We start from the raw sequence: 144,179 nt of genomic DNA, 5'->3' as shown, positions 1-144,179 counted from the left end.
CCTAGGTTAAACAATGAAAAAAAAAAACACTATGAACTACCATGCCAAAACTTTCTGATGCCCTATTGCGAACTGTGCTTTTGTACGTCTCCGTCTTTTGTCGTTTCCCTACTTTTCTTCCACCAATCCTCCAGTCGCCTCTTACTAATGTCTATTGCGGACATGTTTGCTTTACCACTGCTCCCTCTGAACCCAAGGGCTTCAAGGAGGCCAGTGGTGCCTAAATCGACCGCTGGGTAGACGTCTTCACATTCTAATAAAGCATGCTCCGTAGTTTTCCTAGCTTTACCACAGCAAGCACACGCTTCTTCTTCCTTCTTATATCTCGCTTTATAGGTGCGTGTTCTAACACATCCCGATCTCGCTTCGAAAAGTAATGAGCTTCCCTTTCAGTTATCATAAATGGTTTTTTCCTGATTTCGTTCTTTCCTCTTAAGTAGTTACTCGTGGCAGGTTTCTTTTCCATTGCCGCCACCCATGAGATTAATTCAGCCTCTCTGACTTTCCGCTTGACTTTCTTTGTTGCTGTGTTGCTCACCCTACACACCACATACTTGTTGGTAAGCTGCCTAGTTCTGTTCCTCCACTGTGAATCAATGTTTTTTCTCTACGAATACCTAAACACTCTAACAGCCCATTTACTTTTTTCCATATTCCTCAGTCGTTCTTCATACTCAATTTTACTGCGAGCTTCCCTCACTTCAAAACTAGTCCAGCCCATATCACCCTGCACAGCTTCATTTGTAGTCTTCCCCTGAGCGCCCATTGCAAGGCGACCCACTGATCTTTGGTTCCCATCGAGTCCTGATTGTACCCCTGATTTATAGCAAACAACCGCATTTCCAAAAGTAAGTCATGGAACCATTACACCTTCCCACATACCTCGGAGGACCTCGTACCTATTGTATTCCCATAGCGCTCTGTGCTTCATTATGGCTGCATTTCTCTTCCCCTTTACTGTTATGGTTTTTTCCTGTGTTTCCATATATCCATTGCCTTCGTTTATCCATTACCAAGGTATTTATATTCTGTTACCCGAGGTATTTCTTGGCCCTGTATCTCCACTGTCTGTTCACTGTTTTCATTAACTACCATAACACCTGATTTTATAACACTAAATTTCAAACCTAAATTGTTGCTTTCCTGTCCACAGATATTAGCCAGACGTTGAAAATCACTTTGCTTGTTAGCTAGCAACACAATGTCGTCCGCATAAATAAATCTGGGAGTTGCTGCTCTATTACTGTACCCGGCTGTTTGTATGAGAGATTAAACCCGATATTACTTCCGTCTAGCGCCCTCTCCATCCTCACCATGTACATCATAAACAGCCGCGGGGATAAAGGGCACCCCTGCCTCAGTCCCTTGTTGATATGAACTTTCTCCTCGCTCCTCATCCCTTCCTATTCAACGCAAACGGTATTTTCTAGGTAAATCTCTCTCAAAAGCTGTATACAATCGTTACCTAAGCCTACCCCTTCCAGAATATCCCACAAAATGTTGCGGTCTACGTTGTCGTAGGCTCCTGTAATGTCTAAAAAGGCCACATACAACGTTCTGCTTTCGGCCTTTGATATTTCAATACACTGAGTAAGAACAAACAAGTTATCATCCAAACGCCTACCTATTCTGAAGCCATTCTGAAGCTCTCCCAAAGTGCCATTATTTTCTGTCCATGCTGGAAGCTTTAATTTGATTGCCTGCATTGCTAGCCTGTATATTACCGATGTAATGGTCTTGGGGCTTCGCGCCATCTGTATGTGGAGGGAACACTTACAGCGGAAGAAAAAATAATGTGACGCCATATGCGTTAAAAACATATGTGACGTCACTTTGTTTTCGAAGGCGCGAAATTTGTGTTGTTGGCCTGTCTTTAGATCTATATATTTAAATGCCCCGCCATTCGACTAGATGGGCGTTTCGAGCTTTCAACGCGGAAAGCAATGCAGGAAAAGGCCAGCCGTACGGCTGTCGAAATCGCACCCCTGCACAGAACGTACTTTCTTAGGAGGCCGACGAAAGCTTTAGGTGTAGAGAGCTGATCTTATCGCCGGATCCCGAGCCCGTCGCCCAGCGCAGTCGCACGAAAACAACTACACAATTATCTGACGGGCGTCAGATAAGCCACTACTTTTGACTGAACAGGTTAAGAAGTGATGAAGGTCCCCGCTTCGCCAAATTCGGACAAACTTCGACAAGCAAAAAAGCACAACGCCTATTTCAACAGGTGAACTTTACGAGCGCGCCTTTCTGCACATTTCAAGATGTGCATTGCATTGCGAGGGATAGCGGCGTCAACGCCCCCTGTAACGATGGGCGCTGAAAATAAATGTATTTGTTAATAATATATGGGGTTTTACGTGCCAAAACCACTTTCTGATTATGAGGCACGCCGTAACGGGGGACTCCGGAAATTTTGACCACCTGGGGGTCTTTAACGTGCACCTAAATCTAAGTATACGGGTGTTTTCGCATTTCGCCCCCATCGAAATGCGGCCGCCGTGGCCAGGATTCGATCCCGCGACCTCGTGCTCAGCAGCCTAACACCATAGCCACTGAGCAACCTCGGCGGGTTTGTTAATAATAATAAAATTAAATAAACTTGTATTTTCTAAACTCGTCACGAATATATAAAGTTGACCAGGAATTTTATTTTCATTGGACGAATGAAATGAATGGAAAAGAAAAACGCTTTTTTTCTTTCCCATTGTTTGCTCCCTCCAAACATAGTCGCGCTTCAATCGCTGCTCCCATAACCACACTTGCTGATGTCGGTGACAATTTGACAACTCCGGGGCGGCCCGAGCCCCCTCCGGAGTTTTCCGGATGGAACTGAGACCCCCCCCTCCCGGCAATGGCGAAACCTACCCCCCCCCCCCCCCCCCCCTAACCTAAAGTGTCATTGCCAGAGTTTTGTCACCCACATCATTTGAGGCTTCTTTTGACTTGCCTCGACATTCTCACTTAAAATTTTGTTGTGGCTAATAAGTTACTGCATCACTGTTGGCGCGGAAGTGCACTGATTTTAATTCATGCTTTGCTTAATTTCTGCAAATCCTGACAAATAGTCATCCGTATTTTTTCACTTCAACATTGTTTTACATTTTCACTGTAAACACCATGCACATACCAAAACATATATACAAATATACACAGGACAAAGTTTATTAGATTTTTAAAGAGAAGGAGGCAGTCAACAGCTATTTCTCAAAGTATGGATAGCTTATGCCTAGAGAATGAATATGTTGCAGTATGTTCACCTCGCTTCAAAATGCTTTGCGTGCTTTTTTGACCCTGCAATAAACCTGTGGGCTTTCGTCACCCCTTCGGCAGTCTCTTATCATCGGCGTGTGAAATGCATGGGAATGATATGTGTCTCATTATCGCTTGTCTTTTCAGTAAGCCAAGCTAACGACTCATTAAAAATAACACTTCTAATAATTTACAACACTTATTAGGGATGGAAACATCGTCACTTACATGCAGAGGTGATAAATATATGCAGGGTGTCCCAATTAGCTATCATGCACCAAGATTAAAAAAGAAAATCAATGCGTTACTCGAAGAAAACCTAGTGCATATTGTTTCCAGTACTGTGGAGTAGCTGCCGTAATTTTTTCGTTATTGAGGTTTAATTAGGTAATTGTTAGCGAAGTTACGCTGTCACGTGTTCCACTCCTGTGGTATCAGCAAGATGGTGCCCCAGCACACAGCAGCACGCCGGGAACTGGCTGGATGCGACTTTTCATGAGCAATAGAATGGAAGGCACACGCCTGTAATTTGGCTGGCTAGGTCACCTGACCTCTCTCCCCTCGATTTATTTCTTTGGGGTTATCTGAAAGATCCTGCTTACATGATCGAGACGGACATCAGATTATCGCAAGACAAGGATAACGGATGTCTGCCGTACAATTCGAGCGTCGGTCATCAAGAAAGCCACTGAAGATGTGATAAGGCGGACTCAGCACTGCGTATAGCTGCAGAAGGCGACCTATTCGAACACGTCCTCTATAGCAGGAGCTGGTCTTCAACGGCGCTTACGAATTCGTAGATGATAAGGGCACACTGACATCTGATGTTTCTTTCATTTTTTCGAAGAAGGTGTCGGGATTGCCAGTTCGACTCACTTAGAAGTGGTTATTTACTTCCTTGAACGCCTCAGTTTTGCCTTTTCTCAACATGTGGGTCGCTTCCTAGTCTGCTTATATCGCTTTAATCTTATGAAAACTAAAATCGTCACTTTAAATAGGCTTTGGTTCGAAGCAAGTTTGTAGCGCGATATGTAGCTGCGTGCGCACTCTGTCGATGTGGTGCGAGGAAAGCCGGGATTTTGAAACATGCTATGCCTATTACATTGCTTTTCGCATTTCGTGCCTGGTCAGAGCGACGCTTCGGCCGCATTATCAAGGGGCTTTTGTTATCAGTGTGATCAGTCGGCCTTGAGAGGCGGATAATAAGTGTGACGTAGAGAGGAAGGAACAGCTTCAAAGCTGCGAAACCTGCTGTTGGTGCGCCTTCCGTACAATTATTAAGGTGATGTGCTGTCTCTTCGGGTTTGCGACAGGCAATGCAGTTGCTTTCAATCAGCTTATTTGAGGGGGCGCTGCTTTATGATGCGGGTGGGAGCGCAGTCACGTGGTATTTTTCACATTTCGTGAGGTTTGTTTGCCAGTCGGAAAAAAATGTACGCAATTAGTGCGTCGCATAAAACACAGCAATTAGATGTCATTTGGGGGTGCCGGGGGGAGGGATGCCTACACATACCTTATTGACACTTCGATAATTAGGATAGTACTTCTCGAATTAGATAATTATTTGCATTGTCGAATTAAATTTCAGGAACGAAAGAATTACTGGCGGCTACTGCAGTGTACTGGAAGCAATATGCACTAGGTTGTCTTCGATTAACGCGCAACTGCACTTTTTTTGGGTCTCGGTGCATGATAGTTGAGGCAGCCTGTATAATTCACTCAGTAACCGAAATAAGGCCAAGCCAATTCACTTGAACTCAGAATCAACAGCCGTCATGCGTAGGAGCGCTTGTACTCTGACTCACAGAAAAAAAAAAAAAAAAACAGAGAGGCTGCAGTTTCGCCGAAAAGGCGAAGCAGTATTAGTGATAGCGAATTATGCGACACGAAGGAAGATTACACCACCGAGAGATGCCATATTCTTGATGGTGGGAGGCTGTGGTGAGGCTGTGAAATTGAACTGTCTCCTGCTATGAGGTCTTGTAGATTCTCATACAAGGCCGTCCCTTCAGTGAACAATTCTTCGAGGTGACATGTAGTTTCTTCAGGTACAATCTATATATATATATATATATATATATATATATGCGGGAAGCTGGTCGCCCCCCCCCCCCCCCCGGGGGAAATTAAAGCTTTCCGCCTATACGAATGGATACAACACTTTTTGCAACTCAGGATTGTACTGACTGCATATAAATGAAGCGCACTTTCGTGACTGCATTGACTAAAACACGACGTCCTACTTGTTTCAACTGATGTGTCATTATTATATCCTAAAGAAATATTTCCTACAGGGATGTAGTTGGAGGTAGCTTTAGTTTGGAATGTACCGTCGCCCTACATTTTTGAAGTTCTTGTTGCAGGAGTAGTGACTAGTGCGCGTCTCAACTGCCTTTGTTGTTCTCGCAGGCGTTGCACCCCTCGCGACCACTGCGCCAGGACGTCAGGGATAACGCCATGATCGATGTCGTCTTTGAGGTGCGGACAAATTTCTGTTGAGTCGAGGCTCTTCGGCGAGTCCGTTGATACCAACTCATCTTCGTACTTTGCCCAAGAACATGGCCTGCACTGAACATATGCCTAAGCAGGCGTAAGGCACAGAGAAGGCACGCCACAAGAATGGCCGTGTGCTAATGACGCGAGAGATTATGCTCGGTTTTGCGTAAATAGTGTATTTTTTTAGACATATTGATTGAAGATATAGTTTGCAGAAGCAAAGCGGAAACTCGCGGCTTAAACCTGCAGTTAATGAAAGGGCATGACCTCTGATAGCGAACACATTTAGTGCCTGACGGAGTTGGGGAAAACTGATTATTCAAGTGAATACTAGGCTTTGTCGAAGGGTTATTACCTTGTTGCGCATGTTTCTCAGAGTTCAACGCCAGCCAGCGAATAACTTGACTCTGCTACACCTTATACTTTAACTACAATTGCCGCATCTAAGCGGCTGTGAGAGCATTGTACAATCGAAATTGACGTCATCAGTTAAGTCTCTATCTTTAAATAAATAATAACTGCGATGCTACACAAGCTAATAGGAGGCTGGGAAAATATTGTAGTTTTCATAAATAAGTACAGACATCAGTAAACTCAACATGAATCAAAAATTCCAATATCAAATAAGTGTTCTTAAAACAAGAAAGAGTGCGAACCTTGAAGATTTAAACATTATTCCAATGACTAATTAGTTCGAGGAAAGAAAACGAATACATAAAATGTTGAATTAGGGTAGTTAACTGTGCTATTGGCCTAGCGCATCGTTTACTAGATGGCATAACCTGAAGCATACGTATAAATTTGGGAGGTATCGAAGTTGTAATGTCGAGTGATTAAATGCGACAAAAATTGCGTTACGAATATAGCTTTTCTGCACAACAGCAAGGTCGATTATAAACTTCCGGCCACAGGAGTTATATATGAATATTGCACCCTGCTGTACTTTCATAGTTCACTACTATTATGCTTGGGCTAAGGATCCCATATTATTACTGCATGATCACGGATTGGACTACTAATTCTGTTAGAAGATAAGATTATGTTATGTTCCAAGAAAAGTGAGAAAAGAAGAATTGGCTGACTTGAAGTAGAAGAGAAGCTTAACTCCGACACTTGTTTAAATCGTGAATGTGCTTTCCGTCCGCAACGCATCATCATCATCATCATAATCATCATCATCATCATCATCATCTTTGTCCACTGTAGGACGAAGGCCTCTCCCTGCGATCTCCAATCCTTGTCCTGCGCCAACCGATTCCAACTGGCGACTGCGACTTTCTTAATTTCATCACCCCACCTCGTCCTCTGCCGTCCTCGACTGCGCTTCCCTTCTCTTGGCATTCATTCTGTAACCCTAATGGTCCACCGGTTATCTAACCTACGCATTACGTGAACTGCCTAGCTCCATTTCTTTTTCTTAATTTCAATGAGAAAATTGGCTAACCCTGCTTGCTCTCTGATCCACGCCGCTCTCTTCCTGTCTCTTAACGTTAAGTCTAGCATTCTTCGTTCCATCGCTCTTTGCGCAGTCCTTAACTTGTTATCAAACTTCTTTGTCAGTCTCCAAGTCTCTGCCCCATATGTCAACACCGGTAAAATGCACTGATTGTATACCTTCCTTTTTAATGATAACGGTACGATTCCAGTCAGGAGCTTCCGATGTCTGCCGTATGCGATCTAACCCATTTTTATTCTTCTGTGAATTTCCTTCTCATAGTCAGGGTTCCCTGTGATTAGTTGATCTAGGTAAACGTACTCCTTCACGGACTCTAGAGGCTGACTGGCAATCCTGAATTCTTGTTCCCTTGCGCGGTTATTCATCATTATCTTTGTCTTCTGCGTAATATTATTCAAGCCCGCTCTTCTACTCTTTCTGTTAAGGTCCTCAATCATTTGTAGTAACTCGTCCCCAGTGTTGCTGAACAGGACAATGGCATCTGCAAACCAAAGGTTGCTGAGATAATCGGCATTGATCCTGACTCCTAAGCCTTCCCAGTTTAATAGATTGAATACTTCTTCCAAGCATGCAGTGAATAGCAGTGGAGAGGTAGTGTAATCCCTTTCTTTATAGGTACCTTTCATTTGTAGTAACCTGTATATATATATATATATATATATATATATATATATATATATATATATATATATATATATATATACAGGTAAGCCTCCTGTACTCCTTGATTACGTAATGCCTCCATGACTGCTGGTATCTCTACTAGATCAAATGCATTTTCGTAATCTATGAAAGCCATATAGAGAGGCTGATTGTATGCGGATTTCTCGATTACCTAATTGGTGACATGAATGTGATCCATTGTAGTGTCCCTTCCTGAAACCAGCCTATTCGCTTGGTTCACTGAACTTAAATGTTTCCCTTATTCTATTGGCGATTATCTTGGTGAATTTGTTATATAATACTTGAAGTAAGCTAATAGGCCTATAAGTTTTCAATTCTGTAACGTCTCCCTTCTTGTATATTAGTATAATGCTGGCATTCTTCCAGTTCTCTGGCACTCTTGAAGTCGATAGACACCTCGTATAAAGAGCTGCCAGTTTTCCAAGCATTATGTCTCCTCGATCTTTGATTAAATCGTCTGTTATTCCAGATTATCCTGCCGCTTTTACCCGTTTCATGTCTTGAAGGCCCTTCTAACTTCATCACTAGTTATAGACGGAGCCTCTGTAACCTGTTCATTACTACTTCGAATAGAGGTATCCTGAGTCCTCTGGGTACAGTACAGGTCAGTATAGAATTATTCCGCTGCTTTTACTGTATCTTCGAGATTGTTGATGATATTACCCTGTTTATCTTTCAGTGAATACATCTTGGTTTCTCCTATGCAAAATTTCCTTCTCACTGATTTCACGCTGGGTCCATATATTTACTGCTTCCTCGGTCTTTCTCACGTTATATCTTGGAATATCCCTTATTTTCTCCTCGTTGATCAGTTTTGACAGTTCCGCGAATTCGATATGATCTCTTTAGTTGTACACTATCATTCCTTGTCGTTTTTTTATTAGGTCCTTTGTTACTTGGGATAACTTACTTACTAGTTGCCTTGGTGCCTTACCTGCCTCTCCAATTGCTGCTTCTGAGCCCAGCCTAGTTACGGTTTCATTCATTGCCTCTATGTCATCTTCATCTCTCTGTTCTCAGGCTGCATTTGTTTGCATATTGGTCTGCTTTTACCCAAACCCTGTCTAGATTGGCCTGATTCTCCTTGACCGATTCCTTGACCTATGATCACTGCGCTTTACCCTACCTAACACTTCTATATCCTGCACTATGCTGGGATCGGCAGAAAGTACAAAATCAATTTCATTTCTTGTTTCACCAATAGGGCTTTTCCAGATGTACTTTTTGTTTCAACGCTTCCTGAAGAAGGCGTTCATTACTCGCAGCTTATTCCTTTCTGCGAATCCTACCAACATCTCTCCTCGAGTGTTCGTAGAATCCACGCCGTAGTTGCCAATTGCTTGTTCACCAGCCTGCTTTCCCTCCACTTTTGCACTGAAGTCGTCCATGACTACAGTACACTGTTTGCACTTTTCGCATCGCTTATTCAACATCTTGATAAAACTTGTATTTCTTCATCGTCGTAACTGGAGGTAGGAGCGTAGGTTTGTGCTACCTTAAGTCTATACCTCCTATTCCGCTTTATTACGACTACTGCTACCCTCTCATTAATGCTGTGGAATTCGTTAATGTTGCCCGATATGTCCTTATGGATTAGGAATCCTGCTCTGAAATGCTTCTTATCTTGTAGTCCTCTTAGCAGAGGACCTGGCCATTTTTGAGCACTGTATAAACCTCACCAGTTCTTCTAACCTCACTAAGGCCAATGATATTAAACAATGCCTGATAGTTCCTCAAAGAGTCCTGCTAGGCTATATCTTCACTCGAGAAAGTTCGGGTGTTAAACGTTGCAACGGTCAGTTTCCATTGGCGGCCTGTCCGGGTCCAGAGATTCTTAGCACTGGCCCTCTGCTGTGTCTCAGGCCTGACCGCGGCCTTGGTCAGGTGCTCCGCAGCTGCTGGGGACTAAGAGCCATTAGTTGATCGAATGAGTGATTTGGGAGGAAGTGGTAGAATACTGCACCAGGGAGGCCAATTCCTGTTCTGGTGCGGGAATGTTTTCTATTGAAGCTTAGTGGGTCTTCTTAATTTGGTTGTACCTGGATTAGTATAGCCCCACTTGCTCTCGGCGTTTTTGGCGGCGTCAGGCGCCACTCCAAGCCTGGCAAGCAACGCCTAGCAGGCGCTTAATCGGCAGGTAACTTCCCATCAAACGAACTGCGTTTGCTGTTTGAGTGACATACACAGACTGTTTTAGAACACGGCATCTGGCAAGTCATTAGCAAAGGTCTTAAATGAAGTCTGAGCATCTTTTGTTTTCAACATCCTAAATGGCCTCCGTGAAACTCCTTGACGCCCATAAATTCAACGTATGAAATTCCTCAAGTGCATGCCGACTGTCGTTTTAACGCAGGCCTTCAAGGAAACCATGCTGGACTTTGGTTACAAGCCAGGACTGTTTATACTTCCTGGTTTCGCGGAAACATCGATGGATCAACTTTTCTTCCTCCTCTACGGCACGGTGAGCGGTTGTCACGCCGACTATCACGTGATTCTTTTCTCTTTTTCGCATTCCCCCTTATCACATAATTAGTCTTAATTAATTAACTTCGCGAATATTATAATTAGATGAAAAGTGTCGATTATAATATTGTAGAGCAACATTAAAAACGCCCGTTACAGCTTTCCGTTGATCAATACGTTCTACATAAGTTCTTTTGTTTTTTTTTTGGGGGGGGGCGTGAAAGAAGCCCGCGAATACACACAAAGTGCCACGAGCGGCCAGGCGCGCGGCAATTTTGCATGTCTTGAGCAACAGAAAGCTGTATCGGGAGTTTTTTATGGTGCTCTACAATTTTCTCATTTACACTATTAATCTAATTATAATATTTGAGACGTTGATTAATCAATTAGGGCTAAATGTGCAGTTAGGTGTAATGCAAATAATTATAATCTGAGTATCTCCAAGTGATGGCAAATATTATTACATTGGTTCTGTCCAGGTACGTGGCATTCGCATATTTTAAAATATTGGTGCATGATAGTTGGGGCACCCTGTATATAGACAGGGTGTTTCAGCGAACACTTTCAAATATTCTTAATGGTTGCCTGTGGCGAATAGCACAATTCTAGTTCATGAGGTGGCCTACTCGAAGCGGAGGACACTACTTGCACAAAAATTGAAATGCCTAATCGACTAATTTAAAAAAATCACTAATTAACTGGTTAACTAATTACCTTATGGCTCATATTGCAATTTACAAATTCTATAGTAAGATGTAACTTGAAAAACAGCAGTTGGTAACCAAGGCACGCGGACCGCGCGGGTTTGTTTTACTGTGTTACTCTGCCTGCGAGCAAACAAAATCGTCGTCATGCGAACTTTTCAAAATGGCGTCGTACTTGATACTTCTGGAGCGTCTGCAGTTCTTGATGAGTCTTTCCATCGGCGGAAGCAATGAGGTGTACAACAGACATGGACAAAGTGTTAGAGTCTGAGCATTTCACTCTTCAAAAGTCCGCGGTACAGTTCGTTTCATTGCTGAGCCCATTTTAATCATGAAACTTCACTGCCAACTGAAGTGAAACTTGACAATATATAGTTGTAGCGAAGCAAGCGTTTTTTTTTCAGTTCAATAAAGAATTAGGCTTTCATCATTCCACTATAATAGGCGTAGGAAAACATATAAAATTACGCGTTAATAATTTCATTTTGTTACCGTCTTATTTAGGTTGCAGAGAAACATTGAAGTAAGAACTATTTGCAGGCTCGCGAAGGAACGGTGGCTGGCGGTTATCAGGGCGTGGGCGGGGCTTCACTGCAGAGTTAAGCTGTATCAGACTGTAGCCGTGGAACTCGCAAGGCGGGTCCATTTGGAACGAATTCTCAGGATGACAGCAGGGGAGGTATTCTGTAAGAGTCCACCTATTGGACACGTTCATTCCATCTGCTATTGAAATTCTGATTGGATGTTGTGGGATGAGCCTCCGCAGAAGCGAGGCGCCACAGCCTATCAGCACTTGAGCAGCAGACGAAATGGTCATTTCCACTAGGTGGACTTTTACAGAACACCTCCGTCGTTTCTAGATATTTTTCCCGAAATTTGCGGAGATACGCATTGGCGTTCCAGTTACTTTCTTAACAAAACGTCGTTTATGCATTTAAGCACAAAATTATCTGGAACGCCAATGCATTTCTCCGCAAATTTCGGGAATTAATATCTCGAAACTGATGCCACCCTGAGAATTGGTTCAAAATGGATCAGTCTTGCGAACTCCACGGCTAGAATTTGTAAATTGCAGTATGAGCCAAAAAGTAATTAGTTAAGAACTTAATTAGTAAGTTCTGTGAATTAGTCGAGTATACGTTTCAGTTTATCAATTTTTTATGCAAGTAATGTCCGCCTCTTCAAGTAGACCAGCTCATGAACGAGAATTGTGATGATGACACACTCGATGACCGCGGACACTCGCTGTCAAACGCTGGCGTGAGGAAACGCGGCAGCAGCAGCGAGCGAAGTGACCTTCGTGCTGTTTATCGCTTCAACGCAAACTAGGCGACGAGAACAAAGCGCACACGAAACTAGGAACCGTCTGCAGATCGCTTTCAAGATATAGCGCGCGCGACGGTGCTAAGTATTACGAAGTTGCTGCCGGATTAGAACGCCATCCCCCCCTCCCTCTCTCCCATCCCTACACGGTCCTTCGCGCGACGGAAGACGGCGCGTTTGCTCTCAGCATTCCTCGCTTGCGCGCATCAGATTTATCCGCGATCGTCGGCTCCCCTCGCGCGCGTTCACTCGCACGTACAGAGTACGACGCGCGGCGCGCGGCGACGGTTTTATCGCCCGTGGACTTCATACGGAACCTCATGGTGACGGCGATGCCGACAGCAAAAATTGGCCTGGAGTGTCCATGCAGCTGCTATCGCAACAAAAATAAATATTTGATGCTTCGTTAGGAATATGCAAACAACATAGAATTAATTCTAGAAGGCTTCGCATTTTTTTGAAAAATGATAGCTGGTACTCCTTGTACCTGTATGATGCATTATAAGTTAATCCTCCGTTTAGGTGTGGATTGTGAGAGTATATTAATAGCATATAGCGTACGAGCGATTTTTCCTGTGTGAAGTGCAGTGTTTGTTACAGTATATGCAGGGTGTTTCAGGTAACTTGAACCAAGGATTTAAAGAAAGTGGTTAAACGCAGATGAACGAAACCAAGGACATATGGTTTGCCGTCATGTGGCGTTCCTTGGATTATTTCTTATATACCGCTTAATTAGTTAGTTAACTAAGATCAATTATGCGAAATTCTTAGTTCACTTTAGTGCCAAGTGTGATATTTTTCTCTGTAGCGTCTCTTTAACCGTTTAGGCTCGTAAAGGAGATCGGATTCTTCCTTTCCGCAAGGAAGCACTACGAAGAAGCAAACACTCCTCGGTTATGTGTCGCCCAGCGTCGACGCCTTCGTCTAAAGGAGTGTCCGTGCGAAAGACAATGCGAAAGACTCGTGCCAAAGGAGTTTGACAAGGAGTTTGTGTGATAAAAGGTGGACTGCAGTCTTTGCAAACTCCCTAATCCGAAGCTACGAGGAAGTAACTGATGAAAAAAGACAAAAAAGAGACACTAGCTGAGTCTTGTTGAATTACGTCGCGCAGAAGCCGTGCTGTGGAGGTTTAAACGATGAAATGGCCTTAATAATATGGGAATGAGCAATCCGCTATAATGTAACCCCCTGCCGCGCTTAATGAAGGTACGTCACAACTTCTCTAGTTCTTCTATTATAGGGAGAAGAAATGACAACTGTTGAACTGTCATTACTGTAAAGGTATCTGCTAGTTCCTACCCCTGACTAGTCGGAAAAACAGTAGTGCCTACACGTTTTCCCATGTTGCTTCGAACTCCATGTGCCGTCTTTGATATCTTTCGAACGAATCATCCACGTGAACCTCTAAAAGCATCAACCTTGTCGTGCTAACGGGTCTTCTGCGCAGGGAGCTCGTTTATTGATTATGACGAAACTAAAATTTAAAGAGAAATGCTAAGATTAGGGCACTGAAAAATTTTCCTTCGAATACTATACGTACTCCTTGAGTGTCCTTTGCTGCCAACGATGCCGATGTGCTAGCGAAGCTGTAGCCGCAGCCGCACCTACAAGCCATTCATCTACTCAGATTTGTGTCGTAGCATGACTGAAGAAAGTGTGCGTTCTGTCCAATAAAGCACCCGTGACTCCGTTTTCGACAGAAGTTGCGTGGCTCCTAATGAGCACGAAAGCATCGTATTCTACGTACAGTATACCGAACACTATGCGTGGTGCACAATTTATTGAAGTAAACTTCTCGTTTTGCACAATTTGTCTGTTGTTTCGTTATTCGAAATGTAAGGACAAACATACAATTTCCTACACCCGTTATGTCGGCTGCCACATCAAGGCATTGCAAGTTGCTGGACACACACTGGCATTGAATGTCCAAGTCTCGTCATTTGCATACCGCATATGTTATGAGCCACTGTACGTTTAAATCACGGAATACAGCCCTGATTGAGTATTGCGTGTATAGTGGGTAACCTGCTATCGTGCTGACCTGCAATGTTAAAGCAGATCTGTTCTACGTACTACGTACCAATCCGCTCTACGTACTTCGGCTGAAGGTCAGCTTAGGCTGCTAGATTTTCACGAGCGCGCTGATTTGCTTTTCCTCTTTTTCAGAGCCAATGCGAGGTGACTTCCCAAGAAGCTGCGCTGGCCGATGAAATCATTAGCGCATCACATCCGCGACGTTATCGGTAAGTCGCAATTGCCGGTGAGCCGTATGTTTTATTACATTTGGCAGATATCCTCACGTGATGAGTAGCAGCTCACCAATAACCTCCAAAGTATGTAATCAATGTACTCTGCCAATGCTCACGTATGGCTCGAAGCCTACTAGCGAAAAGCATGAATGGAAATTGGGAACAGCACAACAATCAGTGGAAATGAAAATGATATGTTTTTTTCTTGCTTCTTTTGTAAATATTTGACCAGTGTTTGTACCTGCACGCCCACCCTGCGAAAATCCCTTCCTGGGATTGCAGTATCGCTAAATAAATAAATAAATAAATAAATAAATAAATAAATAAATATAGGCTAACAGGAAGTCAAGGAAGGGCAAGACACGTAATTCGTATATGAACGAAACGGTGGCCCTTAGAGTAGAAGAGCCAATACCGGAAGGAAGAAAACGTAGCTGGTGGAGGATCATATGGGGTGCTGAGATTAGGAAATTCGCCAGCATAGGGCATGTTAGGCAGGCGCCGGACATGGGTGATCTGTAAGCAGCTGCAATTACATAGCGCTGCAACACTCGGGCATGATTAGCCCGTAAAGGATTACGGTATAGCTAAAAAAAACGCAGTTTCGCCCAATAGGCAAAACGTTGACAGCGATAGCAAAGTATTAGGCTGTCACACGAAGCAAAGCTCGAGGTTTTAAGGCGACGGTGGAAACGTGCGTAACAAACAACCAATTCGATGCGTATAATCAGAGCGACAATGATGAATACGTAATATCTGCATGCCGCGAAGTGTGCTATGAGTTGTGTATGTCTGTCACAGCACCCCATTCTGTACACGCGTCTTGTTCACTCATGACGCACTGTTCGAGCATTGTAGTTAGGGCTTCGGCGGAATAAGCGACCTGCTCGACGTGGCTGAAGTAAAAGGTTTGAGCAAATGCCTATCATAAAAAGTTCTTGGCAGTGAAGCAAAAACAAAACGCATGCGCAAAGGTGCATGTAGTTCCTCCTTGTTGGGCAATACAGCGTAGTGCCGAAGTACACAAAAGCCAGTGTTATCGCGAGCGGCGATTTAAAAAAAAACGCGAAAGAAAAACACGACTTTCTCAGAAAACGCATGAAATACTGGGTCACCACTTTGCGCTACAAGAGATACTGCTGACGCATTGCTTATTGCTGCGTAAATCTTGCGCCTATTTCGTGCCTGTCATACGCAAAGATTCCGCATCATGAGGGTATAGCTATACGGGCTTCTTGGCATATGTGGTACTTTCTACTTCGTTGTAGCACAGGCAGACCGACCGGACGCACGGAAAGGCACATAAGACAACACAAAGCGCTTTGTCTTGTGTGCCTTTCTGTGTGTGTGGTCGTTTTTCCTGCGCTAGAACTAACTAGATTCTGTGCAAGTTTTTCACTTCTACAGTTATCCAGTCTTTGTTCTTGCGCCTCCCTGGCGTTCCGCTTCCTTGTGCGCTTGGTTGCATCCACAGCGTGACGCGCCTATGACGACGTCATATAGATACCGCCAACGTTCTGCGCTACATGCGGTGCACACCTCTTTGAGCCCCTGGCGTCATATGTCACTTCGCGGCGCGGCACCGTCGCTCGAACACTTTGCGCCGTTCTATTCATAGCAGCTGGCGTCATGCTGCCCCCCCCCCCCCCTTGCCCCCACGTCCAGCGCCGTGCCCACTACGAGGCACGCCATCGCATACTTCTCTGTGATATGTGCCATTAGTTGCTCCTATCGCTACGAGACAACTTTAAAGGCTTACATGAGAACCTACAGGGATTTAGGTAAATGTGTGCGAGTTTTCAGCCGGATGCTTACATTGTTCTGTCCCGCAGCGATCGTTTTCAAACCCCTAACATATTTTGCTCGCCGAGCGCTTAAAATAAATTCAATAATAATTAATTTTCGTTTCAATAAACTGAGCGCACTTCTCAAAGAATATTGAATCTGTCCATATGACACACTAAATGTCTCTGCAAAGGTTCAGTACGCCACCCACAGGGCTCAGACTACAGCGAACGTTTGAAAATTCCAAACACGTATTTTATGCAAAGGGCTCGCTGGGCACTTATGACAAAATTAGTCATTATTTGTGCGCTTTCTATTTACCTGAGGGCATAGAAAATGAGACTGTCTACAGTATGCACCATATCTGTGCAAATTTTCAGCTAGCTACTTCAATTGCCTCAGAATCTAACAATTGTTCGAAATCGCTGAAGTTCCGCAGGCACGGGCCGCACGCAAACGAGGCAGTTATGGCGCAGAACCCACAGTAATGTCTGGCGCAGGAAAACGCGTGCCAGATAATGCTGCGGGCCTTACCTGTTTGCGTCACAAGTCACACGGGACCAAAATTTACGGGCATGTCTGTATGAAGCAGCGAGCCGCTCGCTGCTTTCTATATGGTAGCACTGCTCATGAGACGGGGCCATAAATAACGAGTGCTGTCTAGTACCCGAGGAGGGATACCTCGCTAGCACCAGGGGTCAGTGGACGGATCACTTGACGTAGTTCGACGCTTTCGACTAAAGGCCGAACGGCTTTTCGACTTATCACTAATGGCGCATTTCACTGGTTGCTCTGGAGCATTCTAGAACACTCTGGTGGCGTGCTTTAGCTTGGGCTGGCTGATATCGAGCGCTCGGAGCACATTCAACTGGTTCATTCAGAGCGCCGCGCTCCATCTCAGAGCGCTCGGAGGCGCTCTCAGCTTCGAGCTGGGAGTAGTAGCTCGAAGCTGTCCGATTTCTCGTGGCTTGTGGCTTGTCCGATTTCTCGGGTAGCAGCTGAACATTCGGCTCGGGCAGGCCTTCTCTGGCTCCAATCCCACGAGTTCTCGGCATCACTGCAATTTTAATTGGAGTGTGGTAGGAACCGCTCGAATCCAACATAATACTCACTGAACCACCGTCAAGCTGACGCATGCAGGGACTGAGAGTGGTTGACACGATTGAGTAAATTATCGATTGAGTGAGTCCTTGAATTTGCACAACGTCGCGTATATCATATATACAAGGCCGAACTTAACATTGTATTTAATTGAAACCTTAAATCCACGTGCAAGTTTAACACGGAAACACCTTTGTACAGTCACTCGCACGTCGTTACATTCTGGGGAGAGTACCACTTGTAGCAGTACATCTCCTTGGACGTGTGGTTTTGTTCGTATTTGTACAAGGGTATAGATGAAAATGGCATGGGGAAGATCGGTCCGGGAATATCCGCGAAACGGAGATGAGGAAGCTACTTTTGCTAGAAGCGAAGCGGGTCTCGTATGCTGTTGAACATGTGAAAAATATGTGAACGCTAAATGATGCTCTTAGCGAAGACATTAGTGAATGCGGACGCCACGCGAAAGTGAGGAAGGCAAATTGCAGAGCTTCCACCCTCTTACTCTCTTTCGCTTCGCACCGGTTTATATTCAGCTTTCTTTCTACGCTGGTAGAATGATAGGCCACCGTAACCTCTAAACGAATGTAATAACGTACGAGCTCTTCTGGGCTCGCTTCGGCCTGCCGCATTATTGTTCTTATTCGACCGTCACGTTTACGGCTGCATGCGTCGTACCATCGTAACGTCGTGCATTATAGCGCTCGCTACATGCCTCCAATACTGAAGACGTCATGAGACGCGTAAGTACAGCGGCTATGAGCTACTTCGAGAAGCTACATACGACGTCAATTCGACAAAGGGCGCTCATTTCGCCTAAAAAGCGCTGCTCATTTTCCCACATGCGGGGTACTTTAGGCGCCGCCACGCTGTTCGAAGGCCCGGAAGCGTAAGATATGGAGCACGTTGCATAGTGCATCACGCAGATCAATGAAGGTAAAGCTACTGGAACGGATATATTAGCATGCATCAAACTGAAGATCCAGTCTACGCAACGAAGCATGACTTTCCTTACATGATGAGGAGGAAAGCGCCATTTTCTCGCCTAGCCGTATTGCCTTTTCTGCAGGAAGTTGGTGCGCCTTTGCCAGACTTTATGCACACGAGGTCTGATACACATCCGTGGAATGTCTCCCAGTTTTCACTTAGACCCACTGTACTTGCACACTGTAGTTCTCATATTACAGTACGAGCGCTCAAAATTATAACCAAGTCGGTGCCGGAAATATTGCCAGTGAATTAAATAGCAGTGCGTGCGACGGAACCTTTTTTTCTTTTGCCATTAGCCGGTTTTAAGATGGCGCACGATAAAGACTTGAGTGTACGCTATATTAATTCTCAGAAGTCTGAAAACCGTTCGCTCAGCACCGCGAACTCCTGGACGTCCGACAATACTCTCTTCGAAGAAACGCATTCAGATACAGTACTTTTCCTATATGGCTACAGCGACACTGTACGTTATTATCAGTAAAGCGCATGGAAAAAATAAAATAAAATAAAGGGGATAACTTCGCATCCCTACGTGAAAGTAGCAGGAACCTGTAAAGAAAGCCTAATGTCCATAGTCTTTACCATAGCAACATTGCATTTGCTCGAGCCCACATTCTTCCCGCTCTTCTCATCTCCACTCGCGCAGACCACGTCCATAAAGTAAGTGCTATATTCGCCAGGGCTAACACTTATCGAAATTCGCCTCTGGTTTTATCTATTGCCTAATGGAACTCACTACCTTCAAGGACTAAGGCTTATCAAAATTCGCCTCTGGTTTTACCTATTGCCGAATGGAACTTCCTACCTTCAAGGACTAACGCTTATCAAAATTCGCCTCTGGTTTTATGTATTGCCGAATGGAATTCAGTACCTTCAAAGACTAACGCTTATAAACATTCGCCTCTGGTTTTATCTATTGCCGAATGGAACTCACTACCTTCAAGCATTGTCTCGCTTACGGAATCATCATCATTTTATGTAGCACTGCTAACCTTCTTAGAGTGTATCAACCTGCCTGGACCCGTATGTATGCTTGAATATTTAACAGTATTTTCATGTGCTTAGCATTGTATAACATTCCTTCCGTTTCATCTGATATGTACTGTAGGTTGTTTACGTAATTCATCCTTCGATTGTATTTTTAAACTCATGTTCTGATGGGGACTGGTCATGTCCATCGCGTTTTGAGTTCGTTTGCGTTTGTCCCACTACCAGATATTGGATAAACTCAGTTTCTCTTTACTTTCTTTCTGTCCTTTCTTTTTCTGTTTCCTTTTTCTTTGTTTCTGTTCGACGTTTTGATCATGTGTTTTTAAATTTTGTTCTTGTACCTAACGTCTTCCTATAGTATTTACAATGTACACATAGCACTTACACTAGACCTTTTCCACCACCCCCCTCCATGTAATCACTTAACCGGCCCTCAGGGTACCCAAATAAATAAATAAATAAAAATAAAAATGTGCTCCTCGGAAAGGGAACTTCGCACTTGAAGGATCTTTCCACAAGACTCATTTGCCTATCCAAAAGGCAGATGAAGCATTACGATGTTATGCTTTCGATGTGCTAAACAGAGGAGTGACTGTGCCGCGTATGCACAGAAGTGGCTGTCTCAGTGGCAAAGTGTCGAATAGCCGGTTTAACGTCCCAAAGGCTGTGGCAGACGCGGTAGCTGGGGCTCCTCATTTGTTATGACCGCCTGGAGGGGGGGGGGGGGGGTTCTAACGTACAGTCAACCTCAAAATTTGACGTACCACGGCATCTGAGCAAAAGCTGAATACCTCCATAGCGCGACAACGAAGCCTGGTATTCGCATTTCCAGCCTCTACCACGCCGGGTGTTTCAGGTAACTTGAACCACGGATTTAAAAAAAAGTGGTTAGGCACAGCTGAATGGAACCAACGGAACATGGTTTGCAGTCATGTGGCGCTCCTTAGAGTATATCTTATATTTCGCTTCATTAGTTAATTAACTAAAATCAATTATGGAAACTTTTCGGTATTCACATTATAGTGGCAAGTGCTTTTCATTGCGTTGCAGAGGGGGGTTCAGAAACGACCGATCCAATTTTTTGTGGCAACGTACATGCTGCGTTTCATTCTCCCCGCCCTCCCCCTCCCCTCGGAATGTGGCCAGCGCTGCCGACAATCACACCCCCTGAACTGGTGCTCAGCAGCATATCGATATTAGAGAGACTGAGCCACCGCGGGGGGCCGGTCGCAGTGTATGCCTCGCCAGTTGGGCAGAAGGACATTAGCTGGCAAATGTTCACTTTACAGATTTGCGCTTGCTGCGTCGAAGACATAAGCACTCGTGGAAGTGTTTCTAAAATTCGCTTTTTACAGATGCGTGCAACGTTTGTTCAGCTCACCCGTTGCCGTTGCTGTCTCAGTCCGCGCTTCTCGTAACGCGTGATTAATAATAACCATCGTGAATTGAAAGGTCACCAGCTGCAGCCTCAGCCTCTTGTGTCGGCGGCTGCATTAGTAGCTTTAGGATTTCATGTGACTTGTAATTAAAACTCTGAAAGCGTCTTACGTGTGGGCCTCACGAAAGTTTTCATGTGCGTGATTGTGACGACCTCTTATACATTTCAAGAACGTAGTGGTTGCGCGTCCCACGGTAATTTTTTTGATGAAAGCAGTGTCTTCTATTAAAAACGTAATCATCGCTCTTTACACTACGAGGGCTCTGCTCACTGCGGCTCACTGAACGCGAACTTAAAACGCTTTTTCATTCCATTGTGCGTAACCTGGGCATTTATGCGGGTTTGTATTTGGTCTTTTCTCACAGGGTTAATCACGCTCTGCAAAACAGCAGAGTCTTCTCCCGCGCCTTCATGTGTGCCAACAACACCGAAATGAACCCGAAGAAAAAGTGCAAAGTGTGGTGAATCGCTTCGAAGACGCTACGCTTTCCTTCAAATGCTGAAAGTTTGTGCTTTGACGACAGTGAACTGTCGAAGGCAGATATGGTGACAGAAGCGGCCATGTTGTTCAAACTTTTGTGCAAAGACTGGGGCATTTTTTTTTACTCGCTTGAGATTTTCTCTTTTTCTTTTTTTTAACGCTAAAGAAGCCTACTTTTTCTGTGATGTGATGTTTTCTATTTATTGGTGCTAGAAAAAAAAAAGGAGCAAAGTGCTCCGTTGGCTTCACCTTGACGTTGTCCGCATAGTGTGCGCTCCGAGTATGCGTTGTCCGAGCATGCGCTTAGTATGCACACGAGTCAAAATGAGTTCATGTGTTCTACACCAACAGTCGAAAGTGTTGGTTCACTTCGTGTTGTCAGCTTCTTCTTTCGTGAGCTGGCACAATAGCCTGTATTTTATTTATCTGATGGGCCAAGGCCTTTAAGGGGAGGCTCTTGCAGCAAATGAGAAAGCTAGACTGCTGGGGTCTGTGACACAACAGGAGCAAGAATTGACACCAGGTATCGTACACACCTCGGAGTTATCATCTTTGTCTATCAACTTGGCGAAAGGGAGGCGAAATCGAGCGGCGGTTCGCTGCAACCGATCTCTACCATCACAGATCGTTTGCGTGGAGTTTTGGAAATAAAGCTATCTCGCATCTAACATTAATCTTTTTAGCTGCCTCCAAGGTTTATTTCACGTAACGTGAAACATCCCGCGACAAAAGTTGTCGTTTAACATGGGTGTGGTTATTACTGTTAGCCTTGACAAGAAAGCGTGCCACATATAAGAGCGGGACCAGAATATTAAACGGTTGCTTGTGCTGTAAGAGAATATTCTGAGAGACAGATTAGGAGAGAGACCTTAATAAAGGAATGGGTGCGGTGCAACTATCTCGCACGGGGCAGATACATGGAGATGGGATAAAGAGGTAGGTATATACAGCTCGAACGCGACTAGTAGCGCGGTATAACGATGGGGTCTTCACTCACCAGTGCGCCGAGTTAAAGGCATGAAAGCAGGAAGCCACGAATCCCTACCAATCTGGTCCGCTTTCTGTCGTTCGTTCGTTCATGACATTGCGTCCGCCTACCAGCCGCAGATATAGGCGCCAGGTCTTTCATGTATTTAAGCACGACTTTGAGAATGCCTCTCTGGTGTTTGCGTTGGTTGTATTTATGCCAGCGGAGTGGTAGCACGTAAGATCTCTTTCCTCTCTTCGTTGAAGAAGGTGTGCTCGCAGGTAAGGTTGTCTTGTTTTTTACCTTTCTGGCGGTGTTTCCGTATAGGCGTGGCAGAAATATTGATCCTGTTCCGTATGTCATTTGTCTCTATACAGCCTATCCTGAGACGTAATAGCAAGAAAGTTTGCTTTCACGAGGAAGTGCAGTGTAAGCAGTCTTCTGAATGCACGGCCTCTGCATGGCTATACGGTTATCTTGGTGCTGTGATATATGTTCCTTGATGAGACGTATTGCAGCGTTGAGTGGCGTGAAGCCTTGGCAGATGGGGTTTTCTACTTGGTGGGCATTCTTGACAATGTGTTCGCATATTTCGAGGTGAGATGGAATCCAGACGCGCTTTATGCCAGCACTTCTGTAGTTCCACGAAACGCCAAACCAAGGATTTTAGTGGACTGCTTTTACTGAGTTTTGTAGATAGTGGAGGGCTTCCTTGGGGTCTGTAATATGGCTGGAGGCTGAATCTTTCCAATTTGTTCTATGGTTTCCACTGCAATGCAGATTGCTGCCATTTCGGCCATGGTTGGGTTGACAGGCAGCGGTATGCGCCAGGCAAAAACACGCGCTACCCCGTGCCATACATGGTCTGGTATTGCACGGGGGTAGCGATCTATTTGTGAAGAGGAGGAGCTTGCCGACTAGTTCTTTAATCTGTAGTAGCGCTTCGGTTTGGAGTGCTTTGGGGGATGCATTCTGCTTACTTTGAGTGCCTGGCAGTTCTGTCTGTACTTAAGGTCTCTTGAGGTGAAGGCGCGACATCGTCGGGCTTCGATATCGTCAGGCTGTGAAGAGGTAATTAAAGAGCTCGACTGCTCGTGACTTGAGTGCTCGTGTGAGCGATTGACTTATCAATTATGCGAAGACGGGCTATGTGACGAAAGCCTTGAAGTTCGAAGAAGACGGTGTAAGACCTGGCATCTCCCTCTAGGAAAAGCCTTACTCAACGTTCAGTGGCTGCTGAGATTGACCCGCTGTTTTGCTTTCGGGTCCTCTTATAACGAGACATTTAGTGCCGATTATCAGTATCGTGCATACTTGAGAAATAATGTGCCCGCCTCACCCTCCTCCACTGGGGGCGCGTTTTGCAAGATTTCAAGCTGTTGCAAGCTGCTGAAACCGGCTTTCATGGGCGAAGTCATCAAGGAACGAAGGAACAAAAACCAAGTTGTATAACTAAGCCTGAAGACTCTGGGTTTTTGGGGTAACCAAAATAGAAAAGGTTAGAAGGAAACCACTACGCTTTGACGCAAAGAACGGTATACTAAATGCGAGAATTCGGTGATTTTCAATAGCCTATCATTAAGCTTCAGGCTTGAAAGAAAAGCCGACACTTTGACCAGTAATCATCTTTAACTTCGAAACATTGTAAAGCACCATTCCAGGTGTCGGTAGAATATTATATTTTAACGTTGAATGGTTTATAGGACTGGTCCCCCCCCCCCCCCCCCCCCGCACCTAAATATAAAATGAAAGAAACGCGATAGTAATTTCAACTCCGCAGGCTTGCAATTATCAGAATACCAACAGGAGCACTTAACGTGGTCATTAAGCCTTGTTGATATTATGGATGGGAAAGCAGAAAATGACCCATTGAGCGAAAAAGCCGTCGACTATAGCAGCAAAACGCCACCAAGATTCCCATTGGCTGATGCGCCACGTCACTGGCGTGCCTCGATGGAGCAGAGTGGGCGCAATGGCACACTTGCTGCAGCGCCCGGTGTTGCGTGAAGGGAGAGGGCATTGCCACGTCACTGTCACTCTCGGGAGCCTCTGTTAACCGCACGTTATTTGACCGCGCAAGCTCTCGCCTGCGTTCTAATTTCGCCTCGGTAATCTCTGCAAGGAAACTAATGAATAAAGAAATAGAATAAATTTGAAAGGAAACACGTGTGTGGTAATGAGTTTCAAACCTACGACACCACGTTCAGAGGCCGTGTGCCTTATTCTACTCTACTTTATGACATCATGCTACTCGGACGGAAATTCCCATTGCCAAGCCCGGCGTGACGAAAGCGGTGACGTCAAAGTCACCGCGGCTTACTGGGAAGCGTCCTAATAATATTTTATGGGAGTCGGGTAAGGTAGCATGACGTCACCGATCGAAGTGGACCGGCGTTGTGCTATCTATGAGGCGTTGGCCAAGCGTCTCAATGCGCTCGATCGCCCGTGAGGAGTTCATAACTCAAGGGACCGCTGAACAGCGTTCAATGGGACAATAATGCTTTCGCATTCACAACTCACAGGAAGTGCTTAGGTTTGGTCTCTTCTTTTTTTCTTTTGAAGGGAGTTCTTTGTTGAAGGCACGCCATAGTGGGGACTCCGCAAATTAAGATCACCTGGGGTTATTTAACGTGTACCTAAAGTGCACCTAAGTATACGGGCGTTCTCGCATTTCGCCCCGATCGAAATGCGGCCGCCGTGGCCGGGATTCGATTCCGCGACCTCGTGCTCAGCAGCCCAACACCATAGCCACTGAGAAACCAGAGCGGGTTGCGCAGGAGTTGACTGGCGCGTGGACGCTACTCGAGAGCCAGTCAAGCTCTGTGGAGTATTTCCTCTCAACACCCGTCTGAGACATTGTTGTAAGCTAGAGAGACTGTGACGATACGCGACGGAAAGCTGTTTCTTTCTTTTTCGATACAAAACATGGCGAATTCCTTCTTCAATATCATTCTGAAATATCATATTGACCAATGGACTTGGTTATCTTTTACAGGTGAGCGCTTTTCACCGTCTAACGAGTGTTATCGCTCTTCGCGGGACGCGCCCGCATGTATCGGAAGTTTCTCGAATGCTGTCGGTGGTTCTGTCGTTCTGTTGTCACCGAAGTTGGTGTAATCTGATTTCGTGTGCGACGCGAATTGTGTAGAACTTTCGGGAAGGCACGCGCGCACCACCGATTACTCCGGAACCCTCGATGACTCGTGTATAAAAGCCGACGCGCTTGACCGGCAGATCAGATTTTGACGATAGCCGACCGTGTTCGCCGCTATTGCTGTGCTTTGAGTGTAACTTGCTTTTGTGGGCACAAGTTCGCCCAGCAAAAAGTTAGTTTCGTCATTCACAGTTTTACAGCTGTATCATTCACCGTCGCTACTACGTGACATCTGGTGGAGGTGCTAGTGCGTTCATGTACCGAACGCCCCGCAAAGCCGTGAGCCAAGCCCGAGCCACGAAGGCAACACCAACGTCGCCAAGGACCAGCGAGCTAGCCGCATGCTGCAAGGACTATGCTTGCCTGAGAATACCAGGAAGTGCTCGGCCACGACAGCAGCTACAATGAGTTTCGCCAACCCCGATCGTGCTGCAGCAGCCCAGGGAGCCGCTGACGCTCCGCGGTTCAACATACGAGGACCCGGAAAGCTGGCTGGAGACGTATAATCGGGTAGCTACGTTTAACAGCTGGAACAGCGATGACAAGCTGCGACATGTCTATTTCACATTGCAAGACGCCGCCAGGACGTGGTTCGAGAATCGAGAAGCCAGCTTAACGACGTGGGACCTGTTCCTAAGCGGCCTCCTGCTTACATTCACAAGCGTCGTACGCAGAGAGCGAGCCCAAACTCTGCTAGAAACCCGAGTGCAGCTGCCCAATGAGACCATCGCGATCTTTACGGAGATGAACCGTCTATTCCGCGATGCCGACGCGGAAATGTCGCAGAAGAAAGTCCGTTTACCCATGCGTGGTGTGAAGGAGGAACTGTGAAGGAGGAGCATGCTGCATAATTTATCTTAGTTAATTAACTAATTTCATTTAATTTCATTTATTATTCCTCAAGGCCTGTTAGGGCTTTACAGAGGGAAGTGGGTTACAGGTAATATCAGCAATTACATGATAAACACAATACAACATAAAAAGTACAATTTAACAAATAATTCGGCAGGAATACAATGAGTAGGAAAAAAAAAGCTATTACAAGAAATACAAGATACACAGGTACATGAAACCGCCATCTAGTAAGTAATGTTGTCTAAGGCATCACGAAACAAGGAATTATCGCTGATGGATACAATGTTTGCGGGAAAGCGATCCAACTCTATTGGCGCCCAAGGTACGAATGACTGGGAAAATGTATTTGTACTGCAAGAAGGAACGTGAAATTTGTAAGAATGATCGATGCGACGGGATACCTAGAGTGGAGCATGAATGAATACATCATGCAGGTGTTGTATGGTGAAAGATTTTCTGAGATAATGATAAACGGGAAACTTTACGTCGAGCTGCAAGAGATGGAAGTGAAATACTAGTTTTCATGGCTTTGACGCTGGCAGTTCCGTTATAATTCGAAAGAGTAAACCGAGCAGCGTTATTCTGAACTAATTCTGATGTGTTAATTAAGTTTATGTTATTAGGGTCCCAGAATACTTTTAATTCTAATTCAAATTTTTAGCGTATTAATATTTTATAAAGCAACCATTTCAAAAAGTCTGGAGCCTTAAAAAAGTTTCGCCTTAAATAACCGAGAGCGCGGTCAGTATTGTTCACTACATTATTAATGGGGGTTACCCAGGTAAGGTTGAATGTAATATGAATTCTTAAGTGCTCATCTGTTCTAAAGGAAGGTTAATTAAATGTATACCCGAGAGGAGTTAGGCGTCCTAGATACACGCATAGCTTTAAACTTGTTAACAGTTGATTCCATTAGCCATATACTGCATCAATTAGATATATCTAGGTCGGACTGAAGACGCTTAGTATTACAGTCTGCAGTAATTTCTCTATAGATAGCACAGTCACCAGCGAAGAGATGAATGTTAGAATTACCTTGTGATGGAAGGTCGTTAATATAGATTAAGGGCAACAAGGGACCGATAACCGATCCTTGGTGCACACCGGAGGCAACAGAGCACATCGGTGAATTGTAGCAGTTAGCAGTAACGTATTGTGAGCGATTAACTAGAAAACATTCGAGCCATCTTAAAATGTTAGCATCAATATTCAAACGGGTTAGTTTGTGCATAAGAAGTTTGTGACAGACTTTATCAAATGCTTTTGAGAAGTCTAAAAATATGCAGTCAGAGCATGATGAGCGATCAAGAATTTGATGCAACTGATCAGTGAAAGGTCCAAGTTAAGTCTCACATGAGTATGATTTCCTAAAGCCATGTTGTGGAGGTGCGTTATCTTTAAGAAAATGCGTTATCTTTAAGAAAGTCGACGACGTTTTTGAATACAATGTGTTCTAGTAGTTTGCAGCACGTGCTGGTAAGTGACATCGGGCGATAGTTAGTTGCTAAGTTTTTGTTACTAAATTTGTGGAGCGCAATCACCTTCCCAACCTCCCACTGCTGAGGTAAAGCACCTAAGTTGAGTGACTGTTGAAAAATTTTGGTTAGGATAATAGAACTGTGCACTCAAGAGTTTATTCAGAACTTCGTGTCATTTGAGTCGAAGCCAGGTGAAGAATTGTAGTCGAGTTTGTCAATAAGTTTAGCAACATCAGATGTATCAACCATCACTGGGAGAATGACTGTACAATCACTGTTACTTAGCTCAGGAAGTGGCTGGCTTGTTAAGAGCTCCCGAAAAATTTTGGATGAAGGCTTCGTTGAGGGGAGTAACAGAATCATTTTTAGAGATAGGCTGCCTAGTAGAGTAGTCTAATAAGATGAATTCAAGTTATCAGAAACCGGTCTAATTATTTTCCAAACATTTTTTATGCTATTATTGAGAATGGATAGAAGAGTAACGGTAAGAAAAGTACGTTTTGCTAACTTTAACGCTTGAATATACTCACTAGAAGCCGCCTGTCCAACGAGAAACACTCAAGGACAACTTATCTGAGCGGTAGATGCGCTTTTTACGGCGAGAAAGTAGTTTAATGTGAGTGTTATACGAGGGGGCTTGATGATTACAAGTTAGAGTACGGCTGGGAACGTGTTTGTTGATTAGTTCATTTACTTTATGAGTAAACATGTCCCATGTCTCCGGGTTATCAGTGTTGTCGAAGGTATTTGAAGGAGCCATTATTAGTAGATTAGAAAAGTTATTTCGCGTTGATAACATTATTAACCCCTCTCAGTATCGCTTTTTGAAAAATACATCGTCTGAGCAAGCTTTACTCGCCGTTAAAGAAAAAAATCATTGACAACATTGAATCCAGAGCATACACCCTCGGTCTGTTCTTAGACCTCCGGAAAGCTTTTGACTGCGTACAGCATCAAATTCTTTTGAGTATACTGAACAGTTACGGGATACGCTGAATTGCTCTAAACCTGCTGAAAAGTTACCTAAATAACAGAATACAATACGTTAAATGGAATAATTTTGTTTCGAACCGTTTGCGCATTACCCAAATAAGGGGTTCCGCAGGGATCTATATTAGTTCCACTTTTGTTTTTATTGTATATAAACGACATCTGTAACATACCTGATTCTCCAGATTTGGTTATGCACGCTGACGATACAAATATTTTTTTTTTCACATCGCGTAATCTGCCGGAATTAGAAACTATCGTGACTGCTTATTTGGTAAAATGATACGCTTGGATGCAGGCGAATAAGTTTAGCTTAAACTTTTCAAATACCAGGTACATAATTTTCAGACCTATTAATGCCTCCATTCATTACACTTTCAACCTAATATACGCCGACACAAAACTGCAACAGGTAACAACTCAGAATTTTCTTGGTGTCTGGTTTAATAAATATTTTTGACACACATGCTTCAAAACTTCTTACGGACATGAGTAAAACTGTTGGTTGTCTTTACCGGATCAGCGATCTCTTGCCTGTTTCCCTAAAAGTGCCCATATACTAGGCACTATTTATTTCCAAATTGTCCCATTGTGCACTGCTCTGGGGCACTACAACAATAAGTAATTTTCAGAAGTTATGTCTTTTGCAAAAGAAGGCATTGCGGGCTATTGAGGGTTACCATGGTAGGCCGGAAAACCTACCAACATTACAACTCTATCATGAGCATAATTTACTTAAAACAAACCATGTTTGCATATTTCGCCTGTTACAGTACATCCATCGTAATCGTTTGTATTCCATTGCTCCAAACCGCCCTCCTACTAAATACCCCCTCCGGAAACACAGAAACTTGGTCCCTAAAACGAAGACAAATTACGGCAAACAAAAGCTCGATTACCAGATTCCAGTCGTTCTCAATAACCCATCTTTAAGTGTCATGTTTGATCCCCCTAAGAACAAATTTTAAAAAAGACATCAAAAAGTTATTAATCAGCACTGACTCAATATAATCTCAGTTTTTTACTTAGCGAAGCATCTCTTGTTTTCGTGTCGAGTTCTTTGTGTCTGCGTTTTCTTTAGCTACCTCATACCATGTTTATACACTGCCTTTGATTTATGGTGCACTGTCTTTGTATCGAAAGACCCGCCGTTGTTGCTCAATGGCTATGGTGTTAGGCTACTGAGCACGAGGTCGCGGGATCTAATCCCGGCCACGGCGGCCGCATTTCGATGGGGGCGAAATGGGAAAACACCCGTGTACTTAGATTTAGGTGCACGTTAAAGAACCCCAGGTGGTCGAAATTTCCGGAGTCCTCCACTGCGGCGTGCCTCATAATCAGAAAGTAGTTTTGGCACGTAAAACCCCATAATTTTTTTTGTATCAAAAGTAATAATTCTCACGGTAATGCTGTCGTTTGATGCAATGTATTTTTTCACTATCATACTATGTTAATACTTATTTCTGTGTTGCTCACTGCTGTATCGACATTTTTGGGGAACTATGACCTCGTCAGGCCTTACCGCGTTTTGTCGCAGTGCCCTCTTTCATCTTTGAAGGAAAATAAACCTCAACCTCAATTAGTTTGAACTGAATGGTCATCTAAGTTAGTCAGGAACGCATCAAGAAACATACCGTATTTACCCGCATAATTTGCGCCCTCGCATAATTTGAGCACCCCTAATATTTAGCCAGGTTTACAAATTTTTTTTAAGAGGAAGCTTTAGCTCGGGTGCTCCTATCTAAATACATGTAAAAGCAGAATTCGTTTTTCTCGGCAACCACTGCACCAAATTTGACGAGGTTTGTTGCATTTGAAAGAAACACTTAAGATCTAGTGACTGTTGGTTTCGGATTTTCGATTTAGGTCGTCAATGTTTTATTAAAAATTGGCAAAAATGAGAAATTTTCAAAGAACGAAACTATCAAGTTTAGAACTCTGTAACTCAGCAATGAAAATTCATAATACAATTCCGTGAACTGCATCTAATAGTACATCTAAAGCGGACAAAATTGATAGGTTACGCATGAATGTCAAAATATATCTTAAAATGGAAATATAGGTTTTGCAGAACCCTTGTAAACAACGTAACAAATGCACGTAAGATATAAAATGACGTATCGAATTTGTCCGCTTTCAATGATCTGATGGATCTCGCTTACAGAACCACGATATCTGCTCTTGATGCAGAGTTATGAATTTGTAAACTTCATGCTTCTATTTTTTTCAAACTTTCGAATTTTTGAAAATCTTTTTAACAAAATTCAGGACCTAAATAGAAATTCCGTGACCAACAGTCACTAGAATTTCACTTTCCCTCTCAAATGCAACAAATTTCATTAAAATCGGTCCAGGGGTTATCTCAGAAAAACGTTTTTGCGTTTTTGCATGTATTTGAATAGGCCGCGTCGGAGTTGGGCCCGAGCTAAAGCTTCCTCTTAACTCGCATGTCTTGCGCTCCCCGTCCCGCCCGAGCCAGCTCGCATGCGCGCGCGCGCACGTAGAGACTTTGGACGGGCGCGCCGCTCACCGCGCAAGACGGGCTGCGAGTGCGAAGTCCCTTCTTCTGAGGACTTCGTTCTTTTCTCCGGAAGCCCCCGAACTACGGTATTCTGGGGACCGTACCTGAACACGCGAATCTGTTCATGGGTTGTCGGAACTGTTCGAGCGTTTGCCTCCCTCTAACTCCCCTTCTCTCCCGCCATGAGAATAACCTAACCTAACCTAACCTAATGCAACACTGAGCGAGAAAGGCGTCTCGTCCGTTCCTATACAGACGACCTGCTGTGAAAAGCAACGCTGCACGGTTACGCTTGCCGTGACAGCTGATGGCCGAAAACTACCGTCGTTCGTGATCTTCAAGCGGAAGGCATTGCCCGAATTGAAGGTTGGAGGCCTTATTCGCATGCACGCCCAAGAAAAAGGCTGGATGAATGAAGAACTGATGAACAACTGCCTCGACACTGTCTGGGGTAAGCGACCAGGGGCCTTACTACGGCTGCCATCGCTGCTGGTGCGCTCGATAGTTTCAAAGGCCACTTCGTGGACAGCGAAAAGGAGAAGTTGCAGGACATGAGGACCAACCTGGCTATTATCCCGGGAGGACTAACATCTGTTCTGCAGCATTTGGATGTCTCCGTAAGTAAACCCTTCAAGGACTACGTGCGCAAGATGTACGTGGAATGGATGGTCAGCGGAGAGCATGGGCTCACTCCCACTGGCAGAATAAAGAGACCGCCACTAGAGACGGTCTGCGAGTCGATACTCGCAGCGTGGGACCTGGTTTCTCCCAGTATTGTCGAGAAAACCTTCAAGAAGACGGGCTGTCGAACGCGCTCGACGGAACCGAGGACGATGGACTTTGGGAGAGGAGTGACAGCGGCCGCGACGACGATTCCCAGTCGGACCTCTCGACCAGTGATTCCGACTAAACCGTGCATGAGAGGATTTGGCTGGTCAAAGTACGTGCTGATTCTGTTAAATAAACAAGTACCCTTAGTTCGTGCTATAATTTATTTTCTTTTTAACGGATATACCACGCGCGTTACTACATATTGCACGTTATTTCGGATGTGTTCGCGAAATTTGCGCACCTCCTTTTCGGAGCTCTAAATGTGCGAAAAATAAGTACGCAAATTATGCGAGTAAATACGGTACGTAAATCGCTATGATGGCCTTGAAATTTGCTATCCTGTAGCCGAGCGTAGTTTTCTTTTTCCTGATATATTTAGGAGGGTTCGCACTAATGGCAAAATTTATTGTATATAATCAATTAAGCGGAATGTAAGAAAAAAGAATACTCTAAGGAGTGCCACATGACGGCAAACCATATGCCGTTGGTTTCATTAAGCTGCGGATAACCAATTTTTTTTTTAGATTCTTAGTTCAAGTTACGTGAGACACCCTGTATGGCTATCTGTTGCCAAGCACAAAGCGACGGGTTCTCGACTGTGGCGGCCATATATCGGTGAGGGTGGAATGCCAAATTGCTCGTGTATCGTGCGCTGAGTGCACGTTGAAGAACACCGAAGGTGGTCAGAGTTAACCTGGAGCCTCCCTCTGTGTGGGGTCTTTCATAGCCTGCGAGTTGCTTTCGCGGGCATCAATTATATGCGCCCCGTTTTCCTCACTTCTTTGTGCGCCGCTTGGATTTTCAGCGCTGTTCAAGTGGTAAGGTATTGCAGTACCGGCAGCTTCTCGTGTACAAGAACCAGCCTCTGAAACCGTAGGTCGAGCCGCGGCCGTGTGCTCAGGTTCACCGTGGGCGGCAGGTTTCTTGTGGCGTCTTACATGAGGTGATTGAAGAGAGCCCACACAATATGCAGCGGTGGTCGTTAAGTGCACGTGCTTGTGAAGCCGCAAATTCCTCCCATTGTTTAGCCGCTTTGTTCCGCTGAGTGTGGGGGTCGCTGCCCGAACTTTGCCCGTTGACGCACAGAGGCTGTGCCTAAACTTTTAATCAGCTGCGCCTATAGAAGCTTTTTGTTTTCTGAATAGCGGACGCTTCTGCAAAATGCATTGATTTTCGGCTGAGAACAGCGGCTCCACGCTCGTGCACAACGAGCAGAGTCGGCCTGTAGACACCTATCTGTAAGCAGGTGCGCGAAAGGAAACGGTGACGAGCCTTTCGCGAAAGACAGCACATATTGGCAGATAAAAAAAAATTTGCTTCCGGCTGTCGAAGCTCCGGTATACACGGAACAACAATTGGATTTCTCGTAATTCTGACTGAGTGAATTGTAGCACAGTAATATGCTTCCTATGCCGTTACATGAGCCAGTTTCTTCCTACAAACTTTATTTACTCTAAGACGCTGTCTATGGTGTGCCTGTGACTGCCGTAGCGCATTTACATGATTTTTTTTATCTTTCCAGTTTTTGAAATTCTGCGCGGGTGTTGAAGATTAGAACCACGCTTCGCTCTTGGGTCGGGCTGAATGGAGTCAGTCACAATAGCTGTTACAGAAACAGGGTGCACAAAAAAACAACGAGCAAAAATATAAGCGTTGCTTCTTTCCCCTGCAGTACGCAAAATGTGTATACCGGCTCGTATCGCGAATGAGCTGAGGCGGCACACACCACGACATTGACTGATGCGTGTACAGCCAGTCACGTGATTCTCGCAAGAGAGCGCTTCGATAAAATGTAATTTCCTAGACGTACATCTTATGGGCACTAAGAAACGAAGCAGTGATAATCACGTATCATCATCATCATCATCATCAGCCTGGTTACGCCCACTGCAGGGCAAAGGCCTCTCCCATACTTCTCCAACTACCCCGGTCATGTACTAATTGTGGCCATGTTGTCCCTGCAAACTTCTTAATCTCATCCGCCCACCTAACTTTCTGCCGCCCCCTGCTACGCTTCCCTGCCCTTGGAATCCATTCCGTAACTCTTAATGACCATCGGTTATCTTCCCTCCTCATTAAGTGCCCTGCCCATGCCCATTTCTTTTTCTTGATTTCGACTAAGATATCATTAACTCGCGTTTGTTCCCTCACCCAATCAGCTCTTATCCCTTAACGTTACACCTATCATTCTTCTTTCCATAGCTCGTTGCGTCGTCCTCAATTTAAGTAGAACCCTTTTCGTAAGCCTCCAGGTTTCTGCCCCGTACGTGAGTACTGGTAAGACACAGCTGTTATAAACTTTTCTCTTAAGGGATAATGGCAACCTGCTGTTCATGATCTGAGAATGCCTGCCAAACGCGCCCCAGCCCATTCTAATTCTTCTGATTATTTTAGTCTCATGATCCGGATCCGCAGTCACTACCTGTCCTAAGTAGATGTATTCCCTTACCACTTCTAGTGCCTCACTACCTATCGTAAACTGCTGTTCTCTTCCGAGACTGTTAAACATTACTTTAGTTTTCTGCACATTAATTTTTAGACCCACCCTTCGGCTTTGCCTCTCCAGGTCAGTATATCACGTATCATGCTTGACATAAAGGAATCTGAACGCGTAGGCTAGCTAGTGACGCATTTTCATAAATGCGGACATCACGCCAGGCACAGGGGAGGAGATGCAGGCATAGGATTGCGGGATCAAGTCTCATTTTATTTCTTGCAACCTACTGAACACAATAACGCACTAAAGCGACAGAAGAATAAAAGACAAACGAAGCGTGCATATGCGTCACTTGTTTATAAAGTGACAGACAAAAGACATTTCGTACAAAACAATATCATGCTCTACAGGCTTTCTCAGCCTGAATTTTGTAGGTGGCATGCACATCTGGTATTCCCAATCACTGTTTGCTGCTTAGCGACACCAGCTATACATTCGCTACCGGTCGCTTCTTGAATAGCATTGTGCAGTATAGCACCAGAAGAAGGGCCTTTTAAAGCTTTATAATATGCCTGTATGTTCGACCACGTGTCTGAACTTTATAGCTGCCTTCTTACACAATTGTTGCAAATACCGCTGTGATACTACCGAAAAACTAGTTCTGCGCATGGCAGCGTGGACTCGTAATAACACGACTTTTAGAGAAAAAAATGTGGCCATGCACGCGATCGATGTTTCTTAACACGTCACTGTACATAGGTGGTCAATGCACGGTCACAATTCTTTTAGAGCTATAGACAATTTAATGTCGAGATACCAAACACGCGTCATTCCCAGAAAGAGACAAAAACCTTCGAAAATGAGCACAACTGATTGCAACACATACCTCAAAGACAGCGAAGCTGTATAAATGAGTTCTCACACTCTTGCGGCTGTAGGGTTGTGGTCCTATAGGTTACTGCGTCCTAAAGTTACTAAGTCCTAAGTCCTAGAGTTCTGGTTTGCCACTGCCAGAACTCTGCTAAAGACTTTGCAAACGCTTTCACATGTCCGGCGAAATTCATTCGCGATGTTTGAGTCCTTTCAAACGCTTCTTGTTCCTGTGGGCTGTGTTGGTTCTACTGCGTCGGTGCCACTCTGTACTATGCGCCTGTGTTTTCTCAATACTAACCAAGCCGCCGGGCACACAAACACTATATTTGCAATTTTTATCGCATTGCAAGTGTACTTTTTGGCATGCTTAGAATGACACGCGGAACTGTTATTGCATAGATATTGTAAAATATTATCTTATCGTGATAAATAGTTTCACTGTTTTATGAATAACCTTGCCCACTTTGCTCATACGCGAGTAATGACACATCAGAGCTGGTTGGTTGGTTTTTTGGGGGGTTGTTTAAGGTGTTTACTTCATGGGGGGGATAGCTATATATTGTTATCATACGTACCAGGTGCGGCCCGCAGACAAACTTAACCAAATTCAGTTACGAAGTGGAGCTCGTGTTAAATAGCTGTTTCGTTTTGTTCACTAATACGACGTCTCGATCGTTTTCCTTAAAATTCTACCCTTGCCGCATTACCCTTTCTGCACTTCAATAAGAAGCACACGTCCTTGGTGCATAGTTAGATGCAGAACGAATCCACACGGAATGATGACAGCCCATATTGTAGTGATCTCGCTTCGTCTGAATACACATGAGCTCACCGAATAACTGCCTTGAAAATCGCCTCAAGGCGAGCGATTGGGAAATTGTCAATGCAAATGCATGCTATCGTCAATAAGATCGTCAGCAGCAAGGCAAGCGCGAGTCAGGGCTGCACCGCCGACGCAATTCTGCTGCGCACGTCGACCAACAGCCATTCCCGCTAGTATGTTCTCAATATGAAATCCTCTTATTGACCTGCTTCGAAACGTGAAAATGTAAAGTCGTACCAACTTTTTTGTATTTTCGTGCGAATGGCGCCCAAGAGAGAAGCCACACCATATACTTTAGGCGGAGTAGCACCGGCCAAGGTAGATGGCTGCTGACGGCAAGGGCGGGTTTAGTGCTTTGCGGCGTAAACATTGCCCTCCTAGGCTACAAAAGATATTAAAAAAATAAAATGATTTAAAAATGTACCTGAAAAAAGACACTCAGCTGTTATACAAAGTACTTTACGTGGTAAGTTTCTTAGACAGCAGCAAGCTTTAATGACTTCACAAACATGACGTGATTTTGTTCTGCGAAAACCGAACAGAAATACAACATGCAGCAGCTAACAGCATCCATCGCCATGACCTGCCTCTATTGTAAAACATTTTCCAGATAAGCGCAATATGGAAGCGAAATGCCTTTAACCCGTATGCTGCACGGCAGACAAACCTAACCAAATCATGGGTACGACGACGACGACGACGATGATGATGATGGTGATGATGATGATGGCCTTATACTATGGCTCGTAGCCACACTGGGGGATTGGCCAAGAATTGTGTGCTTGAACTTTTACTTAATGCTTTGAAGTATTACATATTCGATTAAAAAAACACACACAAAAAGATTGAAAAACTTATTAGTTTAGTTGATTATATGTAACCGCAAACGGCATCAAACACGTCCCCGTGGCTAAAACCGAGAAGTGACGCACCGAAAGGTAGTACTATTTCTGCCGATAAGATTAACCCTGATTTAGCAAGCGGAATTTCTAGAAGTCTTTTTCTTAATAATTTGTATCGGCGACATAACAAAGAATGCTGATCTAGGGATTCTGTTTCTTGGCAGTATGGACACAGGGGCAATAACGTCAGACCAGTCCTGTGTAAATATTGATTTAAAGGTGGACATGGCAGCGTAATCTGGTAATTACTACTTCCGATTGTCTTGATAGACACCACTGGATATCCCACGAAAATTTTAGGCGCTGAAGTTCTGTCCATGTTGTTATTGATTCAATGAAATCTCTACGAATTGAATATTTTCGATATCTAATTGCCGTTATGTGCGCCGCTACTGGAAGAACCGACATTATCGGTCCACTCAGGGATGCTCGCGCTAAGAAATGTGCCATTTCATTTAAATGGAATCCACGGTTACCTGGTAGCCATAATAATTTTACAAGATTCAACTGTGGCGGAACATGGGTACGTCGTGCTCAACTTCGTCGCTTACCCGTGCAAACATAATCGAGTTCAACAATCACCGAAATGACAGTTTCTTTCTGTCATTTCGGGGAGACAAGAAGGTTCCAGCCGAACGTAGGCGATCCATTACTGCCCTCGCTCCCGCATATAAGGTCTCCCGAGAATAGAACCAGCCCAAGTACCTACAGAAACTCGCCGGGGAGTTTTTGTAGGTATTTGGACACGCCACCACACAACAATTGATTTTCCACGTGCCTCGAAGCTTCAGCCACTACACATTTATGCGGGTGTTGCTTATTTCATTCGGGAAACATATAGACGCATGAGCAGCGTCGCAGAAATCTACGGTGGGCGGTTGCCTCCTTCCCGAGCACTTAGCAAGGCCGCCACCAGTGGCGCGTCCGTCGGCGCGTTCTACGCGTAGATGTAGGATGGGAAATTTCTAGCCTATCCTTTACCCGCTCTGTTGCTACCCTCACCGACATGTTGTGCCGGATGATCCGCAAAACTAGCTTTACCGCGCTACATGCACGAAGTTGCCACTTGGTAACAGTAGTAATGCCACGGGAACAGAGCGATCGCGATGACAACGTTCTGCTTACGTCATCCAGCAGCTGATAGCCAGTGCGCTGCGAGAGCGAGGAGCACGGAGGTGTGCGCCGTGTTGCTTTCGACAGGCGTGGTGGTCGCTTCTGGTCGGCGGAGCCGGGTGTTCATCGGCGGCGGCGTCGAAACCAAACCGCAAATAAAAAAAAGAAAAGCTGTTTCGCTACATCCTTCTTTGCTAAACTGGTTGAAATTGTGGCCTGTTCATACTAAGGCCTGACAGGACCGAATACAAAGGTGTTGAAAGTGAGAAATACAACACGTTTTGTAAGTCTTGCTTTTCAGCCGACATATTAAAAAAAAGGCACATATCTAAAAGCGTCTATGTTGAGTGCGTTTGTGTATTCCTTCCTCCGCGAATATGCAGAGCCTTGCTGTTTCTTGCGTAGTAGTCGCAATTGTTTTCTTTTTTGCTACGTCTCTGTTTATATGAGATTTTTCCATTCAGCAAGGCGTCAGTGAATTCGTCTAGAATTGCTGAGCCAGCAACGACGCACGTGACACTCTCTAAATATGTTAACCTTGCTTCCACTTGTTCTGAGTGAGATTGTATTTATACAATGTGCTTTACGTTAAAGAAACAACGGATCTCTTGTAGGACCAGCTTTTGCTGGGTTCAGCCCTTAAAGGGCCCTTCACCAGGCCCTATAGCAAATTTTGGTTATACGCTGGAAGTTGTTACGTGTCCTCTAGGGAGCGTTCTGCCGGAAACATTTTTCAAATGGGCTCAATAATAGCCGAGATAGAAACGTTTCAGTGCCGCGAACCCACGACTTCAGGAAGCGAGCTCCACTGCCACGAGATACACTCTCTCCACTTGCTGCGTCTAGCTTCCGCAAGCGAAATTCTTTCCCTGCGTTCTCCCTTACCGGACCTCGAAGATCGCGTGACGCTTATGTCACGACCCCCCCTCCCCCCTTCATTTTTTCTTCTTGCTTTCTTGCGGCGCGACGCACTTCCGCTGACTGCGTCGCGCGAGAGCTGTTGTGATTGCCTTGTTGCGCGCAGCGCATGATTTTAACGCGACAGCGTTAAGGAGCTAGTGTCGCAGAAAAGCGGGTGTCGTCGGCGTCGTCGGCGTTGGCCATGAGCGAAAAATCCCGGCAGGCGATTCATAAATAAACAACTTGCAAGATGGGCTGGGTGGGAATGGAACCTGGGTCTCCGGAGCGTGAGACGGCGACGCTACCACTCAGTCATGAGGTCGATGGTTCAAAGTGCGACAAAAGCGCCTCTAGTAAATGCGGTGTTGCCTTAGAAACGTGCCGTAGAAAGTTATACTGCGGCGTATATCGGTAATTATGAGCATGTAAATTACAGAAGTCGGAGTTAAACGCGTATAGCGAAGTACGTTTCCGCTACATTTCTTCTGCGCTTGGCGCGCACGCAGAGCCAGCTTGCGGCAAACACAGAAGACCCCCTCCTCGCAATGTACGGCGCTGCCCCGACAGGTGGCGCGCCACTCGCCCGCGCGACGCGGCTGCTCTTTCCGCTCACAGCGCGATTCCTAGGTGCAGCGTCCGATGCGGGACGCCTCTGTCGTGATCGCTGCGCCGCAGCGCGTCTGGTGGGAGAGCGTCCCCTGCGATGTGTGCAGGGTTGCTGGCGAGGAGTCAGGCGTCTGCGCGGTGCTCCCAAGAGAGCTAGAGGACAATCCCATCGAGGCGTCAGCCCCATAATCGCGTCCGCCTTCATGGCGCGTCGCGGCCCGGCTGTCCGTGCCGAGCACGACGTTTGGCTCGCGTAGATCGTTTCTCTCTCCGAGACACCGAGTTCTTTGGTTAGTTGCGCTTGATCAGGCGCAGGTTTCGTTGCCGCGCCGAACGCTGCGTTGCTGGGCGCTCATCGCGTGATTGGTGGGGGCAAAGAGCATGCCGAGCGAATGAGTGGACGGTGCGAACGGGGTGAGATAACGCTATCGCGTTCCACTCTTGAAGGCGAAGCTTAAACGTCCTCCAATTTTTGCGCGCTGTGCATGAGGACACCTGACTTGCGGTATAATTCAGTGCTACACCATACTGAGGCACACACAAGCGGATCAATGAGCGTGATCGTGCGCTGGAACAACGGAAATGGTAGACAATGACTTCGTTTCGGTGTCTGCGCGCGCGACTGCACGACGTGGGAACCATCGGACGAAGCGGAGGTTCATCTCGCTTGCTGCGGTGCGAAGTAAAACAAAAACATGCAGGCATTCGATTTGTGTGTTTCATTATTTCTCTAAGCTTTAAGCCGTCTATTCAAGCAACATATTTCACAAATAACAGATGTTGCCTTGAATAATTCTCGAAGTTACGTGTCACCACGAGCGTCGTCACAGTGCGAACACGTCTTCGTAGGCGCACTAGCATGTGTACGTCATCCTCCGGCTTGGAGTGCGGCGGCCACGAGGAGAAGCAAAAACGGCGTTCGGTTTGAAATTTCAGATCTTTCCGCTGCGCGTAGCGATGTAATACTTTGCAGACACGATTTTTATCGCGCAATGTATGCTCTGCGCTTGTCAGCTCGAAATGGCCAGCCCTTTAAGCTGTCAGCCAAGCAGCAGATGTTATAACGCACATTCCCGACTGGAAAATAAAGGAAATCACCTGTCCTGAATATTAATCACCCTTTGCTTACGTAACTTTTCTTATAACGTCTTTTTTCCCCTGAAGAAAAAAGAATCAAGGTACTTTTTTTTATGCAGCAAGTGATCTTTTTTTCAGCTGAGGTATGTTATCATACGGTAGAAAACAAATTTGCTCAATTTGTTAACTCGTTGTCACCAGCTTAAATGAACGAAGTGTGGATTAGTAGAAATACAGGCATTGCTCGGATGCACAATTATTTCCGAAAAAAAACAATTTTTTTTAATCTGCAAGTCGAAACTGTTTTATTGTTCAGTGCAGCTATCGATGTCAGTTGCATTTACTTTTTATGTGAATGCTTCAAAGAAACAGCAACATGCAGTAGACATGTGAAAATATTTTTTACATCTCTATATGTAGATAACCTCCTTCGTATGCAACGGCCGGATTAATGCGAAAACTTCCAACTGGCATCTTAAACACTCGCGTTGATGACGCTTTCAGACACATCGCCGAGTTTACCCGCAACAACAGTGCCCACGAGCCTCAAGCCGTGATCATGACGTTATTCCGGTTGAGCGATTCGGAAACTTTTGAAGAAGTTTCCGAATACCACGTTGCGCTGACTTGTGACGACACGCATGCGCAGACGCCTGGAGAGCAGGGTTGTATACTTTTGTTTGTATTGTGTTGCATTACCGCTCCCCTGCTTGACATGATTCTATGCTTGAGAGAGGCAAAATAATGAAAAAAGACAACACGAAATCGCAAATGAAGCTGGAAATCTTTATTTCTATTTAAATGGCGCCCCGATCTCGCCGACAAGAAACATCGGCGGCGTGCCGACGTCTCGGCGCACCCCTCTGAAGCCGAGACCACACGTACGCTTGCAGACGCGCGCCCACGCATGCGCGGACAGTGCGGCACGGCTCGTACGCGTCGAAACGCGGCGCGATCTCAGTGAACAGCTTATCTCTGTTATCGCGCGCTCGGGCTGCCTCGCGTTGGCGCGCCTGGCTACGCTGCTAGGGCGCGGGACATCCAACTCTCAGCGAACCAGATTTATATCGCGCAAGAAAGTGCTTAATCTTTCCTTTTTGTGCGGACTCAACAGCTCTAGCAACCTAACATTTACGTTTATAGTCATCGAAGCATTTTGAAACACTGTCAGTAACAAAGTAACAAGTGGCGTCTTCCAAGGCATCTATGAGTGAACCCAGTGAGCGTTCCATGTATGCAAACCACCATTCCTTGCGAGGCGCGGCTGGCGTAAGGCGCATAGACGCGAGCTCGCGCGCGTCGGCAAGCGTACGTGTAGTCTCGGCTTAACGGAGCCCAGCGGGCTGGCTGCTGGGTGACGTTAGCAGAACGTCGCCTCGAGGAGCGCGCGCGGCTTTGCTCTCGCTGCAGTCTCATAGTTTGAGTTACGCGCACTCTGATAGCCAAATTTCGTCGTGCCACAATTCCGCGTGTAAGCGCATTTTTCCAGATGCAAAAGTGAAGATGGCTTCTTCGGGAGCGCTCGCTTCAATTTCTCATTTACCATGAGGCTGCTGAAACTAAAAGCTTTATAATTAATTAATTTTTGTGATTAGCAACTAATTACCATATATTGCCCGTCACCTCATGCTCGCCACCGCTGACGGCATGTCTCCGAAGGAACTGTCCGTTTATTTAAAAATGGCTATTACTAAAGATAACCTAAAACCTTCGTAGAAACACCCTGTATACACTCGTAAATGCAAAGAGCTGCGTGCAACGGATTACACAAATCAGCGCGTCAGCCGAGCTATGGGCGTGATGCGCTGCCCAGGCAGCGCTGCGAAAACGCCCCTCCATGCCACATTTCTAGGGTATAGCACAAAGAGCGAGGCCTCTGCTGGCGAATATCACGCTCGTCTGAGCTGCGGTGCGGTGCGAGTTTTGGAGAATTTTCTTTCCCGGGAGGCTTTGTAGCGCATCTTCTGTCGGGAAGGAAGCAAAGTGCTGTGCCCGACGCGTGCACGGTGCACGAGAAGTCGTCGACGCAGTTTCGCTGCGCGGCTGCTTCCGAATAGTTACCGCTCATGTCGCCCGATGTCAAGCAATGCGCTTCTGTTCACTTAGCACTCATCGACTTAGAACCGTGGCGCCCACACAATAATGTAATCTACTAATCAAACTAAAAAAAAAATAAGCTGCCATAGCCATACTATGACTGCGTCAGCTGACCGGTTTCGGTGCGTGTTGACGCTGGCTGCCACTGAACTGCCGGACAGAAGCATGCTTATGCGACAAGTACACATTTACCGGCAGCGGCCATCGGCAAATCGCGCGATTATGTCTCGCTCGCCCTTGCGTTTACGCGTAGGAATTTTGCTCGCAGAGAACGATTCGGCTGCAGTTGTTTCGTTTGTTTGTCCTTCATTTGTTTAGCAGTAACGTAGGATGACCTTTAGACAAGTCTTTTGATCTACATTCCCATAACTTCATGCGCTTCACATTGGCCGATTTTTGCTCTTATCCTCTGAGCAACGTGATCTGCGGGAGTTTCTACCGCTCTATGAGCTTTCCTTTAATTACCTGTGCCACTCCACCATCAAAAGTTCCCGTAAGTCCTGAAATTTCCTCTACGAGGCAGTTCTTAAATAATAGTAATAGTAATAATAATAACAAAGACAACACCAACATCAATGGTATTAGAGACTCAACTGCATTTTTGCTCCAGCTTTTTGCATGGTTACGCAAAACATGGGACACCTTTTCGACGATAATGAAAAGTGATATTTCCGAAGGACGTCTTTATCTGAATTTCAGCGGCTTTCAGTTAGCGATGTAGAGACGGGGCATCCTTCTAATAATATGCGTATTTGCGGCGCTTATTCTTAATTTTCCTGCAGCATTATAGCAGTTTTTTAGGATTGATTACGACTAAATGCCGTAAATACTCCTGTTAATAAAAGGACGTACCTTCTTCACGTCATTAATTTAAAATAATGAAATTTGAATAGCCTTCTGAAATATAATTTTTAAAAAATGATGCCCATAGAGTTACGCTGGTGCACTGCCGTGAAATTCGACAGCTGAATGAAGGAACAATGTCCAAAGTTACTTGATATGCAATAGTGATCTGCAGTTACCGCGGTGGTTTGATTATGTAATCAGTGAGCTGACATGACTACTTACTATAAAATGCAGCATGTTTCGAAGGGCATTCAATCAGCGTATCACAATATACGTGGTACGTGATTGGTCTTGGATCTCATAGTAGCCTCGTAATTGTGACGTCGTTATAGACACAATTTTAAAAATAACGCTTGCGTATTTGCTACATCTTCTTTTGTTCCTTACTGAAAATATTACCGCTGCTTTTCAGAATTTACCAGCGAATTTTAAATGCTGTTTCAACCCCCAACTCTGCAAGAAAGAAAAAAGAACAAAGAAAGGAAGAAAAATAAAAGGCAACGCTAGTTGTATCGCCCCGTATTTCGCCAGTGAACTCCGTAGCCTGGGAATCGGGGTCCTCTTGAGAGCGCTGAAATTACTTCTTGAGTCTCGCTGCTGTAAACAACACATGGCTTTCATTTTAAATCCGCTTTTGTGCGGATGGTGGTGTGGCGAGACGAGGCGCCTGCATATGCATGAGCCGAATAATTTCATGGGAAAAAACGCCAAGAGCATGCGTTCGCGATTTCTGCAGCCGTGGATGATGGTAACGAAGTGCCTGGAGGACAGGGGCCGGAAGAAAGCTAGACGCTGCCGCATATAATCTAGCCATAAGTTTTCGGGCGCATCGCAAGAAATGCTTCACGGAACACATTTACACATTTGTGGCACACGAGACGGGACCACAGTCGAAAAGAAAACGTTTACTCGCTCGTAAAGGCAAAACAACGCGACTGGGAAGATAACAATTTGTCGCTGTTAAAGTCTTGTTCAGCGGTAGATGCGTGCATGATCACATAAGCAATTCGCGACTGTTTTGATGCTTATTGCAGTCTGCCCTTGCCTATATCGATTGAACTGCGGTCTGTCTGTCTGGTTTTTTTTTTCAAGTAAGGATATAATGCAAGCGAGGGCTTTACAGCTGCTGCTGCAGTCTTTATTCACCTCTGTCTTTTGAATGTCACGTAAAAGCTCATAACGTTTCCAGAATGCACGCGGAGCGTCCATGCATAATTAAAGAACCTTCTTCCGAGAACTGAGGGGAGCAGAATTGGCTACAAAGGCGGACGCGCGATGCAGTGTGTTTCGCCCCCTTCATTGCAAAAGAAGCACACAAAGCAACTCGGCGACGAAGCATCGTGCCTTAGGCGAAACACTCGCGCTGCATTTCATTCTTTTTCTTTCACACTGGAAAAGATCATGGCCCTTGCAACGGCCGCTTGTGCCGCAGTATGCGCAAGGCGCGAAGGGCGTATGTTGCCAGGTGTCAGGCGAAAATAGAAGTGATTTTAAGCGTATTCCTTGAGTTATACTCGAGTTATTTCCAGCGTTATTCTTACAGGAGCTCGCTTTCGCTGGGGCACTTTGTACATAATAGTAGGCAGAATAGTGACCCAAACTTGTCGTTATTGTCGAGGAACGCGCGGCGGCGTTCTCCGTCGCCGTTTGCGTCTTCTGCTCGTTGGAAAATGACGTTGCGGTAGATAAATGCTCCATCGAAACAGAGCGGTGAATTGGCCGAAGGCCCTTTGCACGCCCGCTTAGAACATGGGCCTCGGAAGAGCTGGTCGCTCGGCGCTCTTGGTTCATGGTGTAGAAAGCACACCAAGGCAGCTATGGCCGTGGCAGGGGCAGCCGCGTTGGAACTGCTTCAAAGCTGTAGAGGCGCGGGGAGCGGCAAAAAAGTCCCGGGAAGAAAAGGCGGTCGGCGGGAAACGGCGAGAAAGCCGCTTCCCATATGACTCCCGGCGAAAGCGGCCCGGGCAAGGACGGTCAAGGGCGGTCGGTGAAGGTCGCGTAGTCTTGGTGGTTGCGGAGCGCGCCGACGACATGTCCGTTCACTTCGGCCGACTGCTTTACCATCCGGTGAGTGCAACGCACAACGAAGAAAAATGTGGATACATAGGATCGGGCAGGCTGACTTCGAGGAAGTCACAAAATACGCACGGCTTTGTGAAGTGCCATGCTTCCTCACAGCCTCTTTTTTTGAGCCTAGTTCACGCCTGCCGCTTCGAAAAAGTGTGTGTTCATGCTGTGCGTGCTTTTAGCGCGTTTAAGTTGACTTTTTTTCGAATGTGCTCTCTTTGTGTCATGTAGTTTCGTCTTGCGGCGAAAGTGTACGCTTGTGCAGCTGGCCTGTGACATAAAAGCGACTTTATTCATGCTGTCTTTTGAGTTCCACCAGAAGTTACCACATTCTCGACGCTTTTGCAATTTCTCGTTAACGTTTCGTACTTCTCGCGCGGGCGCGGTAGCGCTGCGCCAGAAGTTGGCGCTTCGGCGTGATTGTATTTCTTTATTATATTTTATTTACTAGTTGTAACAACGTGCCATTATTTCGTATATTTGACGGCGCCTCCAGAGCACCAAATCGACAACGGGGACACTTGTAATGTCACGAGCTCTCCATAGGCCTCTGCTATAGCCTTTACATGTGCCCTCCTGGAGCAGTACTTGTAAAAAAATATATATCGTCGTTATTACCAAAGCACCCCGCAACGAAAAAGCGCCCCGCGACTGCTGCAACATACCGCGCCCTTGCGAGGAGAATTACGGAACAACAACGAGGAATCTCTCCGCAGGCCTCTTGCATTTCGCCTCTATCCCGGCTGCTGCTGGACGCGTCCTCAATATTGGAGGCATGAGCAGCGGCTACTCGCACGTTTTATGTGCAGGATTATAATGGTCGAGAAAGGCCGCAAAGGACAGCAAGCCCGGTGATAAGGATTAAAAGTTTTACTGCTCAATGTTAACATATTTATGCGTCCGATTAAGTAAATGGGTATCGCATGCGCCATATGCACTGTACGTGAACATACGAAACCACGTACACCTACTTTCACGCTGTCAAAACCTTAACCTCTGGTAATTATGCGCGTGTTAGAGCACACCGCGTGCATGCGTCATGCTTCAGCAACACGAACTCTGAATGTGTGCGTGCTTTACGCCTTAATTAATGGTTCGTTTTTCTATTTTTTTCCGCAATTATAACACGACATTCTTAAGGCTAGCTACCGACTGTACGAAACAACATCTCGATTGAAAAAAACTGCACCGCAGGGCTCGAACGAACTTTTCCGGTATTTCCTCCGGTAGCGTGTTAGCCGTCGTCTGCTACGGCAGGGCCAGCATGGGTGGCGCCACCGTCGAAGCCGCGCCGAGTGGAGGAGGGGGGAAGTGGTTGGCGCTCCTTTTGGAGATTGAGGGGTTTTAGGTTCGAAGGCTAACCGACCTTAGCTGATAACTTCGTGGGCCCTGTGTCCTTGCGCGCATAGTTGGCGTTGAAGCGAGAGGCAGCACGCGAAGAGGAATTCGCTCACTGCTGCTGCCGCTCTTCATCACGCCAGCGTTCTGACAGCGAGTGTCCGCGGTCATCGAGTGAGATGCGTTCATATTTGCCCGTGCGTATGTGACACCATGCTTGTTAATTTAGTTAGTAAGCAAATGTTTGCAGCAGTTTTACAGCTGACAAAACTACGAGGCTTGTTGCATATGGCTGACTAATAATTTGCTATCGTAATTAATGCTTCGCCTTTCGGGAGAACCTGCGACTATTTTTTACTTCTCTGTAGCTGAATTCTTCACTTTTCTGATACCGACTTCTTCATTTACTTCTTGTTCTACTTTGCTATCCGAGCACCTACCCAGTGGCACATGCCCTTTCTAGAAAATTGGCCAACAGTGTTCACATACCTAGAGCGCATGTCCAGTGGTGGAAGTCCTCTATGTTTGCCCACACCCACCAGCACAAGTTGGCTTGAAAGAGGTAAGACACATACCGAAAAGTGAGTGAAGTTGCCAAAGAATGTTAACTGCATTAAAAACCTGAGCAGCTGATATATCAAATACTGCTAAGCTATATAAGCGTCTTCTTGCACTCTTGGGAACTACTGAGCGTCTGTTTGTGGCGGTTCTTATGATGACTCATTAACGACGCCTCCTGCGAGGCCTCACCGGCGGCCTGGTTGTACACGGCGGCTTCGGGGTTTCCGCGCAGGTATCATTGCATCAGCGTCCACCGCCGCAGCCGCTCCAACCCGGAGACGATAAAATGCGGCGTGAGAAGAAACTGTTACGGAAGACTGACTAACAAAAATTAAGGCAAATAAGTTGTATATTTTAGCAAGGTAAACGGCAAGCCAATTTTAAAATAAATAATAATTGCTCTTTAAAGCAAATTCTTAGTGACGGTCCCCACGCAGACTGCTTTTCAGAATCGCGGCATCACCCTTTCAGTGCCACAGTCACTCAAATTCATAGCTGACTTCCAATATGGCCGGAGCTGTCACGATGTGATATGAGAAACAAAAATAAAGAATTACTGGTTAAAAAACGCCACGCATATGAACTGTCTGTTGCAGCAGTCCAGGTAGAATAACTATGAGACATAACCTTGGTAAGGCGGGTGTTGACCGTCATTTAAAGAAGTACTGACACAGTTTCGCAGTCGAGTTAATGTGTCAGATTGATTTATGTGGGCACACCACACATCTTCTGCAAAATATAAACGGTGAATATAGCTTAGAACATATTTAAAACCAATTTTAAAGCACGTGCGCACAGCCAACCGCAAAACGCAGTGCTTCGCAACATCGGCATCAAGGAAGGATTGTAAACAACCGAAAAAACGCTACGTCACGAGTTTGCGCTGCCGTCGGGTTGGGCCCGGCGAGCAAGTTCCTCGCCGCTCCGATCGGCCCGGCGTCTTTTTCTTTTTCGGCGTGGTCGTGACGCTGACCTCTTGCGTCTCTGACGGTGGTACAAAAATCGGCTAAAATTTGTTTCCAACACAGAATAACTGATAAAGTGACCTCGAAAGTATGCATGTTATCGTTGACGTGATTTTGACTCGCAAGCGGTCAGCGCAGCCGCTGCACCGATTGTCTACGCGAAACGGCTGGCCTGGCTAACGTGTTTTCTCATCGCTACCAACGGCGTCGGGAAAACTGCTCGTATTGTCACTTATGAGCGACATAAATGGGCAGACGTTGATTGTGTTGATGAATATAGGTGCTTTACTACGAGCTGCGGACGGATCGCAAGGGCCGTCGTCCTCGGATTCGACGGCCAGCGAGCTAGGCATATACCGTTTCCCAGCAATCGCCAGCTCGCCTGGCTTGCTTGTTCGCTACCATCGGCGTCGATAAGCGGCAGGAGCGGTGCGAGTTCGTGCACGCCACTGGACGCTTAGAATGGACCCCGTTAAAGAGCAGCCAGCTTTGCTCGTTTCATTTCGAGCGTGCCTGGTGTAAACAAAACCCGCCGAGCTTAGCGCAGTCCGATGATCTTCCACCAAGAATACGTGCCCCCAAGCCTGATGCTGTGCCGACTTTTGTCCCGCCTTGTGTCCTGCTCCGGAATATATGCTTCATTCCCAAAGTGCCCTCAACGAATGGTTCGTGCTACTCGGTGCGTATACATATTAATAGCTTTCACTGGCCGCACTTCCCTAGTCGCTGCTTTGTAGTGGATCCAATCAAATTTGGTTGGCCACGTCTAGTACGGCGGCGACTCCCGCCTTCAGGAAATAGTAGCCGCTGGACGACGAAAACGAGGGCGACGATCGTGGCGAGGACATCGCGAAGCTCGCGCAGGCGTAGCAGACGAACTAGCAACTTAAAGCTCGTGCTCCGGCGAGCGCGCCGGCGTGCGCACGCCACAGTTTTGTGCGATCACGTGCCCAGCTCTGTTTACATTCCTTCTTTGGCCAACCTCGTCGCTCTCTGAAATCTAAACTTGGACTGGTCGCCACGAATAAGACTCCAGATAATTACCTATAGCGATCTGAAACGAATGATGTTTCGTGCCGTGATTACTTGGCCATCAGCTACTTATCGCAGCAGAAAGAAAAAAACAAGATCGAACATTTTTGTGTCAGTACTCCTTTAAGCTGTAGACGTAGATGTAGGTCCTCGTGTAATTTAAGCTTATTCTCTGCGAACCCCGTCTCTGCTTCTTCTTCTTTCACATTATGCAACGTAACTTTTGTATTATAATAACTTAATATTACGGTTCAAAAGAAATCCGAGGCGCCGACACATGTCGCGTTGCATTTATCTTACAGTATCGACCATGTTGTCCCACTACATCCTCCCCAACCGCGCGAAAACCGTTGCGGAGCTCCCGTACGCCGTAAAAGCATTTCAGCAGACTTTCAAGTTGTGCATTTTGGGGGATGTTCAACCTGAAAAGAAAAAAAGAAAACACACCAGCGTGACCTAGAGAAACTATGGAAAAGAGCGTTATTTATTGATGCGAAAGCGTCAAATGGGCCATTGAGTGAAAAAGCAGAAAAACGGTACCTAAATTCACACTGGCTGCGACGCCATGACACCTCGCTCTCGGAAGCCGACGCGCGGCGCGCGAGCCAGCATCGCAGACTGCACATGCTTGCTGGCAGCACGTACCGCCATCGCCTGCCGGCATTGGTAGTCGCTGCTGCTTCCTCGGTCTTTCGTCGCGCAGGGCGTCGGTGGCATGCGGCGTTCGCCCGGCAGGCTGCTCCTTGCTAGCTCGGGCAGCATGTACCTCTATGGTCCAACACTCGCAGCGCAAAACTGGAAGGACCACTCAGTGGCGTTCAATTGAACATGGATGCTTTCGCATTCACAACTCATAAGTGCTTAGGCGTCCTCGGATTTTTTTACACGAAAACATCAAATGGCCCGTTGAGTGAGAAAGCCGGCATCTGTAGCATCAAAACGGCACCAGCAGCTAAACGCGACCGCTCACGCCAGTACACCGCAGACGAAGAAAGGGAGCATAAAACTCAGGAAAACGAGTGAAGAGGCAGGCTCGAACTGACTGCGTGAAAATAAATGCACATCATTTCACAGCAATATGGTCCAAATGACTCCAGTCTATATAGAGCCAACATGCTAACGTAGACACTGTAAAAAAAAAGGTAACCCGTACCAATTTAACATATACCCCGCAGCAAAACTGGAAAACATTACTCGCAGCACAAAGCTCAAAGCGCTTCACAGCGGCGTTCAATTGGACATTAATGCTTTCGCATTCACAACTCTTAAGAAGTGCTTACGTGTCCTCGAATTTCCTGTCCTCCTTTTTCTCTCTTCGTCATGATGACTCCGCTTTCAGGATTGCGGCAACTACTTTTGCCACTTTTGATTAGAAACATTGAAAAGGGACTCTCAATTGTCACACTGTATACAGAAAACAATTATTGAATCCCATGCACTGAGGGAACTGGGGGACACAAGCTTCTCGACGGATTCTGTCGCACCCTTAAATACCGAGACTTGGTCTTGCGTTGCAGGCAGAGTTCATTTTCCCAAGAATAGAATATCCTACGGTGAAAACACCCGTGTACTTAGATTTAGGCGCCCGTTAAAGAACCCCAGAAGGCCCAAATTTCCGGAGTCCCCGACTGCGGCGTGCCTCATAATGAGATCGTTGTTGCGGGACGTAAAACCCCATAAGTTAATTAAATATTCTGCGGCCAGACGCAAATTATCCTCCTTGGAGGCTGACGACCCATTTAGTGAGCTTGAAATTTTTTGGCAACGAAGACAAGTCTTCTACTCATTCATTGGAGACAAAGTTTCTGACTCCACTGCATATGAGCCGACTAGAAGATAGCCATGCGTTTGCCTTGAAATGTGCATCAAATGTAGATGTCAGTTCGACGGCTGCATTTTACATCCCGGCATGTGAAGTCAAGAAAAGTTATTGTCTTACATAGCGTCATCTACGTCAGCAGAACTATCTGGCAGCCTACACTCTACGATATTTATAGCCAAAAGTACACGCACTCAAAATTGGGAGATCTACTCAGACTCTAGAGTAGGTCTTTAGACACTAGTACAACGCTATTTTCATGGTGACGACTCCGCGGTTTGCTACGAAATTAGGAAAATATTTACTCTTGCCTCTTATTCCGGTCATCGATATCGTTTGCAATAGGTCCCAAGTCACATTGGAATATCTGCAAATGATATAGCGGACAGAATGGCTTCTTCAGCGTATATATTGAACTTGCACCGGTACCGTTTGCGGCATCCGACGCCAAAACAGCGCTTCAAGTTTCCAATATGACAGGTTTCGCTCACAAATGGGACCAATTACAGGTGATGAGACAGGCAGAAACGAACATTTTCAACTGAATTTCATTGGTCGGTAGGGTGAAGTTGATGGACAGAAATACTGCGTACATCCGGTGGTGACAAAAAAAACAAACAAACACTTGTCGATTATAAGTAGCGGGAACACGTGCATGCGGCACGACCTTGATACTCCTAACACGACGAGCCGAGAGAAGCCAATCACAGCCACGGACCTCGCAAGATATAATCTCACTCTTTTTGTGGCAACCCTATTAAGGCAGCACTTACGCAAGTTGATTCTAAGGCGAATAATCTCTGCAGCCTCAGTTATTTTTCTTCTCTTGTCACCAGGTAGGGGTGCTTGGCGACCACCGCACGATCTTGAAGAACAGGTTGAACACCGCAATCACGCCAACGGATTCCTAAGTGCCTTTGCGTCGTCCTATGAACGTTATAATCGCGCACGCGAAGCCCATCACTTAAGCACCTTCGTGTCTGTTCCTCGTACTCATTGCCGCACCAAAGGTTTATCGCGTCCACACAATCTTCTCCGCGCATGCCATATACGGTTTCTTTCTTTCTGTGTGCTGTTTTGCACACCCCCGATCCCCTTCACCAACATGATAACAGCTTGTGAGCCACTGAAAAAACATTCACTCCGACGCGTTCGGCAATCTTTGTCAGATGATGGGAAATATCAGATCACAGCCTTCCTTGGGCGCTGCTTCTTCCCGCTGTCGATTTTTGTCGGCTCAGCGTTGCGCGCAGCATGCTTGGTGGCCAGGCCGCGACTCTGCAAGATATACAACGAGTGCGCCCGAATAACCGGCTTGCCGAAGCAGTTGCGTCTCACTGCCGAAGGCGGTTCAGCCATAGGTTCAGCTGTCTTGCATCGTGTAGAAGCACGACTTCTGCAAGGTATTCTTAAGGCATAGTCTTGCCACTCCACTTTTCATGAGTTCTCAGTGACTCGACGAGTAGGGCCGGAAAGAGCAAGCTTGTTAGAGCTTGGCTTGTACTTCCAGCAGACATGCGACTCCGAGATCAACGGCAGATCCAGAAAACGAAAGGACTCTTCCTGAGGGAATTTGTGCTTTAAAGTCAAGGGGCTTAGGGTGCTCAAAATGAATTCAGCGTGTATGCCGCATCACTGGAATCGAATGAACAGCCACTAGGACGGCTAAGAAGTGGTCGACGGAACGTACACTCAAGCACTCGGTACTTATCCAGATTGTCAACAATGCCCTGTCATATTGGGTCAGCCGGAGGTCGTTGAGTACGGGTGTTATGCATGAAACAACGCATGTCCCTTGCTTTTCTGTGTACAGCTGCTTGTCCCGCACAGTGAACGTCCAGCGCCGGTAGAGCGTCAGCAGCTCGAGGAAACCTTCCAAGCTGACTAGTGCATGTGCTGTAAATGGCGCGCAGTACAGTCGCGATCAATTTGAAGGTGATCGCTCGAGCGGCGACCAAAACTAGGAGCAGCGCCACGTGACGTCATCACCGTCGGTCGAGAGGGAAACATCAGATTGCTCCCCTCTCTCTCTTTTGGTGTTCCCTGAAAAGCTGTCACTCCCGTCACCGTTCGCGGCATAACCTGCGAATTCATTTCGATTGCGTTATGAGCTTTTGCACAGAGGCGTCATTGTTAGCCAAAATATGCATGAGGAAGCGACGCACACAGATCATTGCCATGAAAGGGAAACAAACACAAAAATGTGGCTAGTGTGTCTTGGGGGTTATGGTTGCAGCCTGGAAGAGCATAATAGGGGAAGAAGGCAGCGCAATTTTTATCTTCGCAGTTCCAAAATCGGCCGCTATGCTGCTTGGAAGGCCCGCCGGTCGATGCTCGCGCGATCACCTTCAAATTGATCGCGACTGTACATATATCTATGCATTCCTCGGCGCACTTCAAAATCTCGTCTTTCGGGCCCAGAATAGTAGGAAGGAAGGAAAGAAAAAAGCAGAAGGCAGGGAGGTTAACCAGAACAACGTCCGGTTGACTGCCCTACACCGAGGGAATGGGAAAGGGGAAAACAGAGATGACAGGGAGAGATAGAAGGGAAGGAAAGAAGGAAAGTAGCGATGAGTTCGCTGATACGTGTGGTCTAATAGTAATTGCACTAATAGTCACAGACGTTCACACAAGCCCGTCGTCCTCAAGAAGGACAAAAGTGCCTTTACCGCTTTATGGGCCGACGAGCGATGGGGGCGGTGTTCCAGCAGCACCTGCACGGAAAGCCGCCGATTGTTCCGTTTTAGGGGAGCGTTGGCAAGTGCTTGTCTTTCTGGTGCATATCGTGAACAGTGGCACAGTAGGTGGTCGATATTTTCTTTGGTGCCGCAGACCTCGCACGCTGCACAGTCGGTCACTCCAATTAATGTAGAGTATGCCTTTGTGAAGGCAACTCCTAACCAATAGTAAACGTCTTTTATAGATGGGCAGTACATTAAAACTGGCTCGCGGATTTTCTTTCGAGAACGTGGTTACACTTTCGCAAATCCTAGTTAAATACTGGTCTTCACACTTCAGCAGATTTAACTTTTCCTGTAGATACTCTCCATTGCCTATAAAGTTTTTACTAAGGTAATGTAGCAAATACAATCAGCAACACCTTAGACTTCTGTCAACCAAATGGCCAGGCAGGATTTCGTAAAGGCTACTCAACAATGGACCATATTCACACTATCAATCAGGTGATAGAGAAATGTGCGGAATATGACCAACTCTTATATATAGCTTTCATTGATTACGAGAAAGCGTTTGATTCTGTCGAAACCTCAGCAGTCACGGAGGCATTACGGAATCAGGGTGTAGACGAGCCGTATGTAAGTATACTGAAAGATATCTATAGCGACTCCACAGCCACCATAGTCCTCCACAAAGAAAGCAACAAAACCCCAATAAAGAAAGGCGTCAGGCAGGGAGATAAGATCTCTCCAATGCTATACACAGCGTGTTTACAGGAGGTACTCAGAGACCTGGATTGGGACGAATTGAGGATAAGAGTTAATGGAGAATACCTTAGTAACTAGCGATTCGCTGATCATATTGACTTGCTTGGTAACTCAGGGGACCAATTGCAATGCGTGCTCATGAACCTGGACAGGCAAAGCTGAAATGTGGGTTTAAAAATTAATTTGCAGAAAACTAAAGTAATGTTTAACAATCTCGGAAGTGAACAGCAGTTTACGATAGGTAGCAAGGCACTGGAAGTGGTAAAGGAATACATCTACATAGGGCAGATAGTGACCGTGGATCCGGGTCCTGAGGCTGAAATAATCAGAAGAATAAGAATGGGCTGGGGAGCGTTTGGCAGGCATTTTTGAGATCATGAACAGCAGGTTGCCATTATCCCTCAAGAGAAAACTGTATAACAGCTGTGTCTTACCAGTACTGACCTACGGGGCAGAAACTTGGAGGCTTACGTAAAGGGTTCTACTTAAATTGAGGACGACACAACGAGCTATGGAAAGAAGAATGATTGGTGCAACGTTAAGTGGGGGGGGGATAAGAAGAGAGCAGATTGGGGGGTGATGGAACAAACGCGAGTTAATGACATATTAGTTGAAATCAAGAAAAAGAAATGGGGCATGGGCAGGGCATGTAATGAGGAGGGAAGGTAACCGATGGTCACTAAAGGTTACGGACTGGATTACAAGAGAAGGGAAGCGTAGCAAGGGGCGGCAGAAAGTTAGGTGGGCCGATGATATTAAGAAGTTTGCCGGGACAACATGGCCACAATTAGCACATGACCGGGGTAGTTGGAGAAGTATGGGAGAGGCCTTTGCCCTGCATTGGGCGTAGCCAGACTGATGATAATGATGATGATGATGATGATGGTGATGGTGACAGGGCGACTGCCTTGCACCAGGTACTTCCCTGTCAAACAATCGCGTGTAGTGGGCACTCCTATTCAGTCTGTTTAAGCAAATTACCTGAAGAAGTGGACCTTATTTTCAAGTTAATTCGCAGTGTCATCATAGTTAATTAAGGAAGTTTCAATAATTGACTTTCTTATTCATTGCATTAGGTCCCTGTCCCGATCAATGAACTGAAGGCGAGAAGTATCGAGTTTCGGTCATTTAGCATAAGTCCTGCGCTGCACCAGTTTGAAGAATCGTGCCCTCAAAATCTGCGGCGAGATGTGTCGATGTTTCGAATAGCGCTTATTAACATTTCGTTTCTTTCCAACTACCGATAATTGTTAACTGGAACATTAGCACATTTTGATATATACTGCCGCGTCGCAGCGCCTGCTTCCAACGGCAAACGCCGAAGAGAGTACGTTCGCGGTATGCATGCGTGATGAATTGTCTGAATAGTTTTTTGTTTTGCCGTACATGGAAGGCTCGTTAGCAAGATGTGAGTTCACTGTCAAGATTGGGTTCCAACAGCGGAACCAGTTTGATGGGTAGTGCATGGACTCGCTCTGATACGATTCTGTAGTCAACGGTCGCAGAGTCCGTTCTGATCAGTAGTAGAGTTGAACCTAAAGGGCGTGGGACATTGACTAAAGGCGAATCATGGTGAATGGGCCCTGTAATTTTTTTCATCATGAAGAAGTATACACTATAGTGATAATTGTGCCGCGCAGGTGCATTGAACAACTGCAGTAGTGTCCGAGTTGCACAAAAACAACTTGAAGCTTTCTTGCATTTAGAAGGCTTCCTGTGATATTCAGAGTTAAGGTTATATGGGTGCATGGCTCTATAAACTCCCTGCACAATCAAGAGAGAGAGAGAACAAGGATAGGAAAGGCAGGGAGGTCAATCAGAACAGCATCCGGTTTGCTAGCCTACACTGGGTGTGGGGGAAAGGGGAATAGAAAGAGGAAGAAAGGGAGAGAGTAAGCACTGAGTACGTGTAGGAAGGACACCATACACAAGGACACTATAAACGGTCTCTTAAACATGTGCACTTCAAGTACTGCACTAGTGCACGAATCGCTTTTCGAGCCAGTGATGGGTGTGGCCATGGTACGAATATCTTTGACTCGGTGAACGGTCTCAAGTCCAGTCGGTGTAAAGTTGCCCCCAGAGAGAGGCGTTGGACATCGTGGCGAGGGCAGGTGCACAATAGGTGCTTGATGGTTTCCTCGCACCCACAGGAATCGCACATCAGGTTCTCGGCCATTCCCATACGGTAGGAGTATGCGTTCGTGAACGCCACTCTCTTCCACAAGCGCCACACCAAGGTTGTTTCGCCGCGGGACAGGCTAGATGGTAGTTGTAGCCGTAGCGTGGGGTCCAGTTTGCGAAGTCTGCAATTGAAGGCACTTGAAATCCAGAGACCTTGTGACTTCTTGCCTGCAAGTAGGCGAAGTTCCCTGGCAGCGTCCGGCCTCGCCAAAGTTCTTGGACGCGTCTGGGTATGTTCCTGGGCACACCGGGCAGCCTAGTCAGCTAGGTTGTTCCCGACGATGCCACAGTGAGCAAGAATCCATTGAAATATAATGTGGTGTCCTCTTTCCAGAACTTGGTGGTGCACTTCCCTGATGTCAGATATCATCTGCTAGTACGTTCTGTGATGTCACGCAGATTTTATACTGTCAAGAGCTGCCTTAGAATCACAAAATACGACCCACTTTTCTGTTGGCTGTTCAGTGATGTACGTCATAGCGGAATGGAGAGCTGCAAGTTCTGCCGACGTAGATTTAGTCATGTGGGACAATTTGAATCTAAATGTAACCTGCCTAGCTGGAACGACGAACGCGTCAGTTGAGCTGGTAGGTGAGGTCGAACCATCGGTATATATATGAATGTGGTCATGATACGTCAGGTGCAGTAATAGGAGCGTAAGTTGCTTCAGAGCCGGCGCTGGATGATTGGACTTTTTTGTAATTCCAGGAATAGCAAAATTCACTTGAGGCTGTCGCAGGCACCACAGGAGAGATAAAGGCTTCGACGCCGGTGTAAAAGATGTCGGTATGCATTCTTGATGAGCGCTAAAATTAAAGCTAGTAACGACACCCGTCAAACTACTTGCATATTTAACTTACATTAGAGCAACGTTAGAGTATGCCAGTGTCATTTTGGGATCCGTTCCAATCCGGAATTATAAACCGCATTGAGAAGATACAGAGAAAATCTGCAAGGTTCATTCTTTCCCGGTATTATCGTACTGACTCTGTTTCCGAAATGCTTCGGTTGCTTGATTTGCCTCCACTAGCTCACTGGCGGAAGTTAGCTCGACTTAAATTTCTTTTTTTTGTTATCAAAAGGCCACTTCAATATTGAAACCACGCCCTATCTTGCTCCCAGGCAGGCTAGAAACGTCAGATCAAGCAATCATTGCATGTTCTCAATTCCAAAAGCATATCTGGTCATGTACGCTTATTCATTTTTTCCGCGAACGATTAAGGAATGGAACAGTTTGCCGGCGTCTGTTTTGCAGTCGAGTAGCATTAAAATCTTCGAGGAACACGTTAAAAACCTTTTATGAAATTTAATCTTAGTTGCGCCATGCAAACATTGTCACACTATTCTAGAAATACATACAATAGTCTTTCTTTTATGCTGCTTCCAATATCACTGTCACAATGTTAGAAACATGTATTCCTTATCCAAACTATTGTATTTGTATTTCATTATTTGTTTCGCATTGTATTTCCAACATTCATTGCTTCATGTCCTATTTTCGTTTGTAAAGTGTTTACATTTTTTACGCTATGTGCATACCAGCTGTACCCACCCTGTTACGGCCAAGACGGCCAACAGTATTTGAAAATAAATAATAATCACTCGTGAAAAGGTCGCTTGAGGTCGCTCGGCTGGTAGGGAGGCCAAATGATGGTCGGAGATCCTTGATAGATGGCGAATGTGCGCTCTGAGAGAGTCGACAGCTACATGTATCTGGATTATATGATCTCCCGCGATGGCGATTGTTGCTGCTGTTGAGGTGCACCGAGGCAGCCCTAAACACGTGCGTAGGGCTTGACCTTGTATGCTCTCCAAGGCGCGAAAGTTCGTCTTGCATGCATTTGACAGCACTGGTAGGCTGTAACGTAGGAGTCCGAGAAACAAAACCCTGTGCAGCTGCAACATAGAATGAACTGGTGTACCCCAGTTTTTCCCGCAGAGAACTTTGAAGACCTGAGCAATGGCGACTAACTTCTTCAGATACACGCAGTGAGGGCTCTACGAGAGGTTGCGGTCAATGATGACGCCCAGAAAGCGATGCGTCTTAACATAGGATACAGCTTGACCATTGATGGAAACAGGATACAATGACATTTGTTTGTGCGTAAAACCAAGTAATGCGCAGTTTTCAGTAGACACACTGAGGCCTTGTTCTCAGAGATAAGACGCCGTATGGTTGCCGCCCGCTGAAGCCTGGCTCTTAGCTGAGGGCGAGTCACCGCAGAGGCCCAGATGGAAATGTCGTCGGCGTATATTGAGACATGAAATGTCTGCGGTAGGTGATCCGCTAGTCCTACCAGGACGAGGTTGAACAAAATAGGGCTCAACACTCCACCCTGCGGCCCACCACGGCAGATGTAATGGTCTGAAGTTGGGCCGTCTTCGGTCTGTAAGAAAAAACGCCTCTCAGTCAAATAGTCCCGAATACATTGATATATCCAGCCACCAACTCCAACAGCCTTAAGTGAGTTCAGTATGGCCTCATGGGAGACGTTGTCATATGCTCCTTTTATATCTAGAAAAAGTGCCGCAGATAGGCGCTTGAGCCTTTTTTGATTTTGGACCTAGGTTACGATGTCAATGACGTTGTCGATAGACGAGCGACCTCGACGAAAGCCTGTCATGGCGTCCGGATAGATGTTCAATCGTTCTAGGTACCATTCCAAGCGAACAAGAATCATTCTTTCCATCACTTTCCCGACGCAGCTCGAAAGCGCAATCAGACGATATGATGAGATCTCAAGCGGAGACTTTCCAGGTTTCAGAATGGGGATCAAGCGGCTCGATTTCCATTGTTTAGGAACGGCGCCGCTCTGCCAAGACTCATTGTAGTAGTTGAGCAGCTCATCACGTGCGTCACGTCCAAGGCGGCATAGTGCAGCACACGTGATGCCATCAGGTCCTGGTGGCGCCTGCAAGTCGCCAACGCAGCATCGAGCTCTTCGAGTGAAAATAGCACGTTCATTTCTGGTACACGTGCCTCAGGGATGTCATGCAATGCTGCGTCAGTAATGATGGCCACGGACCCAGCAACTCGCGCACAGAACGCTTCAGCCACTTGAAGTTCCGAGAGGAGTTGGTAGAGGGCCAGAGCAGCAAAGGGCTTCCTTTGATGCAGAGATGAGCGAATACCCCTAACCATTCTCCATATGTGCGAGAGTGACTTTCGCGGATCAAGCGCCTGACAGAAAGTTTTCCATCGCTTATCTTCCAATTTATCCATGCGACGCTGGACTTTCTTTTGTATGTGTCGTGAAGCCCTCAGATCCAAGACGGACTTCGTGCGCCGATACCTCCTCTCCGCCTGTAGGCGTGCCGCACGCAGCCTCTCCAGTTCCATGTCCAAGTCTGTATGCCTTGCTGACCTTGTAAGCGAGCAGATCGATGTTTTCAATGCCTCTGCGATTGCTTCTTCGATAGTGTGGGAAAGGCCTTCCCGACATGCGTCATCCATATCCTTTTTAAACTTTGTCCAATCAACTGTACGCAAGACAGTAGAGGAGCGTTGCTCAACTCCTCTAATGTTTATGTATGTTGGAATATGGTCGCTTCCATGTGTTTCTATGTCCGTAAACCATTGGACGCTCGAGGCAAAGCGCCGTGACACCAAAGTCCAAGCAGCTACTGTAGGTCATGCCTCGCAGAAATGTAGGGCTGCCGTCATTCACACAGCACAAATCATGGTCTGCAGCAAAGGAGGCAAGACTCCTGCCTTTGGAGTCAATTTTAGTGCTCCCCCATAGCTGGTAATGCGCGTTGAAGTCACCTGTGATAACCCAGGGGCCGTTGTTCATTAGTAATATTTTCTTAAGTCGTTCGCCGTCAAAGTGACGCGCTGGGGATATGTAGGCTCCAGTTAGTGCAAATGACACATTCTTCTTTTGGACATTTAGGCAGACATATTGGTTGTCGTCATGAGGCTCTACCGCGTTAGCGACATATGTTAAGTCCATGCGGATGTAGATGATTACTTTCGTGCTCGCACCGCATGCAGACGAGACGAAAGATTCGTAACCGGACAGTCTGAGTGGAGTTCATGTATTTGGTTCGCAAATGATCAGTATGGGGAAGCGATTTGTAAAAATGAATTGGCGAAAGTCTGCTATACGGGTCCTTAGACCCCTGGAATTCCACTGAAAGATCGACGCACTTTTAACTTCAGTGCGGAAGGGGACTGTTGGTCGAGCCATGATGCTTAAACGATGCTAGCAAGCACTGGATTTAGTGCATCCAGTATTTGCAGAGCACTTCGAGCTGCTGGTGTTTGCAGCTTGTTCAGTATAATGAGCATTGTATTAATTAGCGATTGCAGCATATCAGTCACCTGCCTGTCTTGGTCGCACAAATCGCCGACAGTAGACGTCGGGGGTTGTCCAGTGAAAGTTTGCTGCGATTCTGTTGGTGAATGCTGTCGTTTCGGAAGAGCCGGCCAAGATTCTGCCGATGTGGTCTTCTCAGTGGCCTTGTTCTTCGCGGTCCTTTCCACAGTGTCTGGCTTGGGCAGCAGAGGAGGAGATGGTGTCGTAGGAAGTGGCATGCGCGTCGCAGAGACAACAGCCTTCCTTGAGGAGCGCCGGCGACGTGAACGTCGCTTCCTGATTTTATCGGCGGCTTCGCGATGAGATGAATGATCTCTCACCATCTCTTTCAAGATGGCCATTTCCTTCTTAATATGTGGGCATTTCTTCGATGAAGCTTCATGTGATCCTCCGCAGTTTGAGCACTTCATTAGAGTCGCGCCACATTTATCTGCAGCGTGGGGCTCGCCGCAGCGGGGGCATGCTGCCTGATTTTCGAAGACGCTGCTCAGCTGTCCCAGTTTCATGCATTTGCGGCACTGTAGAGGTTGTGCAATGAAAGGCCTCACTGCATGTCTGAAGTGTCCCACTCTAACATGCGAGGGTAGATGTTTACCCTTGAATGCTATTTTCACGCAGAGTGAACTGCCTAGCCGCTTAACATCAACAATGGCCTCATCATTGGCTGGCTTGATAAGAATCGGCAAGTCGTTATTAAGGATGGTGACGTCTACGTCGTAGATAATGCCGGTGACTACGTCACATCCCAGAGGTATGTAATAGCGCACCTGAATGCCATCGAGGTCGGTTACGCTGCGTAGAGTGGTCAAAGCAGGCGCATGCTGGACATCAACCGCCAGTATATTTTTTCGGGCGTTCACTCAAATGTCCGATATTTCATTTGGCACCAGGGCTTCCAGTGACATCGACACAGATTGCCTCTTAAGTAGCTTCATGTTGACGGTGGGAATCAGGGGCACAAATATGATGGTATTGGCGTCCGGCCTCTGCGTCTGTCTCACTGTTTGCGTGCTTGACGATGAGGACGTCCGGGTGTTCCTTCTCTTCGCTCTGCGGCTCTGCACAAGCTGGAAGTCTTCATCGGAAGTGTCCTCACTGCTTAGAGAGTAGACTTGGGTGTCCTCGCTGTCGCTCTGCTGACCGATGCGCTTCCTGGAGGCGGCCGCCGCTGACGCAGCCGTCGCCGGCAGACGTGCGAGGTCGTCCACTTCCATCACGACCGAGCAGGGAGCGAGGACCAGCGGATGAACTCAGGTTTTCACAGAAATAAACCGGAGCTAGAAAGAACAGCGCTGTATCAAAAGACATTTCGTCACAACAACCAAAACACAACCAAAACTTTTCATAAGCATTCCAGGAGTCACTACTCAAGATTTATTATTAGGGGGTCAACAATAGATGAATAAATGCTGAAAAGGAAAGGTGCAACACGCGGAGTTGCAATAGAACACGATCACATTAAATGAAATTTTTTCGTAAATATTTTTAGATGTTTATGCACCGCGCTCAATGCTTTCATAAAAAAATACTCAAGGAAAACTAGCCAAACAAGCTTTTTCGGAAGTAATCAATGGTGCGTAGACATCGCAGCCAAGAATGGGAAATTAAAGTTTCGGTATTCTCGCTTCTCTCTCAGTGTCTTGAACTGTGACCTTTCTGCAGCCACGCCTTGTGCGGACCACAGGCTCTCATACACCCGCGGCGCCAAACAAAGGGGTAGAGTGCGCGTGGCGCAAATGACCCTTGACGTCGCCTCCTACACGCAGTCCTGGAGGCGGGAAAAAAGATCACTCATCTTCCATGCTGTCCTTTGTTACATTTAGTTTTTGCTCGGCCGCATGCACTGGCAATGAGTGGGCTTAGGCAAGTTCGGCTATCTCGTCGACCAACCTTGGGAAAAATTGCCTAAGACGCCACGTGCACGCGTTGCATACAGGCGCTACTATTTTGTAGAAAATGCGCTCCATTGACGAGGTGGACTTCTGAATTTCGTCTGTAGAATGCGGCAATGGGGGCGCAGCGAGCGAGCCCTCGTGTTCGCACTGCTCCATAGTGAGCCCACTAGAGGAGCCCAGAGGAACAGGCGCACATACTCTCTTTCTCTGTCTTTCTTTCTTTCTTTCTGTCTTTCTACGGCGTCGTTCATAGCCCGTGTGTAACCTTGGAAGGATCAACATTGATCATCACCGTCGTCAGAAAAGCCCCAAGATTTACTAATGCTCCTAAAGGTCATGCACTAGTTTTTGGCTTCTGACACTACCGTCTGATATTACATCTGTTGCTATCTGTGATCCATATAGATACGTTCGAAGATTTGGCTTTTAATCTTTTATTTTGTTGTTCATAGTAAAGCAACATGTAATTTGCCTTAAGCCCTGCTGTATATAGTTTCCACATCATCGTTACTTCGACAACGAAATACACATACTTTCAAGGAAAAGCCAGAGACAGGAAAAAAAAGAGGAGAGTTTCCTAAGTGCCGCAAGGAAAGAAACTCGTTATCCCGCAAAGCCTTCCTTTCTTTTCGTGAATGTTCTTCCATTCCGGCCATCCACTTTGCTAAAACACCTATAGAGTCAGTACTTTCGGCGGTCGTTTTCTGATGGTGTACTTTCCGTTTTGCTTTCTTTCCACTCTACAAAAAGCTGGAATCGCGTTTTACAGATACATTATTCCTTTGAATGACGTGCTTTGCTGCACATTGTAAAAGTTGTACGCAGTGCGCTTAGGTGTAGTTCACTGCGAGATTGTTTCATATTATTTTCGCGTCGCCAAATCGAAATGAATAAACCGTGGTTCCCATCGTCTATGTGTAGTATTCGGATACATTATTCAGTCTCAAAAGGAGTGTTAAGTCCTCCGTATTAACGGTAATACTTTACGAGCCATTAAAGCGATCACGCTGAATAATAAAGAGACCTTGAAGATTACACACGCACGTTCATCAGCAGTGAGAAACTTCGTTGATGCGTTCGTCTTTGGACGCACGTTCCTTGATTTACCGAAGTGTAAATGAAGTTTTCTTGGCATTTCGATCAGAAGCACTCGCGGCTGTCACGTGTTAAATATTTAGCACGTTCGTGATGCGCAATAGATGAATATTTTTTTTTTTGGAAAAGGATTAACCTCGACGACCTTTTCAATGAGGGGAGCAGAAGCGCCTGATGAACTAACAACGTGACTTTTGTTCCTACCTGACCAAGGCCTTCAGTCTTACTACCTTTTGGACGGAGTAGGCAGGTTAGTGCAAAAATACTGACCGTAAAAAAAGACTACAACAGTCATAGATGTGAAATAAAAACGTAGAAGCCTTGAAAATGAAATTTTCTTTATGCAGCTTGTGGTTTACTACAGTAATGTTGACTTTCTGTCTGTCCCTCTCGCTTTCTTTGTGGAGGCCTAACTGGCATGAATAAAAGTAAAAGAAACCGGTACTTCTTTCCTTGCAAGGGAATAAAATGACGCAAGTGAATATAATGAGAAAAACCACCTAGAAATAAGAACACTCGACATTAGGCCACAGCCACCCTTTCCACTTTTTTGTGTGTTTGATTTGACAGGTTCTGACTGACCGAAGTGATTCTTTACGTAATCTGCGAACCGTGCGCGCCTTATATGAGAACATGTCAGCCTGCTGGAACTTCGTTAGTCTCATCTTTTTACACTCTCATCTTTTCGTCTCGTCCTGCCTTTCATCACAGCGGAGGCTTTTGATTGAAGCCTCCGCTGTGAGAATTCCACGCTACGTGTCTGTACGGTCCTTGCCTTTTCAACATTGGAATTCTTGTTCTGATATTCCCTGGCTTTATTCCGTGTATCGCTCGGTTTTCTTCGTAAGGATTGATTTATTCCTTACCGTACCTACTACCTAGCTTGCCGACAAGAAGCGGAAACACGACGCCCCTATCTGCTTCCATAATGCGACAGAAGCAACTTATTTGCACTGGTGACAACGAAATCAATGCCGTCAGTTTCCTGCTTCGTAGCGTTGGTTTTTATTTCTCGCCGAGTAGGTCTCCCAGCCTACGACGAAAGTACGACCTCAGTTCCGAATTGTGAACATTTCGCAGTGAGCGCGAGTCTGGGACTTGGGTGTTGACTTTCCGAGGGGTAGAACGTTTGAACGTACGTGTGCGACGCTTCAGTCAGAATAACACGCGTCTATGTAGCGCGAGTATGTCGACCGGGAGTGAGGACTCGCACACGCAGCGCGAAAAGCTGCGCACGTGTAAGAACGATGTTTGTTCTCTCGCAGCGCCACCTGCGCCTCGCACTTCGCATGCCTACAGTTATAAAGTTTGTGCTAACCAGACTTCCAAAGCTCTCACACGTGTTTTTCATTTACTTTTCTTTTTTATACATATACGTCGAACCGTCTTTTGTAATACACATGTTTCGGTGGTCTAAATTAGATTACGCGTTTTTACATGCCGAAGCGATACCCTGGTTGCGAGGGCGGGTGGAGGGCCCTGCATTATATTCGACCACCTGAGGTTTTGAACGTGCGCCCAAAGCTCGGCACAAGAGCGCTGTTGCGTCCTGCCACGATAATGAGGTCACCACTGGTGGGAATCGAAAAGGCGACTTCGGTGTCGGAGCAGAAAACTACAGCCATTGAACCACTACCCGGATTGGTATTTTCCTGTTATCTTGAAGTGTTCTCGCTTACAATGCAAAACTGGGTGATTAGCGTCGTGTAGCACTTTGCACGCTGCTAGTTTGTCAGAATGCTTTATTGCATTTTGTATTCAGTATTCTACTCTGGCGGATTGATGTACAGCAGAAGCACCTTGAAGCACTCCTTTCGCAGATGACCCTTTGCAACGTCGAAAGACTGAAGCAAAGCTCGGGGGAAACCGTTAGAGGAAACGTCGGACCAAGTCGGTTTTAGAATCGGCTGAAGCAGAGCAGAGTACACGGCCTGCAACACGGCGAGTCCAATGAGTTGTTTCAATGGCGACTACCTCCGATCAGTAAAGATGGGGTATCCGGGACTAAATGGTAGTTTTAGTTCGTCAAAACATTATAAAGCAGTGGCGAAAAAAAAGTGTGATTATCGCCAAGAAGGCAAATGAACTTCATTAATTAAGTTATTAAATATGACTGCAGTGAACACGTAGAAATTTGCAGAATTGAAACCGCTCTGTGAACAACCTATCATTCACAGGGAGACTGAATGAAATCACTTGTTTGCAGCCGCCATTACCTGCTGGAATAAACTAACAGAAGTAGTTTCCGCTACTTCGGTAGAATCTTTTGTTAATAATATTACGGGCATCAACTCAGGTGCGTAAAATATTAATAATGCAACACTGTGCGACATGATTTGTATTTCTCAAACTAATATTCTTGTTTCTTGTGACTTTGTATTCTTATACGCTTAATGTGCCGTTCATGTATTATGGTTCTTTTATTGTACGCCACTCCTGCTCGGGCTCTACAGCGGCCAGCAGTCTGTATAAATAAAAAATAATCAGTGACCTCACGTCAAAATGAGATTGGATGATATGAAGCTATAAACGGGAAGTCTCCGAGGAACCGAGGGACTCCATTTTTTGTCACAACCATACGAAGCCAATACAGAAAGAGGCCAAGGAAAGCTCATAGGAAATTAACTATTTCTTATGGAACTGCAAACTGTCCCCTATGTTTCAATCGCCTTCTTTTATTATATGTTACTTATGAGATGTTGTTCCCTTTATTTGGCGCAGGCTTTTCCTTTTCACATAGGGAATGAAGAAAAAAGGAATTCACCTAAACGCATTAAAATTAAAAGTCAACTGCAACTCACAATAATACAAAGTTAAGTCACATAAGTACACTAACGCCACTTTAAAACTGAAAGTCATCTCAGAAACACAACAGCATAAAGTCCAGTCACACAACTGCACTAAAGTAAACGGAAAGTCCGGTCACATAGCTACGCTAAAATCAGGGCACATAGGAAAGCACGGATTAGATTCAAATAAAGATACATGAATCCAGAATTTAATTTGGCCGAAGTCGAGTAAAAAAATTCTATAGAGTGAGCTTATCACAGACAACCACTCTACTCAATAGTTTCGGAGAATACCGCTCGCTTCTAGAAATCTTTGGAGGGCCAGTAACACTCCTCCTTGAAATGAATATGCTAGCCAAGGACCTAAGAGCTCCCTCAGGCTGAATTGTCTGTGGTCTGGTGCCATTAAATCACATGTTAAACGTTGTCTGTGTGTGTCGCGTCGCGGGCATTTTAACAGAACATGTTGTACATCCCGATCTGCGTGGTCACAAGTGCATTGCGGACTACGAGCTTTGCAATTTTTTTTTTGTAGAAAGTGTTTTGTGTACGCAGCGCCGAGGGGGGGGGGGGGGCGCAGACAGGGAATGAGCGTTTCAAAGCCTACGGTTGTGTCCAATGTGGGCGGGATTTTAAATTGAAGCGAAAGGTCAATGTGAAATGAATCTTCAGATTTCGAGTTCTGATAAAACAATTTCGCTTTGCAATCATCGGATGAGATCTGTCTTGGTATGTGCCGTGATTCGCCTTGCGTTAGAGGGAGACCATATGTGGCGTTATTAAAAGGCGCTTGTCCACCTGCCTTGTCTGCTGCCACACGCCCAGGGACATTGCAGTGGCCAGTTATCCATAAGAACGTTATTGCGCGATTCAATTCACTCGCTTTTGTGAGTTTCTTTAGTGTCTCGTAAACTAACGCCATGTTTTGCGAATTGCTGACGTCACCATGAAGTAACGACAACGCTGCCCGCGAGTCACAAAGGATGACTAATTGCTTCCCTTTTTGCATTGAATTTGTGTATCGTAAGAAAGACAATATTGCGAACAGCTCTGCTGTAGTCAATGTTGTCGTGTGAGACAAATTCTTGTATTCGGTTCCATCATAGAATGACGAAGGCAGCTGTAGAATAATTTGTATGACAATAACCATCTGTATACGCTTGAATATAGTCCAGCGCATCGAAAGTATATTTGGTATAACGCTAGTTGTGCTGCTAACATAAACATGTGCCGTTTGCGAATCATTCTTTCAACCGAAAGTTCAATTTTTGGAGTTACTAGTAGCCATGGTGAGCAGGAGATATCTGAGATCCAAAATTCGGGATGTAGTAGTAGGCTTTTGTGCGCCTGAATCGTCGAATTGATGCTAGCCCCGTATCTCCCAATAAGTACAATTGCTAGTGGATGACGTTTGTGCGGCACTGAAATGCGGAAGTAGTGTCGACAGGTTTCAACCGTCCTCATAATAGGAAATGGAAGATTACGTATTTCTGCAATTACCAAGGAACCTGAGGTTGCTCGAGGAACGCCTAAGCATACCTAGAGCTCCTGCCTATCGATCATTGAAGTCGCTGTTCAGATGAACGGGAGATTCCATGCAGAACAGGTGAGGAATATGTTATTTTTGTCTTTATAAGTGCATTATGTACTTTTAATAGTGATGAAACCGACCTTTCCCATGGCGTGCCTGATACGCTGCGAAGAGAAAAAACGAAGAACATTAGTAATGAGTTTATTTGTTTTTCGAGGGCTTTAATCTCCGACGGCAGTTTGCACAAGTTCCTCCAGTGTCCGTCAGGTAACTTTGGGCGTAGCGCAAGGCAACGTATTAGGACCACTTTCATTTCTGATCTATATTAATCGTATAATAGAGAATATCCCTGATGATGTGTATGTTAATTTATTTGCGGATGACTGTGCCATATTTAGAAAAATAGCTCCACGAGACGATCGCTCATGCTTACAGAAACCAGTTATCGCAATTTCCTATTGGTGTAAACTTTGGGGGATGAAAATCAATGTACACAAAACAGCCTTGCTGCTAGAAAAGCGAAGAAAGAAACCTAGTATATTTGCTTATGTTCTAAACGACACAGTAATAACTGATGCTGAAAAATACAAATACTTAGGCGCCACATTCACTAACAAATTATGTTGGTCAGACCATATTTCCCTTAGATGTTTAGCAGCTTTGCCGAAATTGTGGTTCTTGAAAAGAAAAATTAGAAAGGCACCGGTAAATACCAAAATTCTAGCATATCACACATTCATGCGATCGAAACTCGAATACGCGGCGTTTCTATGGGATCCGCATACCAAAAATGACCTTAAGAAGTTGGAGCGTGTGCAAAGGAAGGCCGTTAGATTTATCTTTGGAAAACATAAAGATTATTCTCCGTCCTTATTAAAGGGACACTAAAGGTTACCAGAAACTCAAGTTAAAGTGGTAGAGCAATGTTCTAGAACGTCTAAGGCGTCAATATAATCACGAACAGAGCTTTAGTAACCGAGAAATTGAGGTAAATGCATGACACGATTTGAGACCCCCCAGCGACATTCCGGTACTAGCCCGATGACGAAAGGACTCCTCATAATTTGTGTTACTAATACTCAACTACTCGTATTAAAAATATCATTTCATTCGATTATAAGACGAAAAAAAATGCTACTTGTCTACGTCGATTCGATTCTAAGAAAAAATAACATTTTGACGTTACCCTTCAGTAATATGGGTGTTCGAAAGGTTTCGTTTTCGCTCAACTCTGCGCGCTCGACTCTGCGCCGCGCACGCTTTGGAGTTTCAGTAGTTTCGTTATCGCGTCGTGCTGTGAGGGTTCTGCTGGCTCACGAAACTTTCATTTGGAACAAGCAGCGAGAATGCCACGTCCATGTGATGTCGTGGGAAGCCCTCGTTGCTTTCCCGCTCCGGAGAGCCGGTGTCGAGGCCGCCGTCGTAGTACGTAACGACGCGGGCAGTGCGAGCCCTCAGCAGCAGGTCGCGCTCTTCGGTGCTCAAATCGCTGAAGTTGAGCCCACCATCGCGAGCCAATCTGTCGGTGTCAGGGTCCATTGCGACGAGCGTCGAAGTTAGCGTCATAGAATGAAGTACCAGCTTGTGGGCGTCTTGCGCTGGAGTTTGAGGTATAGTAGCGGCGCCTGGTGGCAGTGCGGGAAACGACATCTGGGTCGTGCCAGCTTGGGTCGTATTGAGCCCTAGCTGTGGCGAAGCACGTTTCTAGGCCGAGTTTTGCGTCGATTCGCATATTTTTATGCCCTGTTGCGAGTGCGAAAAGGCTCGTCACTTCTCATAGACCACGCCGACCACGCTGCGAGCTCGCCGCAGCCTATAGTTTAACGAAAACGGACTCCGTGTGCCGTGGGACGTAATGTGGGACGTAATTCGTTTCTCCTTCCGCTAGCCACCATACTCCCGCTTTCGCTCTGCTGTCGGCTCTGTCTTGGCTCTGTTTCTGGCCGCGCGTTCGCGTTTTGCGCAGAAAAGCCGTAGCGCCGTCTGCGGACGCCGTTCTACTCACCGATGGCGCAACGTCACTATGAGACAATGATGTCAGTACTCCTCGATCGGAGGGCGGGCGATTTGAACTGCGCTAGAGGTACGCGGACGCTTCAGAACGCATTTTTTCTTAAAATAAGTCTCTCCTTGGCACGAAACAAGCGTTTCGAGGTTTCTGTGATGGTATTTCAACAGTCCACGTTGACTTAATAGTAATCTTTAGTGTCCCTTTAATGCTTAGAAATAAAATGAGTTCACTAGAACATAGGCCTAATGTTAGTCGCCTCCATTTTTTACATAGCATTATAAATGGGAAAATCGGCTATCAACTGCCTCATTATGTAATAATAATAATAATAATAATAATAATAATAATAATAATATTAATAAGCCTGGTTACGCCCCCTGCAGGGCAAAGGCCTCTCCCATACTTCTCCAACTACCCCGGTCATGTACTAATTGTGGCCATGTTGTCTATGCAAACTTCTTAATCTCATCCGCCCACTCTAACTTTCTGCCGCCCCCTGCTACGCTTCCCTTCCCTTGGAATCCTGTCGGTAACCCTTAATGACCATCGGTTATCTTCCCTCCTCATTACATGTCCTGCCCATGCCCCCATTTCTTTTTCTTGATTTCAACTAAGATGTCATTAACTCGCGTTTGTTCTCTCACCCAATCTGCTCTCTTCTTATCCCTTAACGTTACACCGATCATTCTCCTTTCCATAGCTCGTTGCGTCGTCCTCCATTTAAGTAGAACCCTTTTCGTAAGCCTCCAGTTTTCTGCGCCGTAGGTGAGTACTGATAACACACAGCTATTATACACTTTCTTCTTGAAGGATAATTGTAACCTGCTCTTCATGATCTGAGAATGCTTGCCAAACGCACCCCAGCCCATCCTTATTCTTCTGATTATTTCAGTCTCATGATCCGGATCCGCGGTCACTACCTGCCCTAAGTAGATGTATTCCCTTACCACTTCCATTGCCTCGCTACCTATCGTAAACTGCTGTTCTCTTCCGAGACTGTCAAACATTACTTTAGTTTTCGGCAGATTAATTTTTAGACCCACCCTTCTGCTTTGCCTGTCCAGGTCCCTGAGCATGCATTGCAATTGGTCCCCTGAGTTACTAAGCAAGACCATATCATCAGCGAATCGCAGGTTAATAAGGTATTCTCCATTAACTCTTATCCTCAATTCTTCCCAATCCAGGTCTCTGAATAACTCCTGTAAACGCACTGTTAATAGCATTGGAGAGATCGTATCTCCCTGACTGACGCCTTTCTTTATTGGAATTTTGTTGCTTTCTTTATGAAGGACTACGGTTGCTGTGGAGCCGCTATAGATATCTTTCAGTATTTTTACATACGACTCATCTACACCCTGATTCCCTAATGCCACATTATGTAACGCCTCTTAATGCACGAACAACAAGACATAGACACAACTTTGGCTTACGCTAATATTCGCTAAAACAAAATTTCACCTGAATAGTTTTTATCCGCCTACTATAAACGAATGCAATCCGTCCGTGTTGATGTATTACTTTCAAGGAACTTCACAAAATAGTTGGAAAACCATTTGTCCCATAAGTTAGCGCTACCTTAAGCAGTGGTAGTAACTATATTCTCATGTTTATGGGAAATTTGCTGTATTTTGTTATGTGTACTGCTCTATTGTTTGGAACAGCGTTTTGTTCACGTGTGGTTCATTTTCCTTTACTTTAGTTACTTGCTAAGGCAAGCATATAAATGCTTTGTAACATGTCTATAGGCTGCATCCTTTTCATGCACTGTTTACATTTTCTGCTTTTTTTATTGTGATTAATTTATCAACGTACATATTATCCCTCCGGCATGAGCCAGCAATTTGGCCTGCAGTATGAATAAATAAATAAATGAATAAATAAATAAATAAATAAATAAATAAATAAATAAATAAATAAATAAATAAATAAATAACAATTTCAAGATAGTTGTTTGCCTAGCATAACCCCCAGAAAGTTGTGTTGCTTTACTATGTCTAAAGGCTGTCCCTCAAGGCACAGCTGAAAGCCTTTTAGATATCCTCTGATGGAGGGCAGCACAGGCGCCTTACATCAGACAGTTCCATTCCCCTTTCCTTTAAGAATTTGAGCACAGTGTTTAGGTTTTCCTGCAAAGTTGGCTGAACAAGGTTGGCACATGAACCAGAGCCCCAAATACAAACATCATATGCATATATAGGGTAGTGTAGCGTAGGTGCAAATCTCCGTGGTGAATTCACCATCCCACAGTTAAAGAGAGACGGGCCTAAGACACTGCCTTGTGGAAATCATCAATAATATTATGAGAGGAACTTTTTCCTCCGCTTGTTTGAATAAATATTGATCTGCAATTCAAGAAGTTGGATTTCCAGCGTAGAGCACTTCCAGAGACTCCCAGTTCTAGTAGGCCACACAATATATGAGCCTGGCTGATTTTTGGCATGGCTGACTTTTAATATAAAAAAAATCGCTATTATGACATTTCCCCTAGCTCGTGTATGTGCAATATAGGAAACGACATCCAAAATTGCATTCATGGTGCATCGCCGCCTTCAAAATTCCGTCATGTGATAGGGAAGTGCTTTTGTTCGCTCCCACCATCATTGCAGAACAAGATGAGGAACAAGAATGGTGGCGGCAAATGCTACACAGTGAATCACTCTCTGACCAATTACGGGCAGTTCAGAAGGCCCGCGATGTGGCTGAAGGGCTCGGCCTGACAATCCCAACGTGGGAGCGGCCCGCGTCAACCTTCGGTTGACCTTCAGGACCCAATAAAGTTCTTCATACCATACCATACCATGATTGCAGCCTAGAGTCAATTATTTCCTCCGTGGCCTTACATAAACAGTTCGTCAGACAAACCGAACGAGAAGACGCAAGAGAAATTTGCCTTCACTGCCTGTTGCCTCCGTAGATGGAAAAGTAATCTGTACTTGGATATTAAAAATGATTGGTTTACAAGCAATATATGTTATGGCATGTTTAAATATACTTTCATATTTATTTAACTCTGCGCGAATGCGTGTGCTTTTAGGTAAATATTGCATTTGTTTTTCTGAAAAGCCAGCGCAGAGCCTGCGAAGAGATGCATATGGCACACAGGTATGTTACATGAATGGAGCGAGCGTGAAGAGGCGCGCTTGCTAAAATACTTCTCGTGCTCGAAAATGCGCTCACCTTGAATTTTGCAAGTCCACGCTTCCACCTGTGGCCGACGGGTCCTCGTGTTCCGTTTTTCTGGATTCTGTGCAGCCTTCACTGAAGCTTTTTTTTCTTGTTCAGGGAATAGACACATTCCATATTCGGAGTTCAGAGAGGAAGCCATTAAACATTCTAACTTTCGTTGCGAAACCTTGCCGGTTAAGTGTCAGGTACACAAGACAAAAACTAATGAAGCGTTATATCGTTAGTATCGCACACTAATAAGCGCGGCATAAGATTAAGAACATTGCTTTATCAGAGCAATAGCGTTCGTCTTCATCGCTTACAGCAATCTTCTTCAGCAATGGGGCGTTTTTCTTCTTTTTTTCTCCGTCTCGCTTTTCTTTGATTTTTCTTAAACTGAATTCCATCCAAACGCCTCCTCGCAACATCTGGGACTTAGAATGTTTACGCATTAAGATATACTTGCGACAGCGACCTCAAGGATCACTTTGCTAGAAAAGCTTCGTTACTTCCGTTGAAACAGCCAGCCATTCGTCAAACGCTTTGGCTGTGTGGGCTTTCAGAAGGGATTTTGCACTCGGCACTGAGGCTTCCGTGCAATATAAAGGAAGCAAGCCGAGAAGCACAGCACCACCGAGTATGAGTACGTCCACATTACTGACTGCAGTGAAAATTCGAAACCGCCTGCAGTGCTCTACCAAGATTTCACACGGCTTGGCTTTAGCATGGCGGAGCAACAGCCAGTGAATAACGTGCATACCTGATCCTGTGTAATATACAAAATAACGGGGAGCTCAACCAGCGATTAATCTCCATACCGGCTTGGAACCCAGCGTGTCGATATGCTGCTAGTTGTTTCCCTGTTCAAGGTTGATCCTCGTACAACACATCAATGTTTCGCGCAGACGTAATGTCACCTATGGGTCTTAAAGTCCTCAGTGTCATATGCCATGTTGTTACTGTACATTCTACTTGATTACATTTTTCGAACATATTTGGTTTGAGTGTTATTTGTGTAATGTCTGTGTGAAGGAGCAGTTGAAGCTTATGTAACTGCAGTTTATTGAGAACACTGGTGGAGCTGTTATCTAAAACTTATTCCCGATGAACAGGAAATATTCGAGGGTAACACGCTCAAAAACACCCCTCAAAAAGTGAAAAGCATCAGATGTGAGAGTTTGTCGACGTATGGCTTTGTAATATTTTCTACGGCCTGACTGACGGAAAAAAAAATATGCAATTCTTTCTCACACGACACACCACAGGTTTTAGCATGCGTTTATTGACTACAATGAGGTATACAAAATGTTAGAAAAAAGCCATACTTAAAAGAGATCACATTTGTTCAGCTGTCGCAAGCCTCGGCTCCTCCTGGAGTCCTTGTGGCGCCGGCAGCAAGGTTATTTGGCCGTTTGTGCACGTTGCCCACAAATCTCTTTCATTTGGAATCTCTGAAAATTTTCTCTACCGGCTGAAGTAGCCTCGAGCTGGACCTCTGAACTGCTGACTTCGGTTTCGATGTGGGTGGACGCCGTCAGCCTTCGTGGATGAAAGGCTCCAGAAAGTTGACGGCCATCTTCACCTCCTCGCTGTCGTCAGGCAGTTCGTTGTCGTCCTCTTCCTGGATAACCTCGTCACCGAACACCGTCTCGTCCACCACGCCCGTTGTGTCCCACACGAAAAGACTGCCGTCGTACGAGCCGGTGAACAGTTTGCCCTTCACCACCTGCGAAAGCCCGCTGCGATCAAACTCACGCTCATACTCCGAAATGTGCCTACCCTTTACCACGGGCGTAGAAGAGATGGCGGTTAGGGCTGTCGTGGACGTGAAGTTCGGTAATCTGGGCCCGTGTGTAGAAAGCGTTTACGCGGAATGAATTTACGCCGTCGTAAATTGGTAAAGAAACGTCGACAACGATAGTACGCAGCGATAGGCGCATGCAGCGATAGGGGCATGCAGCATACACATATCGACACGGCTGACCGAGGCACCCGAAAAGCAGTGCGGCAGAGTTGCACTTGGTTTTGATCGAGGTCGAAGCCTCACTGCGGCGCTAGCGTTTCTCCAACGACCGCACTGACCCACTTGTAAGGTACAATGACGAGCTTCTCCTCGTCCACTACCACTTCGAAAGGCGATGCCGTCGTATAATACCGCAGCGACGCTACCGGTCGCGTAGCTCAGGGATATGGGTTTGTGCATGGCGGAAGGAACGCCCGCGCTGCGGCGACGCTGCTGCCTCGAATAAGACAACGATGCTCAGCGCACCATTTGTAGCACGATAGACATCATGCTCGACAATTTCGCCACGTGCACAGCCGTACGGCGCGGTACCAAGCGTATACTACACGCCTGGCGCTGCCTGCGGGTGTCTTGGGAAAACTTTGTCCTATTGTTGACATTATTATTTACAGCGTTGTAAATTTATCAAGGGTGATATGCATTCCAGCGAACGGGCCCTGATTCTGCTCGAACCGTGCCCTTTTTCTTGCCTTTTACTTTACTTTTCTCCTCTCCTCTTCCCCTGAATGCTATAGAGCCAGTGTAAAATATCCAATGTTCCCGTTTCTGTGTTCTCTATCTCAAGAGAAGAAATTATGTATAACTACTCCATGGCATTCTACCCGGTGTCCTTCGCAGGGGTCACATTCAGTTTCGCCGGAGCATGCTGAAACGCCATTAACCCTTCTTATCCCAGTGGCAGCACATATTGCGGGAATGTAAAATAACACGGCGAATCTCGTGCGTGTCGGCAAACTTTGAAATACCACTTTCGTTTTTCGCGGCACTTCAACGCTTCAAAATATACCTTATATACGACACTGCCTGTTATGATAGACCCGCCGCGGTTGCTCAGTGGCTATGGTGTTAGGCTGCTGAGCAAGAGGTCGCGGGATCAAATCCCGGCCATGGCGGCCACATTCCGATGGGGGCGTAATGCGAAAGCACCCGTGTACTTAGATTTAGGTACACGCCAAAGAACCTCCACTACGGCGTGCCTCATAATCAGAAAGTGGCTTTCGCACGTAAAACCCCATAATTTAATTTTGTCATGATAGCAGCGCAGCGAGAGAAAGTAAAGCGGCAGTTGTCCTCCATGTACTCGACTCGGTATCTGCCTGAACTTTCTTCCACGTTGTCATTAAGTATTTTTTGTTTACTACTTAGTGATATTTTTTGGAAAGTCAACCATTAAATATCGACTTCTTTGTCTACGAACAGTGTGGGATACAAAGGGTTAAATAAGCGACGGAAATTCTTTAACATTCTCTAACCCCCCCTCCCTCCCTCACTCCCCCCCCCCGTCTCCCTGAGAATACCGAAGAGAAGGAAACGAAAAGGGAGAGAAAAGTACTTGCGTGGTTACGTGTTTAGGTGAACGTGGGCAGGCACGCGAAAATTACATTTGCATATGGTAAAGAATAAAGTTACTTTGTGGCCCCCCACAACTACATACGCATCTCCGCGCCTGACTTTCAACGCTGTGCATGCAATATCGGCAAACATTTAATGCACTGCAAAGGGACTCACTTACTGTGTTCGGAAAAAGCAAACTGCACCAAGCGACGCAATATAGAAACCATCAAGTTTCGCGAATGATATTTGTTTAGGCCCCTATCACGAAAAGATGAAATCGTGCAGCGTGTGCACCTGCCCTCCGTAGCGATATGGCTATAGCTACCGGGTGCTTCATATTTAGCTCTGAGAAAGTTATCGAGATTATTATTGAAATGACGAAATGAAACAAATTGTCTTTCCAAATTTAGTACGAGGGCGAATCAGAAAGACTTTGTTACTATTTTTTATAGCCAAATTACGGCTGTAAATGCGAACTCAACATAGCCATTCCCAGCGGTGGACCTTTCTTCGACCGTCCCAGAATTATCTGGCAGTAGCTCCGCGGCACGACTCTGTTGTCAGTTCTTGAAGATAGCGATTGTGCTTCACACGTCTATGGCGTACGAACAATGAAGTGTGATTCGTTTTTTATGGAGCGAAGGACGAACGCCCATCGAAATACACCGGGAAATGCAGCCCACGTGGGGGGAGAGGTGTTTCGCTTTGAGAAGCGTGAGATGGCGGTGTTGTAACTATTATAAAATCCGTGAAGGCTTGCATGACAATGAGCGTTCGGGGAGGCCGCGTGTGTCGCTGATTGACGGCTGAGATAGTTAGTGGAAGAGTCAAGAGTTAGTCAAGAGTTAGTGGAATGCATAAGTGCTGATATCAAAGGTTTCTGAAATCATGCCGAAATTATCCAATTAGGTGACATGAATGCCCACATAAAGGATTTAGATGGCTATACTGACAACAAAGGGAAGTCAATGCTAGATCTTTGTGAGCAACATAACCTCGTTATCGTGAACACAGGGCCTAAGTGTGAAGGGCAGATCACGTGGGAAGTGGGAAACCGGCAATCGACCATTGGTTACTGTCTGATGACAGAAATCATTCATGACAAGCTGAGAGAAATGGTCATTGACGAGGAAGGGTATAGCAGCATATATGAAGTGAGCATAAACGCATCATTTTGAATATTGGATATGTAGTTGGGAAAGAGAGCAAGAAGCACAAAACGGCCAATCCAAATTTGAACGCTGGACAAGTAACATATATAGTCAGTAGAGTCGAGGACGAACTTGGCAAATGACAAATTAAAGAGTGGGAATATAGTGAGGATCTAAGTATAATAACGACAGAAATGCGGAAAGAGAAACAACATGTTCGTTGGAAAGGAAAAAAGAAACCGAAAAGCTGGTGGAACAGGGAGATACGAGAAGCGATCGCCGAACAATAGAAAACATCCCGAGGGCACAGGCAGGCAAAGAAGGCGCAGTTGCCGCAGGGTGAAGTAGCCAGTAAATATTAAATATACCGGGAGAAAAAGTCTGGGGTCTAATTACTGGTTCAAGCAAAGATAAAAGGTGCAAGTGAACGTTGGTTGTCAGAAATACGTGAGAAAAAGAAGGCCGCACCTAGAATATTTTGGACCCACATAAAATTATTAGGCTAGAGGTCAACAACAATGCAACAACATATCCTAGAAGAAAATGGAAACAAACTGGAAGGGGAAGTGGCATTACATTACCTCCGAAAAAATAACAGCCGAATCTTTCCAAGGCAATTACGAGGTTGTGTTTGAAGAAAAAAAGTGCATGAAAGAGAACCACAAGGAAAAGGAGCTGGTGCTGACAAATTTCAACTGGAAGAAAGCCGAAGAGAAAATGCTTAAGCGCACAGCCACATGGCTAGACGAGGTTCCCGTTAGGCTGATTAATGAATTTGGGCCAAAAAGTAAGGAAGCTGAGAGCAGTGGAAAATGCTTTAAAAGATAGAAGAATACCAGACAGTTGGCGACAAAGTAGAATGAATTTAATTTATAGAGGTAAGGGGAGAAAGATAGAATTCCCTCGTATAGACCGTTGACCATTACATCGGTAATATACGGGTTAGCAATGCAGGCAATCAAATTAAAGCGGTAAGCATGGGCAGAGAATAATGGCATTTTGGGAGAACTTCAGTATAGCTTAAGAATACGTAGGCGTTTGGATGGTAACTTACTTGTTCTTACTTAGTGTATTGAGATATCGAGTAGAAAGGAGACTGTTATATGTGGCCTTTTTAGACTTTACAGGAGGGTATGACAACGTAGACCGCAACATTTTGTGGAATATTATGGAAGGGGAAGGCTTCGGCGACAATTGTCTACAGCTTTTGAGATAGATTTACCTAGAAAATACCGTTTACATTGAATGGGAAGGGATGAGGAACGAGGAGAAAGTTGATACCAACAAGGGACTGAGGAAGGTGTGCCCTTTATCCCCACTGCTGTTTATGATGTACATGGTGAGGATGGAGAGGGCGCAGGAAGGAAGTAATACCGGGTTCAATCTCTCATGCAAACGGGCGGGTACAGTTGTAGAGCAGCAGCTTCCAGGTTTATTTTATGCGGACGACATTGTGTTGCTAGCTAACAAGCAAAGTGCTTTGCAACGTCTGGCTAATATCTGTGGACAAGACTGCCAGAACTTAGGTTTGAAATTTAGTGTTTGAAAATTAGGTGTTATGGTATTCAATGAAAGCAGAGAAGAGAAAGTGGCAGTACAGGGCCAGGAAATACCTCGGGTAAAATAATATAAATATCTTGGTATATGGATAAACGAAAGCAATAGATATATGGAAACACACGAAAAAAACAATAATAGTGAAGGGGAAGAGAAATGGCAGCCATAATGAAGCACGGAGTGGTATGAGGATACAATAGGTATGAGGTGCTCCGGGGGTATGTGGAAAGGTGTAATGGTACCAGGACTTACTTTTCGAAATGCGGTTGTTTGCTTGAAATCAGGGGTACAATCAGGACTCGACGGGAACCAACGGTCAATGGGACGCCTCGCATAGGGCGCTCACGGGAAGACTACAAATGAAGCTGTGCAGGGTGATATGGGCTGGACAAGTTTTGAAGTGAGGGAAGTTCACAGTAAAATTGATTATGAAGAACAACTGAGGAATATGGAAAAAAGTAAATGAGCTGTTAGAGTGTTGAGGTATTCGTAGAGAAAAAAAAAACATTGATTCACAGTGGAGCAACAGAACTAGGCAGCTTACCAGCAAGTATGTGGTGTGTAGGGTGAGCAACACAGCAACAAAGAACGTCAAGCGGAAAGTCACAGAGGCTGAAATAATCTCATGGGTGGCGGCAATGGAAAAGAAACCTGCCATGAGTGACTACCTAAGATGAAAAAACGAAATCAGGAAAGAAACAATTTATAATAACTCAAAGGGAAGCTCACTACTTTTCTAAGCGAGATCTGGATGCCTCAGAACACTCACCTATAAAGCGAGATATAAGAAGGAAGAAGAAGCATGTGTTTGCTGCGGTAAAGCTAGGAAAACGATGGAGTATGCTTTATTAGAATGTGAAGATATCTGCCCCGCGGTCGATTTTGGCTCCACTGGCCTCCTTGAAGCCCTTGGGCTCAAGGAGAACAGGGGGAAAGTAAACATGTCCGCAATACAGATTAGTAAGAGGCGATTGGAAGATTTTTGAAAGGAAAGTAGGGACACGAAAAAAAAAAAAACAAACGGAGACGTACAAACGCAAAGTTCACAATAGGGGGGTGAGAAAATTTGGTCATGGGAAGTCATCGTGCGCTTTCTTTTTCTATTTTACTTTTTACCTAGCTAGGACATTAGGTAGTATAATAGCAAGAGCTTGGTGGTGCAACCCACCTCCCCGTTCCAAAGGGGACGCTCGTAACATCCATCCAGACCTCCGATAGGACAAATTTATTGCTGCGATGGGACAAATGTCTGAACCGGTGTGGGTTATATGTAGAAAAAGAGCGTAAGGTACGTAAAATAGTACGTTTATTTGCAATTACCTGTATGCACCTTATTTTGACTATTAAAAGATAGGGGCAAATACTTTCTGATTCGCCCTCGTATAATCTATTCATGCCAGTTCAGCTTTCGTCGAGGATTTTCTACCGACATGGCACTAATCTATCTTAGTGAACAATTAAATAAAATAGTCGATAAGAGATTTCTTGTACGCCCGATAGTTATTGATCTTACATAAGCGTTATATACCATAAACCATAATATCTTACTCGCTAAGCTCGAGACAATTGTCATTTGCGATCCTGCCCTTTCGCTACTAAAGATACTTATATGATTGAGTTCAAGTGGCTTCTATTTATAATGCTTACTCTAGACAGCTAACCACTAATATGGTTGTGATTCAAGGCTCTATCCTGGGATCACTTCAATATTTGGTAGATATTAATGTTTGGTCTGACTTTTTCTTCCTCACAACATATTCTGCACTCTAATGATACTACTATATTTTTCTTTCATAAAAGCATCTCGTTTTAGGAGTACTTCTAGTTCTAGTTAGTGATGCATAGCATGGTGATGCAAGAAGGGCGCACAGCAGCACGTGCTTTCTTCTTAATCGACTAAATTGTGGCCTAGAAAGTGCACGAAGTGGACGCAATACCAACATGTTAACTATTGATGCCACGAAAACTAGATTTGTTATAGTCACTACACACCAGCGAAATTTAGGGTACATTCCGCTATCATTTTGAGTCACCGCTGGTTTCCTCCAAGTTTATGTTCTTCAGTCCTTGGCATTCTACTATATTGCGGCTTGAAACGTCGGGATCGTATCGCTTATATGAAAAAGAATATGGCATATGGTATGTACACCTATAACTTCGTACTTGCCACATTACACTCACTTTACAATTATTTTGTTCACTCGAGTATTAAATACGGAAGAATATGTTGGGGAAACACCTATCACACTCAACTTGCATACTTGCATCTCTTCATTCAGATACAAGCCGTAAAACTACTGCATCCACTTCACACTTTGCTAATGCCAAGTTCCTATTAGATGCTAAGAATATCCTAACGACTGCAGGGCTAATCAAATGCAACACAGGTATTTTCTTCCGCAGATCTGTGAATAATGATCCACCACCCATCGCAACTTACCGTCCCACCTTATGATTTATAATACGACCGAACTCGCGTTAAATAACAATTTTATTTTGTCGAGAGTCCGTACAAACCATGGTAAACGGAGTATAGAACTTACTTCCATATGAATATTTAACACCCTACCACTCATAATAAAATGCGTAAGACCTTACTACAGAGGTAAAAAGATAAGTAAGAATGTGCTTATTACGGACACACTAAGGAGAATGTTTATTGTATATATATAATGAGTTTCTTGGAGCAGTGTTAGTTATTGTCTTTTCTCTCATGTATATGCAATTTTTCTCACGCAGATATTATATCTTGGTACGCTGTTATTATTTGTAATCAATTCTGTATTTTGTTCAATTCGCTTTTTTATCTCCTCGTACCACTTTCAATACTATGCTAGTGCTGCTTTGACTTGTCATCTTTGTTAATTGTTTTGAAAAGGTGGTCCCGTACAGTCTTTGAATATGGGACCTCCTGCTGTATACTAAGTACTGGTAACATTACTGAAACTCTGTTCATAAATTTTAATTTTGATTCTTAAAGGCAGTGAGGGTAACCAGAATAGAAAATCCGGCTTGCTACCTAACACTGGAGAACGAGGGAGTAGGATAAGGAGAAAACAGAGAGAGACAGAGAGCACAGACACAAAATCACAGCCGGTCACGGCCACTACACAGTTTCATTGCTCCAGATCACGTGCCGCACAAGGAACATTAATTCAGGCAACAGCAGCCTGTGCAGGCATGTTGTGCTCAAAAAGTGCAGCAGTCCCTTCGTCGCCCTCTGCTGCGATAGCTTATGAGGTGGGCATTACAAAATGGTTTGCTATGATAATGGTCTGTTATCAAAGCGAGCAAGCTATAGCAAGGACAGTCGCAGAGAGCGTGTTTAAGGGTCTCCGCGCGACTACAGTCATCGCACGTAGCGTTATAGGCCTCATTCAAATGCGAAAAACAATATATTTCGTAAAGGCCAATCCTAGACATAGCCGACAAAGCAGGGTGGCCCTCCCGTTGGTGGAGTCCAGTTGGGACGCAAGCGAGAAAGAGAGAGAGAGAGAGAGAGAGAGAGAGAGAGAAATTAGATGGGAAAGGCAGAGATGTCAACCGGTAGAGAAGCTTTAAATTTGTTACCCTACAATGTAGGAAGGGTAAGCCGAAAAAGAAAAACGAAAAACAAAATAGCAGAAGAAGTAAGCAAACACGTGAAAGAAATATAGAGGGCGCGAGGAACGAATGGGAATATCAGTCTCTCGAAGGCGGAGTGAATAGGGGGTGTAGCCAGTTGTTTTGAAAACTTGGGGTGTTTCACATGGAGAACGTGATGTCACGTGTCAGCACTTGAAGTTTTCTATCAGTATCTGACCTTGATAACGACATTGATTCCTCTTTGCTGTCCTAGGTAACGAGCACTTCGACGACCTGCTCAGACAGCTCTTCAAGACAGCCTGTGGCTGATGGCACAATTCTAGTTCTTGAGTTGGATTACCTAAATAGGCGGACATTACTTCCTCAAGAAATCAAAATGCATAATCTCGACTAAACAAAATTCCACTAAACAAGTTTCTAATTATTATGCGGCACATATGGTCATTTACGAATTGTAGCCAGTGAGTTGGCATAGTGTAACCATTTGGAAGCAATTCTCACGATGACATCAGTTTCGAGGTACTCATTCCCAAAGTGTACGACGGAATACGTATATTGGCGTTCCAGTAATTTTTGCGCTTTAATACATACAATGGCGGTCTGTTAGAGAAGAACAGCAATGCATTTTGACCGCACGTTTGATGGTTTATATGTCGAAACCGGTGCCATCCTCAGAATTCCTTCCACATGGATTTAGGACGAAAGGTATTTTGCGCTAGAATTTTTCGTATATAAAAAAAGAAATTCCAACCAATTCTGAAGCTCGAAATATTCATTGCGAAGGCGGCCGGCCAAAATAGCGAAGGGCACTTACGAACGAAAATGTGTGCGAATTCGGCCCTTGGTGAGCGGGGGGAGGTTGGGGCTGGGGGGGGGGGGGGGGGGGGGGACTGCTGTCATCGGGACTGCGAGGTACAGTCCGGTTGAATATGAGCTTGCTTGTTCAATATGAACACATTGCCCGTGGTCGAAGGTGTTCAAAGACCGCACGGCTGTGCGGACCTACGAATACCTGTAGAACACCTTTCGAATTACCGATATTTATTAATGCACTTTTTCGTGTGCCGGCGCCGTCGTGCCGTCGGAGCCCCTAAGACCGCAGCTACCTTGCCGTAGGTCATATTGAACGCGATTGTGCGTGGGTGCGTTCAGTGGAACAAGGTAGTCAACTATAAATAGGTTCATAGGGCTGCGCTGGAAAGGCACGGCGATTGGCAATGTAACTGACAATGATTGCGCAAACACATATTCATACAGGAGGAAAAAGACTGCGCTATTCACAGAAGATTATATCCTTGAAACGTGCGCATGCGCCGAAGATATTAGCTTTCGTGCACGCAGCCTTCAAGTAAATCATTTCTGTTTCTGTTCTTGCCTCCCACCGAAGTGCCTGCCTACCGTTCGACTCGTTTAGGGACGTAATTACGTGCAACAAGACAGTTTAGTAAGTTTAACGTATACGTCGTAGCACGTACAGTTCAACGGCGTTACGCAGTGCTGTCGGCACAATGAGAATGTGCTGAACCCATCTTTTTCGCGTGTCTGCTTGTGATGGCAGCCTTGTGTTAAACATACATGATGTTTCGTTGCCTCACACGAAAGCAGCGGAACAGTATCTATTTTGTATGTGCACAAGGGCTGCTTGGCACATGAATATGTAAACCTGCCGCCTTGTCCGAAGATGTAAATGTCATGGTCTAAAAGGCTTACAAGCAAAACAGGTAAAGGCTATCGGCGTTTGCGCTCCAGACAGCTATCTGCAGAGTATTCAGTGGCAGTTGAATGCGTTGTGAAAGGGAGAAAGCCTAAGCCTGCACATAAGTGTGACAGCTGGGGTGGTTTGCAGTAAGCGCAGAAGCCCTGAACTTTAGCCCGCTAGGCTGGTATGCCTGGTTTTTCACGGCAAAAGGATAATAATAAAGAATGTCGCAAACAGGCATCTTGTGCTTGTCTCTCCTGCGTTGCGCCTTTGGGACCCGCCAAGCGTTTCTAGATGGTCTCGGCCACCTCGAAAATTTCCGTTCACTGCTTTAAGCGCCGCTTGTCGCTCGTTAATCGCGAGACCTTGTTTGCGCATCGCCTGCAAACAGTCATTTGCGTTAGGCGACTAGCGTGTACGTGTATAGAGGGGTGCAGCGCCGTACAGACACGTACAGGGACACGTCCATTAGCGACAGCATTCCGCTGTTGAAGCCTGCAGTCCGCTGTAAGCAACTAGCCTCGACACGTCTTCGTTTACACGAAACATTTTCTGTGCTAAATTTGTAAATTCTAAACTCCTTGTATTCTAAATTTTCTATGCTCTCTCCTTGGCGCAGGACACGTGTTTCTTCACTCGCTTTCAGGTTTTTGTTGCTGCCCATGCGGGGCTTCCATAGATTTAGACTCTGTAGAAGAAAGGCGCGCTCGGATCCAACACAATATTGACATCCAAATGACGCGAAGCTTGCTTGAACGAGCGATGTAGCAGTGGCGGATTGCACAAACACCTGCTTCGCCACAAGGACGAAGACGATGCCTGTCAACAAAAGGATCGTGATGAGAGGTGTGTACAGAGAAGTACGACACACAATTGAATACAATTAAGGCGTCATACCCATTGTGTCACAGTGGTACATCCGTTCTAGGGGGGACTGCATGGTCGAGAATCGGTACATATACCCAGGTTGTCTGCTAAGCCCTGCAGATAACAGCCAGCAGCAAGTTGCCTATTGGCACACTTGCATACCCAGTGACCCAAGTTGTCTATATACGTATATCCACAAATATATCCGGCGAGGAAAGGCCTACGAATGCGAAACCCCGGTTGAGAGGCGAAAGCTTCGCTTTGACATTGCGTGGCGCATGTCTACGTGAACTCTCTTCTTTCTTGCTGACCACGAAGGGAACTTTATTCGTTAGTTTCTGAGTAACCTTCGTGCCGATAGTTCATCGGCAATAAGGTTTCGTTGGTGAACCCAAGGTATAGTGTATATAGCGGGTCGGACTCCCGTCACCAAAAGCTGCCTTTGGAGAGGAGAAAATGCGAAAAAAGAGAGAGAGAAGACGGAGTGAAGGCGTCGTGATGAGATTTCTCTAGCATGTTGAAGAACTACAGGTACGTGCAAATCAATTTTGAGACTTACACTTTAGAGTAGTAATAGTAATAATTTTGTTAGAGTGAGAGGAGAAAAGAAGGTAGGCGATCAAGGGAGACGTGCATTGTGTCTCACTCCTCAGTGGACAGCTGATTTGTCCTGCGGCCGTGAGAAAGGTGAAGAAAAGATAGAGGACAGCTTAGGGTACTATTACTGATAGCACATGTTCGGCCCCTGTTATGCAAAAATCAGTCGATGTAGGTTTTTCATTCAGGTGGGAAACATATATCTGACGGGATAAACGTGCTTGTAATATATCGATGTTCTTTTTCTTTTTTAGAACAGCCATTGATGGACGCTGGATGATTGAAATCTTGAGATGATGCACGGTTGTGTAGGAAAGCAGCGGCAGCCGGCAAACCTGGCTAATGCAAGTTAGACTTGGGCATTTTCGGATCAAAGGCCGCGTTCTGTGAGTCTCACGTCTCCGCTGAACTCTTTGCGGATCTGTATAAAAAAAGAATAGAAAGGAAGAAAGAAAAGTGATTGAGGCTGGTTGGAAATTAAAAAAGAAAGTATACGCAGACATTGCAGCCGGTCGTGGGGTCGATCAAAGCATGCTGTTGTATTTTTTGCCAAAGCAAGAAAGTGAGACCGCAATAGCACCGTCCAATATCTAGCGTTTTGTGCACGGACGTTGAGTTATACGCCGAGCTTTGATCACTTGCACCAAAGCAGAGCCTACGGCTCTTGTGAACGTTTTCACTGACACTGCACAAAAAAATGCTTGACCGACACATCCACCAGCGGTGCCCTACGGCGGCAAGTCGTTCGCGGGTTCGTAGATCTCGCGTGGGTTGAGGTACAACGGGGCGCTTATTATTTTTTCCTTTGCTGCAAGAACGAAACATACTGGTTCTCCAGTTCTGCGGTACAGGCGCCTCGCTGGCATACAGAACGACACATACAAGAGGGGTTGTCTACTTACCTCGAAGTACTGCAATCGTTTTGCTCAACTCGCGGTCTCTTACTGAAACAGTGCACCTCGGGATATGAACTCGCGCATACAGCATTTCGAGAAAACTCGCTGTCATGCGTAGCATTAAATCTATACACACGTGTTGGCGCTTTTCGGAAACTATGTCGCGGGGCGTTGAGGCGAGACTGGGACCCCTATTTTGTAGTAAGGCCTGTAAAGGTTTGGAAATCGATCAATCAATCAATCAATCAATCAATCAATCAATCAATCAATCAATCAATCAATCAATCAATCAATCAATCAATCAATCAATCAATCAATCAATCAATACTTTATTTAGTGTCCTCCCTGCTTGCAGCAGTCTGAGTCTTTACTTTCTAGAAGCTTTGACCTGCCCTTTCAATTTCTCCGAATATGCATTAAGTGCATCCGTTAAATATTTCAAAAGAAACAGTAAAGTGTCATTCCTTGCGGAAAAGAAGAGCCACTGGATTGCTACAAGAAGTGCAACTTTGGATCAACTTTCCTTAATCCTAGAACATAGGATACTCACCTCGCGGCCTTCTTATGTTATTTATTCACGGATAATAACTTGTAATTTAAGCATGGTCGCTTGCGATTGCGCTCTCTTTCGACTGAAACGCTGAATTATTGGCCAGAAAGCTTTAGTTGAATATTTCGGTTGCGACTATCCTACTTTTTGGCTAATAATTTATTATTCAGCTGACACGGCCGCCTTCAAGTTCGTCGTCTCGTGCCCCCCCCCCCCTCCCCCCGCTAGCGCTCGGAACGTGCACGGTTTCCAATCCGCACGATAGAGCGCGACAGCAGTGAATGTGATTCCTGCGTTTCCTTAACGCCTGGCAGTGGTGTGAGGACTCATTTTTCCCGTCGCCGAGTGCTCGCACAACCAGGCGTTAAGAAATTCTAGCGGCGAGCTTCAACTGCAAATAAAGGTATAAAACAACGAGCATTATGCAATGGCATGTTCGTACCATTTATCATCGAAAGTATTTCAGTACGCAAGAGACTGGATTTCAGGCCTTCGGCACGTGGACACCATTAGTCATTTGCAAATGACCTTGTCGATCCTGACAACAATTTAACATACACTGCAACAGCTTACCCGCGAAAGATCATGCGGCAGCACCTCTTTTTAGGGTTTCGCGCTCTGATTCATAATTAAGCTCGTAGGCGCAGAGCCGCGCGCTATCCAGGAAATACTTGATGACATAGAGAACACAGTGTTGTCTATGAACTGCCTTCGCTGTGCAGAAAGGCTTACCAAATGCCCTTGTCTACGCACCTCTCCCCTACCCCCCTCCTTTTTTATTTATTTAATGCAGTAGCATTCGGAGTGTCAAAGTAAAAAAAAATGTGTGTGTGTGAAGTGGCGGTAACCGGTCACATAGTATATATATATATATATGTGTTGCAACTGACGGTGGTATGCTACGGACCGCCGTCAGCTGCATGTAGCTACTCGAAGAGGCAGGCCGTGTGCAGAGTGAGCTCCTAAACAACACTTTGCAATATGGTGAACGCCGTTTAAATCATGAATCCGGGACCTCAGAGAGGCGCGACGTAATGTTCACACATTCCTCTCGCGTTTAGTGATAAATCTCAACTGGTGTATTTTTATTTTTGTGTGTGTATGTACTGCTTTCGAGTTTCTTTTCGTTATTCGTATGCCGCCAAGTTGTACGGCCGCGCTAAACGATTGAACTCCCGAGTGATCTAAAAAAGGCAGGAAAGTATTGTTTCTATTTTTTTTACTTCTTATTTTTTGTGTCTTTTTGCTCGAGGATGCTGCGCGTTTATGCGAGAATTACGGCTGTTCGAATGCTAAAGAAAAAGAAATCGAATGCCATCGTATGCGACTATTCGAAAAAAAATGGCTTTGAATATCTACATGAATAATGCATATTTATTTTTTTTCAATACAGGACTATAAAGACGATTGTATGGGCAAGAAGAACGGCTCTGAATAACATCGCTTCAGACATGTAGTACTTTCTTCGAGGGGAGGGAAACTGATATAGGCTATGCTGTGGAATGCTTGAATGTGCGACATGCAAAAACGTCAGTGAAATTCATCATCATCATCATCATCATCATCATCATAATGATGATCATCATCATCAGCCTGTTCTATGTCCACTGCAGGACGAAGGCCTCTCCCTGCGATCTCAAGTTACCCCTGTCCTGCTTCAACCGATTCCAACTAGCGCCCGCAAATTTCCGAATTCCATCGCTCCACCTAGTCTTCTGCCGTCCTCGATTGCCGTTTCCCTGCTTTTGGTACCCATTCTGTAACCCTAATGGTCCAATGGTTATTGCCTGCATTTTTTTCTCTTGATGTCAGTTAGAATATCGTCTATACCCGTTTGCTCTCTAATCCAAACCGCTCTCTTTCTGTCTCTTAACCTTATAAGGTTAAGAGACAGAAGTAGGCATATTAAGAGACAGGCATATATTGCTAGGCATATATGCCTAGCAATCGTCGTTCCATCGCTCTTTGCGCGGTCCTTAACTTGTTCTCAAGCTTCTTTGTTAGTCTCCAAGTCTCTGCCCCATATGTCAGCACTGGTAAAATGCACTGATTGTACACCTTCCTTTTCAATGATAAAGCAGCAGCGAGTGAAGTGACATTCGTGTTTTCTATCGCATCAGCGCAAAGCGAGCGCGGAGGACACACAGCACGCGCAAAGCTACGAGCTGCCGACACACCTAGACTACGCCTCAAACGCAGGTCACTCTGAAGATACCGCCGCGCGCCCGCGCGCAAGCCGTCACATGCGCATTTGCAGCTGGGGAGAACGCCACCCCCCTCCTCCCCTTCACCGGCGCCTCGCAACGTTGGGTGCCTCGGGCGCGAGAGACGGCGCGCTTCCCCTTCGCGTTCGTCGCTTTTGGGCGGCGGACGAGGTTGAGCATCCGCGATAGTCGGCACTCTTCGCACGCTTTCGCTCCCACATGCAGCGTAGGACGCACGGCGACGGTGTTATCGCCCTTGGGATTTTACACGGAACCTCACGGCGACGCTGACGCCGACAGCAGAAATGCGCTTGGAGTGTGCATATAATTGCTATCGCAATAAAAACGATCCGAAGTGTTGGCCGAACTTGCGACTCGGCAGCAGTCTATATAGCCACGTAGCGATACGTATAGAACACCGCCGGCATGACGAAACGGCTCGGCAGACGCGCAAAAAACACATAAACAAAAAAGGAAGAACACCCACGATACGCTAGTCTGTCCGCCCGTGCGGTCTTCTTTTTGCCCACCGAACACTCCTGCGTGTGCCCGAATATCACGTGACTGGTTCGCCGTGACGTAGGCCGGGAGAAGTCTGTCGTTTTCAGGAAAGGCTTCCCCTATAGTTTTCGGCAACACTACTTGCGAATTTCGCATGCGGTTACATTGTTCTCGCTTCAGTGCTCCCACATTCTGCAGTATCGTTAAACAATCACTTTTTTTTGCTCCTCTCTGCTCAATTCAATGCTACCGATAAAATATGTGTTGCTGGCGGTTAGCGCCCGCATTCACAAAAAGAGCTCTTACGCTATACGTGTTCATAAGAGCAGCTGCGAGCCAGTCGCGATATTGGACATATTATTAGCGAACGTGGCCGGCCAATGGCAAAAAACATTTACGAGCGAAAAACTTTGTGGATTCAGCCCCAGCTGCTTACACACTTAGCGGTTTATCGCACTTAAAGGGTACAACTTTGAGCGCCTGGCTTTGTGGACCATCAGCTCAATCGAATGGTATGTGTCGCAGAGCAGCAGCGTCACATGGTCTGATGCGCGCGATGAAAAAAACACTCTACACGTTATACTCAAAGGCTGCAACATTGACAGCCATCAGATATTGCCTAGCAGCACATGATGCCGTGCACTTCTGCCTCTTATGGTCTGATTAAGACGGTATACGTGCATAATATGGTCGGTAGAGCACAGCAACGTGGAGAACGTAGCGAGGAATGGCAGTAAGCTTTGTAAGAGTGCAGAGCAGTTTTGCGCCAATGTCGACGCCACAGGAAAATACAATTATCCCGCATGGACACACATGCGGGATAATTGGGTCTGTCCTCGTAAGTCCTTACAGAGATGCAGAGGCACAAAGATGCAGCGATGCATGCCTTGTAACGCACAAACTGACGCTGGCAGGGCCCAGGCCACGCGTCCGGTGTCGCCACTTTTCATCCTCTCATGTACATTTTTGTCGCGGTAAGTGCCCACGACGCGTTGGGATGGCCACCGCTATTCTATTCGTAAACGAACTTAGGGCCCGTATTGGTAAGGGTCCGTATTCGTAAACGCACTTAGGGCCCCCATTCGTAAACGCACTTTGGGGGGGGGGGGGTTTAGGGTTCTTTGATCTCTGAATCTGTGATAGCGCAACATGTTTATTTGCCTTGTTTGACGCATTATACAGCGTGTTTTAAATAACTTCATCCAGAGTTTAAAAATATGCCGATGCACTCCAAGATGACGCAACAAAGTGCATGTTGCTCTCTTTTGTATGCCGTTTGTCACGCTTTTTTGTATTTTGTTTATCTAGGCAATTAGTCAAGATTGATTAACTAACTACGGAAGCAACGAAGCTAGGAAAGAAATTCCAATTAGAAAGTTGCAGAGTGGTTTAGAAAACGTCCGAATAAACAGTTTCTGTCTTTCTATCTATTCTCAAGGATCCGTATTGGTAAACGCCCTTAGGGCCCGTATTCGTAAGGGCCCGTGTTCGTAAACGCATTAAGGGCCCGTATTCGTAAACGCACTTAGGGCCCGTATTCGTAAGGGTTCGTATTCGTAAACGCACTTAGGGCCCGCATTCGTAAGGGCCCGTATTCGTAAACGCAATTAGCCCCCTATTCGTAAACGCACTTAATGCCGGTATTCATAAACGTACTTAGGGCCCATATTCGTAAACGCACTTAAGACCCGTATTTATAAACGTACTTAGGGCCCATATTCGTGAGGGCCCGTATTCGTAAACGCACTTAGGGCCCGTATTCGTAAACGCACTTAATGCCCGTATTCATAAACGTACTTAGGGCCCGCATTCGTAAGGGCCCGTATTCATAAACGCACTTAATGCCCGAATTCATAAACGTACTTATTCGTACTTACATATTCGTGAGGGCCCGTATTCGTAAACGCACTTAGGTCCCGTATTCGTAAACGCACTTAGGGCCCGTATTCATAAACGTACTTAGGGCCCATATTCGTGAGGGCCCGTATTCGTAAACGCACTTAGGGCCCGTATTAATAAGGGCCCGTATTCCTAAACTCACTTAGGGCCTGTATTCGTAAACTCACTTAAGGCCCGTATCCGTAAACGTACTTAGGGCCTGTATTTGTAAGGGCCGTTATTCGTAAACTCACTTATGGCCAGTATTCGTGAACTCACTTAGGGCCAGTATTCGTAAACGCACTTAGGGCCCGTATTCGTAAACGCTCTTAAGGCCCGCATTCGTAAGGGCCCGTTTTCGTAAACGCACTTAGGGCCCGTATTTGTAAGGGCCCGTATTCGTAAACGCACTTAGGGCCCGTATTCGTAAGGGCAAGCATTCGTAAACGCACTTAGTGCCCGTATTTGTAAGGGCCCGTGTTTGTAAATGCACTTGGGGCTCGTATTCGCAAACGGACTTAGGACCCGTATTCTTAAGGGCCCGTATTCGTAAACTCACTTAGGGCCCGTAGTCTCTTACTCTATAGTTGTTCACGAGAGCAGCAAATTCCAACGAATCCTGATGCTCAACATATTATTAGCAATGCGAACTAAAAGCTTAGTCGTTTTGCACCCTATTTTCTGCGGCGCATTCGTTTCTCTGCTTTTTTTTATGTGAAATAAGATCGTCGTTTTAACAAGAATGGATTTGGTTGTGTTTTGAAGGAAAGGTATCGTATTCATAGAAAAGTACTTAACTGAGAGCTTTCTATTAGTGAACGCTTTGCCATTGGAAGCCGGTCAATGGCAAACAGTTCTTACGAATGAAAAGCTTCTGGAATTCGTCCCTGAGCCCGTATTCACAAAAAAAAAAGTTTTACGCCAGAATTCTCCGGAAGAAAAAAAAATTCAGCCAATCCTCAGGCTGCACATATTAGCGAAGCCGGCTGACCAATGGCAAAGATCACTTACAAACTGGTAGCTTTGTGGATTCGACCCAGTATTCTTGATTGCGAGCAGTGTTAGAATTCAAAAGGTGCCGTCGTAACATCGCGCTACACGAGAAAAAACAACAACGAAGAATCTCTTATTTGGAGATGGAGAAATGTTTAGGTTATAATCAAGTGGTCAATAGTGTGACTTATAAATGCCTGGCACAGCAAATCGGATAGGTTCCAGTCACTCTGGCACACCAAAGCGTGTTTCTGTCCTTTTAGTACTTAGGGGCGCAATTCACAAAGCTTATCGTTCGTAAGATCTTTGTCATTGGCTGGCCGCCACCGCTAATAATATGTCCAGCATCAGAATTTGCTGGAATTTGCATTTGAAAGCAATTCTGGCGCACGAGCTTTTACGAATACGGGCTTATATCTGCCTTATTCTCTTGTGCATGCCCTGTTTAATACTAACTAGAAAATGAGGTCTTTTCTGGAGGGATACGTTTTTTAATCTTTAATAATTTTTCTCAGACAGGTCATGACAAGAGATAAAAAAAGACAAAAAAGAACAGGAAGGAACAAGCGTCGTGGCAGGGATTTCGGCGTTTTATCTTGGCTCACGGGCAAGCGGAGAATTCATACAGCATTAAATAAACTTAGGGTTTCAATACATTGGGTCCCCTAGCAACAGGCTGGCAACCGATGCAGCTAACGCAGTGAGCCGATTCCTTTAAGTGCACTGACCAGTGGAGGCGCCACTCAGACCTTAAGCAACAACTGATTAGCCGTGAGCGGCGATAATGTTGAATCCCTGCGTTAACGAGCAAAAATTACAAGGTTATACTAATACAGCAGGAACTACAGTCAATGCATAGGGTTTTCTTCTTTTTCTGCAGGCCTCAACATATAAGGAAACAAAAATGCAGTCGATAATTGCACTTGGCGATGGACAGACTGCGCCTCTGTAACTGAGAGAGTGCCTTTCTTGATCGTTATTTTTCGTTACGCTCCTAATTAGACCCGGGAATGACGCGTCTCAATTTGTTGTCTACGACGACGAAACAAAGTGCGAAACACCCTGAATGGCCGTCAAAGTGAACGCTTCGGCACAGAGCGGAAGGGTTGAGAAACGCACTTGATCAGAGGGATCAAGGAACTCGCACTTGGCTCTGCCACCCATGCTTAACACCCGAAATTAAGAAACTTCCTTTTGTTTAACACGAGGCATATGCACCGTTTCAGTGGTTGTCGCTTTGAACCCTAAATGTGGGACCGCGCGCCTTCCTCCTCTTGCAAACAAGAAAACAGTGTTTCATTCCTAGAGTATCAGAAAGGAGCCCATTGCGGGCGTTAAAGGCGAGACGGCTCCTATGTATTCCCCCTCCTGCTGAGAAGTCAGGGCGAATGAGACGACGTTCAAGAGATACGCGCTGAAGAACGGATGCGAACACGCTGCTTTCACGAAACCAGAGAAACGGAAACCACGTGGCAGCGTGCTGCGTTGACGTTTCTTTTTACTTCGCCGACCAGGAACTGCAAGAAATCAATTTCAGTGGTCTAAGTAGGTCTTTGTTTCGGAGTTATATTTTCGGCAAAAGAAGAGGAAACGGTCTAATGATTCGATATTCCCAAATGAGCAAAACGAGAACAAGGTAAAAGCGAGAGCCAAGGTTACGACAGGTGGACTTGCCTTGAAAAAAGACAAGCCCGCTTGTCGAAGCGTTGGTTTCCGCCTTTACCTCATTCTCGTTTTGCTCGTCGGCTTCAGTTTCCATCTCCCGCCTTTTATCTCCACAGGACGCACAGAGGTTCGATGGTGCGAAGCTACACCTACTCACGTTCAGATTTAGTTGCGGTATTAGACATCGTAATTTTAAATTACAGCTATCTCCCTTGTTCAGTGCGGCATGTATGATTGACTGTGAATCTATTAATTTTTTTTGGTTCTCCTGTCGTTTGTAGCTGGTACGTATTCTTCGTTCCAAGCAATCAACTTCACTTGCAAGTCAGCGCTTGTCCGTGTAGTGTCCCCCTCCTTGTCCCTGTCAAAATACGCGCTGTTCTGTTTAAAACGTTAAGGCGCTACACTTGGTTGTCGCAAACATATCTATTACTTATCTAGCGCACTCATTCCAGGGTAGCGGCTTTCAGTATGACAAATGATATTTAGCTGCATGCTAAAGACTGTACCTATCACCTTACACACTGAGCACAGCCACTTGGTGATTGCCAGTCTTTAATATAGCAAACTTATTTGTTTTCGCAGTGAAAGGAGAGTCCATGGCCATTTGTCACCGTCAACAAAAATAAATAAGTGTTGCCACTGGTCAGATATCATTCAGGCAGTTGAGTTTCTGTAGAAGGCGGAGGTCATTTTGAGCACCAGAAGGCTGAAAAGCTAATCATGGCCATTACCATGCGACTTCAGATGGCAGAGTCAACAGTAAGACTTTCTGTGTACTATGTCATCATATGCCACTTCTAGTAATTGATTTGCTTCCTCTCACAGAGCCTACGCTACCCTAGTGTGGTTTCCTCTGTGGCGACGTCATCCTCAGTGTGACGTCCTAGTTCCAAATATTTAAGCGTGCTACGCCGCTATCTACGTGGGGAGAAGGGGGATGTCACAATTTAACAAACGGCCACACAGTGCTAAAAGCTCACTCAAAGGTAATATTGTGGAAACACTGGCCAATATTGAAACGCACCATCTGGTACGTGCATACAGCCGTTATTGAAACACAATTCAGTCAATCATTGAGAGGCTGGAGATGTTTTTAGTGAGCAGTATTAGGACAAATGGATAAAAGAAACAATGTAAAACATTCCGAACAAGTATATTTAGTAATGTCTGAAAAATAATACTCATTGCTGAAGTCGTCATTATGCCCTAAATGCCTCGTGCACCCGGTCGATGCTGCCACGTTCGTAATGTCCATACTAGCTCAGGTGGTTCCAGCACGGTGTGTCATTTTGCATTTCTACTCCATTTTAATGCTTGGTAACGAAGCTGCTCTCGACAGAGCTTATTTAGATTGTCTCTGAGGATACTTCAAGACTTTAAGGAAAAAATGTGAATAAATTCTGGGGTTTTACGTACCAAACCCACGATCTTATTATGAGGCACGCCGTAGCGGTGGACTGCGGATTAGTTTTGACCACGTGGGGTTCTTTAGCGCGCCCCCAATGCACGGGGCACGAGGGTTTTTGCAGTTCGCCCCCATCAAAATACAGCCACCGTGGCCGGGATTCGATCCCGCGACCTCGTGCTTAGCAGCTTAGCACAATAGCCGTTAAGCCAGCAGGGCGGGTGTGGCAAAATGTCTTTATTCCACCTTCACCACTGGGTTGTAGAGAAGCGGACAAGACTTGTGCTGTACGCTGGAGCGATTAGTTCGCTGCATAATAAAGTTTTGCGAGCTAGTTAATAACCGAGCTTAAGGTGTACGTTTATTATGCAGAGTCGGAGCCTGTGGATGCTTACTGATGATTCGTTGTACGCACGAGTCGTTCCAAAGGGTCCCATTTCTTTTAGTTCCTTTTTCTAAAAAAATTGCCTGGAAGCGGCCGGTGTAATTTTTCTTATAAGTAAAGGTTATGAGCGACGAGAAGACATTTCACCAAACCATCGATTCATATTTTTCTAAGTTACACCTTCTTCACAAGGCCGGTCTACAATTCTTTCTAGGCAGCGTCAGTTAGTGGCAGATTAAATATTTACCTCAATACAGACAACACCATGCTCGTGTCCTCGAAATGACCGCTTCAGTGTGCCAGATTTGGCTTCGAACATGCGGGCAACCTTGTCTCCGGATCCCGTGTACACTGTGAGGGAGAGAGAGAAAAGAAGGCAGGCGCAGAGAATTTTCGACGCCAAGTTGCGGCACTGAAAAAAAGAAAAAAGAAAACCTAATTCGGGCTGCACTTCTTCGCTACTATTTCGTAAGACTGCATTTATTCAGCGCAGAAAGGTGACTCATTAGCCGAAAGAGAACGTAATTAAAGGTCGAATAATGTTTGCTTAATTTCTCTGCCACCCTAACTGCGGCACTCATTACGTGGTAGCGTGACATTGCAGGTACGCAACTTTACGTCAAACGCGTGGGCCGTCCCTTTGCAGCAGGAAGCGCGCACAAAAGGTGCCTGATTATTAGTGTGGTTTGCTGGGCCAGTTGGTGCATGGTGAACGTACAGGGGGTTCCAGCAAGTACAGACGCGAGCACAAGTAAAAGGAACGGACAGGACAACGCTGGACTTACAACTGAGGATAATTGCGAATACATTCCACAAATATTCGCCCCGCATGCGTAGAAAACTTCAGTCGTAAGTTCCGCGTTGTACTGTGTGTTCCTTTTACATGTGCTCGCGCCCGTTCTTGCTGAAACCCCCCATACGTGCCTGATTATAAATTATTTTATTTACGAAATCAGAGTGGTTATTTTTCGACATCGTATTAATAATGTACGAGTAGTTAGCCTCGACAAGACGTCGCCGCCATCCGTGACATCAGCTACACAGACCATGTCAACGTCACATGACGTCGCCTTCTGGGAGTATCAAATTCCCCTGTTATCGACGAAATAAGTTACTCATGCATTCGCACATTGGACGCCATTTGTATCCCAACTCTGCGCAGATGAGGAGCCTGTCCGAAACCGCAGTAACTGCATGCTTGGTACAATAGCAGACTCGTGGGCCCGAATTCACGAAACCTTTTTACTTTGAAATCGTTCGTGCGATCCAATAGTGATGTAGGACATATTGGGCGCTATAACGTAAACCTATTCCAAAATTTTCTATTCCAATCCAGCAACCAGCCATCCATGATTGGTCAAAAATTTTTTGGGCCGCCCCCACTTCGCCTGTCTCTCATGCGGCGTCACGAAAGCCGCGCGCGAGAACGCCCCTGCTGATATGATGTGTGCACAATGATTACGCATGATTAGACCGAACGAAAGAAAAATAATTATTTCTAATTCGACGGCTTTTTCTCCACAATACTCTGTCATTGATCAAACGCTTTCTGGCTGCGCTCACTTCGCCTGTCTGTCACGCGACTTCACAAAACCGCTAAAACTCATAGCGTCAAAGGGACGTGCATGAGTTAAAGAAGCATTCATATGCTGAACAAGATTGAATTTCTTCCTGAATAGCCGGAGGCTTCCCCCTTCTGAAAGGAATAGAAGATGGCTGCCCACCGATTGGTCTGCTACTAGCTACTGGGAGCAGCTGCGGAGCATGGATTTATTTGCGTATAATAAACATATTTCTGTGGCACTATAACGTTATCGAGCCCTTTCGGCACTTATGCGACATCATTTTGCCAACTCTTCTTTGCGGAGGATCCATTCTGGCGGAATCTTTAACATTCCGTGGCATGCCGCCGCGATTTTCGACCAACAGCCGCAAGTTAAGTAGGGGTAGCGGATCAAACACAGACGCCGGCACCACCCTCTTCAGCAGGTTATCTACTTTCACTGAGCTGGCTCGGCCCTATCGAAGCCCTCTCCACTTGAGCGTGCTCCTCGCCTCTTTTCAGCCAATTCGATAAGGAAATCTCCTCAATGTAGGCAATGCTATTCGCTTTGAAAAGAAAAAAAAGTGACCGCCTATAAAAGAAGAGCGCATTTGATTGGACTTTTCAAACAACGCTGCGGGTAACCGCCCGATGCTTGCGTCGGTGGTTACGTAAATTCGGCGTCAGGAGATTGGCACACACACCCACACCCACACCTACACACCTACACACCTACACACCTACACACACACACACACACACACACACACACACACACACACACACACACACACACACACACACACACACACACACACACACACACACGCACGCACGCACGCACGCACGCACGCACGCGCGCACGCTAGCACACACACAGACGCACGCACACACACACACACACACACACACACACACACACACACACACACACACACACACACACACACACACACACACACACATACGCACACACACACGCGCATGCATGTACACCACACACACACACACACGCACGCACGCATGCACACCACACACACACACGCGCACACACACACACGCACGCATGCACACCACACACACACACACACACACATACACACGCTTTGCACGAACGACTTTATTAAAATTTAGTTGGCGCCTTGTCTTATTAGACATGCTTGTTGGATATTTCACAATGATTGTGTGCTCCTTTCGGTGATCGCCGGCATAAGACAGGTAGAATACGTACTCCATGAACTAGAGTTAGTCGACAAAGGATGGAATTAGGTTTGAAATTCTTTGGAAACGCGAAGTTACTTGAATTGTAGTTTCGCAGCATTCACATGCCCTCTGAGCACGCTCTGAAATAGGTCAGCGGGTAAGCGTACAGCTGGCGTGTTCGGACTATACGAAAAGCCGAGTGCGCTGCAGTGAGTATTAAGCTTAAATGAGCGGAAAAAAACAAAAAAAAAGAATATTTGGAAATGACGGCTGCTCTTACAAATTATACGAATGCTGCTTTATTAAGGAACACTTATTTGCTAATTTAACTTCTTTCTTCCTTTATAAGAACGTTCTCCACAATTACAAGTGTCAAGCATGTTCGGAAGAAGTTAATATAAGAAGCAGTTCAGTAGGATGTCACGCGTATTTGCTTTCACTGTGGAGGATGCTTGGACCTAGAGCTGGTTCTAATTATTTTCCGTTTCACGCTTCCTCAGTTGGTCCGAATGGCGCTTCGTCTACGTATCAACAGTGTCGGCCAGGCGTGGGTGATGGATCACATGGAAAGAACAGAATCGATTGAAAGGAGAGTCCTTACTTTATGCCGGTCTTTGCGCTGCAAAGTCACCTGTGTCTGGAGTGACTTCATCTCAAACTTTTAATGTTTGCGCCATGATTTTAAGAAATACAGTTTCTGAAATCCACCGATTACGCGTATTCCCGCTTAATATATATATATATATATATATATATATATATCCTACGGGCATTGAAGTGGAAGTTATGCATGTGCTATCTCGATGAACCACAATCATAGCGACTTGGCATCGTACTGGACCGCATACAAAACGCTGGGCTGGTTTTAAATTCAAGGAAGTGTCACTTCGGTGAACGTCAGGCTCTCGTGCTCGGTTTTCACGTCGTCAAAGGTGGCATACGACTTGACCCTGAAAAGATCGTTGTAGTGCGCGATTTTAGCCAACCACAGACAGCGAAAGACTTCAGAAGTTTTCTTGACCTGTGTTCGTATTTCCGTCGGTTTATTAAGAACTTCGCACAACTTGCTCACCCACTCACGTGCCTCCTCCACTAAGACGGTCCGTACGTATGGACTACAGGGTGCGAGGACGCGTTCCGCAGGCTGAAGTATTTCCTAATTTCTGGGCCTCTCTTGCGCCATTTCGATCCAGAGGCCATGACTGACTACAAACTGATGCTACAGCGGTGTGGGCGTTGGTGCCGTCCTCGTTCAACTTCATCATGGGCGCCAGCACGTCGTGTACGTAAGTCGGACACTGACGATAGCGGAGCAAAGTCCCACTGTCACCGAATTGGAATGCCTCACAGAAGTCTTGGCCATCCAGTAGTTCCGACCATGCCTGTACGGTCGCCATTTCATAATTGATACGGGAGCCCCACTGTCAACGAGAGCCTTCAATCCCATCTACCTTAATGGGGGCATACAGTAAGCTTGACGGCACGAAATACACTGTCGCACTGAAGCTCTTTTTCCGAGGCTTGTGATCCACAGTAGTCAGATGATGTGGAAGTAGTTGGTCGTGAACAGCAGTAATTGGTTCTTAACCATCGTCACAGTCATGATTGACACTTCCCAGGGGTTTGTTTATGAAGCTATGTTCACATTCAGATGACGGCAACGACTCAAAATGTTCACTCAGATTACGAGAATCAAGTTACTCTGTTCTACCACCTGGCTGTCTTCTCAATGCAATTCTTGGCACTGAGGTCTCTAGAAAGGTCAGAAGGTCATCAAATGTTCTTGGACCTTTCAGCTCGACATGAATATGGATCTCGATACACAACCCTTGCGTTATCAAAGCTACAAGAGCAGGAGACCACAGCTTCGGTTCTGCAGAATACAATAGGCGACGCTTCTCAAGACAGTACCCAAGCAGACAGCCACATGTATATCTGAACCATAATGCAGCATCCCATCTTTCTACGGCATTGCCTTCGACAGCCGCTAAAAAGTTGTTTTTCCACAGTTCCCAACATGTTGGTCCATGGTCCATGAGTTGCACATCATACCATTTCTGGCTATAGCGCCCAAATAGCGGCGCATATTCAAAATATTTGTTGTCGGAGTGGCACATATTCTTGTCACAGGCGTACTCGAAAAACCGCAGCCAGTAGTGCGCACTTTGCGAGTTTCCTTCAAAAACATCCGGTTCAACAATACTTCATGTTTATTTCTCTCGATTAAGCGCTTGTATCAAAGTTATCATTATGTCATTCTGTTGCATAATATGCCTTTACAGTTCTATAACAGTCAAGTCTAGGCTCACCTTCCCGGCAGGCGTTTTTTCTTTGAGAGTGCCATGTCGTATGGGTGCCAGAACGAGTTCGCTCAGTGTCTCGAACTGTAGATTCACCATCACCGAACCTGTTTGCATCAGGGCTTGGCAGCTGATTACAGCTTGTTGCAGCACCACGTTGATCAGCACCGTAGAACTAACTTCGAGAGGAAGGTCAATCGCTGGCTCACCGTGCACGTGGTATCAGGTGAAAACAGCAGACTCCGATGACGCCTAGTCGACGAAAAACGTCACCCGCATGTCTGGTCTTCGAAAACTGTCGGCTGCACCAAAATGTAGTGTTCCTAACTAGAACGGCAGTAGAAAATACATAATCTCAGTGAGGCGGATGTTATCCGCCATTTTATTCTAATGTCTCCGTCCTCACTTGTCCCCTTGTCCACTTACCCGCCGTGGTTGCTCAGTGGCTATGGTGTTGGGCTGCTGAGCACGAGGTCACGGGATCGAATCCCGGCCACAGCTGCCGCATTTCGATAGGGGCGAAAATACCCGTGATACTTAGATTTAGGTGCACGTTAAAGAACCCCAGGTGGTCAAAATTTCTGGAGTCCTCCACTACGGCGTGCCTCATAATCAGAAAGTGGTTTTGGCACGTAAAACCCCATAATTTAATTTAAATTTTTTGTCCACTTGTTCGTCTTCTATCATGCATCCAACACAGGTCGCTTCACTCTTCCGTACTTCTTTTGATTACACCCCCTAACTCTTGCAAACTATTCCAAGGAACACCACCTTTTCTTGAAAGAAGGCACTTTTCTTGAAGTTCACTTTGAGATGTGCAAGACTGAGAACATATTCAAGTATTATTATTAATATATACCCTCTGGTAGTGTCTCGACCAGTCTTCGACGTCCTCATTCATTCGCCTTGCCTGAGAATGTGCGTGCTTTTCGATGAGGTGTTCAGTAACCAGCTTGCCTACCACGATCTCTACCACAAGGGATAATTCAAGCGAGCAGTGAAGCCGAAAGGAATAAAATGCACGATGTTAAAAGCAGGTAAGCTTGCTAATTAATTTATCAATAATAACCTTCTCCCACGTTGAAAAAAGGAATGATAACATATAGAAAAAGCAACTGCACCTCCACCTCCACAAATGATGCATTCTATAAGCAATCTTTGCCAGAAAGTTTCACCACCATTACATTTCTCCGTCGATTTCAACCACGCATATCAGTGCGGAGTGCGTCAACGATCCGATCACACGAAGTGGTCAGTGATGTGTTAAGGCTTGCGGCGTCAGCCGAAATGACCTAAAGTAGTTCGTGGAAGAAAGCAACGAAACCATTGCGTATGAATTTTCTCATAACATTGGTCTTCGCAATACTCTTTTGCTATCGTTCTGCTAGACATAGATTAATAATTTGGTTTCCTTTTGCAGCGATGCTTCACCTCTAACATCTTTACTATATATATATATATATATATATATATATATATATATATATATATATATATATATATATATATACATATTAAATAAACGGCAAGAAAGAAGACAATACGCGTTTCTTCAACATCACGTATTGCGTAGGCCAAAGCGAATTCCTGTTAACACTCTGAATGTCCGAACAATACCGTAGCAGGAATGGTGTAACTTCCCAGCCATCGGTCCTAACTGAAGCATTTAGCTGCTCGAGATGGTAAAGAAAAGAGGACAGAAAAATGCGAAGTGATTACTCGATGCGCGTTGCGACTGTGTTATGACGTGAAGCCGAATAGGCTGAAGTATTTTCATAGGAGGAAACATAAATATTTGCACAGTTGCGACACGCCTAATTTTACGCTTGGCCGCCTTTGGCACACTAGTTACGTCAGTAAAAGCTGCGCAGCAAGAAAAAAGCATGGCGCAATGCCGACTCAAACACCCGAGTCGGGGCCGTACATTGTGAGACCTTGTTTCCCGCTGAGGATTCAATGCATTTCTTACCACCTGCGTGGACCCGTGGTGGATACCTCGCAATAACGGGGGCGTGGCTTCGCGTGGGCCAGTGACAAAGAGCTAGAACAATGAAACGTGAAAGGAATGTTTGTTAATTATGGACCCTGGTGCCCCTACGAACCCCTCAGGTTATTTGAGGAATTCATATAATTTTTGGTCATCACTGCAGTGCGCGGGGCCTATAATGTTATTTCAAAAGGTGCTTCAACAGAATTAGGGTATATGCTTCTCTTACTTTTGTTTTATTTGCTTCCTTGTTTTTCGTTGTTTCTTGTTTGTGCTTCTTTTAATTAGTATGGTCAGCTATGTTCTATTGCGCGGTAGTATTTACTTCCAAAATCGAAATGAAATAAGTGCGGCTGTTACAGAATATTTTAGGAGCATAATCGAGAGGCGGATCGAAACGAAATACGGTTATGCCTATATTGAAGTTGGGTTCTTGCTGGCTAACGGAAGGGTCTTGAAGTTGGTAACTGTGGTTGATTTAACATCCTATATATCTTGCTGAGAATTGCAAGAGTCACAGTGTGATTTTCACTGTGCAGGATTGTACGTGTTCATCGGGAGGAAGTAGGATTTTAATAGTTTCGGGAACAATAAATCCCGCCCATCGATGCCGGTATACGGACTTCTGAATGGGCCCAAAGGCCTGGGCCTCGTACAGGTCTGCTTCCGACAAAGGAATCGCGGCTGGTGTGGACAATGGAACGTTCATGACCGTTTTTTTTTTTTTTTTGCACCCGAGCCAGCCAAAAGCAAGCGGACAAAGAAGTAGAGCCGCCTGGGGGAAGCGCTAACAAAAACATGGGCGTGCTTCCGAGAACGATTCACAGTGAAGAAATATTATGTGAAAGAAGCGTCAGCATTTTTCCTCTAGCAGAGAGCTGCAAGAGTACTGCGATTTATAAATGTGACGCAAGGCGGAAGCGGCAAAAGGGAAGAGAGCCGAATAATTAGTCTATGCGGTCGTTTTACTTGTGCCTTTTGACTGTTTCTACATCCATCTGTCGCAACGATAGCGAAAAAAAAGTAGAAAAAGAACAGAAAAACAAAAAAGCACGTTTGACCACGCTTTGGATGACGAACCAACTCATTGTTCGAGATTGTGCACAATATAGTGCTCGTTAAAGAGTGACTGTCGAGCGGTAATTAATTAGAGAAAGGACAACTCATTATATTCCTACCGCTCCGTCTGTTTTCTAAATGTTTACGGATATTCTGGGAAACAAAAGCTGAGAGGGCTGCGGAAGGCAAGAGCATGTGAGAAGATAAAAACAATATAGTCGGCAATAGTAAGCGTTCAGCTAGCAGGAAGAACGGGCGAATGGCACTTATGGGAAATGCGCCTATAGTCTGCGCGGTGAATTTATGGGTGCGAACAGTGCAGATAGGAGCGATATTGGCCGCAACAAAACTTTCTTCTTATTCGGCAGCCTACTACTGTTTTTCCTAGTTTAGACGGCCGTATAGACCAAACACCTTTCACCCCACGAAGGATTTTTCAAAAACTGAACCAAGGGCATCTGGCTCGTGGTCATACCTGCTACCGCTAAATTAGGCCGTTGTCTGAGGAGTGCTTCCGAATCAGGGCCCGTATTCAAAAGAACATCTTAAGCTAGAATTGTTCGTAACAAAAAATTCCAACCAATCGGCAGGTATATCCGTTCAATCGAAAGTGCTCAGATCCAGACGCTTAGTGTTTGTCTAGGGCTGCGATGATGTACATCAACAGCATAAACCATTGCAATTGCGCAGGACTACCCAGTCACGATTCACATTGTTATGGAAGCACTCAGAGCACACGTCAGGCATTTTGTTCACGCCCCTTTACGCTATATCTCGCCTCACTGCAGGAAGTCCGACCACGCGCCTCTTTTTGTCAAACGATAGTGCCTTATCGTGTTTACGTTCCATCAGATCACACAGCTGCAGCAAGAGTTTTGTTTCCCCCTTGGTGTTCGACTCAGTCACAAGTTCGACTGACAGTACCAGGAATTCTAGCAAAGGCACAGCTCTCATCACCAGAAGTAACTTTCGCTGCTCTTGCTGTGAGAACAATACAACGATAATACTCATTTGTACACTGATGGTTCAACTATAATTATACCGCGGACGGGTCTGCAGGATCACAGATTTTTCCTACGAAATCACCGCCGCAAACTTCAAGACATCTCACCAGACAACATCGACAGCCGCGGAGCTTGCTGCTTTTCGCGGCGCACTTCGCATGATTCGCGAGGAACCACGTCAAAATTGGAGTGTTTCCAGTGTCTCGAAGGCAGCTCTACATTGCTTGCTTTCTGCCATACACCATGGAACCTACGAAGAACCAGATCTAAAAATCCGAGAGCTCTTTCATCCGCTCGTCGAGCAAGGACACGACGTCACATTCAGTGGCACTTGAGCCATTGTGGCATAGTGGGCAACGAACGTGCCGATGAAGCTGCTTGATCTGCTCATGAAGAAGGCGTGCGAGAACCAATCCCGCTATAAAGAACAGACGCTGCAGCGAAGCATCGAGTGCTGTCGAGTATTGCCATACAATCGTTCTTGAACGCACCTAGTTTCCAGCACACGCGTCTGAACCTACCGGACCCCTGCCTTAGGCTTCGTACTCCACCTGGTCTATCCCGACCCGAGACAACAGTACTTTGCCGACCATGGCTTGTCGCCGCTTTTCCAAAATCATTTGCTTTGCGCATCTAAAGGGAAGATAGTGCAGCGTGTGACTACTGCGGCAGCGAGGGAACTAATGAACACGTTCTTTGCAGCTGTCTCCCGACACAACAAACTCAGACAGCCCCTCGCGACCGCGCTGGCTCGTATTGACGACCATCTGCTTTCGAAGCAAACAGTTCTGGAGCGCCGGCCTATATAGACGTCACACCACAAGTTGGTCAAGGAACTTTTGAAGTTTTTGCGCTCGAGCGGCCTATTAGAAACACTATAGCTCTGAAAAACCTTTCCCCACCTCCTCTATTTTCTTTTCGTGCCTTTGCTTTATCTCTCCTCTATTATATCCGTCTTTCATTTACCCTTCTCCTTCCCACAGTGCAGGGCAAAAACCAGAAAGTCTTCCGCTGAACCTGCCCAACTTTCTCATCCCATTTTTCTCTCGCTCTCTCTCTCTCTCTCCAGCCAATCGTAACGCTAAACATATTGTTAGCGTAGGCGGCTGGCCAATGAAAAATAGCACTTACCAACGAGAAGCTTTATGAATTGTGCCTCAGGCAATGCCGTTTTTATGCTGGCATTGTACTTCCAGCGGCGTGTTTTCCGGTACGATAACTTCGTAGTTTTCTATTGGTTTTCTGCAAGTTGTAATATGAGAACTTTTGCGACCTGTGAGCAAAGAAAATGCCTGCACTTCTCCCGTGCTTTCTCCTCTTCCTCCTATTTGTCACGTTTCGGCATTATGCATGCTTCTTGTGCTAATGTGCACAACGTCCACGGTGTGTGCGAGGGAGGCACCTTATAAAGCACGAATCGCGATTCCTCACAGATCGCGTACTGTATGTACGCGAATGCTGTGTTCACAGAGGGAGGATAAACGAGCTCTTTCGGTCAACGCTCTGGGATTCGCACAACTATTACATTATCTGAGCTTAACAATAATATTTGGGGTTTTACGTGCCAAAACCACTTTCTGATTATGAGGCACGCCGTAGTGGAGGACTCCGGAAATTCTGACCACCTGGGGTTCTTTAACGTGCGCCTAAATCTAAGCACACGGGTGTTTTCGCATTTCGCCCCCATCGAAATGCGGCCGCCGTGGCCGGGATTCGATCCCGCGACCTCGTGCTCAGCAGCCCAATACCATAGCCACTGAGCAACCACCGCGGGTAATTATCTGAGCTTATGAGTAGTACTTTGACTAGTACATTCCACGGTCTCGAGTGAACTTGCGCAGCGCGATAAGCGCTTAGACCAGGGACGCAGCATTACTTTTTGTGGCTCAAATACTGTATTTCATGCTCTAGGCCGCTATCTTGTACGCGTTCAAAAAGTCGACGTTCGGTTTCGTCTCGCGTGATTGTCCTAGGCTGCACCGATATCGCGGCCTAGGCCAATCAAGGCCAATCGCAGGAAGCGAAACCGAACGTCGCTTTTCGAACGCGTACAAGATAGCAGCCCTCTGGATTCACAAAGTAGTTTGTGCACAGGAACTGCCTGCGATTGGCCGGCCACATTCACTATGAGGATGTCTCGGTGCTTGTTTTTGTAAATTTCTCTAATAGAAACCGTGCCCCCTCAACGTGCTTTGTCCTTCGCATGCGATGAAGAGTGACCATTGAATTGTGGCATTTCCGGCGTTGCATGCAACGAATGATTACAGGGGACAGACAGTCGCGGTATTTCTTCCGCTTCACTTAGATATATTATCCGCAGTTTGCTTTATTTACAAAAATTTACTGTAACATTACTCTATTTGTGCCTTTTTACTGTAATATTCATCTTTTTTTTCTGCTGTAACCTAGGTGCTTTATTTGTTCTCGCTTGCTACATTTACAGTATATCAACCAAGCCAACTTCTGCGCTGGCTTTTCGGCCCCGCCCCTTGTATCCGTGAAGATGCAAAATAAAGCTCGATTCACACGACGCACCGAATTACGCGTGCAAGCACGACGTGGCTCATTGCCACGGAATCTCGCTGCCCATAAGGACGCCGAAGGCGACGTTTCGCGATTCGGGAAATCCGAGCCGCGTCATGCTCGTCTGTAGCACGAATCAGCGATCGGGGCTCATTGTGTGAATCCAACTAGGAGTAGAATTACCCCTTTGCGTGGATACAGCTTAAAACTGTTTTCCCAATGCGCGCCCGTCAAGGAAGAAAACGTACGCATCCGGTCGTGGTAGCAGAGGCAGTCGACCGTGTGCTGGTGGCCCCGGTAGACGCGGGTGCATTCGCCGAACTCCATGACCCATGCTCGGGCGGTGTTGTCCGAGCTACCCGAGTAGAGCATCTTGCTGTGCGCCTGCGCACAGTGCAGTGTTCGTCGTCGTTTCACCACTCTTACAGTACAGCCAGCCGTCGCTGCTGCGAGAAACATTGAGAGCCTGCAAAGCTGTTCTGTGACCACGACGTTCTGCAGTGCTTGGCCAGAAGGCTGATATTTTCATCTCATTTATAGCTATTACATCTCTCAAAAGGTGAGCGAACATTTCCGGTCACCAACGCGGATTAACGACGCTCTTTTATTGGTAGAGACTTGAGATAGGCAGTGACTAATACACCTTGGATATGGCTATTTCTGTTATTGCAGATAACGAACAAAATCATCGGTACACGGAAAGAAATTGTTCTGGCGACAAAGGCTTCAATCCGAGGGATGGCATATCCTCGTAGTACAGAGTATGGTGGTTGACACATGCTCACACTCTCTAATCACAGTCCAATAATAATAATATTTGGGGTTTTACGTGCCAAAACCACTTTCTGATTATGAGGCACGCCGTAGTGGAGGACTCCGGAAATTTTGACCACCTGGGGTTCTTTAACGTGCACCTAAATCTAAGCACACGGGTGTTTTCGCATTTCGCCCCCATCGAAATGCGGCCGCCGTGGCCGGGATTCGATCCCGCGACCTCGTGCTCAGCAGCCCAACACCATAGCCACTGAGCAACCACGGCGGGTAATCACAGTCCAATACTGGCTACACTGAAGTGGCAAGCTCTTACTCGTTAAGCGCAGCAGTCTACGAGGCATGCAGCTTTTCCATGTGGATGCTGAGAGCCAAAGGCATAACACCCTGTTTTTGCTGTTAGTGCCGCATCAACCGTCGCTTTCTATTCTTATTTATCAATACATCTCTCCCTCCTCCTGAACGCCGAAGAAAGAAATAATAAAGACACCGAATTGCAATGATCAAGAAAAGCGTGCAAATATCACTTGAGGTCGCGTATATCGATGAATGCAATACCGATATGTGATGTTGGAGCGATGAGTGATTTATTGTTGGCACACTACGATAGTCTCCTCGATCACCTCGGCACAGCGTGTGCTGCGAAAGTGTTTCATTACGTTGATGATTCTTTTGGTTATATTTTCTGCCCGCACAAATGAAGCTACTTCTCTGTTCGACCACGCTCTTGAAAAATTCAAGAGCATTTTTCGAGGGTTGACGTTCACAAGGGAATTCCTTGAAAATGTCCAAATCCGGTTCCTTGACCTTGCACTGCACCTCCAGGAGGAGCACACGTGTTGGATGTATTCCCCATGTTCCAAAAAACATCTCCCTTACACTTCCAATCAATCAAAAGTGGTAAAGCGTTCCATAGCCCTGGGGGCTCTCAGAAATGCTGATCATTCGCTGTTGCCTCCACTTGATGTCCAACAGCTTTGCTAACCAAGTACATCGGCTTAAGGCAAGTGGCTATCCAGCACAGCTGCTGTCATCCTGCACAGACGTCTTATTGCAAGAAGGTCGTTCCCCCATGAAACCACACGATGTGGTAAAGGACATATCCAAGACTGTTGTGATCCTGTATTTACATACACTGTGTGTCGAACCGCATCAAGAACGCCGCGGGTGTTAAGGTGGTGTTTACCGCTTCTAACAAGTTGGGAAGGTTGCGCAAAAAAGTCAAAGATAGTCGGCGAATGCCTGGACTGTGTAGTAAGCAGCATACAGCCAAGCCCGTAGATTGAAATACTAATGTAGTTTATGCCATTCCAACCTCTTGCGGCTGCACTTACATAGGGCAAACGGGACCCTGCCTTAATGAACGTTTACCTGAGCATGCGCACTGTGTCAAGATTAAGACTGGTAGTAATCTTGTTCATTGTGCACAGTGTGACTGTTCACCTTGCCTGAAGGACACGCGTGTGCTGAGAAGATACAGCGGTCAGATGGCCAGGGAAATCTTTGAGGCCTTTTCAATTTGTGGCTTAGGAGGAATTTGTAATAAGGAATTTAAGTTCCTTAGAACTTCATTAGTTTCGATTATGTCCTTATTGTGTATTTTACATTTCTATAGTTTTACGTTTGTGATGCATGCGCAGCAGGAGTTGACTGACGATGGCTCGTCTGCCCTTTCTTCCTTTCCCTCTTTCAGCCGTTGCAAATAGTATATATTTCTGCGCACTTTAATAAAGATATGGTTGGCAGTCAGCACTGCTCCTGTGCTCTTCTTTGTCCTTGCGTTTTTTGGCGCTGTTTAATATGAATGAGCGGTACCAACTAGCTCGCACCCAAACGCTTCCGAGTCTATGTAGTCTTGGTTTTCAACGCAACTGCGACGTAGTCGTGTGATTTGGTCTTTAAAGATGCCTTGTTTGCAATGTATGGGATGGTGGCTGGTATATTCTAGGCACTGTTGTTTGTCGAACGGTTTCCTATATAGCGTTGTCTTTATTGTCCAATCCTCAATGTATATTGTTGTGTCCAGAAAGGTTATGCTCTCCGTTGAAGATTCTGATGTGAATTTTATTGTAGGGTGAAAAGAATTGAGAAAGGACACACATTTATCTAGATTGTCTTGACCATGTCCCCATATTATTAGTATGTCGTCTATGTGTCGTAGGAATGTGTGGGGCTCTTCTGTGCAGCGCAATAGGAAATCTGTTTCTAGAGTCCCCATAAATGTGTTCCTGTAGGCTGGTGCAAAAGGCGTACCCATACTTGTCCCATGTATTTGTAGGTAGTAACTCTCCTCAAATTCTAAGGGGTTATGTGTTAGAACTAATTCAAGGAGAGACAAGTAGACTTCGATAGAGTGTTGTGCATTGTGTTTAGACAGCGTTTCTTTTATTGAAGATAAACCAGCGGGGATTGTAATGTTGTTGTACAGGGCCGTGACGTTTAGTGTTGCAAGAATTATGTTCTGGGGTAGTGTGCCTATAGTATTAATGTCCTCCATAATTCTCAGTAGGTGGGGCGTATCTTGTACAAATGACGGACGTGTTTTGTGGAAAGTCACCAAGGAAGCGGTTAAGGAATGTTGAGATGGTGTCTGTGGGGGTGTTGTTTGATACCATCGAGCGCCCTACGATATTAGCGGTGTATAGTTCAGTGGGTGGAAATTTATTAATTTTTGGGAGGTCGAAGCGCCCGGCATTTTTGTTGCTTGGTTTAAGAAATTTGCACTCTGACGGAGTTATCAATTCATCAGCAAGAAGTGATTTCAGCCTGTTGGTAATTGTCAGTGTGTAGGATAATGTCGGATCGCTATCTAGCTTACGGTAATGTTCTGGGTTGTTTAGTTGTCTGTAAACGTCGGGCTTGTACTTTTATACTGGCCAAATAATTATACTTCTACCTTTTTCTGCTTCCTTAATAACAATGTCCCTCCGACAACTAAGATTTGAAATGATACGACTCTCTGACGCAGTTATATTTTTAGGTCACTTATATGCTTAGGATTGGCTTATAATTTCTTTACTGACAGTTTTAAGGTATAGGTCAAGTTCTATGGCTTGTTCTCGTTCGGGAATCCAAGTGGATTGGGCTCTGAGTGGTGTCGTCCAGGTGTCTGGTGCGTTGTTGTCTGCGGAAAAGTGTCTGATACGCATTGGGCGGGAAAATTCTGAAAGGTTCTTGTCAAGCTCGAATTCATTTATTGTGCTGTTCGTGGGACAAAAACTTAGGCCCTTGCTGAGCACGCCTATTTCTTCTTTACTTAATGTTTTTGAAATGTCTACAACTTTAGACTGGTTTAATTTTGTGGAGGCTTCCGCCACGTCTGGTACTTCTAGATTCGAGGTCCCTCTTGTTGGCGTGAGGTGGTTGTTTGCCTGGAAGGTTGTTTTTTGATTAGAATTTGCTTTGTTCCTTTGTTTTTGAAGCAATTTTCTAGGCTGTTTTTTTTTGGTAATGCTCTCAATCTTCGTTATCATCCGGCGTCAGAGCTATGTTCTGAAGTCTCCAGCTAAAACTTTCCAATTGTTCTTCGCAGTATTCCTTGAGGATATTCAAAAGTGAGAGTGAGGCATTGTTTAATGTTGTTTGCCAATTTGCACGATGGTGTGATGGAAGTGTTTCTAGAACTGGTACAGCGTTCAGTGTTAGTACTTAAGGGATTATACTGTTCTCTGAGCAGAATGTGTACGTTTTCAGATGGGAGGTGTAGCCCCCCCCCCCCCCCCCCCCCGTTTTTTGGTAAGTTTTCTAGTCTGCAGGAATTCGGTGCTTCGTGGCAGAGAAGAGTTATTCACTTGCGATGGCTGTCATTTATTTGTCTTTTTGCAGGTAGATCTGCGTGGGGTGTGTTTCTGTTTGGCAGGTTTTTTTCGCACGCCTCACTTAATTCCAGCTCGGTTTCTGTTTGACTCTATGCGTGTACAGGCGGGTGTGTGGGTGTCTGTGTGAACACTTCGGTAGTGGATTTGCTGTTGCCTCTTACAGTTGTGTCTGTTTGTACTACCGTTTATATCGGCTTTGGAATAGTGTATGTCCCGTGGCTCATTTCACATTCCGATGTCTGTGTTTCGAGTGTTCTTGAGGTGACTGTCGCAGTTGTGTTGTTCGGGGTGGCATGGTCGGCGGACTCGGTGAGGTGGTCTCTGAGGTAGATTCAACGAATGTTGTTCTGTACTTGTCCGTAATAAAGGACTTGATGTGTTCAGAAAATGTCTGTATTCGTCTGCGGTTTAGGTGGAAGCCATTCCAAGCTAGGTGCTCGGATGGAGCTTCGTGTATTTCTGCGTAGTGCATTGTGACAACGTTCTCGTGGAAGTGCTCTAAGTTCAATATTAACGAGTTGAGTTTGCTGGTCTCCTCATTGTGCTTCTTGAGTGCGCTAGTTTGGTGGATTAATTGGCCGTGTTTGTTTTGTAGGCAGGGAACAACAGTTGTTACGGTTATGTGTGCGTTTGGGCGAGCGGCTTGAATTCATAGACTCGATCGTTTCTGTGGCGCTCTGTGTGTTGAGGTTGTTTGTACTTACATTGATAATGAAGTGTGTGGTGTCAACTGGCGTATCACAAACTAGCGGGAGAATATCTGATGTTTGCGCCCCACTCAGGTATCCTTGTACGGCACGTGTGGGGCTGATGGAAAGTGTTCCTTCAGGTATCTGTACTGACTGTCTCCAAGGGCTGCTACATGGGCAAAGGATAACAAGGGGCACTTACCCTGTTCGTCGCTTACTTACCCCGTCAGCACTTACCCCATCATCGTCAGCTGGCATGGGAATCCAAAATCAAAAATGGGGCTGACAGATGGGGTAGCACACTGTTTTTGCAAAACGTGAAACCAACGCAAGAAAAAGGAACAGATAAAGAAGGCGACCCGGCAAACTAAACAATTTACTTTCGCCTGCGTTGACACGTAGGTAGAGAGACGGAATACCAAATAGCCTATAGATGTAGGCAATATTCTGCATTTTAGGCGTACGTCTTTCGACCCACCGCGTTGACGTAGTACTTATAGTGCTCTACTGCCACGTGCGAGCTAAAGGGTTTCATTCTCAGCCACGCAAACGACATTCCTATGGGGCATACCGCGAAAAAAAAAACTATGTGCGTAGGCCTTGGTGCACTTCAAAGCATAGGCTTTCCTACAATAGTTACTAGAGAAAACTGCAATCATTCAGCCACCATGGGAACGATGGGAAGCACACGAGTATGTCTGATCTTCGTGCTTGTAGCTTTGTTTATTACGCTTTGTATGCCTTCATTGTCGTAAATTTCAGAGCAATCTGTACTTTTCGAAGTGCAGAAGACGCTGCGAACACGCACAATCGCTACACTGATTGCAACGGTTCAGCTTGTCGAGGTGGGCAAATCGAAACGCGCCAAGCGTCTGAAGGCACTGGCTTGCCCGCACTAAATTCATAAGGACGTTTTATGTAGCTTGTCAATGCGTCTGTCCGTGGCGTAATGCTTTCAATATCGGGCATCTGTGCTAAAGGCAATGTGCTCGAATCCTACCGCCGGACAATTTTAATAATGTTTATTTAATTATTTATTACGCATTGCTTCGTTGAAAATGACGAGTTTACACAATGGCGAAGCCGTTTGAAGCCAGAAAGACGAAGGTTAGGCAAATCCATGTACTTCCCATAATTCTCATGCTTCATTGTAGCTCCCGTATTCATCGCAGCTCCCGTAGCCACCAGCGGCTGAGTTCCCTCAAGTAATTATTGTATGAAACTCTATCCTTCAAAGATCCCGAGCTGGTCAGAATTATTCCAAAGCTCTCTACTACGGCGTCCCTCACTGCCCCGGCGTTCCTTTGGATAGTGAAAATCAATCAATCAATCAATGTGTGCTTTTACCTCCATGTACGCAGCGGCGCGTTTGATAGAAATGAAGTGCAACGCGGCTTGCGTTGTCAGTGTCATCAACTCACTAGCAGGCAAACGATGGGTCCCTGGTGTCCAGTGAGCACGTGCTGGCATTCACCGCTGCGAACGTGCCAGCTTCGTATTACGCCATCGGCGCCGCCCGTGAACATGTAGACTCCTTCAGCGTCCACCTCCATGGCATTGATTGGGGCTGTGTGGCCACGTAGAATCTGCAATGTGGCCGCGACTTGACTGTGGGTGAACGGCAGCCTGCACAGATCCATTTCAAGTCCCAAGACTTCGGCCCGGGAATCAAATAATTTTTTTTCTTAAATTTTTACTGTGAGCTGGGCAAGGTGAAAAGGAAATGAAAGTGGCAGAAAACAGAATGTCGCCGCCGCTGGCAGTTGAAAACAGGAAATCAGGATCATGACGGGCACGATGATCAGTCAGTCAATCAATCAATCAATCAATCAATCAATCAATCAATCAATCAATCAATCAATCAATCAATCAATCAATCAATCAATCAATCAATCAATCAATCACCATAAAGTAAACCCATCCCCGTCGGATTATGAAACAGTGCTGTAAGAGAAGCAGAGAAATGAACAAGGAAAATGGCGGCATACATGCCTTTGTCTTAATTGCCACGGCTTGTTTCCTCACATGTAACGGCATCACGCAATCCTTAAAAAAAAAGGAAAATAAAAGAAAAGTCGGTGGGTTGCACTAGACAGGAGGGGAATTTAGGATTTTACCGCGCTTTTAGCCTGGTATAGCTGAGTCTGCGTTCGAGAAGATAAGCAGGTTAACAGAATCGTGTGACGTGCTTGCTGCTGCGAGGCAGGCTCAAGGCTATTCATCCCTACTGCCAACGGGACAACGCTACAGTGCTTGACTGCGAAAATGTGTAGCTTGACTGTTTATTGGTTTTTCTCTCGAGACACTCACGACTTCTATGGTCGTCCAAACGCTCGTACGCTTCCCTGTTCTTTCGTGGCTGATGCCTGCTATCAGCGTGTCGAGCCCACAAGCTCCGTAGCACGACCTAATAACGTCAATTCGATGGAGCGTGGTGTTAGCCGGTGCGGTAATTGCTCGCGTCGACGACTGAGGGGCTCCGAAGAAAAGCGCGGCCGCCTGCGGTTCCGCGTACGCCCTCTGGCCGCTCGCGTGTCCGGTGCCCCCATCCGGCCATTCCTAACTGTCTCCCGCAGGAAGCTGCCATTCCCGACGCGGCCACCAGGCTGCTTCGATCCGCCAGTGCAGAGCAACCAGGGCAGCGCTGATTTGCGCGTGTGCCGCACGACGTCTTCATACGGCAGCCCTTGCGTTACTGCTGATGTCTGGCGCGTTGGCGCAATTGATCTCGCAGCGCAACGTGTGGGCAGCTGTGGCAAAAAGGCTGCGATTCGGGGAATAGCCGTGTTTTTCGGCTTAATGTTTCGGTATAAATTTAACTGCTCAGTTGTCGGAGCGCTCTCCGTCCACAAGTCTGTACCAGATGACCCACGTCCCGACGTGGCAGGAAGGGGTTTGGAGGGGAGAGGAGCTGTTGATTTGTGGCTGCCTGTCCGAAAGAGGCATTCAACCCCGGGGAAGCGGGTCATCGCCGCAGACATCTTCCTGCCGTGAATAACATGCCCTGGCCGGTGAAATATTGCGCCCCGTGGTGTCGAGGGCGCCGTGCGCAATCTGCCGCAGTGCGACTTGCAAAAGGCTAGCCTGCGTACACGGCAAAGTTTCGTGCAGCCCCCGGCAAGAACCGTTCTACAGTTCCCATGGGGTATACAGCGGGCTGAAAAAAAAAGAAGAGAAAGAAAGGAAGAGGTGCGGCGCGTCGTATATATATATATATATATATATATATATATATATATATATATATATATATATATATATATATATATATATATATATATATATATATATATATGGTACAAACGACGTACAGCAGAGGCTGGGGCACGACATTATTCTTAGGGTTTAGTTCCTTTAAAGTACACCATGTCCGAACCAGTGGCGCAGAGAGAAATTTTTTCGGCGGAGGGCACAACCTAAGCCCGGGACGGGGATGTTGAGGGAAAGAGGGGATCTTGGGCAGGCCGTACGCCACTGGTCCGAACAATGATCTTCCTCTTGAAATTCTCAGTAGTAGCAATAATAATAATAATAATAATAATAATAATAATAATAATAATAATAATAATAATAATAATAATAATAATAATAATAATAATAATGTTTATTTAACGTGCCCAGAAAGAACCCTATGGTCGGAGTGCTGGCGCACCCATGCTATAAAATCAAAAGTCCAATAACAAAAACACTGCAGGCGAATAACAGGATATCGGTGACCTTAGGAGCATCACCCAAGGTAACCAGTGTGCTATTTTTGAGGAGAAATTGGCAAGAAAACACTGTTTCTTGACGGACGCCGGTGCCGTGACGGTGACCCCTGTCTATAGAAAGTCTATAGACTTTTTAGAGACGACCTTGCCTTTCTATAGATTTGGTCTTTTTTTGATACAGTCTAAGAGTGTCTATAGACGAAAGTCCATAAGGTTTCTATTTCTTTTCGTCTATTCACATTCTACAGACGGTCTACAGAAAAAAGTCAATAAGATGTTTGTTTCTTTTTGTCTATGTCCCCTTTATAGACTGTCTATAGACGAAAGTCAATACAATCTCTATTTAATTTTGTCTATTATTTGTCTATAGACGTTCTATAGAAGAGAGTCGATAAAGTTTATATTTCTTTTTGTCTACTCGAATTCTATAGACGGTCTATAGAAAAGTTGATAAAGTGTTTGTTTCTTTTTGTCTACTTCCCCTCTATAGACTATCTATAGACAAAAGTCGATGCAATATCTATTTCCTTTTGTCCATTCTTTGTCTATAGACTGTCTATAGACGAGAGTCGATAAAGTTTCTATTTCTTTTTGTCTACTCCCGGTTTATAGACTGTCTATAGAGAAAAGTTGATCAGCTGTTTGTTTCATTTTGTCTGCTTCCCCTCTCTAGACTACCTATAGACAAATGTCGATAGAGTCTCTATTTATTGCTGTTAATTCTTGGTGTTTAGACTGTCTATGGACGAGAGTCAATGAGGTGTTGATTAGCTTTGTCCGCTCCCAGTTTATAGATTGTCTATAGAGAAAGGTTGATAAGGTTTCTATTTCTTTTTGTCTACTCCCATTCTATAGTCAGTCTATAGAAAAAAATCGATATGGTGCTTGTTTCTTTTTGCCTACTTCCGCCCTATAGATTACGTGCAGACAAAATTCGATGCAGTCTCCATTTATCCTTATAGATTCTTTGTCTATAGACGAGAGTCGATAAGGTGTTGATTGTTTTTGTCTATTCCCAGTCTACGTAGTTCTTCACACGTATATATATATATATATATATATATATATATATATATATATATATATATATATATATATATATATATATATATATATCGCTACACGACTGGCCGCTCGAGGCACATTGCGTGTAATCGCGGGTCGCGGGCTTCTTCAGGCTCGGAAAAACGCGTCTATGAGCAACAGAAAGCTGTATCGGGAGTTTCACATGTGGCTCGACAATTTTCCCATTGAGACATATAATCTAATTATAGTAATTGAGAAATTCATTAACACTAATTATCTAATCAGGGGGAATGCAAAAAAAATTATCCGAGTATCTCTAAGCGACGGCAAACAACATTACCTTGGTTCTTTCCAGCTACGTAGCATTTGCATATTTTAACGTCTGGCTCAAATTAAGTGAAACACCCTGTATGCTTCTTTGCAATTCGAATTATCCTCCACGGTTTCCTATATCACCGCCGGTGAAGGCCATAGGGTGGGACGTCACCAAAGGTCACGTTAACTTGTGCGAGCAGCCCGTATACAGATTGTGGTAAGGCGAGAGATGAACTAGAAAACAGCCGATACTGTAAAATTCTTATTGCTTCAGGTTTACATGCCCTCTATAGATTGACTATGGACAAAAGTCGTTAATCTCTGTCCGACCCGTGTACACTGTAACCAAGCGCAGGTACCGATGGATAATACGGAGCTACGTTTAATATAAACCACTGAAGTTGTATACTGCTGAGATTGCTGTAGAGCTGATTTGTAGACATTAGTATACACATAGTGTATACCTCCGAATTTGTTGGCCACATGATATGATCTACCTGGTCGCTCTCGGCAATCCCAATGCAGTCTTCACATTTGTCATAGCATCACTTTTGCGGCAGTAGAATAAAGAAAACAAAACGCCGATCCAATCGCGATAATGGTTATTATCAACGCCAACTTTTGCTTCAAGCGGGCTCCAAAGAGGCATCAAGCTAACAGCACAGGGACTCGTAATGTTTGTAGCAGACAACGCAGACTTTGCGAGTGTGCGATGAACCGATGTCGCGCATGTAGTGTGCGCGTTGTGTGTCGTCAGAATCTCAGATACCTTTCACGTTGTCCTCATATCTCGGCTGCATCACTAACATCGGGTGGTTTTTCGTTGGCTGGTATCCTGCACTATAAGCTCATCAAATTTTCTCATTTACTTAAAGTATGTGCCAAATTCTCTGAGCCCACACAGTATTTCCCAGGCGGTATGCCTGTGCGGCCACGCATATGAGTGCGTCATTGCTGTACTGTTTGCTTTGACCTATCATGGGAACAGAAAATTTGCACTAACGTATGTGTTGTACGCTGGAAGATATGCTACAAATGCACTGTGTTACTCGTCGTTGTTGGCGATAATGCAAGCGTGTGAATGGCCCTGTAACGGCTTTTATAAACAGCGCAGTCATCCAAGTGTGCATTCCAGTTCCATGCGATTGCCCACAGCGTTTGTAATACAACTTGCCAGCGCATTTCCTTCATGAAAAAAAGAAGAAAAATGAAAAGATAGAAGAAAGAGAAAGAAAGAGAAAAAAATGAAAAAGGAAAAGGCGCTCGGTCTTCTCGGAGCACGCACGCACCCGGCGCCCTGAGCTCCTGCGCATGCGCAATGGCGGTGCGCCATCTGTCCGCGTCAATTTGAATTCTCAACGAGTGCGCCAGGCACGTAAACGCTTGTAGCGGTGTGCGGTGTCTGCCTGTACGTTGGTGCCTGTGTATGCGTGTCTTCTTTATGGTATCACACGTCAACTACACCGAACGGTAAGCTTTAGCAAAGATGTTTTGCATGAATAGATCATGATTAGGTAAGCGCATTTCGTAGCGCGAACCGGCTGGATGTAGCGCAGGCGACTCGGGCATAGTATCGGTTTCTCATTTTCATGATTTGATAACGCGCTCTTGTTCTCACTTCTACTATACGGAATGTTTTACGGCAAGCGATCGCTCACGCTTGTTGATTTTATCGTCATAGTTGTTGTGCGTAAAAAAGGATTGAAGCCCTCCCTTATGTAATGCCTCCGGGCCTTTAAGGTGAGAAATAAATGAAAGGAAATGATTTGATTTGAACGTCAGCGTGTATCTCACCACTACGGAATTCGACGGCCTCCTCACGATTCCGCTTCGTCTTCGGTGTGGGTACTTCATTGTCCTCCGACACACTTACCTTGCCAGGGGCAGTATAGCTCTTTTGAATGCCGTAAGCTGGTACTGACAATATCTTTGATGTGCCGTAGCAGGCCCAGGCTTCGTTTTCTATCTGAGCCGGTGGTTCAGAATTTTTTTTTGCTTAGTTTTGTTACACTGGCACGGCGTGACAGCAGATGATCGCAACCCTATGTATTGAGCAAAGTTTTCGAATATTTTACGAAGGGTCCGCGCGTGCATTCCAATCTCGGAGGCCATGGAAGGCTGTGAGCGACTCTGGATGCGCAGAGTCGCGTACCGTAGCAAGCGAGCGTGCCAGATGCCCCTTTGCAGCTGCACCCATAGATCCACGCTGGTGCGATGCAAACAACCTGGGCAGCGTGCGGCTGCCACTCTGCGTTTAAAGCAGGATGCGCTTCTTCGGAAACCACGTAGTACAGCCGTCTTTCACTTACGGAAAGAAAATAGATCGAAAAACCCCTATTCGTTACCCTGAGACAGTACTTCATTAAACATCATGCTAGTGGCCGAGACTTCTCCAAGCGTCGACCCTCTTTTGCTGGCTGGGACAGCGCATGCCTCGGCGATACTGGTCCGATAGGACATTGAAAAGACGCCGACGGTCGTCCGACTAGTCAGCCCACCGTGTCGCTGATAGATCATTTTATCATACTATAGGCTGAGCAAGGCGCAACCGACGAGCCCTCGTCGTCGTAGCATAACGGGCTTTCGTGCCGACGACTCCGACAGAACCAATCTGCCGACCATCGTTCGACCGATCCCCGTGCGATAGGCATCTGAGCGAACCGACAACGCAATAGCCACAGAGCCTGAATTTGTATGTATATTTATTCACGCATAAAAATGAGTCGGAGCATGCTTCTAAAATTGAAATGCACAAACTTAAGCCCGCCCAAGCCGTCCAAATTAAGTAAGAGCCAATGTGGATCTCGTTCAGTGAAGGTTTAGTCTTATACGGTATATAGCCGATGAGTTCGCGCACCCGCTGCTGATGGAGCTGAGCAAAAAGTAAGCAGTTAGGACGAAGGAAACTGCTTTTATGGTTCAGTTCTGCTCTAGTCACTTGAAATCAAGCACTGCTCATTTCGTTGTACGGCGCGCATACAATAAACGGGAAGCGGCAACACAGCGCGGTACCGACATCGGCGTATGTGTCCCAGTTCAGTGGCTGTCACTCGCATTCGCGACTCGTCGGCGCGTACCCTGCGTATACGTATACATTGTACGAAGTCTCTACGCGTTGTTATGCTCACACATTTCTTAATTCCTTCGGTGCACTGTTTACCTCTTATGTCAAACGGAAAACAAGTGAGTGTGCCTACGGTATACAGCGGCGTAGAAAGCCGCCTCGCTCAGTTCCCAATAACGGAGTGGGCACTGCCGTCCACATTTTCTTGAGAAAATTACACGCGCTATAAATGAGCACTCATACGGGCACAACTTCCTCTAACAATGTTTTTCGTAATGTCCAAACTGTTAAGTACGATGAAGTTAACGTAAAGAGCATAATCAGCGATGTAGTATAAGAGCCTGTACTATATGGTTTTCCGGTCGCCGTTCTTAAAGGGGCTTGGCTGCTCATATCGACTCGCCTCAGGGTGCCTGTACGCGGCTCATATGCGTAAACATGTACGTTTTGCAACGTTTTGACATTTGTATTAGCGCTGCACTGTTTTCGATATATTTTAAGTCGCCGTGGGAGATTACTCGAAGTTTCGAATACGCATCGTATAGTACACACTAAGTATTCATATTCGAAAAGGAAGTATTTGGTATTTTCGAATATCGAAGCTCACCAAATGTTTTGCAACAAGCGAATTTTTAAGGCTGGTTACTGTTCTCCATCTCCCAAATAATATATCGCAGATTATCAGAAGTGAAACAATGACTTAAGTTCTCGAAGCAACGCAGAAATAGAATGGGCAAGGCCAGCTTTGTTAGCGGCTTCCCAGCAGAAGCTTACATTGCGAGGCGTGATTTTTGCTTGCATAGACTGTCATTTAGTGTGCTTGACAGTCATCACCATTTACGCAACAACCTGTCATGTTCTCTTTGCAAGGGGTCCTTTTAAGTGTGTTTGTGTGCTCAGTGGCTATGGTGTTGGGCTGCTGAGCACGAGGTCGCGGGATCGAATCCCGGCCACGGCGGCCGCATTTGGATGGGGACGAAATGTGAAAACACCCTTGTACTTAGATTTAGGTGCACGTTGAAGAACCCCAGGTGGACAAAATTTCCGGAGTCCTCCACTACGGCGTGCCTCATAATCAGAAAGTGGTTTTGGCACGTAAAACCCCCTGATTTAATGTTAATTTTTACGTGTGTTTGTGACCCACAAAAGCTTCGGCAGCTTTTTTCCCCCCCAACTACTTATCTTTTTTTGGTAACCATTTATTTAGTCTTTTTAGAAAGCTAGTCATATACGGCAGCCATTCTTTCTTGGAGAGCTTGCTTGAAATCAGGCCCTAAATTTTTGAGAAGCTATTCGTGTATTTGAGTACCGTGAAACACGAAAGACGGGACAATTCGAGGCGAGACAGGACAAGCACACAAGCAGACATGAACACATCTCATTGGATGACCGCGGAAACTCGCTATCAAAACACTGGAGTGAGGAAGCGCGGCAGCAGCAGCGAGCGAATTGATCTGCGTGCTTTGCATCGCATCAACGCGAACTAAGCCGCCAAAAAGCACGCGGGGGACACTGCGCTTGTCCTGTCTGTCTTCCCTCGCATTGTCCCGCCTTTCGTGCTTCACCGTACTCAAATATGCATCACCAACTGGAGCAAAATTCTACTATCTTATTCTGGCAGTTTTTAAGTGATGATTACAATCTTGCGTTTCAAAGTGATATTTTTGCACTATAGTCAGCACAGGCATGGTACCTAATTAGACCGAAATAAATATTTCTGCTTAACCTACGCGCTTGCGTTTGACTATTCAATATTCGATTTGATATTCGATACTTGCTATTCGTATTCAAAAAAAGTTTATATTCTCCCACATTCAATTTTAAGCAACCGATGAGCGGTGGTGGCAATATATGCCGATGTCAACAAAAGCACCGCTCTGCATCTAAATCGGTAATCAGAGATGGAAAGCTGCGCTGTAAGGTTTCTTCAAGCGAATAAGCGAATATGCCAAATGTCTCATAGAGAATGGGTAAAAGGAATAAAAAAGGCGACCTGCACGAACAGAAATCAGCGACAACAAATTTCATGGCAGCCGCGTCGGTAATGCCGAAATCGGCGGGTTGTTTTTATCGACCACTCTGTTTGCACAAGAGCGCGGCCAGGACTACTAACTCAGTAGTCAGTCAACGCTAAATAGCTTTCTGGAACGACATGTTGTCCTCTGGGGACACAGTATTAATTAATCGCGATCAAGGAAACGCACAACTGACGCACACTCAACATTGTGGTCACGCATATGCACACAAATCACGGACCGTAGTTTTGTAGCGATGCCTTCCACTCGATTTTACGCCTCGCTTTGTATTCACCGTTCAATGGCCAGCTGACCCCAACAATAACGCTGGCGGAGCGCCGCTCTGACCACTGACGAAGCGCAAAAAGCGTGAAAAGGAATAGCATCGGACATCCGATGTATCATGCTAGAAATACCGATAAGCGGATAATCACACACTGTGGAACTAACTACGGCATAAAGAGGCTCCGAAATTGTTTCCTTAGAATGCTATATCATTACCGGAAATCTGCAATCGATATTGCAAACTTCATTTTCACAGAATTAGTGATGCTATTTACTGGTTAAAACAAGTGACACGAATGACATGTGTGTTATCGCTGATATTTCCAGTCTACAACAAATCTCGCCTATAGTGCTTCTTCATGGGCTTGCATCGTATGTTTGTGGTTATTATCTTTTTTTTCACGTCGCAATGTATAGGGTGTTCTAGGAAAGTGTTCACCTGTTTTATTCGGCTCATTTATTGACTGTATTGTTGCTGTGGCTGCCAAAGAAAAAAAAGGAAAATGAAATCGGGACCACGGATTTCCTCAAGCGATGAAGTAGCGGCCTTCTTCGTTGGCTCCGTTCACAATGTGTAATTGTGAAGAACAAATAAAATGAATGAATGAATAAAAAGGCGACGCTATGAAATCGCGGCCCAGGATAAAGCCTCGGCACCCTTCCAAAACGTTTCCGACTAAGTGCAGCAGAGGGCAGTACAAGAAAATGAAAAAAAAAATATGCGGACAGAATCGATGTAAGCGAAGCTTTCTGTGCTGTTTGATTTGATTGACGATAATTAGTGGTGATGTTGACGGCGATGATGTAATTTCCTCAGCATTTGGTCCAATATGATAGTGGTTAGACGATATTAAACGTTACCATGTGTGCACCACTGCTGTTTGTCTACGCAGTACACAGAAAACACAGGAAGGCGTATTTGCTTGAGGCGTTGTTGTGCGTCATTGTTCATAACCTTCGAGAGGGTTGGACATTATCGTTGCCTATCATTGCACGTCGCATCGTGGCAAAAGTAGTAAATGTTAATTGAATTGTGGGGTTGTACGTGACAAAACCACGATCGGATTATGAGGCACGCCATACTGGCGGACTCTGGATTAATTTTGACACCCTGGTGTTCTTTTACGTGCACCTAAATCTAAGTGCACTAGCGTTTTCGTATTTCGCTCCCGTCGAAATGCGGCTGCCATGGTCAGGATTAGATCCGTGACCTCGAACAATACCACGGCCGTCAAGCTACCCCTTCGGGCACAGAAATGCTGATTAGACGTGTGATCGCTTCCGTAGTGTCGCCTATACCCTACGGTGTTTTAATGCGGCTTTGCGTCTGCATGCGGTACGTCATTTGTCAGCTTGACAAATGTGCATGGTATTTCTTTTTCAGATATAGCAGAAGCGTACCGTACCGTACCTTCAGTTTGCCCGCAACCGCTTTTCTTTTCCCTGTCTCGCCCTTTTTCCCTGCATGGGAACTGCGAGAGGGGCAAGGTTGTTATTCACTCGTTTCGCGTCTACGTCGGTTCTACCCATTCTCTGCCTCCTCTCCCCCTCCTCCTTACAGTTCTATCTACGTCCCCTTTGGAATTACACGTTAGTAGTAAGGTAAGCGTTGCAGTTGCTGCAATGCTTTTGAGAGGGGTCACGGATAATTACAGCTGTCAAGAGGCTAATGTGGCAAAACTCAGGGAGCTCCAGAGGACATCGTGGACATGCCACGCGATGGAAAGGTCCAAACGAGTTTTTCGCGTCGACTTTCCTCTCTGTCGTGTTCCTGCCATGTACTCTCTGAACCACCCCCGACGCGGCATGCCAGACAAAAGCAGCAGTAACAGTAGCAGCAGCGCCAAAGTCGAAGAAAGAGGCAAAGAAAGCTCCGCTTTAAAAGGAGGGTTACTGTTACTGTTTCGCGAGACTGCGACATCGACGAAACTGTGCGATGTCAGCAAAGCCCTTATAGATTGACGGTTACGACCAGGCTCTGCTGGGACCTAGAGATTATGCCAATTATGCCAGGTCTTGACTGAATTCTGCTGAATGACGCTGCACGCACTTCGAGTTTAACCATAGTAATAAGAAAGATGGGAGGGTGTACCTTTAAGCAATCACCGGAGAAAAGGCCCCAGGTTCGAGCCGTGCAGTCGTGGGAGCCTGTGACAACGATGTCCTCGGCGTCAGCATCTGAGAGTCCGTCCGTCGGCACGAATATCACCGGGAAGACACTCTTCGTGTGGCCCTGGAACGAAACATATTAAGGTCAAACGCTGCAGGCAATGTTGGAAACATTCAGTGTTGAATTCGCATTCCAATTCATTGCTGTTTCCTTATTGCGATACCAATCATATGGACACTCCAGGCGCATTTCTGCCGGCGCCGTCGCCGTGAGGTTCCGCATAAAGTCCAAGCGCGATAGCATCGTCGCCATGTGCTATGTGTGTGAGTGAAAGCGTGCGAGGGTGAGCCGGCGATCGCGGCTCAATCTTGTTTACGCAAGCAAAGAAAGAGGGGAGGAAGCGTACCGTCTTGCGTCACGCGCAAAGATCCAGGGGGAGGTCAGGGACGGGAGAGGCGCGTTCTACTCCGCGCGGCCCCGGGCGCCTGCCCTAGCTGCTGTATCTTGAAAGCGATCTGCGACAGGGACAGAGTCCACCGCGTGCTGTGTTTTTGCGGCATCGTTCGCGATAATGCGAGACGCAGCATGCAGTTGAATTCCCTCGCTGCCATTGTCGTGTTTCCGCTCTCCAGCGTTTTGACAGTGAGTTTCCTTGGTCATCGAGTGAGATGTCTTCATGTTTGCTAGTGCACGCGTGGCCCCATGCTTGTTAATTTAGTAAGTATGCCTATGTTTACAAGTTTGTTCGGCTGAATAAAACTACTATTCTTACTTCGTATAGCTAGCTGTCCACTAATTTGATGTCGCAATTGATGCTTCGCCTTTCGGGCGAACCTGCGACTTTTTTTTTCCTGCGCGAAGCAGTAACGACTTACAAAACTGAGTTTGAGTGTTCATAATGAAACGCTCAGTGCACGTGAAGGGTAACAGAGATGCAGGGATTAGATCTGTCATAAAGTATAGGGGAACTGAAGATTAGGTGTTCCAGCATGCATGGTCATAATTATTTGCTTTTTATATAGAATTTGTAACGTTGCCGTCGAACGCCAAACGTGCGGACTTTAAACTGTTCCCATGGACAACCTAAAATAGAGGCGGAGATAACGTTTGCCAGAGACAGATTCCGTGAACTGGAGATGAGATTTGCAAATTATGAGGATCGTGGATAATCGTCACTGTTATAATTATTTGCTAAAAAGACACAGAACTAATTATTTGCAAAATAAGGGCACATGCTTTGACTTGCTTGGCCAAGTCAAGGATAATCCTCGCATCGGGGTTTTCAGCGCAGCACTCATACTCAGCGTTCAACTGATACAGCTCTTTGTTGCCACGGATGTCCGTCAACGAAGTGCGGTGGTCGTGCCGTTGCGGTCGTCGCCACTGTTGTGATGCAGCTGCCTTCGTTGTTGACGTCGTCGTTATACCGCAGGCGTCGTTGTCGAGCCGTTAATTGCTTCGCGCATTAAATGGCCTAACGATGCCAGTAGTTTCTAAATCTTTGGATTTTATTTACAACCATAACATTTGTCACTTGTGTCCTGCTTCTTGAAAGTCCGTTGTAGGAAAGACACTCTAAGCTATGAGTCCATCCACTCAAAGCTCGTGAAAAGTGGCATTGTAAAGAAACTGCATTCGCAATGCGCTCCAGAGGTCTTGTCTGCACGGACGGGGCAACTGTGTACACGACCAAGTAGCACAGTTGGAGAGAGCAGACTACTCGAAGGAATTGGTGGTCTCGGTGTGTGAAACCCTTGCAAAAGGAGTAAGGCGAGGTGAGGGACGGGGAGGCATGAATAGATACCGGGACAACGCTAAGCCTGTAGCAGTTCCATATGTGCATGTACCATCTGTTTCATCGCCTGAAGAAGGCAGCCGAGAAGTGAGGCACGCCTGTCGAGTTTTCAGTACCGGATAAACTTGGCAGAATATAGAAAACGCATCCTCTTTGTTTTCATAGAAAACAAAAGGGATGTAGTTATCCAATGAGCATTTTGATATTATTCTGTGAAGAAATAGAGAAAGTCGAATCCTACGCGCCGTACAAGCGTATAGTTATTCCTGCTGCATAGCTTTGGTTTATATGTAAAAGAACAAAAAAAAGGGAAATAAGTCTAAGTATATTTACAGTGTGTATGCGGTGTCAAGACAGTAAGCGTAATAAGCTGGCTAATTAGTTTTTGTTGAGATGCCTGTTTACTAGAGCAAGAAGTTCAGACGCAGGTTAAATACAAAAAGCAAAACCGCTATAGACTTTCAACTACTTAATGTACAAGTGCGTGGAAGGAACGTCATTTTCAGTACATAAAACACGTGAAACAAAATCAACAAAACAGACTAATATTTGCATGGGAACTAGGCAGGGTTTCGCGGAGATACGATATCTGTCTGTCTGTTGGCGATGTTGAGGCAACGCTTACGCACATATCTGCGTCTTAGTGGACACTAAACGCCTCGGATTTCTCTCTTTCTGATTCATGTTCATATCTTCGTAGTACACGAGTAGCTGCTAGCACCGTAGTTCACTCGCATCTTCGGCAATGATCGGCTAGGTGCCCCCCCCCCCGCCTTTTGAGCTTTTACAGATGTGCAATGCTCCCTGAGCCAGTCGTTGAGGATGCGCTCCGTCTGTCCGACATAAGCCTTTTCTCAAGACAGCGGCATCTTATAAATAACACATCTGTTGCGTAAGTCAATAACTTCGTAGCATGCCCCTTTTCGCCGGCCAGGGGCGCTATATAACCTAAAGCTATACTAAATATTTCTATTCCAATTCTGCAATGAGTCCTCCATGATTGGTCAAAAAATGTTCGGGCCACCCCCACTTTGCCTGTCTCTCCGTGACGTCACGAAAACCGCGAAAACGCCCCGTCCGACACAATGCGTGCACACTGATTATACATGATTAGACCAAATGAACGAAAAAAAAAATTATTATTTCTGATTCGACGCCTTTTTCGCCATAATGTTCTGCCATTGATCAAACGTTTTCGGGCTGCGGTCACTTCGCTTGTGTGTCATGCGACCTCACAAAACCGCCAAAAGTCACAGCGTCAAAATGACGTGTACGCGTTAAAAACGCATTAATATGCCTAACAAAACTGAATTTTCTTTTTCTGAATAGCAGGAGCAGTTTTCATTCCCCGTTATTTTGGGGCACATTTTGGCAAGATTATCTGGCACTGAAAACTCGACAGGTGTGCGCCGCACTTCTGGGCTACCTTCTTGAGGCGATTGGACAGACGGTGCACATATGGAACTCTCTGCAAACTCGGCAAAGCTCTCGGCAGACGGTTATCGAAATGCTACCAAAACCGTTCGTCTTCTCCAACGCGTTTTGCAGCATAGCGGCCTTGCGCCTGCTCGGAAAATAGTTAAAGACGCGGAAAGCACCAGCACGCGACCCGCGGATTTCACTGTCTGCGGGATCGGCCAACTTCTCACGAGATCTCCAGGATCTGCAGACTCGATTGCTGTTGCGCCGGCCGCGTTCCTATGGGGGGGGGGGGGGGGGGGGGGTATGCACAAACGCGCGCGTGTGCTTAGATTTAGGTGCGCGTTAAAGAAGCCCAGGTGCCGAAAATTGATCCGGAGCCGCTCCCTCCGGCGTGCCCCATAATTGGATCGTGATATTGGCATGTAAATATTAAACCCTAGAATTTAATTTTAGTCCAGTTTACTGTTGCACGATCTCCAGTAGCAGCCAACCTATCACATGGCACCGTTTGTTGTTCAGATGTGGAATGTACACATTTTGGAGTGGCACATGTCCGTTCTAGAGGATTAGCTAAGAATAGGCACACGCCTATTAATTAACGTATACCGAATGGCAAAATCACAGAAAATAAGCAAGTCAATGAAGCCGCTGAATAAAATACGCTATTCCATTAAGAGGTCGGCGTGCTTCAGAGATGCCTATGAGCCGATATTATGCGTTCACGTTTTATGTAGGAATTTGTTTTTCTTTTGTTACGCAGAAGACAGGTCAGCTTATTACTATACTATACTTCGGCGATCTGCATTCAGGGCTTATCTAGCCCCTTTGCACTGCGAGCACTTATGACCTTCTTATACTTATCCACAAATATACCTGGTGAGAAAGCGACGGCCCACGCCAAACCATGGGGAGGTTGGCAGAGAAAGCTATAATTTAAAGATGTAGATGACACTCAGGTCATGCCCTATTCGTCTGTCACATTTCCGGCACCATGGAAACCAACAGTATTGCATTGAACGGGTAGCACATAGAACTGTCGAAGGATGCATCGAATGGCCTCCACGCTCCACTTCCGGGTTATGTCCACGTCACTCCAGTCAAGTGCACTGATAGGTTAATATAGGCGGACATCGTGACGTCAAATGTGACGACATGAGACTGATTTTTCATTTCGCTGCAATTAGGAGTCGTTAACGGGGCCGTGAGCTACGTTTTACCTAAGTGGAGAAATGCATTTGAAATGAAAATAGCCTAAAATACCTTGCCGTGAAAAGTACTTCAATGCGTTCAGCAGAAGCGGAGTTTGTGACAATCAAACACGGTCGCCATGGTGCTTCCACTCCTTCTTCAATTCCTTGCACTGCGAAGGCAACGGCGCAGTGGGGCGTGCCCACAATGCTCCGCCTTAAATGGAACCGTGGCGCGCAGTTCAAAATTCATTTTGGATGTTCACGTAGACGCCATGGCTTCCGATTTTGGTGGCTACGCGCTAAACGTAAGCCAAACACGGCTGTCCTCACCGAGCCGCAGTGCGCTTAGCCAGTGGACTTGTGGCAGCACCCTGCGGAAGCCGCGGTATCAATGCTACGTAGCAGACTACGGCTACCGATAGCAGCCGCGTATGGGAATCCGCTTTCTTACGTAACATGGCGTCCAGAAACGTACGAGGAGCAGGTTTTGGTTAGAAAGAGAGCGTTTGAGAGAAAGGTGACTTCGCGCTCCGCTTGCGAGCTCCATGCACCGCGTATCATTACAAAACTTGGCTGAGATATTCACAGCAGCGTATGCAACCTGCGGACTATGTTATTTCACCAAGCTCGGGGGGTGAGGGCCCCCTTTAAAAAGAAAAAAAAAAGTGATAGGTCAAGGATGTGGTCCGTGTAATGCTCGGTTAGTGTATTTTCATACGCACAGGTCACCATGAACATGGGTCACGCGCAGAATATGCCTGAGAGTCCATGCGTACGATAAACAACAAAAAAAAAAAAAGAAAAGAAAGGAAACCTTCTTGGTGGCAGGAGGAATGACCTGCTTCCGCTTTACGATTACTTTTTTCACCACCTGATACAATATTATGGGAAATAATTGAAACACCTTAATCAAAAAGTACAGTACTAGTAATTTTCGCGCTGCATTCCCATCTGTCGTTACACTAAACTCCTCTGGTGTTAATGCGCGCTGAAAATAGAAAAAGAAACCTAATGATTACGAGTTGTCTTATCTATTTTGGGACGTAAAATTGCTTTTTAAAGCAGCTTACACCTCGCCTCCAACGACCCGGCAGAGCTTGGACCGATGAAGAGGAGCCCAACATAAAAGGTGGCGTAGAAATAGCGAAGAAAGATCAAAAACGCAAAAAAGTCAGCCATTCAGGCTTTTCACGGAAGCTACGAAACTTTAAAAAGAAAAGCAACCTGTTGTTTGTGGTAATTCTGTCACGTTAGATTGCATGAATACGTGCTGCATGGCCAAATTTCATAAGCTGCTTTAACTATGCACTCCACGTGTTAAGTACATTACGAGAAATCCCAATTTCCGTTATATAATTCAAACTAGATAATGGTTGCACAGGAAGATGGACACTTGAGTTGATCAACGCTATGCAAACAAAGCAAGCACCTCTGCCAAGAGTCCGAACACGAGCTGCCTTGGCGAAGTGTTCTTGCTCCAGGTTGGTGTTCTTGTTTTCTTCAGCCACTGTTGACCGATTCCGTTACTGTTTTCTAAAATTATGCTTACTACTGACATTTATATCTCCAGTAGTAATATATGCCAAAAAATGAAGTCTGCGAATTTGGAGAGAATTACAGTGCCAGGAAATAAGGACAACATGGAGCCGTAGACACCACGATGCTCTAACTTCAACAGGTAATTCTTGAGAGTTATGCGAATTTTCCTAGCATCAGCTGTTGATGTTAGCCCAGCGTGGTGTCCAAACCTTCCTCTTGTCTTTGCCTGCTGGCGTCACATTGTTCGATAACTATAGGCTAACCAACACGTCCAACGCACAGCTGCGCCGGAATTAGTGTCTGCAAATTGTTGTATTTTACTGCGACACCAATTATGAGTTCCAAACATCATTTTCACTGTTCGTACATCCGCTCTATTGCACTGCGGCAAGTGACAATGAGGTTTAAACCGGGTTCTCGCCGTCTGTTTCAGTTATCCTGTCACGCGTGTCGTTGTGCAGTCGTTGTCATGCCGCTGACGTCTTCTTTTTCGCCGAGTTTCGTCCTTATGTAGAAGTTGTAGGAGTGTTTTGTAAGATGTTCTCGCAGCAAAACGTATTCGGAGCCGCAGAAATTTCTGAAGTCTGCTGTTTCCTGTTCTTTTTGTGCATGAATGCAAGTGCAAGTTGCCACAGTGTTCACTGTAAGTCCACTGCGGCAAGCAGTGCACATTAAATTCTTGCAGAAAGTAAGGGAATATTGTCAATATTGAATATTAACAAATTAACTTCCTTAGCGAATTGCAAGTGAATTCTTATTGTTTTTCATAATAGAATAATGCGAATGGAAACGCAATACTTTAGAGCAACTTATCCACAAACTAATCGGCAGTAAAATGAAACTGCTGGCAAATAAAGCAAAAATCAACAAAAAAAAATAAAACATCTGTACTCGCAAAGACACATACCCCAAGTTTGCAGGCCTGTACTAAAAGAGCTGCCTCTGTAGAAACATGTGAGAAGGTACTTTGAACAAGCTAGGCAAGAACGGAAGCTTTCAGGCATGGCATACTGTCCCCTCACCTCCTCCCTTCCGTCAAAAAAGAAAATCTATAAAGCATCATGTGATTGCGACACGAAGATTCCGGAATGTGTTAAAACAATAACGAAAAAAAAACTGCAGTAAGCGGTTTAAAGATTAGATAAGCATCATTCTGAGGCCATACTTGACGTCATTGTGAACTACAGTAACGCAAAGTCAGCCGGGAGCGCGTATTTTCCCGAGCGCGCATGATTTTGTTCATAATAAAAGTAGTAAAGACAAAGAAATTATTTAACTAGCCTGCTAGACATTCCAGTGTCGCACAAGCAGGCACAACAGACATTCGGAGGCAACGGTGAATATACTATAATTGAGCATCCATGTCACCCTGTAAACGGTGACTCAAGCTGCTCCCGTCTGCCTCAACTACCCCAGAGAAGGTGCGCCTCTGTTTACTCAGCTAGCCCCTCGCCCCCTCTGACCAAACTTTTACTCTCCGTATCGAGAGAAGCGCTGCTTGCTCTTCTGATAACAAGCAGCCGCTGTTGTAGTCTATCCTGATATCCCGTATCATGGTCCCCAGGAGCAATTCAAGAAGCCGCTGATGGCTTAGAAGTTATGGCTCATATCCTCTCCATGATATACGTGGTACAGAACTGTACGTACGCTTGCGGTGACATGCTTATAGCTTGTTTTGGCTTGCCTTTTTCTTTCATGCTTTCTTTTTTACACAGTGCTGTAGCCAGGAATCGTTTTTATAGCGGGTTATCAGTGGCATATCCTCTTATTGTGTCAATGTAGTAAACAACACCTGACTCAGACACTCCGTGCTTGACCCGCCAAGAAAAAAACTGTCGAAGAAAACGCTTCGCGTTGCCATATTGTCTTCTGTTCTGAGTGCGCTCTAGCGAGCAGGAAAAAAAGTGGCAGCGTATTCGCCTGTTCACAGTGGTCCAGAGAGCGCGCGTGTCAACATTCCAAGGTAAACAGTGGAATCTTGTGCTGCGAATTCTCCCTATTTTGGCGACCACATGTTGTTATTGCTGCTGGAGATATTTACTAATACGATGCCAGTTGGTAGGTGGTCGCCTTGTTGACTACCGAATCTCCAGTGGCCCCAGGCGCTTGCTATAGAGAGAGCATTGAGCAAGTGTCGTTGTTCCTTACTCGAAAGACGGTGATGCGGTCGTCGACTCTGTGAGTTCGCGACCTGGAGTCAGCCCCCTCCGAGAATCCCGAGGAGGTGGAGGTGTCGTCCTCTTCGGGGTCATTCTTTACGGTGCTCGCCTGGCTGTCTGACCGCTTCTTGGTGGCGCTACTGTGTCGACTGCTTCGGCCACTGCTTGCCACTTGACGCAGCAGCCGCTGCTCTTCCATTTCCTGTAGAGAAAAAAATGAAAATCTGCAGACGTCCTCAATTCCTCTAGCTTTGAACTCATTAACTGCCACAACAGCATGCTGCCACAACGGATACCGCCATCTTCTGAACAACAACTGCGTCTTTGCGACGCAGACAATATTGCCGCTATGGTATATTACCTGCAGTAGACTTAGAAATGTACGCACAGACCCCACAGTTATCAGAGTGAAATTCGCCAAACACGGAAGTCACTATAGATAAAGCGTCCGGCTCCAAAGTGCCCCTTATATTGCATGGGTGTGAGTTCGATTCAGTGGTGGTGGCGGGGCTCTCCACCGAATGCTGAGTGTGAAGGAGAGGCTGAAGAGGTGGTATGACGAAGACGAAACAACAACTGCCTAACGAAAAGTATCGGCAAATAAACACAAGGAACCAGGTTTCGCGCCCTTAACTATTATAGTAATCGAACGAAACGTACACAGGGCTTATCATTACAAATATCGCCACTGATTTCGTTTCCCTCATTATCCTCTGCCTGTTTTATGCCTACTGCAGGATAAAGGCTTGTCCTAGCGACGCCCAATTGCGTCTGTCTTGGGTCAGCCGTGTCCATTTCCTAATCTCATCAGATAAACTGATCCCGTGCCATCTAACTGCGCTCCCTTTCCCTTGGAATTCATTATGCTACTTTAATCGAGAGCACCGCTTATCTGTTCTAGTGATTACATTACCTAAGTTGCGTCGTCAAGGGGTTGACGCATGCGTGAATACATCAAGGCATCTACAGAGGTTGCACGGGGGCTACTACGATTTTTCTTTAGGAAATCGGAAGAATACCGATTAAGAAGGATCCCAGACAAAGAGCCAGAACCTTCGTAATGCTACGCACGGCTTGCTTAGAAGAAGCATTTAAAATGTTAGATTGTGAAGGATTACATGTGAGGAGTAAGCTGGATTCACACGATCCCTGATTCAGTCCGCAGACTAGCGCGGCGTGGCTGAGCTACAATTAATTGCGCCGTAGTAGCTTGTCTGTGGCTGCAGGATGTAACTGAATGGAACAACAACGTTCAAAATGTGAAAACTAATATCTCGAAATGAACGCTTCTATGGATAGCTAAGATAGCTAAGATAGGTATGACTTCATTATTACCGAGCTTTATTTCTGCAATAACTGCGTGGGCAATAAATATAAAATAAATTATTGGTGAAAGTTTCTTCCTTACCTAGCTCAACTTTTCAACTTAAGTATGCAATTTCCGCTCGAAGGGGCGCAGCTGCGCTTTGTGTGGGAAATGACTAAAAATTAATAAAAAAATAAAAGGAATTGTATGCAAACTAACGCCGTATGTATATATGAGCGAATGATAGCGCCACTGGTTCTCGATTGACTAATCACAAACGTCTTCTCTAAGACACTTTCTCAGCTTCTTCAATAAAGTTTAGGCGGCTGATTATCGGATTATTTGTAGCGAGCCGCATAGAAGCTTCGTCTTCATTACAGATGCCGCTTGAACCATCCAGCACCACTGGTATCGGTGCTCCACAGTGTCATATAACCTCGCACGGTATTCGGAAAAGCGCTTTGCGCTAGAACTGCTCGAAGGAGTTGGTTCCACCCAATCGTGATGTCGGACCGATGACACCGAGAACAACTCTCGGCAGCCCGAGTGAAAATTGCCGCTCGTATCGACAAACGTACACTGTCGAGCTATGCCCCTCTGAACGCCGCACGCGGGGCTAAATTTAGCTCCAATTGTATAATGCGTAGCACTACAACGGTACCATCTGCGCATGCGACATATGCATGATTGGGTAATGGCTTCTCCCCTCTACACATTCATGCAAAAGAAGGTGCGTAGATGGTATATGGTTGCAAAGATATAAACAATAATTGTGTTACACGTTTTTGTTACACGCGGTTTTAGCAAGCGACCCCCTCTTCTAACCGAAATAACAGTTTGTGTATCAAAGGAAAAAAGGCAAGTGGCAGGATGAGCGCTAACTTCCAACTCCTTGTATTCCGTGACCCTATTGTACGTTATATGGGCCGTTGATAGCACACGTGACAAGAACAATCGAAACAACCATACAAGAAACACATGACTGCAGTTCACTGAATACGTGCCGACCGTCTTAGAAAGTCAAGTTCCTTGCCTGATAAAGATAATGAGCATACACTGACGAACACCTTGACGCATTCGGTAATCGCATCAGCCTCAATAGTCTTAAAATTACATTATGAGGTTTAACGTGCCAAAACCACTTTCTCATTATGACGCACGCTGTAGTGGAGGACTCCGGAAGTTTAGACCATCTGGCGTTCTTTAACGTGCACCTAAATCTAAGTGCACGGGTGTTTTCGCATTTCGCCCCCACCGAAATGCGGCCGCCGCGGCCGGGATTCGATACCGCGATCTCGGGTTCAGTAGCCCAACACCATAGCCACTGAGCAACCACGGCGGGTCCTCAATAATCTCGCGCGTCAGTCAATTGTGACTGCGTCCTATGATGTCGAATTTTTTAAAAACTGGTTTGCGTCTACAAGTATTGCAATGCATGGCAGGGAACCCACTTAATGAAATGTTCTGGTTAACAGTGTAATTATGCTCGCGCAAGCGATCATTAATGCACCTTACGGTCTGTCCAATGTAGACGCCATGGCACGACAAGAGAAACTTGTGTAGCACAGCTCGAGTGCAATCAACATGCCTGTTCATATGTCCTTTTTCATACACTGGTTGCATTTCCTTCTTAGGGTAAGTTTACAAATTCTCTACAGCTAATCAGGAGCAGAAAAAACGACTCGGATGTTCGCTCTCTGTGCATCCTTTTTCAAATGGTGGAAAACGTGAGTATACGACGTCACACTTGTTTTCCTGCGAGTGGCCAGTGCGTCGTTCTACTGCCGTTTGCGCTTCCGCGAACCTTTCAGCAAACATTCTGCCACTGACACCTGCATTGGTATCGGATGGCCTGCTTTGGTCAACAGCTTGCTTTGACCTTCAAAAATGGCGAACATAGCATGATGACATGACTGTATCAGAGCATTTTTAAAGCGAAGTTTGGCTATCCCTCTTTTTATCAGCTTGGAATGCGCTGAATTATGTGTCAGGAGAGGCTTACTAGTCCACGTTTCGTAGCACCAGCAAGTGTGCCCCACTGAACAAGACAGACGAAGGTCGAGAAACCAGATGGCACCTTGTGGATTTCATAGGTGACTTCAAGGGGAGCTAGACACTCCTTAATAGTTGGCAGAATTGGGCTACCTGACCGTCCACTTTATCTGAAAAGCAATCAATAACAAACGAAAAATCATCAACATAGCAGAAAGCTATTTAACACTTTGGTCTGCACAAGTCTATCAGAGAGGTTTACGCCGACTCTGGATAAAAAGAAATCGCTGAGTATGGGAGCAATGCAAGGGCGTAAGCGTATTCCTATTTTCTGTAGATAAATGCCGTCATCCCAGTTGATGAAAGTTGATACGAGTTAAAAGCTTAAAAGCTCTAGAAAATGGCCACTCAACGCCATTCGGGAACCCTATTATACAATAATCGTAAACAGACTGTTCCACAATTAAAGATAAGTCTCTATGGAAATTGAATAATAAAGACCTTTTATGTCTATGGAAAAGGCTTGGTGACTTCTTTCGGGGTTAGTTTTCAAGAAGCCGATTATCTCCTCAGAGTGCCTTATTGGGAAGGCGCCATTAACTGGCAGACACCTCAGCTTGTCTTGTAGAAAAAGGGCTGCTGGATTTTGCCAGGAGTGATTCGCTGATGCGATCACCCTTAGGGGAACGTCAATCTTAAGCGTTTTCATATTAAACAGAACCGTCAGATCAGAACCATCAGAACCTCTTACCGTTCTTTATGTTTTCCCTTACTTTCTCAAGACTGTATTTATTGCAAAGCTTAATAGCTGAGATTTTTACCTTGCTAAGTGACACTCCGTCGTGGCGCTAGAATACTGTGGCAACTGCCTCACTGGCTTTGGCACCAAACACACCTCTTGAAAACATACAGAAGCCGCCTTCCTTATCAGCCGGCACAACACAAAGACAGTTAACACTCAAGCAGTCAGCAACGAGTTTGACCGAGATCTTGGGGCATGCTCCCTTAGAGCGGGCTACCACGTCGACACCCTAAACAAATGCGTGGAGCTGCGTCTCCCGATGCGTATTTGGACACTAGCATCACGAGAGCAAGTAGATCCTCCGGTCTCATCTTTGTTTCCACATTAAACTTCGACCAGACCTTGCGTACGTTCTCTCGTCCACTCGCCCAGAGGACGGAATGTGAGTGGCAAGCTCAGCTAAGACAGCGCAGAAGCCGTCTACCCAAAAAAGGACCTTTGCATTATACCCTGTGCATACCACAGAACAGGTGAATCTTCCAGCCAACATCCACGACGCACTGTCATTAGGGGCAAAGTTTACCGTGGAAACGAAGAGGAGACCGGAGAATCTACTTGCTCTCGTGAGGCAGATGTCCAGGTTTGCATCGTAAGGCACTGCTCCACGCATTGTTTCTGACACGCCAGGGTGTCGACGTGGTAGCCTGCTCTAAGCGAGCACGCCCCAAGAACTCGGTTAAACACGTTGCTGAGTACTTGAGTGCTAACACTCTTTGTGTTGTGCCGGCTGATAAGGATGGCGGCTTCTGTGTGCTTTCAACAAGTGTGTTTGGTGCCAAAGACAGTGAGGCAGTTGGCACAGTATTCAAGCTCCACGTTGGAGTGTCACTGAGCAAGGTAAAAACCTCAGCTATTAGGCTTTGCAAGAAATTCAATTTTGAGGAACTAAGGGAAAACAAAGGACAATAAGATGATGGTTTTGTTTATATGAAAACGCTTAACATTGACGTTCCCCTAAGGGTGATCGTATCAGAAAATGACTCCTGGCAGAATCCAGTAGCCCTTTTTCTAGAAGACAAGCTGAGGTGTCTCCCAGTTAATGATACCTTCTTAATAAGGAACTCTGAGTAGGTAATCGACTTCTTGAAAACTAGCCAAGTCACCTAGCCCTTTCCATGGACATAAAATATATTTATTACCCCATCACCCATAAATACCTATTACTAGTTGCGGGAACCGTCTGTTGACAACTACGGTACCACAGGGTTCCAGAAGGACGTTTTGATGTCCAGTGGCCATTTTCTAGAGCTTTTAAGCTTTTATCTCGTATCAACTTTCATCAGCTGGGACGACGCCAGTCTCTATGAATGGCATTAAACATTCACCTACTAACTAAACAGGCATTCACTTACCAACTAAACAATCATGCACACACAGGCAAACGAAACTTGTTCGATGACCGCGAGCACTCGCTGTCACCAGGCTGGCGTGACGAGGAGTGCCGGCAGCGTGGAGCGCCCATGCTAGCCCCAAAGCGAATGCTTCGTGCTGCCGATTGCTTTACCGTTTGAACTGTGCCGCGTCTCCATAACTAAGATTACATGATCGCCAACACTAGGCTGGTGGGAAGACAGTGCTCAAGAAACTGCCAGGCTTGTCGGCTCGCCCTTAGCGCCCTCTGCAGATGCCCTGCAGCATACGGCGCGCGGACAACGTATGCGCTCAGACGCGCGAACAGCTACGGCAGGGCTAGAGGAGGAGACGCACGCCCTCCTCTCCTAGCGATTGCGCAATCTCTTCAACATTGGGCGTGCTAGAAGACGGTGTGCAGTAAGCCACCATCCTTTTCGGCTCACTCTCGCATGCCTGCTCTCGTACCCGAAACACGCGGCTAGCAAGCTGCTGAATCTCATCGCACTTGGACTTTACTGGGGACATCATGGCGAAGCCGTTGGCGAAAATTCGTCTACTCTCTTTCTGTCTTACCCTTAGAAGACACAAACATACGTTGGGCAGCACCACGCCAGCCCTGTAAATTGCGCACAGCAGAGACGATGTCCAAACTTGCGCTTCAAGTGTGAATTTTTTTATATAGTATATGGTAAATTAGCTTACTTATTTAATAATATCTAGAAATAAACTTCTCCGTCGAGAGAGCAAGGTATCACAAGACATAGCATGGCAGGAAAAGGAAATCACACGAAGCCGAAGGAAAGCTTCAGAGAGCCCCCGCGTGACCTTTCCTGCGGAGCAGGGAAGGCGCACCTGTTCGTCCAGGTCGGCGTTGAAACGCCACGCGCGTGCCGTCTTGTCGTGTGACGTGCTGAGCACCAGGTCGCCCGTGCACAGCACCCGGTTGACGCGGGCGCCGTGGCCAACGAAGACGTGCACGCACTTGGCGTCCACGATGGACCACTTCCGCAGCGTGCCGTCGGCGGAACCGGTGAGCACAAAGTTGCCGTGCACCGTGCAGTGCGTGACGTAGCCCTCGTGGCCGCTCAGCGTGCCGAGCAGTTCGACGGGCGTCGACTGGCTGCTCCACATGAGCACGCGGCCGTCCTCGCTGCCGGACACCAGCAACGAGTGGTCCTCGCTCAGCGACAGGCAATTGATTCCGCCCCGGTGCTGCTCCAGCCGCTCGCTCAGGTACGGCCAGTGCACGCCTGCCGAGTCCACGCTGTCAGCCGTCCTGGAGGCCCCGCGCTTGCGGACGCTGCAAGCGCTGCCCATGAGCCGAAGCCGCCAGGGCCACCGAGCTTGTTGCTGCCGATGGCGCCCTGGAAGGCACGCGTATACATGAAGCAACCTTTGGCATCTGCGGTGCCGATTTACCCTGCGATGTCCAAAAATTGTTTCATGTTAAGGAAAGTTTGAGCCACTTGTCCACCTTTCTTTCTGGGCGGGGAGAGTAAATGTTCGCTTATACAAAAAGTAAGTGAAATGTTCTTTGGGTTAAAAATCTTTTTGTAGTGTCACAATTCATTAACTATTGCTTTTCCCTAAACTAAGGCTCACTCCAGCGTATCAAAAACGATAGTATATACTAAGCGTCGAATTTACCGCGCTTAAATCTGAATTTTTAGGTATCCAACTCAACGTATAGCGTATACGTTATGGTAGGTAGGTTGGACATTACAGAGTTAATGCTACGGTATTGTGAAACTGATGCTATTGTGATCAACAGTGGCTGAACAAGAGAATCGTCAGTCTGGAACCTTGAGGCTTATAATTACGATGTTGTTAGGCAGCTGTTGATCATTTCATGTCTTTATCTTTTTGTGTGTCTTTTGTTTCTTTAGATGCTGATGTAAGAATTAAAACATAGATGTATCGTGGAAAAATATTAAGTGCTAACTGCACAAGAGAGTAGGCACTTGATTGATTGATTGATTGATTGATTATCAATTGAGCATTCCTTATTTTCTTGGATGTTCAAGGGAAAGCGAGTGCTAAACTTGTTTCTTATGCCTGACAATGTTAGAGACAATGGTTACCGCATAATGTTAATTATAATGCTGTTTTGCTGAAAGAAATAGTCATAAATGAAGAAAAGAAATCCCCCCCCCCCAAAAAAAAGAAAAGAGGCTTCTGTTTGATAGCAAACTACCATGACACCTCTACGTAGTGACAACGTATTGAGAGAAACTGAGTGAATATGACCCTAAGACAGGACGAGAAGGAGAAGGAAGAAGCAGGGAGGGGGGCGGGGCAGCCAGTAGCCCCGCGCGGTGGTGAAGCGGTCGGATGTCTGCGATTAGCTGTTCGGTAGGTCCGTGATGGAACCGTGGCAGAGTATATGGGAGGGCTGCCTTCAAATTACAAAAGATGGACCAATCATGACTAGGATGACTCCTGAGCAATGATCTGCCGAGCAGCATGTATAGACACGACTTCTGCAGCCATCGATGACGTAATATTAGTTGTTTTGAATTTGATAATGATATACACCAGCTGAGCTTTTAGAGGAACCAGAACCGTCCCGGTAAACGTGAAGGCGTTCACTATGCTTTTCATGCAGGAATTGCTTTGCCTTGCCTTTAATTGCTTTGCACGAAAGCTGACATCTGCGCTTTTTCCTTCTTTTTTATGCCGGAAACGACGAGAAGGGCTTATAGAGTGAGTGCAGACACCCCAGTGGTAAATAACCTAATTATGCTGGACATAAAAAGAACTCGACGAACATACAGGTTTAGGAACTAAGAGCGAGTTTGATCATCTCTTGCTTTGTCAAGATAATGCATGAAATATAGGCTTAAATTTATTTCGGCTATAAGGAAAAGTAAAAACACGGAACGACCACCACGTCTCGCGCGATGTATTGAGTATAATCCGAATCGCTACTGGCACACTCAATGGATCTTAGCAATAGTTGCTAGCCTTGGCAGCCTATTGTTTTTTCAAAACCATCTGCCGTTAAATAGCGCAATGCAATGTCATTCGTTGCTTCAACCAGGTACAAAGCAGCTTGTCAGCGTAGCAATTAAAATAATCTTGAACCTCAGAGGTCACTGACGAGTGCTTCCAAAATTAAATAACATTCACGCAATAATTTTTTTCTTTCAGAGGAATGTTAGTACGTGCACAATTAATCTACTAATATCCGCACCAGTACTCCTTTTTTCCAATGGCAAAGAATCGGTGATTGTCAAAGTACACTTATAAACGAAGATCTTTGTGAGCTTGGCTCTCGGTTTGTAAGAAATGTTTGTCAGTGGCCAGCTCATTCGTGAAACACAGTTCTATATCACGATTAGCCGGAGCTTCCGAATTACTCAATCGCATTGTGCACACGCTACTTTTTGAAGATTGCTGAGGATTTTTCTATAGGACCTACCCCTCTCTTTTTTTTCCGTATACATATCGAAGAACGATACGTGCTTACTAATATTAGCACAAAGATTTCGAAAGACTGCTGCAGTCATTCACGTAGATATACTTAGCGTGTTCTCGACCTGTTTGCCTCCAACTAGATTTCGGTACGAGGTCTTGTGCAGCATAAAATATTTAAGAGAAGCACAAATGAGACCCTGCAAGGCGCTAACGACGCGAAGATCAAAGTGAGGAACATCAAAGGAATGCGCGAAGAGTAGTAGCAGTAAAAAACTCGAGAATCAGGAACTTGCTTAGAGTAAAGAACACGGGGCACATCCCGTGTTGATGTCATACTTACGCTCGTCTGCGCTCTTATCGGGCATTTCAAAGCACAGCGCTGAGTTCAAGAC

At 45.7% G+C, this 144,179-nt stretch overlaps 2 protein-coding genes across 2 annotated transcripts; one reads left to right on the top strand and one right to left on the bottom strand.

The window, feature by feature from the left end:
• Positions 1-10,292: 10,292 nt before the first annotated feature.
• On the top strand, positions 10,293-21,597 carry LOC142566331 (neprilysin-like). Its single transcript, XM_075677254.1, has 3 exons — positions 10,293-10,349; positions 14,545-14,621; positions 21,297-21,597. Exons 1-3 carry the CDS (start codon positions 10,317-10,319, stop codon positions 21,394-21,396), a joined length of 210 nt encoding a protein of 69 aa, XP_075533369.1. The 5' UTR covers positions 10,293-10,316; the 3' UTR covers positions 21,397-21,597.
• Positions 21,598-75,440: 53,843 nt separating this feature from the next.
• Positions 75,441-141,722, bottom strand: LOC142565814 (uncharacterized). The gene is made up of 7 exons (XM_075676352.1): positions 141,223-141,722; positions 134,907-135,119; positions 126,795-126,935; positions 115,709-115,873; positions 109,258-109,393; positions 97,638-97,741; positions 75,441-75,822 (listed from the first exon to the last, which is right to left on the bottom strand). Exons 1-7 carry the CDS (start codon positions 141,685-141,687, stop codon positions 75,631-75,633), a joined length of 1,416 nt encoding a protein of 471 aa, XP_075532467.1. The 5' UTR covers positions 141,688-141,722; the 3' UTR covers positions 75,441-75,630.
• Positions 141,723-144,179: the final 2,457 nt, after the last annotated feature.

This window comes from Dermacentor variabilis, unplaced genomic scaffold (assembly GCF_050947875.1).
Source record: "Dermacentor variabilis isolate Ectoservices unplaced genomic scaffold, ASM5094787v1 scaffold_12, whole genome shotgun sequence".
Classification (NCBI taxonomy): Eukaryota; Metazoa; Arthropoda; class Arachnida; order Ixodida; family Ixodidae; genus Dermacentor; species Dermacentor variabilis.
The sequence above is the reverse complement of the archived record's forward strand: the minus strand, read 5'-3'. Positions and strand labels throughout refer to the sequence as shown.

What these genes read in the sequence shown, in the direction of transcription:
- LOC142566331 (XM_075677254.1), top strand. Translation starts at nt 10,317, where the DNA reads ATGGATCAACTTTTCTTCCTCCTCTACGGCACG. An exon ending in TCTTCCTCCTCTACGGCACG is followed by an intron (nt 10,350 to 14,544) that starts GTGAGCGGTTGT and finishes CCTCTTTTTCAG; the next exon opens with AGCCAATGCGAGGTGACTTC. An exon ending in TCACATCCGCGACGTTATCG is followed by an intron (nt 14,622 to 21,296) that starts GTAAGTCGCAAT and finishes CTTTTCTCACAG; the next exon opens with GGTTAATCACGCTCTGCAAA.
- LOC142565814 (XM_075676352.1), bottom strand. Translation starts at nt 141,687, where the DNA reads ATGGGCAGCGCTTGCAGCGTCCGCAAGCGCGGGGCCTCCAGGACGGCT. An exon ending in ACCGCATCACCGTCTTTCGA is followed by an intron (nt 126,936 to 134,906) that starts GTAAGGAACAAC and finishes GTTTCGTTCCAG; the next exon opens with GGCCACACGAAGAGTGTCTT. An exon ending in GACCCATCGTTTGCCTGCTA is followed by an intron (nt 109,394 to 115,708) that starts GTGAGTTGATGA and finishes CACTGTGCGCAG; the next exon opens with GCGCACAGCAAGATGCTCTA.